Below are 144179 nucleotides of genomic sequence, written 5' to 3'. Positions count from 1 at the left end.
TCGACAACCGCCTATCAAAAATTGGCGCCGTTGCCGGGGAATTGATTTAAACTAACGTATTTTCCTTTTATGATCAGGGCTGATCGTAAAGAAGCTCTTCTTTACGATTCAGAAATTGAACACACTGCCAAGACCTTACAAGCATGGCTATGGTAAGTATGTCTTTTCTTTCTTCTCAAATTTCTGAACTAACCTCTATTGTGAGAAATTATGGTCAAGCTCGACAAGTTCAACAACTTCAACAAGCACATGCATTTGAAGGATTCTATGGACAGCCAAGACATAATCCCTACCTTGACACATACAATACAGGTTGGGGAGACAATCTGAACTATGGCTATGCTAGGACAGACCACTACCATGACTACCAAAGAGATCTACAATATAATCCAGGTTGGAAGGACCATCCAAATTTCAGCTATGCAAGGGGAAATCAATATCCAAGCTACCAGCAAAGGAATCAAGCTTAAGCTGCACCTCAGAACCCCAATGCACCTCTTGAAGAGATTGTGAAGAATTTAGCAAATACTGTGCAAAGTCTTGAGAAACAAGTGAGCCAAGTGGCCACTTCAATGAGCAAATTTGAGTCTCAAGGGAAGCTACCCTCCCAAACTGAGATAAATCCAAGACAAAATGTTAGTGCCATCACATTGAGGAGTGGAAAAGAGTTGCAAGACAATGGGGTTGAAAAATTGCAAAAACAGGCCATGGAGATAATTCTGCCAGAAAGTGATCAGGGCAATGATTTGCCCAATTCACTCGTAGAAACTGACCCGATCGCTGGGCAAACTGAGCTGTCCAGCAGTGATTTGCCCAAATCACTAGAGAAGGCAGAAAGTGATCTGCCCAAATCAACAGACCAGGCAGAATCCAATCAAAAGCAGAAACAGCAACTTATAGAGAAATTCAAGGTACCTCCTCCCTTTCCAAAGAGATTTGCAAGGTCCCAAAAAGAAAAAGAGGAGAAAGAAATACTTGAAACATTTCGCAAGGTGGAAATCAACATTCCCCTACTTGATGCTATCAAGCAAATTCCAAGGTATGCTAAGTTTCTCAAAGAATTATGCACTAACCGGAGGAAACTTGCTGAACATGAAAAGGTAAGTGTGGGGGAGTGTGTCTCAGCTGTCATTCAAAGGAAACTTCCCACCAAATGCAAGGATAGAGGAATGTTCGCGATTTCATGCAAAATAGGCAACATAGGAATAAAGAAGGCCATGTGTGACCTTGGAGCTTCAATAAATGTCATGCCTCTTTCTATTTTTAACTTGTTGAATGCATGTACACTCAAGGGCACCAGCATTATGATCCAATTGGCTGATCGATCTGTTGTCTACCCCAAGGGAGTGCTAGAAGATGTGTTGGTGCAAGTGGACCAATTAGTCTTTCCAGCAGATTTTTATGTTATTGACATGGAGGAAGACAAGGGCAAAATCACCTCTGATATCCTACTTGGAAGACCATTCTTAAGTACAGCAAGAACTAAAATTGATGTGCATGATGGCACTTTGACTATGGAGTTTGAAGGGGAAGTTATCAAATTTAATGTTTATGATGCCATGAAATTCCCCAATGATGTTTCTCCTGTTTATGGCCTTGATGTTATTGATGATCTAAGTCAAGAATGTTTTGATTTTGAACAAGAAAATTTACTTTATGATGGCCTTTGCAGGGAAAGAGAAGTGGACAGCAACATCACTGAAGCAGAAAAAACAACAATCTGCTGTAACTTGCTGGATATGGGTGATTTGCCCAGTGATTTGCCCACAACACCAGATAATCTGCTCAAATCACAGACCAAATCACTGGAGCAAACAGACTTGACAGAGAGTGATTTGCCCAGATCACCAGATAATCTGCCCAAATCACAGCCCAAATCAGACAGCAAACAGCAGAAATCAGCACAAACAGCAACTGCACCAGAACTGAAACCATTGCCCAGCCACCTCAAATATGCCTACTTGGGAGCTGGAAATTCACTTCCAGTAATTATTTCTAACCAGCTAAGCCAAGAAGAAGAGGAAAAGCTCCTTGATGTGTTGAGGAAGCATAAAGAAGCAATTGGGTGGACCTTGGAGGACATAAAAGGCACCTCAAGACCATTCGGTGGAGGCTCATCTCACCAGAATCAAAGACAAAATGCAAAGGATGGAGCACCTATTGGACCTGCTGGTGGACCATTTTCTGCCCCAGCACCGTGACAGATAGCGATTTGCCCAGTGATTTGCCCAGTGCTTGCCCAAATCACTGGCCAAATCACCCACAGGCCAGGAAGTCCCTTTCCCTTTCTTTCCTTAATTTTTTTTTTTATATATGCTTACACATTGAGGACAATGTTTGTCATAGGTGTGGGGGTATTACTAGGTTATTTTTTGCATTGATTTACATTGATTCCATCATCTTTTGCTTTCTACTTGTGTCTTTTTGTTTCTTTCTGCATCTTTTTGCCCCATGACATACACCACACTTTTTTTTTTCTTGGCACACATTTTTTCTTGCACACACACACAGAATTTTGTCTTAGCTTTTGCTCTACTCAACATAGATAACAAGGTTAAAAGAGTTTCTTTATCTCATGACCCCATTGATTTGCCACCCCTTTAAGCTTAAATTGAATCATTCACGGTATGTTACCTTCACTTAGGGAGTTTTTCTCTTGAATTGAATCTTCAAATTTGCTAAGGTCAAGGGAAATAAAAATACAAATACATGCAAACACAAAGTTAGTGTAACTCCCTAAGAGCTGATTTGCCCAAACTATCATGAAAAACCAGCATAAAGCACAAATCGTAAACCTGTTCCAATGGTCTAAGACTATGAACTGAGCCTAATAGCCACTTGGAGAAGTGACTGACTGAGTAACCGGGGGTGTATCACCCATGTACACAATCGCGTAAAAAGGTCAGTAACTTTTTCAAGCAAATAAGTTTCGATGGTCTAGACTATGAACATAGCTAGTAGCCACTTGAACAAGTGACTAACTGAGTAACCGGGGGTGTATCACCCATGTACACAATCGCATAAAAAGGTTAGTGACTTTTTCAGGCAAGGATAAGAATAAGTGCTGCTGAAAATAAAAATAAAAATTAAATAAAAAGGAGAGAGAGAGAAGGTGGCAAGTCACTCCTAGGGGTTGCATTAAACCTAACATAAAGGAATAAGCACGATTGAGTCAAAAACCTTTCTTTTGACCATGGTAGGTGAAAGGAAACAAGGAAAGGAGAGGACGACCTTGGTGCATGTACTCTATACTGTGATACTTCAGCTTAGGAGTCTAGGGGGGGCTAATTAAGTGGTACTTAGGCTCAAAGGAAAAAGGAACTTGATTAACTAAGTTATTTGTTGCTTGAGGACAAGCAAAAAGCTAGGTGTGGGGGTATTTGATCAAGCATAAATTAGCCGCATTTTTATTATCCTTTTTATTGCTTATTTACACATTTTTTAGTTTAATTTATGGTTTTTATCTTGTTTTTTCAGAAAATGAAGAAATTGGAAAATTGGAGAAAAAGTGCAGAAAATTGACAGAAAAGTGATTGGGTCAGTGATTTGCCCAAAACACTCAAATCACCGGGAAAATCACTTTGACAGCAGAAACCTGGAGGCAACAGGCAGAAGTGATATGGGCAGTGATTTGCCCAAGACACTCGAAGACACTGGCCAAATCACTCGCAGAAGACAGAGAGCAGAAAACTGGACTGACTCACAGAAAAGTGATTGGGTCAGTGATTTGCCCAATCACTTGAAGAAACTGGTCAAATCACCGAGCAAATCACTTTGACAGCAGAAACTGACAGCAGAGCGGGAAATTGGGCAGAAAACAGAAATCCGAATTTTCAGATGTCCAAATCCAACCCAATCACTACCAACATAAAACCAAGAGCCACGAAAGAGCTTCTCATCCAAGGAATTCCAATTGCAATTAAATTCAACATCAAAAGAGGAGTCAAACACCAAATCAAAAAGGGATTTCAAAACCCTAGATAGATAGAATTCTTCAGCTATAAAAGGAGAGCCTCCAAACCAGCAAAGGCATCATCTGGTCAGCAACTCAGCATCATCTCTCAGCACCAGAAACTCTGCAGAAATTCTCTTTTCTTCTTTTCATCTTTTCTTTGTGTATTTTGTCCACCATGAGTGGCTAATTTCCTTCCTTTTCTAGTTGAAGTTGAGAATATTCAGATTTGTGATGAATTGGGAGGTTTAATACTCCATTGTTGAACTCTTGTTTGTTTCAATATTTATGCAAACTGATCTTTTCCATAATTATTACTTTGCTTTTAGAATCAATAAGGGCCTATTGCTTTTAAATTGCTTAAGTAATATTGTTTGAATGATTTAGGTCCGTAATTGCTTAGGTTGTTCAAATACACATTTAATCAAGTTGCATAATCTAAACTTGACCACGCAGTTGGCAAGGATAGAATTGGGTTTTTCTAAGTCTTAATGCAGTCAACAGTTGTTCGATGCTACAATGCCCCAAGGACGTTCCTTGGCAACTTGTTGATTAGTGTTTGATTAGCGAACGTTTCCTAATCAAACTAGAACTAAGGAAGAATTTGGATTGTGAGAAGCGTCTTCCACAACCAAAACTGATTTATTGAAATCAAATAGGAGTCTTTAATAATCAATGATCAATTCTGAACAAACTGAATTAGACTCACTTCAGCTAGAATCTCTTTCTCATTGAAATTCTCATCTATTTAAATTATTGCTTTCTTTTGCTATTTAATTTTAATCATCAAATCAAAACCCCCCTCTTTTAATTACTTGTTATTTACTTGACCTAGTCATTATTAGGAAAATCATTGGTGTCAATTCCCTGTGGTTCGACCCTATTGCCACTATCTACAAGTTTATTGTTGATTGTTTAATAGGTTTATTTTTGACGGCTTCGACAACCGCCTATCAAGGGGGAAGGGCATCCATACCCTCATTCTCAGGTGGAACTCCAGTCAATCTTGTAGATCGACAAGTGCCTCGCATCCTATTTTCTGAAAACACAACATAAATCATATAAACATTAGCATCATATGGTTCATGCGAATACACATGAACCCTCATCATACACATAACAGGTCATTAATACACATGCATATAGTCATGGCATTACACATCATCATCAAGACAGGACTCTGCATCCTATCCTAGTGGACATGATTTTTCCTATTGTGCTTTCCCTTCTATTACATCTATGAACCCGACACTCTAGGTCCGACCATATGAACCTAGGGCTCTGATACCACTCTGTAATGACCCGAAAATCGGATCGCTATCGGCGCTAGAATTCAGGTCGACTTAAGGTCGCCGGAACCCGTAGCAAGCCTACTATACATCCTGTGTACCTGGTAGAATCCCATACATGATCATACATTTTCATAAAACTTTTAAACATTTCATATACCAAGCTCAACCTGTGCATGCATCATAACCTGTACACATAAAATCCACACTAGAGCCCTCATCAAATGCTCTAGTATGGTCAACATCACTTGCATCCAGCTTGGTTCAACATAGCTCATCATTAAAAACCTTTACGTAAAAGATCATGTTAACCGGGATTTACAAAACATACAATAGGGCAAAGCACAAATCTAATCCATTACATAATACATGTCCACTACTATTATATTACATAATTTATACCAACTATCAGCTGACTCTCCCAAGCTATCTGCGCTCCTGCAAACCTGGGGGTTAGGGAAAAGGGGTAAGCTACAAGAGCCTAGTGAGCAGAACTATAGAAACAGTTAAAGAAACATATGCTCATATGGAATGCATCACATCACAAACAAATCACAACAAGATGGACTTGTCACCAGTAACCCTCTACAAAATCCAATGTGCCCGGCCCACAACGGGAGCTCCTCAGGACTTTCACTTAAAACATAACATATCCAACTGTGCCAGGGGCGTAGAATGGGCCTCTCTCGGACTTTCTCTTACATTGTGCCAGCGGCGTAGAATGGGCCTCACCTGGACTTCCATATCCGTATCATATCATATCATATCATATCAAGGGCTAGTGGGTCATCCAATATCCATCCACATCATGTAAAGACAAAGGCATATTTGCTATATCATGTAAAGTAGGAAACCTTGAACTAAAAAAGGCAATGTGTGACTTAGGAGCTTCCATAAATGTTATGCCTCTATCAGTTTATTTGTCTTTGGATGCAGGCCCGTTAAAACAAACAGGAATCACACTCTAACTCGCCGATAGATCAATAGTCTATTCTAAGGGTGTATTAGAAGATGTTTTGGTCTAAGTGGGAAAATTAATCTTCCCAGCTGACTTCTTCGTCCTAGACATGGAGGACGATAATTCATCCAACTCTATAGATTTGTTTCTAGGAAGGCCATTCCTTAGCATAGCCAGAACGAAAATTGATTTGCATGAAGGCACGCTCACAATGGAGTTTGATGGAGAAGATGTAAAGTTTAATGTCTATGATGCAATGAAGTATCCTGATGAAAACTTTTCTATTTGCAGCATAGATGTAATCGAACCTCTCGCTTAAGAAGCATTTGAACTAAGCAAGGAAGACAAGTTGGAGGTAGTTCTAACTGAAAACTTGACATTAGATTACCTTGACGAGTGCACAACCCAGTTTGATGAAGAGATCATAGAGACCATCCACTCATTGGATACACCAGACTAGAAGGTAAGTACCTCTAATTTACTTTCAATACCCAAGTCTCACCACAAACTTCTCCCTTCAATTCTTCAGGCACCGGAGATTGAGCTAAAGGCTCTTCCCACACACTTGAAGTATGTCTTCCTGGGGAAAGAAAACACCCTTCCGGTCATAGTCTCTAATAAACTGAGTAAAGGTGAAGAAGATAAGCTTGTTGAGGTACTGAAGGAGTATAAGGAAGCAGTTGGGTGGACAATTGCAGATCTTAAGGGGTTAAGCCCCTCTACGTGCAAGCACAAGATCCTCCTTGAAGAAAATAGTAAGCCAAAAGGGGAAGCACAAAGAAGATTGAACCCACCTATGATGGAAGTTGTAAGAAAAGATATGCTAAAATTGCTTGATGCAGGAATAATATATCCAATTTCAGACAGTAGATGGGTAAGTCCAGTCCAAGTCGTGCCAAAGAAGACAGGAATAACAGTAAGAACCAACTCAGAAGGAGAATCAGTTCCCACTCGTGTTCAAAACGGGTGGAGGGTTTGTATAGACTATCGCAAGTTGAATTCAGTAACTAGGAAGGATCACTTTCCTTTACCTTTTATCGATCAAATGTTAGAAAGATTGGCAGGAAAATCTCATTTTTGTTGTTTGGATGGCTTTTCAGGGTTTTACCAGATACCAGTGGCCCCAGAAGACCAAGAAAAGACGACTTTCACATGTCCATTCGGCACCTTTGCCTACAGAAGGATGCCTTTTGGGCTTTGCAATGCACCAGCAACCTTCCAGAGATGTATAGTCAGTATATTTTCAGAATTTGTTGAGAAGATAATCGAGGTATTCATGGACGACTTTACAGTTTATGGTAATTCATTTGATGAATGTCTAATCAACCTCACACATATTTTAAAACGATGTTTAGAGTCTAATTTAGTCTTAAATTATGAAAAATGTCACTTCATGGTGGATCAAGGCTTAATTTTAGGACATATAGTCTTTAAACGAGGAATTGAGGTCAATAAGGCCAAGGTTGATGTAATTAAGGATTTACCATATCCTACTTGTATACGAGATATTAGATATTTTCTTGGTCATGCAAGATTTTACAGGAGATTTATCAAAGACTTCTCAAGGATTGCTCAACCATTGTGTAAACTTTTGCAAAAGGATGTACCATTTAATTTTGATAATGAGTATAAAGAAGCTTTCGATACTCTTAAGGAAAAGCTAGTTGCTGCCCCCATTATGCAAGCACTAAATTGGCATTATCCATTTGAAATAATGTGTGACGCAAGTAATTATGCTTTAGGGGTCGTTCTTGGTCAGCGAATTGATAAAAAACCCCATGTAATATGTTATGCATCCAGAACTTTAGATAAGGCCCAAAGCAATTATACCACCACTGAAAAAGAACTCTTAGCAATTGTCTTTGCCTTAGAAAGATTTAGATCATATTTGTTGGGTACTAAAGTAATTGTATTTTCTGACCATGCAGCTTTGAGATACCTTTTAAAGAAGAAAGAAGCGAAACTGCGACTAATTTGTTGGATTTTATTATTACAGGAATTTGACCTTGAAATTAATGATAAAAAGGGATCAGAAAACTTGGTGGCCGATCACCTCAGTCATTTATTTCAATCCCAACATGAATTCCCTTTAAAAGATGAATTTTCTGACGAACAATTATTTTTTGCGCAGGTGACAAGCCCTTGGTACGCAGATTTGGTAAACTATATGGTGACCAAAAGTTTTCCAGTAGGAATTTTAAGAAGCCAAAAAAAGAAAATGAAGCATGATGCATGACAGTACGTTTAGGATGAGCCGTACTTATGGAAATTTTATGCTGACCAAATAGTAAGGCGATGTATCCCAGAAAGTGAAATAGAGTCTATTCTTCGTTTCTGCCACTCAGAAGCCTGTGGAGGGCACTTTGGACCAAAAAGGACAGCAAGGAAGGTGTTAGAATGTGGACTCTACTGGCCCAATATATTCAAAGACTCTTATATGTTTTGTAAGGCATGTTCCAATTGTTAAAGAACATGTAACCTAGGATACCGAGATTAGATGCCCCTTGCACCTATACTGGTAATTGAAATTTTCGATGTATGGGGTATAGATTTTATGGGTCCATTTCCCTCTTCATTTGGAAACCAATACATTTTGCTTGCTGTTGACTATGTCTCAAAGTGAGTGGAGGCTAAGGCCACCAGGACTAATGATTCAAAAGTTGTTTCTGTTTTTTTGAAAACTCATATATTTGTCAGGTTTGGAGTTCCACGACTACTAGTGAGTGATCGAGGAATCCACTTTTGCAATAAGGTGATCGAATCATTGTTGAGAAAATATGGAGTAACTCATCGTACCTCTATAGCATACCATCCACAGACAAACGGCCAAGCAGAGGTTTCTAACAGGGAAATTAAATCGATCATAGAGAAAACTGTTAATATTAATAGGAAAGACTGGAGCAACCGCCTTGATGATGCGCTATGGGCTTATAGGACAACATATAAGACCCCAATAGGCATGTCACCATTCCGGCTAGTTTATGGCAAGCCTTGCCATTTTCCAGTTGAGCTAGAGCATAAAGCCTTTTGGGCAATAAAGCAATGGAACAGCAGCTTAATAGAGGGAAGTTCTAATCGAAAGTTGCAATTGCAGGAACCGGAGGAAATAAGGAATGAAGAGAGTGCCAAAATTTACAAGGTGAAAACCAAAGCTTTTCATGATAAATCAATTTCTCGGAAAAATTTTTAGGTGGGCCAAAAAGTTTTACTTTTTCATTCTCGGTTAAAACTTTTTTTAAGGAAAATTGAGGACATGATGGATTATCCCATTTGTTGTAATTAAGACTTTTAACAATGGAGCCGTGCAAATTCAAAGTCTTGAAACTAGTAAAATTTTTAAAGTGAATGGCCATAGACTCAAACCCTTTTAGGAGGGATTGAAGCCCAAAGATAAAAAATTATGATTCTGGGAGTACCACAGATCGAAACTTGAAGAAAGGAAAGTCCAGCCTAGGACAATAAATAAGGGCGCTGCTTGGGAGGCAACTCAAGATTACAGGCTTGCCCAAGCCTGTAAAGTCACAAATAAGTTTTCTTTTAATTTTTAATTTTAAATTAATTTATTTATTATTTTTGGAGCAGATTGGATCTTCTAGACAATTCAAAACTTTTAGGAAACCATTTTGAAGGTAAGTTATTATTTTTAAAATTGCTCTCAAAGGAAGGTAGGTTATGTTCTACTGCATTTTATTTTCTATTTAAAAATAAAAATAAAAAATAAAAAAAATAATTAAAAAAAAGAAAATAAAAAAGAAAGAAAAATAAATAAATAAAATAATAAAAAAATTAAAATAAAAAAAAAAAGAAAAAGAGAAACCTAAGTAAATTATTGTTCATACTATCAAGAAAATTAAATTAATACGTTACTTTCATTCAATTGATTTTTTTCGGTTGGCATCTCAGTTTTACAAGTTGTTCTTATTTTTTAATAATTGAATTTTATTGTTCATAAGAATTTGTTGATTTGTTAGAATACATCTTAGAAGCTGCCGTGTAAATATATGAGTTACATATAAAAATAGATGCTAGATCTGTATTTTTTTTAGTTAATGAAAATTGAAAATCAAGTCCTCTACTTTATAGAATAAAAAAGAAAATAATAAAAAGAAAGGTAATCAGTCAAATTAATATTTTAATCAACTTTTATAATTGAGTTGCAATCCAACTTTTAATTGCATAATTAGGTATATCAACCCATACAACTCAAATATTTATTCTGAAAGTCTCAAAGTACAGAGACTTTTTATTTGATATTACATGACGTTTATTTTTTAACCCGCTTCAGGAGTTCGAATGACCACATTATTTTCATCCACCCAAACCCAGACCCTCCAGCATTGGATATCTTTTGTTGTAGGTGTTCCTTCCTTGAGCACGATTGCTTTCACATATTTGTTCTCTCTTTCTATAATAGCTGCTGCACAATTTCCATCTATTCCAACAAGCTCTGGCCATGCATTCTTAATTTCTAAAATCAAAATTTAATGATAAAAAACAGTGATGCATGAAGGAAAAAAAAAATTATAGAGGATTTGCATTCTGAGTTCCATTCTTTTCTCGATCCTTAGTTCTATGAATATTAAGTTGATTGATGATTTTGCTCCGAATTCATGTTTATATAGTTTGCTAACTCCTGTATATTTATCCATTTATTGAAAGTTAAATTTATCGGCCCTATTATAATTTTATTAATAAAATAATTTATCTTTTAATTTTTTGCTTAAACTCCAACAATAGAATTAATCTATATAGTCAGACTTAATATTTTTGTTAATATAAATTCAATTATTATTTGTAATTTTACTTTTTAAAATTTCAACTCCAATACATAAATATTTTTTTAAATTATTCATTTATTGCATAATTTAATTTTATACACTATTTTTATTTTTAAAAAATAATTATCTTACTTAATTTCAAATCTATTTATATAATTGAAATTATTTTGTTAAACTATCTAAATTTAGAGAAATAAATTTTAAATTTTTATAAATAAAAATATTTTATGAGTAATGTTTTATTAATTAATGAGTTCCATGGACTATTTAAATTTAAAAAATATAAATATAATGGATAATAAGTTAGATAATTTAAATTTAAAAATATTTAAATATAAATTATGTATCATTTGTATAGATAATAGGTTAGATTTTTAAATTTTTAAAAAATAAATGAAATATTATTTTTATAGCTAATAGATTAAATAATTTAATTTAAAAAAAATAAATTTTATAATAAATATTATAGTAAGTTATTATATTTCTTTAATAGTATTATTTTTTTATGAATTTGTATGTAAAAATATTATTTTTTTATGAATTTACATGTAAAAATTATAATAAAAAGGATTATTTCGTTGATTTCAAATTATACAAAGAATATCCAATTAAATACAATAAATTATTTTGTTGATACATTAATTATTTGGAATATATTTATAATGAATATTGTTGAAAATAGATAAAAATTTTGATGGACTCTTAACACATCTACTATGAATATTGTTGAAAATAGATAAAAATTTCGATCGACTTTTAACACATTTACAATGAATATAATTGAAAATGGCTAAAATTTTAAAGATTTGCGATAGACATAGCGCTAGAAATTCGTCAAAAAAATTTAGTTTATGTAATATCTAATATTATAATTTAGTTTATGTAATATCTAATATTATAATTTAGTTTAAAAAAATTAATATATTATAATTTAAATAGATCTTACCATAATTTATATATAATTTAACATAATATTAGACTGTGTGATATCCCTTAATTAGTTAAATATATATATTTTTCCTTATTATATATCACGTTGTTGTGCAATTATCAAATTTTTAATTTTCTGATTAAACACATTAGTTAAATAAATGTTTTAGGTTATTAAATAATAAATCATGATTATTTATGCTTATGAATAGGCTTTTAAAGATTTAAATTACTTATGCTTAAAAAAACTCATGTAGCATAGAATTAAAGAGAATTTTGCCATCTTCACATGTTTATCGAGATTTTTCTCTTTTTTATTCTTAAACTTCTTTAATTTCATATGCTAAATTAAATACTTAATAATTAAGATATTATTTATCGATAAATTAAATACTTAATAATTAAGCTATTATTTATCGATAAATTAAATACTTAATAATTAAGATATTATTTATAAAAAAAACCGTAACACACTTTCAATATATTATATATGATAATATTATAATAAATATGAAAAATTAGTAAAAAAATTAGTGTATTATTATATATATTTATTAATTTAGTCTATAATAATAATAATAATAATAATAATATATTATTGAAAAAATATGTTTTATATTGAAAATGATAATAATATTATCTCTACAATAAAGAATTAAACTATTTATATTTGGTAGATCTCACGTGTAAAATATATATTAGAAAAAAAAATAATAAAGGAATTTTTAAAATAAAATAACTTGAATTGAGAGGTGTAAGCATAATTATAAAATAATACAAAAGAGTAAAAATCAATTAACATTCTTCTAAATCTTTCCACTTTTAAGGGTATTTTCAATGAATAAGTATTTTTCCCGATCAATAATCTTGCCATAATTAAATCAATATCCTTAGTTAATTTGTGGTGTTTAAAATCCTTAGGTACTACGTTTTTTTTAGCGTCCATATTCGATGCATTAGTATTTTGATAGTTTTTTATTTTTCCATTTGTTGTTATGTTTGTATATGTAGATTTAGTAGGCACATATTATAATAACTCGACTTTAATTGATTTAAATAATTTTTAAATTATTATTTTTATTTAATTTAAAATAATTAATACAATTATTTAGAAATTTTTAATTTTATGTATTACCATTTGAACGGTTAATTTCTTGATACGGAGTTGTTATTAGGGGGTAAATAATTAGTCGATTCGATTTTAAATCGAATTGAAATTAAATAATTATTTATTTTGAAGAATCGAACCAAATAAAAAATGAGAATTAATCAAATTAAATCGAACTGAAATAAATTGATTATGTTCCGTCACTCGAAACCGATTTTGCAACTAGAGCGGAAGAATCAAAGAAATGACATCCTCTACCAACATCTCAATTCAATCAATTTTCAAGAAAATCTTAAAATGCACATCTCAATAATTTAATCCTCAACTAAACATGATATTATAATCAAAACAACCTATAACAGAAGAAGATACATTAAAGAACAAACTCATAAATAAAAAATCAGAAAACTCACAAATATAAGCCATAAATAAGAAACCAAAAAAACCCAAATCTGAACGATGCTATTGCGAAATATGGAAGATAGATATACGATGAACATATGTGCATTCACATGTGATGAGCCGATGACCAGACGTGCGATGACAAGGAGATCTACGGCGTTCCTCCCCAATCAGCAGCGACAAATCATCTATTTAGGGCCTCGCTAGTCACGTTCCTCACTGTGAGTGGGAGAACGGTCTTGCCTTCATCATTGTGGGTGAGAGAGAGGAGTTCCCTTCCTTGTCGTGAGTGAGAGAGAAGGCTAGAGGACTGAGCGGCCATGATAAATCATCAACAACACTGTTAGTGATAAATAAAAGGTCGGACAACCATTTCAAAAGTCGGACGACCACCCAAGGTCAGACTAAAGTTGAAAAGGTTGGCGACCACTCCAATAGAACATGTCGGACTACCACTCCAAGATAACCGGGTCAGAAGATCGGGTTGGGCGGCCACTTCAATAGACCAGGTCGGACTACCACTCCAAGATAAGTAGTGTAACGACCCGAAAACCGGACCGCTACCAGCGCTCGGATTCAGGTCGATTTAAGGTCGCCGGAACCCATAGCAAACCTACTATACATCCTGTGTACCTAGTAAAATCCCATACATGATCATACATTTTCATAAAAATTTTAAACATTTCATACACCAAGCTCAACCTGTACATGCATCATAACCTGTACACATAAAACTCATACTAGAGCCCTCATCAAATGCTCTAGTATGGTCAACATCGCATGCATCCAGCTTGGTTCAACATAGCTCATCATTAAAAACCTTTACATAAAAGATCATGTTAACCAGGATTTACAAAACATACAATAGGGCAAAGCACAAATCTAATCCATTACATAATACATATCCACTACTATTCTATTACATAACTTATACCAACTATCAGCTGACTCTCCCAAGCTATCTGTGCTCCTCCAAACCAGGGAATTAGGGTAAAGGGGTAAGCTACAAGAGCCTAGTGAGCAGAACTATAGAAACAGTTAAAGAAACATATATGGAATGCATCACATCACAAACAAATCACAACAAGATGGACTTGTCACCAGTAACCCTATACAAAATCCAATGTGCCCGGCCCACAACGGGAGCTCCTCAGGACTTTCACTTAAAACATAACATATCCAATTGTGCCAGGGGCGTAGAATGGGCCTCACCTGGACTTCCATATCCGTATCATATTATATCATATCATATCGAGGGCTAGTGGGTCATCGAATATCCATCCACATCAACAGTAAAATTATGCAATGCATCATATTCGTGAATTCTAATGCAAACAACCTATCAACATGGCATTCGTGATGCATGAACATGCTCAAAAGCTTAATTACTTTAAAATTATAGTTCAGTTTAAATCTACTCACCTCTGGCTGATGCTTGACTAAACTGTAGCAGCTGGCTCACTGCTGGTCTCTTTGGTCTCTCAGGTCTGATCCTACACAGGTGGACTCAGGTGAGGAACCAAATACAACTCTACTAAGACTCTAAACAACTCTCTAAAAATCCCCCTAAAACATCACAAAACATTCATACAAAACAAGTAAGGAAGGGCTGGACAAGGGACTTTTGGCGGCAGGTTCGGCGGCCGAAGGTCCCTTCCAGATCCGAAAGTCAGGCACTTTCGGAAGCAGGTTCGACGGCCGAAAGTCCTCCACAGATCCGAAAGTCAGGCACTTTCGGGGGCAGGTTCGGCGGCCGAAACTCCTTCATAGATCCAAAAGTCCATGCCTTCGGGGGCATGTTAGGCGGCCAAAAGGCTGCCTCCCATGCAGGTTTGGTGGCCGAACCTTGCTTCGGCGGCCGAACCTGGTTCCCCCCCGAATGGCAAACCCGAATCTACCTCAAGCATTTCAACCCCAAAACTCTCAAATTCTCACACCCAACTCCTCAAAACATGCATACTCACTCCCACATACATAAGGGGTAAAAAACTAGTCTAAACCCCAATAAACATCAACAAAAACAACACAAGAGCATGCATTTATCAAAGAACCCAACTCAAAGTTTATAACCTTGGATCTAGCCACATCATGCATTTTTAACCCTTAACCGTTTTTAAAACTTACTTAAAAACATAAAAGAGGCAAGGATCTACACTTACCTCTTGAAGATCCAAGGTGAACGTGACCCAAGCTCGGAGTTAAGGAAAAATGGTCTCCAACTTCCAAAACTTGGATTCAAGCTTAAAACTTCAAAAACAAGAGAAAACTTATGAAAACATTGAAGGATTTGAAGGAAAATCATGAAATCAACAAAAGGAGGGTGAGAACTCACCTTACCCCGAAAATGATTTTTTTTTCAGTAGTCATCTCAGTTTTACAGTTGTTCTTATTTCTTGATAATTGAATTTTATTGTTTATAAAAATTTATTAATTTGTTGGAGCACATCTTAGAATCTGTGGTGTAAATATATGAGTTACATACAAAAATAGATATTAGATGTGCTTTTTTTTTTTAGTCAATGAAAATTGAAAATCAAGTCCTTTGCTTTATAGAATAAAAAAGAAAATAATAAAAAAAAGGTAAATCAGCCAAATTAATATTTCAATCAATTTTTATAATTGAGTTGCAATCCAACTTTCAATTGCATGATTAGGTACATCAACCCATATAACTCAAAATATTTATTCCAAAAGTCTCAAAGTGCAAAGATATTTTATTTGATATTACATGACGTTAATTGTTTAACCCACTGTAGGAGTTCGAATAACCACATTATTTTCATCCACCCAAACCCAAACCCTATTGCAATTGATATCTTTTGTCACAGGTGTTCCATCCTTGAGCACGATTGCTTTCACATGTTTATTCTCTTTTTCTATAATAGCTGCTGCAAAATTTCCATCTATTCCTACAAGCTCTGGCCTGGCCATGCATTCTTTTTACCTCCTAAAATCAAAATTTAATGATCAATAACAGTGATGCATGTAATGATCAATAATTTATGGCTTGCATATAATTGAAGGAAGAAAAAAAATTATAGAGGACTTGCATATAATTGAAGGCTTAGTTACATGGACAATCGAGTTCCATTTTTTTCTTGATCCTTAGTTTTCTGAAGGTTAAGTTTATTGATGATTTTGCTCCAAATTTATGTTTATATAGTTTGCAATTTCTGTATATTTATTTATTTGTTGAAAGTTAAATTTATCGGCTCTATTATAATTTTATTAATAAAATAATTTATTTTTTATGACTTTTCGCTTAAACTCCAATAATAAAATTAATCTATCTAGTCAAGCTTAATATTTTTATTAATATAAATTCAATTATTATTTGTAATTTCACTTTTTATTTATTTCATGATTATTTATGCTTATAATTAAGCTTTTAAAGATTTAAATTATTTATACTTAAAAAACATATGTAGCATAGAATTAAAGAGAATTTTGCCATCTTCACATGTGTATCGCGATTTTTCTCTATATTATTTTAGAACTTTTTTAATTTTATATGATAAATTAAATACTTAATAATTAATAAATAACTAAAAATACTTAAAAATTTTAATTATATATATATATATATATAGTTAATAACTAATTAAAAATACTCAAAGTTTTCTACTTTTAACAGTTTTATCCATATATTTTTTAACAAATCTACTATATATTTTAGCAATTAATTTATTTTAACGCCATTAACGGTATAGTAAAACCAGCCACGGAGTCAACGTGGGCCAAGAGACTATGGCCTAAAAATTTCAAATTGTATAGAAATATTTAAGTAGTTTTGTATATAATAAAAAAATTATTATTAAATCTCTATATATTTTAAAATTTTATTAATTAATTTTTATTTTAAAATTATTTAATTAAAATATTTTATATTTTATAAAATTAAATTTTTTAATCTTTTTATTAAATAAATTTTTATTCTTCTTCAATACTATTTAATTCATTTAATTTTAATTATTTATTTTATTTTGTCTCTATCATTCTCTATTTTTACAATTCAAAAAATTTTATTTTTTATTTTTAAAATTTTAACTCCAATACGTAAATATTTTTTAAATTATTCATTTATTGCATAATTTAATTTTATATACTATTTTTATTATTTAAAAGTAATTATCTTACTTACTTTCTAATCTATTTATATAATTGAAATTATTTGTTAAATTATAATAAATTTAGAGAAATAAATTTTAAATTTTTATAAATAAAAATATTTTATAAGTAATGTTTTATTAATTAATGAGTTTCATGGATTATTTAAATTTAAAAAATAATTTAATTTTAAAAAATATAAATTTAATAGATAATAAGTTAGATAATTTAAATTTAAAAATATTTAAATATAAATTATGTATTATTTGTATAGATAATAGGTTAGATTATTTAAATTTTTAAAAAATAAATGAAATATTATTTTTATAGCTAATAGATTAAATAATTTAATTTTATAATAAATATTATAGTAAATTATTATATTTCTTTAATAGTATTATTTTTTTATGAATTTGTATGTAAAAATCATAATAAAGAGAGGTTTTCAACGATAAACATTATCAAAACTCGATTTCATATGAGCTGTTAATTGATTGGTTGTTGATTTATATTAAAAAATATATTTATAAATATTAAAAATAAAGTTATTATTAATATATTTTAATGATATATTTTATATTTTTTAACTATTTATTTTTTATTTTAAAAATTCAATTAAAAATTTTGATTTGATAAAACTATATTTTATTCATTCTGTTTAAAAAATATTTTAGTTAGATTATGTTTTACTTTTGAATTTCTATGTTATTCAGTATTTTAATTTTAACTATTTTACATACTATTTTTTTTAAAAAAAAAAACTTATTCAGGTTATATCACCATTAAACATTTTAGATAATTGATTGTACTATACCGTTATGTTTTAAATATTATTTATTATGAATTTCTTTTCAACTTTGAATTTTATACATAATTAATTATTTTTGTCGCTGTATAATGGACATTGATGCAAATGTTTTATGCATGAAGGATAATTTTTATTAAATATATTTATTATTTATGAATGGTTTCAAATTATACAAGGAATATCCAATTAAACACAGTAAATTATTTCGTTGATATATTAATTATTTGTGATATATTTGTAATGAATATTGTTGAAAATAGGCAAAAATTTCAATAGACTTTTAACACATTTGCAATGAATATCGTTGAAAATGGCCAAATCTATCAGAAAAATTTAGTCCATATAATATCCAATATTATAATTTAGCTTATAAAAAATTAATATATAATTTATATATAATTTATCATAATTTTAAATGGTGTGATATACTATATATATATTACGTTGTCATGTGATTACTAAATTTTTAATTTTCTGATTAAATACATTAATTTAGTCAGAATTTTTTTTTGTTTTATAAGAGTAGATATTTACTTTAATTTATCTGAAAATTGCAAAATAACAGCAAAAATGGATAAACAAAAAGACAAGCAAAAGATCAAAGGGGAGTTCCAAGACCAAATAAATGCAAAGGGCAAGGAATTAAAACAGCGCCAGGAAGATCATCCTAATCCTAAAGCCAAAAACGCTAATCAGCGAAATTTTAATATTTTAATTAACTTTTATTTAATTTGAGCTGCAATTCAACATTCAATTACATAAGGAACATGAACTCATAGAATTCAATTATTTATTCTCCAAGTCTCAGTACTGAGACTGTTTATTTAAGATAATAAATGATATTTATGGTTTAACCAATAATAGGAGTTCGAACGACTTTTCCATTTTCATCCACAACAACCCTGACTCTGTGGCACAACTGCATCACATCTCTAGGGGCATTTACGCTCACCACAATAGCACGCACATTTTTGTTCTCCTTCTCTATGATAGCTGCTGCAACTTTTCCGTCTTTCCCGACAAGCTCCGGCCATGCCCACTTACCTAAGAAAGTTAAAAAAATTTAATGATCGATAGTAATAATTCATGAATTAAAAAAAAAATTAATTTAAAAGAACTTTCATATGCTTATATATATAATTTAAAAAAAGAGGACTTGCAGATAAGTACTAAAGGTTTAATTACCTGGTGGACATATTTCCTGATCCATTCTCCTCTCCATCTTTCTTCCTTACTGAAATCTACTAATTGAATGTTAAGTATATTGATGGTTTTGCCCTAACTGCAAGTTTATATAGATACTATACTATATAATTCAATTACTCTTTATAATTTTATTTTTTACTTATGTCATGATTTAAACTTATAATTAAAATAAACATTTAGCACATTATTTATGCTTATGTATATGATTTTAAAAATTTAAATTGCTTATTATATTTATACAATCTTAAAAAACTTAACATAGAATTAAAGAGAATTTTTCTATAATCTTAAAAAACTTAACATAGAATTAATCTACAATATACGAATGTTGAAATTGTAGATTAATAAAATAAATGTAATATTGTATGCAATAAGTAAAAATAAAAGAAGGAATGACAAATAAATTTCAGTGATTCTAATTTTAAAATTATAACTATCTAGCTTCTACAATGGAAGGGATGACAAAATAGTTAACAATTTTAAAAGATTTTTTTTTTTTTTTGAAATGGAACAATTTTAAAAAATTAAAATAATTTATCGTGTCTTTTAAAATGAAAAAATGAAAAATTAATTTTATTAAATCATAAATACTGAATAGTAGTTTTCTTAAATAACAATAGAATAAATAGTATTTTTGCTATAAAATTAAAAATAATAATTTTCTTTCATAGCTAATGGGTAGACTACATCTGTTCCTAAATTTATTATTTTAAAATATTTAAATTCCAATAATATCATATCAGATATTAAAATAATATCGTATCAGAAATTAAAATTAGAGAGATAAATAAAGTAAATTGTCCTAAATTATTTAAAATTCAGATAATAAAAATTTAACTAGACTCGATTTATTTATTAAAAGAGTTAAGTTCAACCTAAATATAAGATTTATTTAATAAATAAATTAAATTAAATTTTATAGATATTCAAACTTTTTTAAACTCAATAATTATATGCTTATACTTAGCGAGTTGTCTCATAAATATATTGATTTAATTAAAATTATTTAATTTCAAATTTATTATTTCAAATTAAAATTCAATGGAATCATAAATAAATAAATAAAATTGTTCATGGACTATTTTATATTAATTTTTTTCCTAGAAAGAATGAAATTATAAAAAAAAATCTATATAATAAAATTACATAGTTATATTAACTGAATTCTAAATAAGCATAAAATATAAAAAAGAAATATTTTACAATTAAAAGAAAAAAAAACTCAGCCAATGAATCATAAGGATAAAATTATGAAAATTAATTTTATTTTAGATTAATTGGACTCCTAGTAAACATAAAATAACAAAAACTTTATTTTACATAATTACATTTGTAATTTAGTAACATATATAGTTAAAAAATATCTAAAAAATTTATAAAAATAATAATTTTATTTTACATCAATCGGATTCCTAATAAGTCGTCTAAAACAAGGACTAGAGTAGGTTTCTATTGAGGAGATTGATGCTCTAGGATTCAATGAGTTTGGATTAAATAATCCGGAACTCATTTGTCATCAATAATGATCTTAATTAAATCACCAGCAACATGATAATAACAACTTTTTCTAGGGTCTTTATATTAAGTGGATCATAATATCGGGGACCAAGTCAGCTTAAGAGAGGCAGACAGGCAATCACCACTTGGATTATCAAGAAATTACTCAAAATAAATACTACATGTTTTTTTTTATTATTTTTCAACGTTAAATTATATTTAATAACTTTTAAATTTGAAAAACTCATAGGCTAAATAACAAATAGATGAATAAATAGCTAAATACAAAAAAAATTTAAAAAACTTTAATCTAAATTTGAGTTTGCTATTTGCTTTTAAAATGATAATGAAGTTATATCGAATTAAACTTTTATTAAAAAAAAATAATTTTTTTTTTAAAAAAAAAAGTAGTTTTTCAAATAATATGAAAGGATATTAACTTCTGCACAGGAAATTTCTAGTACACATCAGCTTGACACAAGCAAGTAGAAAAAATTAATACACAGGGGTTTGGTGAATATGTCTACTACCTGGGACTGAGAAGTAACTTTGATAGTAGTGATGAATCCTTTGATAATCTCATCCCTGATCAGATGACAGTCGATTTTCAAGTGTTTTATTTTTTCATGAAAACAGTGTTTGCATATATGTAAATAGCAGCTTGGTTATCATAATAAAGTGCAATGGGAAGAGATAATTTGATTTGAAAATCTGTTAATAGATAAGAGATCCACTTCAACTCACAAACAGTAGCTGCCATGCTTTTGTATTCAACCTCTACAGATGACTTGCTTACTGTGTTATCTTCTTGTGTTTGAGCAAGCAGCCCAATCAGCATCGCAAAAGTCAGATAACTGAAAAATTAAAATCAGCACGAAAGAAGACATCTTTTGATGGGCAACCCTTTAAGTACTTAAGGACATATAATGCTGCTGTCCAATGGGGTTTTCTAGGACTTAGAAGGAACGGACTTAGTTGTTGAATAGAGAAAGTAATATCTAGCCTTGTGAGGCTCATATATACGATTCTTCCACAAGTCTTCTTTATTTGTCTAGTTCTTGTAGAAGGTCACCTTCATCTTTAGACAGATATCCATTTTGCATCGAAAAAGAGATAGACTTGGCATCTTATAACCCCACATCTGCTAAAATGTCTAGGACATACTTTCTTTGATGCAAGTACAATCCATAGGAAGATTTGGTCAGTTCTATGCTTGAGAAATACTTGGCATAACCCAAGTCCTTGATGGTAAATTGGTTGTGTAATCTTTGTTTCTTGAATCAAATCCTCATCAGTTCATAAGATCAATATATTATCTATATATACAAGCAACACTAAAAAATAAGAATTAGTGGACTTTGTGAACAAGCAATGATCTGATTTGGATTGTGTGAATCCAAAGTTCTTGATTTTATCAGTGAACTCTTTGTTCTGTTGTCTCCCTGCTTGTTTAAGTCCATAAAGGGACTTAAAAAGCTTGCATACTTGTCCTGGTTTAGCCTTTAGATATCCAGGTGGTGGGAGTACATATAAATCTTTATTAATAAAGGCATGGAGATATTATTATTGATGTCTAACTGATGAATTGGCCAACTTTTAGATGCTGCTAAGAAGACCCTAACAGTTATCAATTTTGCTACAGAACTGAAACTTTCTCTGTAATCCACTCCTAGCACTTAGTTGTAGCCCTTGACTACCAACCTTGTCTTGTACCTGTCAACAAAACCATGTATCGTATTTAATCCTGTAAATCCATTTTGATTCAATAGGTTTCTTATATGGAGGCAGGCTACTGACCTAGGTATTATTTTCTTCTAGTGCTAATAATTTCTTTTGCATGGCATCTATCCAATTTGGATTTGTAGCTTGATGATAAGTAGTAGGTTTACAGGATGCAGACACATTGGCTAAGAAAGTAATGTATTCTTCATAAAATATTAGGCTTGAAAGAGAGGAAGGTAAAATTTGTGTACCTCAAGGACTGAGTGGACTGGGAGTAGTAGCCTGACAGTCTTCAATTTTCTTGGCAACAACTATAAAATCTTACAACCATGCAAGTCTAAATCTTTGTCTTGTACTATTTTTGGCATTCGGCACATTAACATACTCTTGATTTTGAGCAGTAAGTTGTGAGCAAGGTTTGGCCATTGATGAAGTAGTAAGACTTATGTTGTGTAATTCTGGTATGTTGGGTATCTCATTTAAATATGAATTAACAAATGGTTTTTATGGGTCTGTGTGATCATGCAGAATAGTGCTAGTAAAGGTGTGGGTTCAGACAAGAAAACTAATGATAACTTTTGAAATGGAAAATAGTTTTCATAGAACACTACATCTCTAGAAATATATATCTTTTTGGAATACAAGGCATACAACTTGTAGGTTTTCTGTCCAGGTGTATATCCCAAGAATACACACTTTGTAGCTCTTGGTTTGAACTTTGTTTTGTTGGGAATGGTGTTTGTGACAAAGCAAAGGCATCTAAATGCTGTGTGGTTGCTGTAATCTGATTTTCTATCATAGAGTATCTCAAAAGGTGACTTTCAATTCAAGGTTGGAGTTGGTAATTTGTTTATGACCTAAGTGGCTATGAGAATTGAGTCTCCCTAGAATTTCTTTGGCATGGAAGCTTGAAACATGAGGCTTCTGGCTACTTGTAAAAGGTGCCGGTATTTTCTTTCCACTACACCATTTTGTTGTGGTGTGTAGGCGCGAGACTTGTGGTGTATATTTCATTTCTATTAAAATAACGGATAACAAGCTTGATTCACAAATTCAAATCTATTGTCTAATCTGATTATCTTTACTGATCTGTTGAACTGTTGGTTATAAGATTTAGGAAAGAAGTAATGGGAGTGTTTGAGTTTTATCTGTCATGAGATAGGTCTAGGTTACTCTACTAAAATCATCCGCCAAAATGAGAAAATATCTTGTCCCTGAATATGATATAATGTGGTAAGACCCCACAAGTCCATATGTATTAAATCAAACACATGAGAAGTCATTATTGTGCTAACTGGAAATGGCAGTCTCTTCTGGGAAAAATTTCACAAACTTTCATTTCTTTATTACAATTTTCAATGTTTGCAATTTTGGACAGTACACTTGATGGTAAGGACCAGCCTTATATGCCAAATGCTACTATTATCTAGACTTATCATTGCTATAACTTTATTATTATTGTTCATACATTTATCATCGGTCTCATTCTGCCCTTTATTTTTCATGGTTCTGATATTAAAGGATGATGCATCGATCTTATAGAATCCCCTTATACTCTGCCAATGGCTACTACTCCCTCAGTCAAGTGATCTCACATAATACAATTTCTGCAGAATACAATTTTTGTGACATGAAAGTAATTGTCATTTTTTAGTTTTATAGCAATTTTTGTACTCACAATATGTTGTATTTAAATTTAGAAATTTAACTCATTTCTAAATTTATACTCTTATTTAAATTTAAAATTTTCATAAAAATTCAATTAATTTTTATTAATTTTTTTATTTATAATAAAATAATTTTAAATTTTAAATTTTATAAACTTAAAAATAAAATGTATATTTAGACACTTGTCACATAATCGTGATCTAATAAATATTTAAACTTTAAAAAATATTACTTTTAAATACCTAAATTTTAGAAATATATTATTTTAAACACCTAAATTTTAAAAAATATCTAATTTTAAACACAACTTTAAAACTATAAATTTAAAAGATTATTTTTAAATATAATTTTATAATCATAAATTTAAAAAATTACTTTTAAACATAATTTTAAAACTATAGATTTGACAAATTTATATTTTAAAATAATATTTTTTAAGAATAGCTAGATACTTATTATAGATTTGATAAATTTGTGTTTTAAAATAATATTTTTTAAGAGTAAATACTTATTAGGTTATGATTAAAATTAAAATATTTGATAGGTAAAAATATTAAAATATAAACATAGAAATATGTATTTAACTAAATTAAAATTATATATAATTTTACTAGATCGTGTTGGGATGACTTTTTTTTTTCATAAATGAAATCGAGAATTAAGAAAATATTTGAAGGAATTTTATACATCAGCAAAATCTAACCAAAGAAAGAAATCTGTAAGTCTGCAGTTGCAATTAATGATTTTTTTAAAATTCAATTCAATTAATTTTTTTAATAATTTTATAAAATTTAAAATGAAGAAATTCAATTTTTTTATTTAAAAAAATTATATTTTAAAAAATTAAAATTTTCAATAATTTTTTAAAAAGTCATAAGAAACCAAATAAAAAACTGAATATAAAAATTGATCAAAACTCCACCAAAGATATACCAACCAGAGAATCTTAATTAGCTGCTAATGTGCTTTTTTTAATTAATCAAAAAATTAAAGGCCAAAATATTTTTTAAAAAAATTAAGGCCAAATCTCCTCTGAATTATAAGCCAAATTAGCATTTTTAATCAATTTCATTTATATTGTTTTTATTAGACTTTGATATTTATTATAGATGGATGAAAAGTTTGATAAATTTATTTTTATTAATTTTAATGTTATTGTATGCATGTCTATTTAATTCATAAATTTATAAATCTTGACATGAAATTTCAAGTAATTATATAATATATACTATATGTAAAGTTTAAATTGCAGATTAATATATTTTTTCGATTTAATAAAAATAAAATAAAATGTTATATGCAATAAGTAAAAAAATAAAATATTTTTTATTTAAAAAAACTAATCACTTTTAATTAATTTTTATTTAATTAAATTTTCAATTAAACTTTTAATTGCATAAACTAAATAAACTCTAATATCTCAGGTTTTTATTCCCTAAATTTCAAAAAAAAAAAACTATTTATCTGAGATAATAAACAATAATTATTATTTAACCTATAGTAGGAACTCGAATAACCATCTTATTCTCATTCACCTAAATTCAAACTCTATTGCATTTGAAGTCTTTAATTACAGGCGTTCTGTTTTTAAGCACGATTACATTCACATTTGTATTCTCTTTATTTATGGTAGCTGCTGCAGAATCTCTATTCTTTTCGATGAGTTTTGGCCATGCATTTTTATTTGAAAAGCTTAAAATTTAATAATAGATAATAATAATAACTCATTAAAAAAGATAAAAGAAAAATAATTATAGAGGACTTCCATATAACAAAAAGCTTAATTACCTGGGCACATATTTTGCATTCTCTTCTCGATTTTTAATTCTCATTGATATCTATGGATTGAATGTTAAATTTAGTGAGGGTTTTGCTCTAGGTGTAGGTTTATATAGATTGTCAGATTGCTCTTCGAATCTTTGGTAGAACGGTTGCTGCAGCCGACATCTTTGAATTCAGGCATTCATCACCTTTGGCACTTGGCTCCAATTCTATTTTCATCAATTTAATGCTTATCCTTTATGGCTCCATTCTACTTTTGTCAACTCTGTACAATGACTTTCTTAAAAGAAAAAAAAAAATCTAATCTAATTCAATAAAACTTAAAAATATAAATAAGTGAATTTTTATAAAAAAAAATATATAAAAAGTGAATTTTATTTATTTTTATAGTAAAATTCATTTATTTATATTTTTAAAATTTATTAATTTATGATGATTAATCAGATAAATATTTCACTACAGCACAGAGAGCTCTTGGGTTTTAACCACGTGGACATGTCAGTAATGAGACAGCAATTCTCTCGGCGCATTCTATCAAAATGCAGATAAAGCCTTGATTTGACTTTAACCAGTCAAAGTAGAAGAGTGGGAATATATCGGTGATTTTTGGATTTTGGCAGGTCGGTTGGATTTTGAATTTAACAAAACTTAAAAAAAACAAAACAAAACAAAACAAAAATTTCAAAAACTATGTCAATACTCTATGGTTAGTCATACACATATGAAAAAAATTAAGAAATTTGAAATCATAAAGTAGACTGAATAAACTTAAAAATTAAAATTAAATCAAATATAATAAATAGTTTAATTTAATTTATCATATTTATTTGATTGTATAATTGAAAAATTACTTTTAAATAAATTGTCTGAAATTAAATAATGTTGTTCTGTCGGATTCTTCCTGTCCATCAGAGATTGTTGTTATTGTTCATGATATTAGAAATCTTCAGTTTGATTATCCTCATCACTTTTAAATTTTATTCATAGATTTATAAATTTAGCAGCAAATGCAGTAGCTAAGCAAGATAGAATGTGAATCTTCATTCAATTATATACTCGATAAACATAAAAAGATGTAAAAAATCTAAAAAGTCCAACCTACATTGAACCAAACCAATCAACTCTTAAAATTAAACCATCAATCCAGTCTCAAACCACTGATAATCCTATTTCACTCAAGATCAATACCAATGCTTACTTTGCTTTGATTCAATCAGTAAGTCAGTCAACTACATCTAAATAAGACATATACTCCATAAATCAAATAAGCACATCCATAGCCACAGATTCTCTTCATCTCATTAATTTTTGCTCCAGTTCTCTAGGTAATTTTCTTTTTTTTTTATTATATATATTCTTTAAAAACTGATGTATAAATCTTAAACATCGGAACTACTGTTCATGTCTATTTTTTTATTAGTCAGTTCTTATCATACAAAATAATTAGGCCTATATGTGTCAAATTACTAAATGGTGCCACAGTTACTGCTGACATATCTAGGACAATATATTTCTCACAATGTTTTCATTCTTCATAAAGTCTTATATATACGACAGTTTTCTTTCTACCTTATTTCAGTCACCAAATTGGCCTCATTACTTCATTATTGTCTCTTATTTTCTCATGATAAATGCATCATACAGGAGCAAAATACCTTGAAGAAGATTGGTTAGCTAATGCAAAAGATGGGCTTTACCTTATGACAGATCCTGCAACATACTCTCCTTCATTCAATACAGTTCTATCATTGGTTGAACTTGTTAATTTTTCATCTTCTCAAAATCATTTTTCTAGTGTTTACGATATAAGACATTTTAGATTGAGACATCCTTCCTTGTTTACTATGAATAGCATTAAAAATAGACATTCTTATGTTACTACTGCAGGAAATCAAATTTGTGATATATGCCACTTTGCCAAATAGAAAAAATTATCTTTTTTAGTCAATCAATCAAAATTTTCTGTGATTTTTTATTTGATTCATATTGATATCTAGGGACCATTCAAGACCATATCTATACATGGTCAGAGATATTTTTTAATAGTAGTAAATGATTTCTCTAGACATATCTGGATATTTTTTATGAAGCACAAGTCAGAGGCATCAGGTTTACTACAAACCTTTGTCCAACTCATTGATACTCAATTCTCTATCAAAGTTAAAACCGTTCAAAGTGATAATGGACCAGAATTTAAAATGGATCAGTTTTGTGCAAAGAAGAGTATCATACACCAGACAAGTTTTGTAGAGACCCCAGAACAAAACTCTATTATTGAGAGGAAATACCAGCATATTTTGAATGTGGCTCGAGCCTTGTTATTTCTAGCTAATCTACCAAATGTGTTCTAGTCTTATGCCATTTCGCACTCAGTTTTTTTGATTATCAGATTGCCTACACCAGTTCTTGAAAATAAATCACCACATGAATTATTTTATCAAAAGCTAACTGATCTTTTATTTCTTAAAATATTTGACTCTTTGTGTTTTGCAGCTATATTAACTATTGCTAGAACCAAGTTTGACTCTAGAGTGAAGAAATGCATCTTCTTGGGATAAAAAATTGGAATTAAAGAATTTATTATCCTTGATCTATCATCTAGAGAAGTTTCTGTTTCTAAAAATGTCATTTTCTATGAGTTTGTTTTTCCTTATAAGCATCAATCTAATTCAAATCTTTCTCATCTATCTACAGAACCTATTGTTATTCCTCAAGACTGTACTATTCCTAGTGATTTCTCTACTTATCCCATTATTCCTAGTTATAATGAAGACTCTCAGCTTCTTGAGTTGCTTGCCCTTCCTCAGGAATCACATATTCCTAAAACTTCTACTAGAACCAAAAGAAAACATTCTTATCTCCAAGACTAACATTACAACTCACTTAGTTCTGTTCTTTCCCACTCACAATCTAGTGTTCTTTATCCCTTTTCACAAGTTCTCACATATAATCATGTCTCTTCCTCCCAAAAGCACTTCATTATGTCTACTTCAACTGTAACCAAACCAAGAACATACACATAGGCAATCAAAATCGATTGTTGGAGAGAAGCTATGTAAGCTGAGATGGTTACTTTATAACAAAACCATACATGGGAACACACAGATCTGCCACCAGGAAAGATCCTCATTGGATGAAAATGGATTTATAAAGTAAAATTTAACACAAATAGTTCAATAGAAATATACAAGACCATACTTGTTGCCAAAGGCTATGCCCAAACTGGAGATATAAACTACTTTGATACATTTTCTCCTGTGGCAAAAATGACCACAATATGATTAGTTCTTGCTTTAGCTGCTGCACATAATTGGTATCTACACCAATTAGATGTAAATAATGCATTTTTATATTGTGAACTTAATGAAGAAGTATACATGATTTGTCACCTGATTTTCAAACTAACAACTCTAATAAGGTATGCAGATTATTGAAGTCCTTATACGGTTTAAAACAAGCCAGTAGACAACAGTTTTCTAAACTCTCTAATACCTTATTAGCCCTTGGATATGTACAAAGCAAGTCAGGCCACTCACTGTTCACAAAGAAGATAGATGTTTACTTTACTACTTTACTAGTTTATGCAGATGACATCATTTTGGCAGGAAATAACATAGAGGAGATAAATGCAACCAAATTCTTTCTCAATATTTCTTTCAAAATCAAGAATCTAAGAAAATTAAAATTTTTTCTAGGTCTGAAAATTGCAAGATCTCCTAAAGGGATTATCTTTAAGCAAGTGGAGTATTATATTTTTCTCCATAAAATTTTATGATCTATTTATTGCTACTCTGTTATATTAAATTAGATACAATGAATGTATACACAATAGTTTTCAAACAGTCGCTATTAACTTATAATTAAACTTTAAATATATATAGTAACAATTTGTAGTTAATACCAAAGATTACTTCTGTTGATAGACTTAATTTATTTGATGAACATTTTAATTGCTTATTACCTAAATTTTTTAGGTAATAAAATATTATGTTATGATGCTCTATTCAGGATTGATATTATTAAGGGAAAAAAAAAATCAAAACAAAGTGAACGAGGCAATCTAGATTAAACCCAAGCCATATTCTGACAAAAAAAAAATTACCCAAGCCATATGCAATTCCTAATATACCCCCGAACGTATGGATTGCAACCACCCGGCCCCTCAAAGAAAACAGAGCAACTTAGCAAAAGGATATACAGGAAAGAAAATATTAGACACATGGCTAACTGATTATAGATTAAATCCAAAAGCTCGTATCAGTTATTTTTTTTAACATAATTAGTTTTTATTGAAATTGGTAGAGATTATTTCCTATTTTACATGTTGTTATTTCTTGATAATTAAATTTCACTTCTTATAAGAATTTGTTCTTATTTTTTGATAATTAAATTTCATTGCTTATAAGAATTTGTTGATTTGTGGAAGCACATCTTAGAAGCTATAGTGTAAATATATGAGTTACATACAAAAATAGGTATTAAGTGTGCATTTTTTTAGTTAATGAAAAAGAAAGTAATAAAACAAAGTAATCAGCCAAATTAATATTTTAATCAATTTTTATAATTGAGTTGCAATCCAACTTTCAATTGCATAATTAGGTACATCAACTCATACAACTCAAATATTTATTCTGAAAGTCTCAAAAGTATAAAGACTTTTTATTTGATATTACATGACGTTTATTGTTTAACGCACTCTAGGAATATCAATGACCACATTATTTTCATCCACCCAAACCCAAACCCTGTCGCACCTTAAATCTCTTGGCACAGGTGTTGCATACTTGAGCACGATTGCTGTCACATGTTTGTTCTCTTTTTCTATAATAACTGCTGCACGATTTCCATCTTTTCCAACAAGCTCTGGCCATGCCGTCTTACCTTAAAATCAAAATTTAATGATCAATAACAGTGATGCTAATGATCAATAACAGTGATGCATGAAGGAAGAAAAAATATATATATATATGACTTGCATATAATCGAAGGCTTAATTACCTGGACAGCGGGGTTTCATTCTTTTCTCCATCCTTAGTTCTCTGAAGGTCAAGTTTATTGATGATTTTGCTCTAAATTTATGTTTATATAGTTTGTAACTCCTATATATTTATTTATTTATTTATTTATTTATTAAAAATTAAATTTATCGGTTTTATTATAATTTTATTAATAAAATAATTTATCTTTTATGTCTTTTCGCTTAGACTCCAACAATAAAATTAATCTATCTAGTCAATCTTAATATTTTTATTAATATAAATCCAATTGTTATTTGTAATTTTACTTTTTATTTATCTCAAAATTTGAACTTATAAACAAATAAATGTTTTAAATCATTAAATAACAAATCATGATTATTTATGCTTATGAATAGGCTTTTAAAGATTTAAATTGCTTTTATTTATGCTTAAAAAAACTCATGTAGCATAAAATTAAAGAGAATTTTGCCATCTTCACATATTTATCGCGATTTTTCTTTTTATTATTTTTAAAATTTTTTAATTTCATATGATAAATTGAATGCTTAATAATTAAGATATTATTTGTCGTCAAATTAAATACTTAATAATTAAGATATTATTCAAAAAAAAAACCGTAACAAATTAAATACTTAATAATTAAGATATTATTCATAAAAAAAAATCGTAACACGTTTTCAATATATTATATATGATAATATTATAATAAATATGAAAAATTAGTTAAAAATTAGTATATTATTATATATATTTATTAATTCAGTCTATAATAATAATAATATTATATAATTGAAAAATACATTTTATGTTAAAAGTAATAATAATGTTATCTGTGCAATAAAGAATTTAAATAATTTGGCAGATCTCACAGAAAAAAATAATAAGAGAATCTTTAAAATAAAACAAATTGAATTAAGAGGTCTAAGCATAATTATAAAATAATACTAAAAGAATAAAAATCAATTAGCATTCTTCTACATCTTTCCACTTTTAAGGGTATTTATGTTTATATATATATATTATTTTCAATGAATAAGTAAGTTTTTTCCCGATCAATAATCTTGCCATAATTAATTCAATATCTTTAGTTAATTTGTGGTGCTTGAAATCCTTAGGTACTATGTTTTTCTTAACGTCCATATTAGATGCATTAGTATTTTGATAGTTTTTTATACACCTTATCTTTCCGTTTGTAAATATAGACTTAGTAGCGCAATATTATAACAACTCGACTCTAATTAATTTAAATAACTTTTAAACTATTATTTTTATTTAATTTAAAATAATTAATATAATTATTTAATAATTTTTAATTTTATGTATTATTATTTAAACGGTTAATTTCTTAATACGAAATTATTATTAGGAGTGAGCGATTTCCAAACCGAACTGAAATTGAAAAATTAAATTACTTATTTTAAAAAATCGAACCAAACCAAAAATGAAAATTAATCAAGACTTTTTATTTGATATTACATGACGTTTATTGTTTAACCCACTCTAGGAATTTTAGTGACCACATTATTTTTATCCACAAAAACCCAGACCCTATTGCACCTCAAATCTCTTGGCACAAGTTTTCCATCCTCCATCATGATTGCTTTCACATGTTTGTTCTCTTTTTCTATAATAACTGCTGCACAATTTGCATCTATTCCAACAAGTTCTGGCCATGCTTTCTTACCTTAAAATCAAAATTTAATGATCAATAACAGTGATGCTAATGATCAATAACAGTGATGCATGAGGGAAGAAAAAAAATTATAGATGACTTGCATATAATTGAAGGCTTAATTACCTGGACAATCGAGTTCTATTCTTTTCTCAATTCTTAGTTCTCTGAAAGTTAAGTTTATTGATGATTTTGTTCTAAATTCATATTTATATAGTTTGCAACTCCTGTATATTTATTTATTTATTTATTAAAAATTAAATTTATCGGCTCCATTATAATTTTATTAATAAAATAATTTATTTTTTATGACTTTTCGCTTAGATTTCAATAATAAAATTAATTTATCTAGTTAAGTTTAATATTTTTGTTAATATAAATTCAATTATTATTTGTAATTTTACTTTTTATTTATCTCAAGATTTTAACTTATAAACAAATAAATGTTTTAAGTCATTAAATAATAAATCATGATTATTTATACTTATGAATAAGCTTTTAAAAATTTAAATTATTTATACTTAAAAAACTCGTGTAGCATAAAATTAAAGAGAATTTTAATATCTTCCCATGTTTATAGCGATTTTTCTCTAATTATTCTTAAACTTCTTTAATTTTATATGAGAAATTAAATACTTAATAATTAAGAAATATTTAAAAATTTTAATTATATATATATATATATAGTTAATAACTAAAAATACTAAAATTTTTCTACTTTTAACAGTTTTATCCATATATTTTTTTAACAAATCTAGTATATATTTTAGCAATTAATTTATCTTTAACCATTATTAATTTCAGTGAATAACACCAATAGGGGTATGATAAAACCAGCCATGGACTTAAGGTGGGCCAAGGGATTATGACCTGACAAATTTTAAATTGTGTAAGACTATTTAGGTAGTTTTATGTATAATAAAAAAATTATTATTAAATTTTTATATATTTAAAAAATTTATTAATTAATTTTTTTTTCAAAATTATTCAATTAAAATATTTTATATTTTATAAAATTAAAATTTTTAACTTTTTTATTAAATAAATTTTTATTCTTCTTCGATACTATTTAGTTTATTTAATTTTAATTATTTATTTTGTTTTATTTTTATTATTTTCTATTTTCTCTGATTAAAAAATTTTATTTTTTATTTTTAAAATTTTAATTTCAATATGTAAATATTTTTTAAATTATTTATTTACTGTGTAATTTAATTTTATATATTATTTTTATTATTAAAAAGTAATTACCTTACTTAATTAGTTTTTAATCTATTTATATAATTAAAAGTAAAGTTGTTATTAATATATTTTAATTAATAAAAAAATAAATTGTAATTTAATTATAATATTTTATAAATTTTATATATATATTTATTTTACATATTTTTATTTTACGTGTTTTATTTTCATTTCTCATTCAGTAAAATTGGACATGGATAAAATTTTTTATTAGGTAAAATTATAAAAAAAATAAAATTTCAGGTGTAATTATAAAAGGTGTAACTTTGTTATATTTTACTATTTTTTAAAAAATTATTAACTTAATATAATTTTTTTATTCTCAATATTTTTGGAAGAAAAATAACGCCTTGTTTTTAATAAAATGGAAAGTTTAATTTTAATATTTAAAATTATTATTAATAAAAACATGTAATTTTTTATAAGGAAATATTTATATTTGAATTAAAATAAAAAATTTTAATTTTGAAAAAAAAAATATATTGAGGAAAGGAAGTACTTTTTTCTTATTTTATTTTTTTTTATTCTCTACTTTTCAAATACAAGAAAAAAATGTATATATTAAATTTTTTAAAAATATATATAAAAAAAGATTTATTAAAAACTGAAAATTTAGGTGTGTCCTTTTTTTTAATTTTTAATTTTTATTATTAAAAAAATTTATTTAGTCGAAAGTGTTGCATTTTTATTTTTACTACTGATTAAAAAATATGTTTAAAATAAAAAAATTAAAAACCAAAAATTCTATCAAATTTTTATTTTTCTTTATAATTTTTATCAAATTATTATTAACAATTTTAAATTTTTATTTTTATTAATTAAAAATATTTTTTAAAATATACTATTATTCAATTAATTTATAAAATATTATTTTATTTTATTATTATAAAAAAATTATTAATTAATTTTATATTATGAGAAAACTCATTAATTAATTTTTTAATTTTAAAAAATATATTAAAATATTTTTGAAATTTCAGTTTTGTAAATATATTTATTAATTATTTTTTTCATATTAAGTAAATTTTAAATTTTTTTTATAAAAAAGATTATTATTTAATTTTTATAATATTAAAAAAATTTATTAATTTATCTTTTAATTTTAAAAAATATATTAAAACATTTCAAAAATATTAAACGATATACTAATTAATTTTTCATTAATTTAAAAATATTTTATTATTTAATCACTGTAAAAAATTATTAAAAAAATTTTAATATATTTTTTAAAATCAATCGATTGATTAATGTATTTTCTGTACAATATAAATCAAATGATAATTTTTTATTTTTATAATATTTAATAGTTACTATATAGATTAACATATTAATATATTTTTCTCAAAATTAACTATTTATTTTTTATTTTTTATTTTAAAAATTCAATTAAAAAATTTTGATTTGATAAAACTATTTTTTATTCATTATGTTTAAAAAATATTTAGTTAAATTATTTTTTACTTTTATATTTCTATGTTATTCAGTATTTTAATTTTAACTATTTTACATACTATTTTTTTAAAAAAACTTATTCAGGTTAATTACTATTTAAAAAATCTAATAAAATGACTAAAAACTTAATTTAAGTTTACAAAATACAAACACTTTGGTTAATTATAAAAACAAAAATTAAATAATATATTAATTTCAGATTGAAATATATATATATAAAGAGGACACTTGCTTTCTATTTAATTTATGTTTTGTTTGTTTCAGAAAAAAAAAATTTCTAATCAATATATTCTAAGCAGCTTAAAAAAAACTCAACATACATAAATTTGAGATTTTTTTTCCTCAATACTATATATAAATTTCTTAGTATTTTTTATTTTTTAAATTAAAACTAAATAATAAAAAAATTATTTTATAAAAAATATTTTTCATGAATAAAATTTATTATAAAAAATTTTAAATATAAGTTTTTTTTTTTTAAAAGAAAATGGACCTTTAAAATTAAAGGATAAAGCTTTTCTGGGCCTGACTAGAGTGCGTTGGTCATGGAAAAAATCTGTTGGGTGGCCTAACCCAATGTGGTGTAATTTAAGATTTAAGATTTTTTTTAGATTAGTTGAGCCAATATGGTTGACTCGGAATTTCCCTTCCCTGCATTAGACTTTGATCCATTTAATTAGAGTTTTTATTAATAGTAAAATTATTATTTTAATTCTACAGTTTCAAAAAGAAATTATAAAATTAGAAGTTTAAAATAAAATAGAAAGTTAATTATTATTAAAATTTGTTAATTTTTTTTTAAGAAGAATCATGTTAAATTTTATATTCTTATATTATTATAAGTGATTATTATAATGTATTTTTAATTGAAAAGAAAATGGGTTTTATTTTATATTTATTAATTTATTTTCTTTTTAATTTTCCTTTCAATCATATTTGAATTTCTAACAACCAACGCAGATTTGATTCTCATATTTCATTTTTATAATTTGTAATCTCTATTTCACTTAAACAATATTTTTCACTGAGATTTAAAGCATTCAATAATATTAATTAATAAAAATATTTTTTTAGTAAAAAAAATTAAGTCAATTTAATGAATGTAAGTTGTATAGCATAATTGTTAAATTAGATTTTTTATTATTAAACTTAAAATAATTAACTTAAATTATTTAATAATTTTTTAGATAATTATATAACTTCTTATAAATTATTTTTTTTTATCCCCGATATAGAATGCTACTTGCTAGTGATTTCTTTTCAATCGACATATTGTTTTTTTCTTGCAAATCAATTAGTCTGATCTAAAATAGTTTTAATATTAATTATAATAGTTCAAATTAAAATTAATTTAAATAAATTTTAAATTTTTTTATCGAGCTTAAAATAATTAATATAAATTATTTAATAAATTTTAAAAAATTTATAAATATATTAAAAATCTGTAACGATCCGGAAATCGGACCATTACCGACACTAGAATTCAGATTTCATTAAGGTCTTCGGAGCCATAGCGAGTTTACTAGACATCCTGTTATACCTGATACAATCTCATATATGATCATACGAATAGCAAAAATATAATCATTACATGAACCAAGACTCGACCAGTGCATACATCATAATTGAAAACATAAAATACATATTAGAGCGCTCATCAAATGCTCCAATATGATCAACATTACATGCCTCAATCTCGGTTCAAAAATAACTTATACTTAAAATTTTTATATAAAAATATCATTAAGCAGGGATTACAAGGAAGAAACCCGACAAAATAAAATTCTAATCCATAAATTAATATATGTACACGGCCATATTATTACAACAGGCTATACCAGCAACTTAGCCAACTTCTTGAGCTAACTCTGATCCTGCAAACCTAGAGTTAGGGAAAAGGAGATAGGCTACAAGAGCCTAGTGAGTAGAATATAAAAAAAATAATTTAATAAAACATATCATCGTATGAATGCGTCATAACACAAACAATTTACATCAAAATAGATTTGTCACCAGTAACCCTCTACAAATTCCAATAGTGTCCGGACCGCGACGAGTGCTCCTCAGGACTTCCTCTTAAACATAACATAACATAATATATCCATAGTGCTAGGGGCGTATAATGGGTCTCAATATGGACTTTCTCTTACATATTACCAGGAGCGTAGAATGGGTCTCGACCTGGATTTTCGTATCCATTATAACATATGCGAAGGCTAGTGGGTCATCCAACATCCATTCACAACAACAATAAATTATGCAATGCATCATATTCGTGAATTCTAATGCAAAATAACATAATTACATATACATGGCATTTGTGATGCATGAGCAAGTTTAAAAAGTTTGCTTTCTTTAAATAATGATTCAATTTAGTTCTACTCACATCTAGCTGACGCACGCCTAATACTGAAACAGTTATCTTACTGCAAGTCTCTACGGTCTCCCAAGTCCGATCCTATACTAAAATGGACTTAAATAAGGGATCAAACATAATTTTTACAACATTTAAAACAACCCCCCAAAAAACCCTTAAGAACACATAAGAACACTCATAGGAAACAAGCAGAAAAAGGCTAAACAGAGGACTTTCGACGGCAGGTTCAGCGGCTGAAGGTCTCTCACAGATCCAAAAGTCCCTCACAGATCCGAAGGTCAAAACCTTCGGGGGCAAGTTAGGCAGCCAAATGGCTGCCTCCACAGACAGATTCGGCGGCCGAACCTGGGTTCTCTAGCAAGACAGAACCCGATTCTACCCTAAGCTCACAGCCCCAAAACAGTTTCCAAACATACATGCAGAAGCTTGAAACATTCATACTCACTTAACGCGCATAAGGAACACCTAAACTCAACATGCATCAATCAAGAACTCAAGAGAAAACATCCCTCATCAAATCTAAATTCAAACCTTTCAACTTAAAATAACAAACCTGCATGCGTCAACAACCCCTTAATCACCTATAAAACTTGCTGAAAACTTTCAAAAAACAGAAGAAAAGCAAGGATTGAATTTACCTTTTGAAGAACACGAAGATTACAACAAGCAATGGGAGGATTTAGGAGATGGAGAGATGACTTTCGAGAGTCTCAAGAGATAGAACTTTGAAACACAACTCAAATCTTTAAAAAAAAGAGAGTAAAAACTAATGAATTTTCTAAGAGATTTGAATAAATCTCAGCAAGAACATTAAGAAATCGTAAACCTACCTCTGCCCGAAGGAAGGGAGAAGAGTTTCTCCCAAAAAATTAAGCTGAGACTCTTTTATAACTGGGTCTGCCAGCTAATGTTCCGCGACGGCCAAACATGAGAGCTTCAGTGACCGAACTTTAATGACTTGAAAAATTATTTTTTTAACACATTTTAAAAATAATTTAAATTCATTTTATAAAAATTATATTTTACTCGTATAGAAATTTCAATTTCGAGATTTCGAATTTCCATTTTACAATTTCTACCTTGAAATTTAGCTGAATGTTACAAAACCACTTTTCCAAACCCATGTGGAATGCTACTATAATAATTGGCCTATGCTCCACACTATGAAACAAGAAACTGAAAGCAATTATGGCATTTGTGGTCCCTTGGCATTAATATGCGGCTGGAAGAAGCTACTGTAAAATAAATCCACTCCACTTCCTTTTCTATTTATTGTCTTTCTTAAAGACAAGTAACATGTTTACTGATACTGAATTCTTAGTATAATTATTATTTTTTAAATATTACATAATTAATATTCTGTTTTTAATACAATAATATTTTTTATGACATTTAAATCACGTGTTCATCACTAAAAAAAAATATAAAGTTAAAAAAATATGAAAATATTATATTTTAATTATTGATATAATATATCTCATACGGCTGCTATAAATGAGCTAAGGCATTACTGGTACCATGGTTTAGTTGGAAGGTCCATGCCAAGAATAATCGAAGACACAGAGATTTTGTCATAAAAGTTAAGGTTTATAGCTTGGACTAAAATGAAAGCGGGGGCTACGGCGACAGCAGCAACAAGCAGTAGAAAAATATAACTAAATATTCATCTTGTTTATTTAATCATACAAATTTAAATAATCTACAATATGGGACCATGAACATTTGGTTATACAAGTAATTAATTATATTGAAATATAAATTTATTTATAGAAAAAAGCTTATTTAAAGTGAATCTACATAAATTTGTAACGATAAATTTTAAATGTGAATCTGCTCTTGTGTTACACTAGGGGTGATAGAGACCTGGGTAAGTATTTTCCATTCATTCAAATCACACACACTTTATACTATGCACTTCTTTCCTCAATCCTCACCGGAAATCCACCCTTCATCTTATTGGTCAGATAGGCAATAAACACCGGCTCCAAGCCATCCTCCGTCGCTGGAACCACCTTAAATCTCTTTACAACTCCAGAAACCACTCTCTTCATTTGCAAGAACGCCATTTCTTTCCCCAAACAAACCCTTGGCCCAGCTTGAAACACTGGATAAGTGTAGGGATCTCTCCCAACGAAACTCCGTTTGTTGTTCACTCCGTCTCCATCCTGCAGCCACCTCTCTGGCTTGAAATCAGCCCAATCCGGACCCCATAGTGCTTCTAGCCTCCCCATCGCGTATGGATGATACGTGACTCTAGTGCCTTTCTTCAACGACGTCCCGGTAGGTAAAACGTCGTCGCTTATTGCTATTTTGGAGTCCACAGGCACGGGAGGGTACAACCTCATTGTCTCGCATAAGGAAGCATGGGTGTAGACCATGTCCTTCACTTCTTCGAAGATGGGTACGTCTGATTTTTCCTGTATTTCTTGAAGAATTTGAGCTTCTACATGTGGGTTTTTCGAGATTAACCAAAAAAACCAAGTTAAAGCCGCAGACGTAGTGTCACGACCGGCTAATATGAAGCTGATGACAATATCAGTCACAAAGGTCTCATCAGAAACACCAGAGATTAAGAATCTCGACAAGAGATCAATGGATTCGAGGGAAGATTTTTGTTTGAGTTCTTCTTTCTTCTCTTTCACGATGTTCATAGCAAAATCACGCACTTGAGACATGGATTTTTCTAGACGTCTTTCGGATCCAATAAGGAAAAACTTTTTAATTTTCCATATTACAGGGAAAGAACAATTGAATCTTTTACTAATAATCCTGACACTCTCTTCAAAAGCTTCTGCAAAAGGTGCGGGTGGAAGAGATGGCAACAAGTATTCAGGATCGTATCCAAAAGCAATCTTGCATATGTTGTCGAAAGCAAATCTCTGAAGAATATCTTGCAAATCAAGAACTGTTCTGTTGGCAGCTGCAGCAGATAGGATTGGAATTAAGCGTTCAGAGAGTTCAGTATCAACAACAGTCTCAACAAATTTACGAAGAGATTTGTTGCTGAATTCATGGCTAGCAACTTGCCTCTGAAACTTCCAGGTGTTACCATCAGAATTAAAGATACCATTGCCAAGGAAGTCGAAGAGAGTGTGTCGAGTGAAGGGTCCTTTCTGATAGTGATGAAAATGAGTCTTGAGAATATGTCGAACATTGGATGGATTTCCAGTGAAGATTTGGCGGTGGCCCATAGGGCGGTGGAGGACAAACGTTGCAGAAGGTCTTTTTTGGAGAATATCCGACGTCCATTGGACTAGTCGGTCGAAGTTTTCATTTATAGCGAAAGAAGAACCGATGATTGGATAAGATTTTGGGAGGTGGGTGGAGATAGATTTTTCCGATTTGGAGCTTCCGGTGGGAAAGAAGAAGAAGATGAAGAAGAAAGAGAAGATGCAAAGGAGAAATGAGAGCAAAAGCTCAACTGCCATGTCTGTCTTGATGAGGTGATATTTGGTGGGCGAGGCTTGGAGCGTATTTATAAGCTGTTAGGATAGAAACTTAATAAGTAATTTTTCTTTTTTTTTTTTTTTTTTTTTTTTTTGGGATAGAGGGATAGAAATCATACTTTCTTATCATTTTTAATGACTAGTTTTTTTAAAGTAATATTTTCTTATTAGATGATTGGTTTCGTTTAAAGTTCAAAGTTTTTTTCAAAAGTCTTTAATATTGGATTTCAAAGAAAAAAAAAAAAAGAAAAGTCTTTGTAAATCATAATATAGGTCAGGCGGAGATAGGAGATAGGGGTGCAGGGTCCACGCGGCGCGGGTTTCGATAATATATATATAATAAAAATTAAATTTTTTAAATTACATTTTTTTTTTGCATATTTAATTTTTTTAATAGTTTATAATTTTGAATATTTTAATTTTTTACACAAATTAAATATTATTTATAATTTTTTAACCTTCTTTTTTGAATAATGAGGTAAAATTTTTTATTTTCTTTAATTTAAATATTATTTTGATACTTTAATCATGAAATTAAATTATTTGAATGAATTTAAATTAGAATTTATATATTTATTTTTTTGATTTTGCCTTGTATATATTGTGGGACATTAGGTGTTTATTGAAATGTTTTAATGAGATATTTTTTTTATTTTACGAGTAATTTATTGCTGCATATATATATATATTAGTGTTTAAATCATTTAATTTAAGATTTTAATAACTTTTTTATCATTAAGTTAAAATTAAGTAATTCAATTTAGATGAATGATATTATATTAAATATTTACACATAAATTGTTTGATAAAATTTGGTAATGGCATTTTAAAATTTTTTTACTTTAATTTAAATTTTACTTTCATTATTAAATACTATTAAATTAGTTGTAGGTACTTAATTAATTTAACTAACTTGTAATATTAAAAAAAAATCAAAAGTGATGAGATGTGACATTTTCTATTATCATGTTGAAAATTCTATTATTACGATTGACTTGCTTGCTGCCGAATTAGATAATCAGTTCAGTGAAATTTTAACAAGAGTTATGAAATATATTTAATATATAATATTTTATATAATAAAAATTTATTTATAATATATATATATATATAATGGGTAAATGATGCAACTGATTAAAAAAGATATTATTAAAAATATTTATTAGTAAAAAAATTTAAAAGTTATATTATAATTTACTGTAAAATTTTAAATTTTAATTTATTCCTCTAGTAAATTAAAAAGGTTTAATTTATTATTTAAAATTTAACATATAAATAATTTTTTTAAAGAAATTTTAAATATAAAGACAAAAATGTAAATTTTTGGAATTTTTATTCACACGTGTAATTAAAAATGATGAGAAAAGCAAATACGTCGGCCGGGTTGCACCTTTTTCACGTGTTTTTTTATTGTTCACCTGCATGTACAATGCATGGCGTATACACTAGCCATTACGCGGCGCCGCTTTTTCTTTGGACGACAAGATTTCGCGAATTTCAAAACTAGTGGTGCCGAATTCCGGTTTTATACAGTTATAGCTAAAAATTGAAAATGAAATTAAATTTTCTTTTTTTTGGAAATAAAAATTATTTATTCATTTTTTATGAATCAAATTTGATATTTAACTTTGGGTCGATTTTAAATAATTTTGACTTTAATCTTAATTTTAATTTCAACTAATTAATTTATCCGTATAAAATTATAAAATTAGTTTGCTTATTATAAAATAGTACTAGTATAATTAATCGTATAAATTATGTATAATTTACATTGAATAAGCTAGTTGAAATTTCAGTTTTATAAATTTTTAACATCAAAATAATAATAAAAATAATAATATTAATATTAAAATAATAATAAAAAAAGGTGACTGTTTTTTTCTAAATTTGAATAGTCCATCAATTATCTATAAATAATATCACGATGACAATAAGATTTTTATATTTTGAAAAATAATTTTTTATTTTGAAAAAATTTAACGTATTTTTTTTAAGATTGACTTAATTTTTTATTATAAAAATAATTTCTATTCATAATTTGTTTAACAAGACATTAAGTAATTTTTCTTCAAAATTATGTTTTTTTTTGTTAAAAAATATATTCTATTAATATATTTTCAAATTTTTTGTTTAAAAAATATTACATGTGATAGAACCGGAGTCTAAATTAGGTATGCAATGTTGTTTTGCACATGCTGAATTTAAAATTAAATTTATATTATATTTAATTAAGTAACAAATTCACCTTTTGTCCTAATTAAATTGTTTCATGTAATTAAATATCAATAAATTGTTAATATTGAAATATCAATGTCTATAGAAAAATAAAAACAAAAATAAAAGTTTTCTTATACTTCATTTATTTAGAAAATATAATTTTTATGAAAAATATTTTTAAATAAAATAATCTATTTTTATTATTTAATTTTAATTTAAAAAATAAAATTTATTGATAAATTCATATATAAGGATTTTAATAATGATTTGAAAGTGTGAAAAATAATTTTTTTATTAAAAAATAAAGTTATTTTTTTAAAATAATTTATTTTTTATTAAAAAAATATTTTTTATTAATTAAATTTTTTTAATAATTTATATATCAAAAAATATAAAAAAATATTTTATACGAAATAAATGGAGCTTTATTATATATAATTAAAATCCTCGGTTATCAATTACGCGGTAAAATTACGGTTGTTAAAATCGAATCGGATTGAAAAATGAATCAATTCAAAATCGATTTTCAAAATTAAACCGTCTTCAATTAATTTAAAAAAAAAAAATAGACATGCTTTCATTGGGAAATTAATCCCAGAACCATACATTTGATAGTCTTTCTTAACCAATTGAACTAATGATTTAAATGTAAGTTTTTTCCACTTAAGCTATATATGGCAATATACTTTATTAAACTTGATGATCTGAGATTCGGAAAAGTAGGGTTTTATCAGGATTCTGTAAAGCTTAGCCAAAAGGTCCCCTCTAGAGGAAGGCCATCCTCCTTTTATCCGTTTTCTTTTTCCGCTAGTGACGTGTAACGGACGGTCTGTCATTGGGTCGCCTGTCCCTGTCATGTTGATTCGGACGTACAAGAATATTAGATCCCTGCCCCATGTGTAGCAGTCTCTGATTCCCCCCGGGTGCGCATGTGGATGGACCTACAAGACAGGTGGGTTGATCCCCTTTCTGGTTCCGAGCTGGGCCTGAAGATAGGATCTGTCTAATGAGCCGTGTGGACAGGGTCGGCCTGATTGAGGAAGCTAACTGAAGCCCGATCTCAGAGTTGAGTGGACCGGACTGGGTCCATGCGGGAGACTTGGGGGCCTCCAGATAATGGGTTATTGTCATGGGCTGTCAGGTCCAGACCGGGGTGAAGAAATCCAGCGGTCATCAATTGCCCCTTTACCTTCTCGTCAGTTATTGTCCGACTGATGAGGGGATAAATATCGAGAGTAATAATGACCGCGCCGCCCAAACACAAGACTGCTCAAAATATCTTTTCGGCTCTTCATTATTTCAAATTTCGTCTTCTGCCAGTCTTCTTAGAACGTTTGCTCTCCTCCGCTCTTCTGCTCTCTTTGCTCTAATCGCTTTTCAGGTACGCCTCTTCTTTTACCATGGATAGTTCTAGCCTCCCCGATGTCGTCAACCAGGAGTCTAGCATCACCCCGTTCAACATTAGGAATTTCATCTCTAGGGAGTACTTGGATACCCCTCTTTATCACATTAGGGCTCCTTACCGGAATGAAAGGATCGTTCTCCCCGATCCTTCTCCCCTTGGCCTAGTCGACCCTCAAAGGGACGTCAGTCTAGTCTTCTTCATCAAGCAGAGGGAGTATGGCTTGTCCTTCCCCTTTTCTCCGTTCTTCAAAGAGGTCTTCCAGTATTTTGAGATCACCCCTCGAATGCTAACCCATAACTCTATTCTTTTCATGTCTTCCTTTGAATCTGTGTGTCTGAGTTGGGGGTTCACACCCACGGTTCATCTATTCGTCAGCTTCTTCAGGCTGGTCAAAGCGAGCCAAAAATTCTACTACTTTGCCCCTCGCGGAGGATTGTCCATCTTCACGGGCTATAAGGACTCTATCAAAGGCTGGGTAGAGGGGTTTTTGGTGGTGGAGTTGAAGAAAAAGAAGGGGTTGGCTTGGGAGTTTGACATCCCCTGGGAGGATGTCTCTCTGGGTTGCAACGACCTGCCCCAGCTGAGCCTTACCGACCAGGTCGGATTCCTTCGATTGACTTCTGTGGATAAGAAGTATGACGTCGAAAAGTGCTTGTACGCGTCCAACCTTCGGGATATTAAGGACGCGAGTATCTTGTTCTATCTGCCTGTGTTAATTTTGTCTTTATGATGCTTTGCTGAAAATGGTTCTAACATGTCTTATTTTTGTGGCTCTTGCAGCTTCTTCAGTGAAAATGGACCAGATTAAGCCCCCTAAGAATCTCGTGTTGTCCCGGGAGAGCATGGATGCTGCTCTGGATGCCCTCCTGGCTGGGCAATCCGTGAGGGAGGCTACTCAAAGGGTGGCCGAGGCTATTTCTTCCAAGTCGGTTACCCGACCTCCTCTTCCCACGGTATCTTCTCAGGCTCCCAGACTGAGCTCCCGATATAGCAAGTCGTCTCGGCCCTCCAGCCGCAGCAAATCGAGCTCGGCTCGCCATTCCTCTCAAGCCCCTCAGCCTCGACACTCTTCTACTGAGAGGACGGAAGAGGTTCCAAGAGTTACTTCTGAAGTGATTGAGGACACCGGGCTGACGAGGACGGATCCTGTCTCTCCTTCCGAGGAAGCTCCTAAAGTGCGGCTTGAGGCCCCTGTCGCGGAAGAGGAGGCTCCAGAGAAGAGAATAGAGGTTATTCCCACAAGTGAAGGCGCCCAGGAGGCCCCTGTCGAAGTTGCCCCTGCTTCTGAGGGGGTTGGACCCAGTCCTGTTGATAGCGAGAGCGTTGGGGAGAAGGTCGGAGATAAGCGTCCTTCCCCTACCAAAGTGCCTGCCCCGGTTCCTGCTTCAAAGAAATCCAGGGCTTCTAAGAGACCGGCTCCAGCTCTTCCTCCCCTTGAGAAGAAGAAGGAAGCTCCCGTGGTTCCTCTGTTGTCTGCTCCTGACAACGACATCCTAAACGCAGAGGACATCACCCACTAGTCTCCCGCGAGCGTAGTCGCCGAGATCATCCAGGAGCGGATGTTTGGTGGCATCACAGAGGCTTCGGACCCACGCTTGCTTGCCCTTACTGGTCTTCTAGCCAATTCTACACGGGAACAGGCAGCGTTCTAGTCTCGACCTCGAGGGGAGCTCGGGGACACTATCAGGGAGATGCTCCTGATGGTAGGTCGTATGTTCCAACTTCTGCTCGTATTCTAATTTTCTTTGTTATGACGGTTTTTTCTTTTTGCACTAGGTGATGGGCCTCTTCGTGGAGGTGGACGCTCGTGACCACTCTCTCCGGGAGTCTGTGGATTGCCGGATTAAGGAGGCACGACTGGAGGAGAACCTGTCTGCAACTAGTGACGCCCGGGGCAATCTCGCAGCTGCCCGAGAACATTCCAGGTCCCTCCAGATAGAGCTACACACCGTGCTGGAGGCCCTCAAAAGGGCTAATGGGAGGACAGCTGAGGCGGAGGATCAACGTGACGAAGCAATAAAGCAGCTGTCCTCCTTTGAGGGGGTCCAGCGGGAAAAGGTGGAGGCCCTGAGTCAGAGGGATGAGGCTCGGCACCAGCACGAGCTGCTGAAGGCGGATTTTGATGCCGTGCTGGCACAGAAAGAAGAAGCCCAGTCTCGGGTGGTGGTCCTCGAGCAGGAGCTGGCCAAGCAGGCAGATAAAGAGAAGGATTTGGCCCTGGTAGTAGAGACAGCTAAACTTCAAAATCAGCACCTCTGCTAAGAGGTCGAGATTCTCAAGAAGAGATGCGCAGCCTTGCTTGAGGATGCCAAGCTAGCTGAGGATAAGGTCCAGCTGGAGTGCGAGGAGCTGTTGAGGGAGTATAAAGAGTCGGCTGAGCTGAAAGAGGAAATCCAGCAGGCCTATGAAGCTTATCTCAAGAATTACAAAGAGTCCACTGAGTTGAAGGCTGAGATAGCTGAGGCTTGTGAGAGGTGACTTGCGGAGTTCCGAAGCTTTGATGAAATGAAAACTGCCATATGGAATAAGGGCTTCCGCATGTTCGTCTCTGGGTATAATCGAGGTCTGAGGACCGCTAGATATAACCCCTCCACTCCTTTAGCCGAACACCGAGGTGCTGAAGAAGACTCTGATGGAGAGGAGGTACTTTATGGGGAGGATGACAGACCTCTATCCAAAGGAGCTTCTCGCACTGCAGCTGGGCCTCCTGAGGCAGAACCCAAGCTGGGGAATGACGATGCTGGGCCTCAGGGGCAGGAGATCGTGCCTTTTGTAGGCACTGGAGGGTCTGAGCAGGAGAATGCTGGGCCTCCCATAAACAGCAATGTAAACAATGTAAATATAGATAACGTAGATGATAGTGCTCCTAGGCATGTAAGTCCTTTAAGGACGGTTTTCCCTCCATCCCGTGTAGATAATTAGAATAGGCTGTAAGATACTTTTCTTTTAATGAAAATTTATTTTTGTCTCTTACTTTATATTCATACCTGAGTTATTTCCTATCTTGTGTTTATGCTTGAATTGTTTTTGCCTTTGTCTATTTTTTAATACTCTACCGAGCTATCTAAACTATTACAAGCATAATTTGTTCAAATTTTTTCAGAATGAAATACTCAAACTATTCCCCGTAATTCATAAGGAATTGAGCACACAGTCCCTTACCGCTTGCTTTTGAGCTAGCCAGGGTTGAAGACTTAGCCCAAGACTTGGCTTCTGCCTTGTAAATTTCTTTAATTTCACCGGGGCCTTCTCACCTGTAGGCCTTTTTTCGAGCTGGATTTACCATAAGGATAAGACTCTGAGCTGTGTTCCTTTACGGGTTTAGACCTCATTAGGTCCTCAGCCTGAGCTCGGTTTTTTAACAGTTGACCAGTCGTCCTCAATTTTCTTTTCATTACTTCATGCATATGATCTCAGGCGTATAGCCTTTGTATAATCAAAGTAAAATGGATCATGTACCTTTTAAGGGGATAAACAGGGCTGGCCTTCTTAGTTTCAGTTCTGTTCCGACAGAATTTGAGGCTGAGGCCTTATCTTCTCACGCCATTGGACTTTTTCTTAATTTATAGGAGGTGTGTTTTCTTCAGTTTGATCTTTGAGCTTTCTGAGCTCGGCTTTCTTTTGCTTGGTTTTCCTAGTTCGTGTTTTCAGGTCAGTACTTTTGGCCTCTTGTTGCCTTTGTCTTCTTAGTTCGGCTTTCCGCACTGGGAGATCTTGGGGATCCCAGTCTTGTTATGCCAGGAGATCTTGGGGATCCTGGTATTCTACCTCCCTGAGGTCTCGATGTCTCAGTTCGGTTACTTGTAGCTCCGGGAGATCTTGGGAATCCCAGTCTTGTTATGCCAGGAGATCTTGGGGATCATGGTATTCTACCTCCCTGAGGTCTCGATGTCTCTGTTCGGTTACTTGTAGCTCTGGGAGATCTTGGGGATCCCGGTCTTCTACCTCCCTGAGGTCTCTATGTCTCAGTTCGGTTTATGGTAGTGCCGGGAGATCTTGGGGATCCCGGTCTTCCACCTCCCTGAGGTCTCTATGTCTCAGTTTGGTATTGGTGCCGGGAGATCTTGGGGATCCCGGTCTTCTACCTCCCTGAGGTCTTTATGTCTCAGTTCGGTTTATGGTGGTGCCGGGGGATCTTGGGGATCCCGGTCTTCCACCTCCCTGAGGTCTCTATGTCTCAGTTTGGTCAAGGGTTCGAGTAGTGGGGGAGGCGACCTAATTTCCAAAGGGAAATTTGGGCCAAATCCACTTGGGGAAGGATGCGATGCGAGAACCCAAGGGGACAAATCCTGCCAGGAACCCGTGAGGGTGAATGGATGTTAAGAGCTGTTCACGACGCCAGTGGAAAGCCCGAGGTGGCAAGAGGCCAGGCGAGGGATAGCCCTGGGCCGTGAACGGTAACAGTGCCGGGGATCACGTCCGGGCTGTTACAGTCTGGATGGTCCTCTCTGATTGTCCGTCCGTCTGTGGATGGAAAGCAGTGCTAAAATTCAACCTGGTACCCATAGCGTTCTGCAGACTCCGCTAAAATCTGGAGGTGAACTGGGGCCCTCGATCAGATACTATTGAAACATGAACCCCATGCAGCCTGACAACCTCATCAACATACACCTGCGCCAACTTGTCCACAGAATAGGCACTCCTGACAGGGATGAAGTGAGCAGATTTGGTCAGTCTGTCCACAATCACCCATATGGAGTCCAATCTGTTGGACGCCGCCGGTAGCCCCACCACGAAGTCCATAGCTATATTATCCCATTTCCACTCTGGAATAGGTAGTGGGTTAAGCATTGCAGCCGGCTTCTGATGTTCCAGCTTCACCCTCTGACATATTTCGCAGGCTGACACAAACTGTGCCACTTCCCTCTTCATAGCTGGCCACCAATACACTCTCTTCAGATCTTGATACATTTTGGTGGCTCCAGGGTGAACACTGTATCTTGCATTATGAGTTTCCCTCATAATGTCTCCTTTTAGGCTTACGTCATCTGGTACACACAATCTATTCCCATAGCGGATGATCCCCTTGTCATCAAACCTGTATTCTTCATTCTTGCCTGACTGAATAGTCCTGGCAATTTTCACTAACTCTGGGTCCTCATGCTGTTTCTGAGCCACCTGCTCCAGAAACACAGGTGTCACTCTTATCTGGGCTATCAAAGTACCTGTACCAGACAACTCCAACTGTAGACCTTCATTGATGAGCTTGAAGAACTCCCTCACTACTGGCCTCCTCTCTGCTGAAATATGGGACAAACTGCCAAGTGATTTCCGGCTTAAGGCGTCTGCCATAACATTTGCCTTACCCGGATGGTACTGAATCTTGCAATCATAGTCACTAAGCAGTTCTACCCATCTTCTCTGCCTCATATTCAGCTCCCTTTGACTCAAGATGTACTACAGGCTTTTATGATCTGTGAAGATCTCACATTTAACCCCATAAAGGTAGTGCCTCCACATCTTGAGTGCAAAGATTACCGCTGCCATCTCTAGGTCATGTGTAGGGTAATTCAACTCGTGCTTCTTTAGCTGCCTAGAAGCATAAGCAATCACCCTTTCATTCTGCATTAGCACACAACCCAGCCCCACACGAGACGCATCACAATAGACTGAGAAGTCTTCATTACTCGATGGCAGAGCTAACACTGGTGCTGAAGTCAACCTCTCACATAGTTCTTAAACCACTCTCGGGCCTTCTTGCATTTTAGTGTGAACCCAGCCATCTGAATGGCTCTACTGTCATCAGCTCTTATCTCATCTGTAATTGTCTTGACCCTCTCAAGGTATACAAACGGGTCATCACCGATTTCAAACTGGGGAGCACCCAGCTTCATGTAATCGGTCATCTTGACCTTGCTCCCCCCAGATGAGCTAGGATTAGGCATTTGGATTTCTGGGACAGTAGGTGCTGCTGGTGGTGGAGGAGGTGCAGCATCCCCTGGGGTAGGGTTTGCTGTACCTGGATAGAATGATGGGGGTGGGTACATAGGGTACTGTGGGTATGGTGGGTAGAAAGGTGGGTATGGCATGTGAGAGTGATAAGGGTTATAGCTGGGGTAATCCGATGTACCTCCCATCGAATACCCGAGATTTTGAGAAAAGGGTGGGTACTGGGGTGGCTAAACAAATCCCGAGGCCTGAGTGCCTCCTTGGGACTCTCCCATACCCTCCTCCGACATACTCACTCCAAGACTGCCATCCCTCCTCTGATCTACATCCATATCATCCCCCACATCCTCTGACATTCCTCCTTGCACTGTTCCCCTCACTGATCTGCTTCTACCCAGATCCAAAGACCTTCTAGGGTCTCTTACTGCTCTTTCTCTGCTGGACCTACTTGACATTGCCCTAGGCAATGCAGGAGGACGGGCATCAGTGCCCTCGTCCTGGGGTGGTACTCCAGTCAATCGTGCAGATCGACGAGTTTCTCTCATCCTGTTTTCTGAAAAACAGTACACATCACATAGAAAATTAGCATCAAATGGTTCATGTGCAAACACATGAACCCGCATCACATATCATAGCATAACATTAATGCACATGCATATAATCATGGCATTTCACATCATCATTCAAGATAGGACTCTACATCCTATCCTAGTGGACATGATCTTCTTATTGTGCTTGACCTTCTATGACCTCTATGAGCCCGACACTCTAGGTCCGACCATATTAACCTAGGGCTCTGATACCATTCTGTAACGACCCGAAAACCGGACAGTTACCGGCGCTAGGATCCAGATCAGCATAAGGCCGCCGGGACCCGTAGCAAGCCTAACATACATCCTGTAAACCTGTTTAATCCCATGCATGATCAACACATACAAAAAAATTTGAACTTGTCTTTTCATCCATTCGTTCTTTCAATCATTCACCAAACTCAACCTGTGCATGCACTATACATAAACATAGTCATAAACATTAACTCCTCTTTGGAGTCTCAACAATGCTCCAATGGGGCACATAACATGTATCGAGTTTGGTTTACAATAAACATCATTAAACATCTAAGATCATGTACAAAAAGGGATAAACAACATACTATGGTCAAGCACAGCTCTAAACCTCCATAAGCATCATTACATAACATTTCTATACCATGCTTTTACATGACTGTACTAAACATAACGTATCAACATTTATCATGTCCACACTAGCTATTACATGACCATAACTTCATTACTCTTGCTGACCTCCTGGTCTACCCTGTACCTGCAAACCTAGGGGGTTAAAGGAGAGGGGTGAGCTATAAAGCCCAGTGAGCATAATAATGGAACATAATAATTAAACACATGATAACATGGAATGCATCACATCACAGCTAATCACATCAAGGATGAATTTGTCACCAATAGTACTCAACACATTCCAATAGTGCCAGGGGCATAGAATGGGCCTCGACCTGGTTTTTCCCTTATCATAACATACATAACATAACATTCCAATAATGCCAGGGGCGTAGAATGGGCCTCGACCTGGTCTTTCTCTTACTATAGTGCCAGGGGCGTAGAATGGGCCTCGACCTAGACTTCCATACCATACCATATCACATCATGTCATACCATACGAGGACTAAAGGATCATTCAACATTCATCCACATCATCAACATAATATGCAATGCAACATATTCGTGAATTCTAATACAAACATCCTATTATATCTCATGGCATTCATGATGCATGAATCATGCTAAAACTGATTTATTTATTTTTAAAGCATAAGGAGTTATTCCACTCACCTCTGGCTGAAGCTCTAAAGACTCTGAAGCAGCTATCTCACTGCTGAGGGCCTCGGTTCCTCAGGTCCAAACCTACACAGGTGGACTCAAATGAGGGACCAAACATCCATGAACATGACTCTAAAATACTCCCCAAAAACCCCCTAAAACACCTTAAAAGAATCATGGCAATCATGCAAAGGAGGGCTGGACAGGGCACTTTCGGCGGCAGGTTCGGCGGCCGAAAGGCCCTCCAGAGCCGAAACTCATGCACCTTCGGCGGCACTTTCGGCGGCCGAAGGTTCCCTCTAGAGACGAAACTCATGCATGTTCGGCGGCACCTTCGGCGGTCGAAACTCTCTTCCAGAGCCGAAAGTCCACTTTCGGGGGCAGGGTTCGGCAGCCAATACATGCTACCACAAGCAGGTTCGGCGGCCAAAAGAGCCTTCGGCTGCCGAACCTGGTTTCTCCCAAAGGGCAGAAACTTGGCTCCAACATGCACAAACGCCTCCCAACTCATTCAATCATGCATTTTCCTATTCTACAACATGCATACTCAAGCATACAAGCTCCTAGGGGCTTCAAACTATCCTAAACCCCATCTACAACATACCAAACATGCATAACCAACATACATTGTTCATAAACACACAGTAAATCCATAAACTCCATATAAACCTACACATGCATTTCTACCCCAAGAAACTTCATAAAACTTACTTAAAACATGAAAGGAACTATGGATCTACTCTTACCTCTTGTAGAACGAGAGGAGAGACGATCCAACTCGGAGATGGGAGAGATCCGCTCTTTGGTCTCCAAGTTTCCAAAACTTGCTCTTTTTGCTCAAATCTCTTCAAATCAACATAAAGCTTGTTAAAACATGAAAGATCGGAGGAAAAACATCAAAAATGAACCATAGGAGAGCATGAACTCACCGTGGACGAAAATGGGGAGAAAACTCGCCCGTTTCGGCCATGGAGCTCTTATATAGGGCTGGCAGACCACATTTCGGCAGCCGAACGTGCCCCCACATCTCATGCAAGATTTTCGGAAGCCTAACTTGCCCCCCTAAACCATCCAATGTTCGGCAGCCGAACTTGAGGTTCGGCGGCCGAACCTGAAAATGTCTCCTTGGTCTTTTTCATTTAAAACTCAATTTCCTTTTTGCTTAAAAACCTAAAATACATTAAAACATTTCATAAAAACATGGTTTTACCCTTCTATAGGTTTTCGACATCCGAGATTCCACCGGACGGTAGGAATTCCGATACCGGAGTCTAGCCGGGTATTACACTCTATCTCCCTAGCAGGTGGTAAACCTGGCAGCTCGTCTGGGAAGACATCTAAAAACTCTCTGACCACGGGCACTGAGGTGGGCTCTCTAACATGACTATCCAGCTCCCTCACATGAGCTAGAAAACCCTGACAACCCCTCCTGAGCAGCCTACGAGCCTGTAGGGCTAATATTAAACCTCTAGGTGTACCCCTCCTGTCTCTTCTGAAGATAACCTCTGACCCATCCTGACCTCTAAACCTGACTACCTTGTCTCTGTAGTCCAAGGTAGCACCATGGGTAGATAGCCAATCCATCCCTAGAATGACGTCAAAATTTGTCAAATCTAGAACCACAAGGTCGGCTGGAAGGCATCTACTCTCCACAAACACTGGACATAACCGGCAGACTGACTCTGCCACTGACGAGTCACACTTGGGTCCACTGACCCATAGGGGACACTCTAACCCAGAGACCATCAAACCCAACCTCTCGACGGCCCTCGGAGCAATGAAAGAATGAGATGCACCAGGGTCCATTAAGGCATAAACATCTGAGCAACCAATGATGAGATTACCTGCCACCACGGTGTTTGATGCATTTGCCTCCTGCTGTGTCATTGTGAAGATTCATGCTGGGGCTGATGGACCTTCACCTCTGAAACCCGCTGAAGAAGAGGTTGCCCCTCTCCCTCGGCCTCTGCCACTGGCCTGCGTCGCGACTGGAGCTGCTGATTGAGCCACACTACCAGAAGCTGTCTGCTGGGACTGTGCCATAAAAGCTGCTCTAGGACACTCCCGTGCCATGTGTCCCTCCTGCCCACATCTAAAGCAGGCTGTCGTCCCAAACCGACATACTCCCTTGTGCGGCTTCCCACACTTCATACATACTGCATTATCTGCACCTAAGCTCGAGCCACTTCCTAATCCCAAACCTGACTTGATCTTATTCCAGAACTTATTCTTCTTTGACTTTTTGGTGGTACTGCTCCACCTCTTGCTGCCTGAACTCGAAGAAGAAGGGTCTAACCTTCCCCCACCTGGGGTCTTGGAACCAGAAGGCTGTGCCACTGACTGTTTAACTTTTCCCTCGATGATTGCACTAGCCTCCATCCTCCGAGCCATATCCACTATGGCATGGAAACTCTCCCTCTCCACTGACTGGATCAAGGAGGAATACCTGGAATGAAGCCTCATGATATACCTCCTAGCCTTCTTCTGATCTGTGTTAAGATTTTGCCCAGCAAACAGCAACAGCTCCAAGAACCTATCTGTGTACTCATCTACACTCATCTCCTCCGTCTGCCTTAACTGCTCAAACTCGATCATCTTCAACTCCCTTGAACTATCAGGGAAAGCCCATCCAGCAAACTCATTAGCAAACTCCTCCCATGAAAGACTATCCACCCTCGGGTTCACATAATTTTTAAACCACTCTCGGGCCTTCTTGCACTTCAGTGTGAACCCAGCCATCTGAATGGCTCTACTGTCATCTGCCCCTAACTCATCTGTTATCATCTTGATTGTCCTGAGGTATTCGAACGGATCATTACCTGTTTCATACTTAGGAGCATCCAACTTCAAGTAGTCGGTCATCTTGACCTTGCTCCCTCCAGATGAGCTAGGTTTAGGTACTTGGGTTTCTGGGACCATGGGTTCTGCTACCCGGAGTAGGGTTTGTTGTACCTGGATAAAAGGATGGGGGTGGGTACATAGGGTACTGTGGGTATGGTGGGTAGAAAGGTGGGTATGGCATGTGAGAATGATAAGGGTTAAAACTGGGGTAATCCGATGTACCTCCCATCGAATACCCGAGGTTCTGTGAAAAGGGTGGGTATTGGGGTGGTTGAACAAACCCCGAGGCCTGAGTGCCTCCCTGAGACTCTCCCATGCCCTCTTCCGACATGCTCACACCAAGGCTGCCATCCCTCCTCTGATCCACATCCATATCTTCCCCCACATCTTCTGACATTCCACCTTGAACTGTTCCCCTTCTGCTCACATCAAAAGACCTTCTAGGGTCCCTTGACGTTCTCTCCCTGCTAGACCTGCAAGACATTGCCCTAGGCAATGCAGGAGGACGGGCATCTGTGCCCTCACTTTCTGGTGGGACTCCAGTCAATCGTGCAGATCGACGAGTTCCTCTCATCTTGCTTACTGAAAAAACAGCACACATCACATAAACATTAGCATCATATGGTTCATGTGGAAACACATGAACCCGCATCACATACATAGCATATCATCAATGCACATGCATAAAATCATGACATTTCACATCATCATTCAAGACAGGACTCTACATCCTATCCTAGTGGACATGATTTCCCTATTGTGCTTGACCTTCTAGAACATCTATGAGCCCGACACACTATATAGGTCCGACCATATGAACCTAGGGCTCTGATACCAATCTGTAATGACCCGAAAACCGGACTGCTACCGGCGCTAGGATCCAGATCGGCTTAAGGCCGCCAGGACACGTAGCAAGCCAAACATACATCCTGTATACCTGTTAAATCCCATACATGATCAAACATATACATAAAATATTAAACTTTCTCATTCATTTACCAAGCTTAACCTGTGCGTGCACAACTCATAAGCATAAAACCCCACATTGGAGCCCTCATTAAATGCTCCAATGGGGCAACATATCATACATAAAGCCTGATTTACATAAACATTGATAAAACATTTTATAGATCATGTACAAAGGGATTAACTAACATACTAGGGGTCAAGCACAACTCTAAACTTCAATAAATATCATTACATTACATTATTGTACTATACTTAACAATACATCATTCTCATGTCCACATCTAGCTATTACATAAAGCATGACTTCTTATTCTTGCTGACCTCCTGATTCTATCCCGTACCTACAACCTGGGGGATTAAGGGAATGGGGTGAGCTACTAGAGCCCAGTGAGCATAATAATAAAAACATTTAAAACATATGCTATCATGGAATGCATCACATCACAGACAAAACACATCAAGGATGAACTTGTCACCGATAGCCCACTACACATTCCAATAGTGCCAGGGGCGTAGAATGGGCCTCACTGGTCTTTCTCTTACATTAACATAACATAACATTCCAATATGCCAGGGGCGTAGAATGGGCCTCACTAGTCTTTCATACCGTATCATCACTATCTCATATCATATCATATCATAGTGCGGGCTAAAGGATCATCCAACATTCATCCACATCAACAACATAATATGCAATGCAACATATTCGTGAATTCTAATGCAAGCACCCTAATATATCTCATGGCATTCATGATGCGTGAATCATGCTAAAACTTTCATTATTTACTTTGAAACATAAAGAGTCATTCTACTCACCTCAGGCTAGCTCTGACAAGACACTGAAGCAGCTGTCTCACTGCTGGGGTCCTCGGTTCCTCGGGTCCGAACCTACACAGGTGGACTCAAATGAGGGACCAAACATACATGAACATGACTCTAAAATATTCCCCAAAAACCCCCTAAAACACCTTAAAACAATCATAGGAATCATGCAAAGGAAGGCTGAACAGGGCACTTTCGGCGGCAGGTTCGGCGGCCGAAAGTCCCTCCAGAGCCGAAACTCAGCCACTTTCGGCAGCACCTTCGGCGGCCGAAACTCCCTTCTAGAGCCGAAAGTCCACTTTCGGGGGCAGGGTTCGGCAGCCAAAAGCTGGCCTCCACAGGCAGGTTCGGCGGCCGAAAGTCCTTCGGCTGCCAAACCTGAGTTCTTCCAAAGGGCAGAACTCAGCCTCCACATGCACATTTTGCCTCCCAAACCATTGAAACATGCATTTACCTATTCTACAACAAGCATACTCAAGCAAATAAGCATTTAGGGGTCTCAAACTATCCTAAACCCCAACACAAACACAAAAGGCAACTCAAACAACATACATTACTCATAAACTCAACATTAACCCTAACATGCAATCAACTAACTTACACATGCATTTCTACCCCATAAACTTCATAAAACTTGTTTAAAACATACAAGAAAGGTAGGATCTAGGCTTACCTCTTGAAGATCGAGAGGAAAGACGATTCTAACTTAGAGATAGGAGAAATCTAGCTCTTTGGACCTCCAAGCTCCTTGGACCTCCAAGCTCCAAAACTTGCTCTAAGCTTCAAAAATCTTCAAAACCAAGTTAAAACTTGTTAAAACTCGAAAGATTTGAGGAAAATCATCAAAACCAACCATGGGAGAGCATGGACTCACCGTTGGCCTAAAATAGGGGAGAAAGCTCGCCATTTTCGGCCATGGGTCCTTTTATAGGTGGCTAGCCAGGCCACCTTCGGAAGCCGAAGGCGACTCCAAAACGCATGCATGTTCAGCGGCCGAACATGAGCCACATTCGGAAGCCTAACGTGCCCCCCTAAACTATCCCACGTTCGGCGGCCGAACTTGGAAATGCCTCCATGGTCTTTTCCATTCAAAATTCAGTTTCTTTCTTACTTAAAACCTTAAAATACATTAAAGCATTTTATGAAAACATGATTTTACCCTTCTAGAGGTTTCCGACATCCGAGATTCCACCGGACGGTAGGAATTCCGATACCGGAGTCTAGCCGGGTATTACAAATTCGATATACCCCTGGCTTGACCACCTTTGTTATTTTGAATGGGCCCTCCCAGGTTGGTGCCAACTTGCCTACTGCCATTCTTTTTCCTGTAGCTTCTAGGTTTCTCAGGGCCAGGTCTCCCACCTTCAGGCTTCCTTCCCTGACCCTTTGATTGTAATAATGGGCTGTTCTTTATTGATAAGCGGCAGTTCAAACTTGAGCTTCCTCCCTGACTTCCTCCAGGGCATCCAGATTGCTTCTTAATTTATCTTCGTTGGTGCTTTCACTGTGCCTCCAACAATCATATTGATGGTCCCACTGGACCCATCATTCACTGGTCTGGCTCCCATTCTCCTTGGTGCTTGGGCTGCCGGGTTAGGCTGAGGCCTCTGTTCCTTCGGTTTCTTCACGAAGTTCTTGAGGTGTCCTCTCTTTATCAGCCTCTTGATCTCAGCAATCAACTGGAAGCAGTTATTGGTATCATGGCCGTGTGTGCGGTGATACTGACAGTATTTGTCAGGATTTCGCTGATCTGCTTCGGTTCTCATAGGTTTAGGCCATTGTAGGAACTCCTTATCCTGGACGGCCATGAGCACTTCAGCTCTAGAGGCATTGAGTGAGGTTGACTTCTCTAGAACCCACGGAGGGAGTGGATTCTGTTCTGAGACCCGAGGAGGGAGGGGTCTTTGGTCCCTTCTCTCCCATGGTTGTCTGTAGGGTTCAGATTTCTTGCCGTGCTTCTTCTCGTGCCTCTTCGGCCTCCTTTCCTCCGGGGCTTTCCCTTTATCCGTCGCTCCCCTGGCAAATCTGCTTGTTACCAAGGCATCATCCTGCCTTATGTATTTCTCTGCCCTCTTCATCATCTCGGCTAGTGAGGTAGGGGGCTTCCTGCTCAATGAGCCAAAGAACTCGAGTGAGGTCGTCTCTTTCTGCATTGCCTCCACCGCTCTGCCCTCATCTAGCTCGGAAATCTGCAAGGCCTCCGTATTGAAACGGGCAACGTATTCCCTGAGCGATTCATCCCTTCTCTGCCTGACTGTCTCCAGATAACTTGTCTTTCTGTCTGCAGGCACCCCGGCAATGAACCGGCTGATGAAGTGAGTGGCCAGATCTCCAAAGCTTCTGATGCTTCCAGTCTCAAGACTGTTAAACCATGCCCGAGCTGGCCCCGTGAGTGTCATCGGGAACACTTTGCACATCAAGGCATCTGATAAAGTCTGCAGTTCCATGAAAGTTTTGTAGTTCAAGACGTGCTCCCGGGGGTTCCCAGCTCCGTCATATGCGGCCATAGGCGGCATCATAAATTTTTTAGGAACGATCTCCTGCTATACCCATGTCGAGAAGGATGAAGAGGTGGGCAGGAGAGTTTGATTTTGATCCTTCATCCCCAACTCGGCCAAGAGCTGCTCTCTCATCTTTTGCAGCTTTCAGTCTACATTCTCCTCCTCTTGCCTGGGTTTCCTCTCCCGGTGGTACTCCTCTTCCTCCGCTTCGCTTCTCATCCACTTGGTTGTTCTGGCAGAATAACTGTCAGCCTCATCATTCTCAATCATTTCCCTCACCCTCCTTCCATGAACTCGAGCTTCCGGCTCTTCCTCTTCTCCGGCTCTTCTCCCCTCGTCTCCAGTTTCTCGGCTGACGGTTTGGAGATGGTTGAAGGTAGACTGAGGTTCATTTGTCCGGGGCTCTTCTACCACCGGCAACATATTCGCAGGGGTACTAAGGCCCCTCCGTTGCAATATCTGCCCCAGCCAGTGGGTGGTGTTTTGTAACTGGAGGGCCATGGCCTGGAGGTCCTGGTTGGATAAGACATCTCCAGACATGTTTCTTGCCGGGCTCGGCGATGGGTTGAAGGGAATGGGTGGTTGGTTGTTTGGAGTTGTAGGACTGGAGAAAGAGAAATGCAGCCCCTCTTGGACAGAGCTCAGGTCATTGAGAGTGTTAACGGTGTTGTTTTCATTGTGGTTAGCCATTGTGGATCTCAGTGGGTGTGTTTAGAGTGGAACTCCGGTGATGAAAAGATCTCCTTCTTTTCCCACAGACAGCGCCAATTGATGATCTGAGATCCGGAAAAGTAGGGTTTTACAAGGGTTCTGTAAAGCTTAGCCAAAAGGTCCCCTCTAGAGGAAGGCTATCCTCCTTTTATCCGTTTTCTTTTTCCGTTAGTGACGTGTAACGGACGGTCTGTCATTGGGCCGCCTGTCCCTGTCATGTTGATTCGGACGTACGAGAATATCAGATCCCTACCCCATGTGTAGCGGCCTCTGATTCCCTCTGGGCGCGCGTGCGGATGGACCCATAAGACAGGTGAGTTGATCCCCTTTATGGTTCCGAGCTGGGCCTAAAGATAGGATCTGTCTAATGGGCCATGTGGACAGAGTCGGCCTGATTGAGGAACCTAACTGAAACCCGATCTCAGGGTTGAGTGGGCCGGACTGGGTCCATGCGGGAGACTTGGGGACCTCCAGATAATGGGCTATTGTCATGGGCTGTCAGGTCCAGACCGGGGTGAAGAAATCCAGCAGTCATCAAAACTATATTAATATAAAATAATTATTAATTAACTAATTTTTATATGAAAATGTAAAATTATAATTTAAATAATTAATATTATTAATAATTTAGTTTATTAATTAAGTTAAATGATTACTTTATTTTAATTTTTATTTTTTATAAAAAATACATTAAAGTTTAATACTTCATATAAATATAATAATATTTATTTCCATTTGTTATAACAAAATTTTGATTCATTTTATTTAAAGTTTTTAAATTATTTTCTAAAAATATTTAAATTTCAGAATTTTAAATATAAATTTTTATTAATTATTTATAGAAATATATAAAAATATTAATTACAATAAAAATATAATTAATTTTTAATTATTTATTTAATAATATACTGATTAAACCTCCGTTCACTATCGATTAAATCTTAAACTCTTAATTCTTAGACTGATTTGAATCTGAAAACCACACATGAGAACAAGATAATTCCAAACATTGAGTCAAAATTTTAATAATCTATTTTTAAAATATATCACTTTCATGTATATATTTTAAAAAAAAACATATAGTAACGTATACTATAAAATAAACTATAGCTGATTTAATGAGTCATTCGCAGTTTCAATGTCTGAATTAGTTTATATTTACACACATGTGGATTAGTCTTTGAGACAAGCATATGACAACCAGATAATATTTTTTCGCGATATCGTTGCCCGCACGAAAGTTTTAGTATGCCGGGTTCGACATGGGCATGCCCGTCGTTCTGTTACCTATGAAATAATTGGACTGATGGAAGGAGAGGACTCCATCCTCTTACATCACATTTCACATTCGAGAGCATAACAGCAGTCCATGGCCATGGTGGCCAATGCTTGGAATATGGATGCAACTACAAGATTCGCTTTGCACTCCAAAGGAGGCGCAAACCAGAAAAAGGACAGCAAAACTTTTGAATTTCGCTTCTGTGTTATGCAATATGATAGGCTATGCGTTATGTGATATTCAAGAAGTGTATGGAATAGTTTCAAGAAAGAGGGGTAAGAGTATTGTACCCAGGTGATCTGAAAAAAAAAATTTATAAATCTAACTATTATTAAGAGTACCAATTGTGAAGAATAATTATAAATTTAAAATAAAATAAAAAATAAAACTAAATACTCAACAAGACAAAATTCATGAAATGATTAATATTAAGTATTATGGTATTTTGATTTTATTTAAATCTGATTCAATTAATTCATTTAGTTAACAATTCAATTTTAATTAAATTTAGAGCAAATGAAGTAATTAATAGTATCTCTCGGGTAAAACTAAATTAATTAACTAAAGGTTATTATCTATCTCTCAGTAATCTGATAATTCTCTAATTAATTTCACTGTGGTTATTTTTTCTAAGCTACACATGTCAAATCTTCGTTCTCAAATCAATTAATATTTCTGTGATACTCAATTCCCAATTCAGTCCTAAAACGTTCCCTTCCCGTATTAATTTCATGATAAAATCATTCAAAGTATTCCGTAAATACTTAAAAGCATTAATCTCAAGTTTTGAATAATAGATTAGTAAAAAAATAACTTAAATAAATTAAAAAGAATAAATAATCTAAACTACCTCAAGTTTACTAGGAAATGAATTTAGTTGCACATGTTCAAAAGTTTAACAATAAATTCTATTGAGAAAGTTATCCAAAATTATTTTAAAATAATTGTGAAGAACAAGTCAAAAGAATAGAAAAGAAAAATTCTAGATACATGGATTTCTCCTTATACAGCTTTCTTCGCGATTTTCACCTTTCACTGTGTCTATGTATATTCAAAAGTGGGCAAAAGGTCCTTTGAATCTCACAATTATAAGTAGTTATATTCTCTTAAGACTCCTAATCTGTGGTCTTAGGAGAAAATCTAGAAAATTAAAATTTCTAGTAAAAAATGCATGAAAATGAGTGAAATACGAGATAAATTATGAAAACAAGGTCTATCTCATATTTTTTCACTGTGACTTTTGGATCCAATTCATGTTCAGTGGAAAATATGGGATACAGGAGCAAAACAATAAAGACAAAAACATGACAAGAGTTATCCTATGTTTTTTTTTATTTTTTTAGAATCTCTTTAAATATTTTTGGATTTCTCTTTAAAATATCACTTTATTTATTAATTTATTTTATTCTATTAAAATATAAAAAATTAATTGAAAATATCAAATAATAGAGTAAAATTAAAAATTCTATAATTAAACATAATAATTCAATAAAATTAAAAAGAATTAATCACGATAGATGAATAAATGGATTAGGTGTGAAAAATATATAAAGAATTATATAAAATTTCGTCATATCACAGCACAGGAACCCATTCATTGCATCGAGGCACAATTTGCTCTCGGGCTTCGACTGAGGGGGATCAAGAGCCAACAAATCAATGCTACAGCAAAAGCTTACCAGCAGAAACGATCTAATAACCGAGGTACATATAGTTTCTAAAGCTATTGTTAAAGAAATTGACAAGAAATGCAGGAGATTCTCGTGGATAGGGACTGTAGAAAGAGATTAAAAAAAAAAAAAGAGCAGTAGTGTGGAACAATGTTTGTACACCAAAAAAGGAAGGGGGGTTTGGGGATTAAAGAGATTGTATCTCGGAATGCCGCAGCAATAGGGAAGGAAATTTAGGAGTTCCTAGTTGCAAAGCCATCTTTATGGGCCAAATGGGTAATGCAAAATAAATTAAAGCTTTGACGCTAGGATAACTAAACTACTTGAAGCAAGCTGTGAGGCACTTGATATGTATGAGGGGAATGTTTAAAGAGTACTACTGGTATAAACAGGAAAGAGGGGACTTTTCCTTTTGGCATGATCAATGGCTAGATGGTAAAAGTATAACTGATATATATCCTTCCATTAATATTGAGGATACAGATATCCCTAGAAAGGCTAAGGTTAGTGATCTATGGAGAGCAGGGCAATGGAGATTATCTGGCCCCATTGATAGTACTGTTGACTAAGTATGGAATAAGGTGAGAAAATATAGCGTGAGAGAGAACCATGAAGACAAAATTATGTGGAAGTTAATCAAATCTGGAAATTACACGATAACAAGTGCTTGGGAGGCCTTGAGAAGAAGGAAAACAAAAGTAAACGGGTGGAAATTAGTCTGGGGAAAGCATGTGTTACCAAGGCATGAGTTTATTATTTGGATGGCCATACTAAACAGGATGTCTACTAAAAGTAAATTCTTTAAATGGAGGATTCTATCTGATGACAAATGTTGCTTTTGTCATGAGTATCAAGATACTGTAGAGCACTATTCTCTAGCATGGTGTGGAGGGATGTGTTAAAGTGGCGTGACATTAAAAGCAGTCCTTTGGGATGGAGAAGGGAGATCAGTTGGTTTACACGGAGGGCCACTGGAAAATCTTTGTTAGCAGCAATAAGGAGAGTTGCATTCATTGCTGTATGGTGGGAGAGAAATCAGGTTGTTTTCAATAACTCAAATGCTGATACAGGTGCAAATGTGATCAAGTTAAAACTAATGGTAGGAGAGGAGGAAAACGATAGCGGGATGGATTGGTGCAAATGGAGGATATAAAAGTGGGACACTTAAAATCCTTTACTGCTGCTGGTTTGATGTCAGCTGTGTAGATATTGTTGGGGTGTTGAAATACCATTATGCAGAACGCTGCAGCAACAATGTTCTTATTCATGATGCAGCTGGTTTTGTGAGGATGCTTGTATCCTATACTGTTCTTGCTTTGTGTTTAGTGCTAAATATGCAGCATGTGGTTAGCCTTGGGAACTTGCAGCAAATTGGTTATCTTGTAAATCTTTTTTGTTTTAGATAAATACAGTGATATTATTGGAAGGTTTTAAATTAGTGGTAAGTAGACTTTAAAAATATATTTGAAGTACCACCTTATCAAGGTGTTATTTCAATCTAATAAAATCACAATATATTCATAAAAAATAAAAAATAAAAAATTAAAATTTTATTTTATAAAACAACACAAAACTTGTTGGTTTAAATTAAAGTATTGCATTTTTATTTTTAATAAATATTTTTAAATAAAAAAAAACTAAAACCTATAAATATTAATTTTCTTATTACATATTATATGAAACTATTATTTTTCTTTATAACTTTTATTACATTAGCATTAAAAAATTAAAATTTTATCTCGTTAATCAAATTCATATTTTTAAATATATATTTATTTAATTAATGTATAAAATATAATTTTATTTTATTATCATACGAAAATTTTATTATTTAATTTTGAAAAAAAATTATTAATTAATTTTTTGATTTTAAAAAATAAATTAAAATATTTTTTAAATTTTAAAAAATACATCACTTTTTATTAATATTAACTATTAAATATTTTACAATTTAATGGCTATAAAATGAAAAACTCATTAATTATATTTTAATTTTATAAAAATATCAACTAATTAATTTTTTTATATTTTTATAAAAAATTATTATTTAATCTTTATAATATAGAAAAATTAATTAGTTTATCCATTTATTTTAAAAACTATATCAAAGCATCTTTAAAATATTAAAAATGTATTAATTAATTATTTAATTAATTTTAACTATTAAATATATTACTATTTAATTCATGTAGTAAAAAAAAATTTATTAGTTTGTCTCTCAATCTTATAAAAATATCTACTAATTATTTTTTCATATTAAAGATATTTGAAATTTTCTTTAATAGCTAAAATTAATTGAAGAATTAATTAGTAGAATTTTTAAAATTTGAGAGATATTTTAATATATTTTTTAAAATAAATAAATTAATTAGTGAATTTATTATAGAACTAAATAGTAAGTTTTATTTTTATAATAATTAATGACTAAAATTAATAGAGGGCTAATAATAGACTTTTTAAAATTTTAAAAATATATTAATGTATTTTTTAAAATTAAAATACTAATGAATAAGTTTTGTTATATTACATCAACGGAATAATAACTTTTTTATTTAATATTATATATTATGTAAATATAATTTATTATATTTTTTATACATAAAATTATTTATAAAATAAAAATTGAAAAAATAAATAAATGTTTATACTAATTTACATTTATATCCAACGTTTGAGATGATAAAATTAAATCTTCTCGATTTATAGTAAAAAAATTAAATTAAATTTGAAAAAATTAATAATAATATAATTTTTAAAATTTATATTATATATTAATAAAACATATTCCCTCTGTTTATAATTTTTATTTATTTTATTTTTTTAAATATATTAAAAAATATAATTTTTTTATTAAGTTTTTCAATTATATTGATTTTAAATATAATAAATTTTATTAAATATTAAATATTAATAAATATTTTAAAAATTTTATTGAAAATAAAATAAAATTAAATAGTATTATAATACTCAATTTATGTGTTATTATAGTTTAAATAAGGAAAATATATAATAATTTTAGAATAAATAAAATAAATAAATAAAAATTATGAGAGGGAAAAAGTAAATATATCTTATATTTATTATATATAATATTAAACATATTATAAAAATTTATTATAAACAAATTTATATTATATAAAATATTATATATAAATAATATATATTAAGATATTTCATTGAATGTTTATATTTAATATTATAAATTATATGTATATTTTTTATATTTAAAAAATTTTACATTTTTATTAATAATATTATAAATAAAATAAAATATTATATATTTTAAATTATAAAATTTATTTTATATATTTTAAATTTTTATTAATAATATATTATATTATATAAAAATAAAAATATAAAGTAAATAATAAAATTAAAAAAATAATATCATTATAATAAAAATATGTAATTAAGAATTAATTTATTAATTAAATATAATTTTAAAAATTATATTATAATTTATCATTAATTTTTTTAAATTCGATTTAATTCTACTAAATTAAAAAGATTTATTTTCACCCTTTAAAATTTAAAATATTAAATACAAATATAAACTATTATAAATATATTTTTTTTCAAAAGTCCTTAGAAAATTATTTTTATATTTATTACTAAATATTTTATTTTAAAAAAATATTTTATTTCTTACTTATATAAAAAAAAACTTATACTATTTTTTAAAAAAAAAACAGTTTTTAGATAATTATTTTAAAAAATAAATAATAAGAAATTAAAAAATTATTTTTAATTTAAAAAAATAAAAATTCTGCAATAATGTATTTTTAATAAATTATATTTTTTAAATTAATAATTGATGACCGCTGGGCTCTTCCTCCCCGGTCTAGGGTCCAGCCCACGATGCATGCCCATCGTCCCGAAGCTCTCGAACCTCACGACTCGCACTAAGTCCAGCTCCCCCTCTCCAAGGCCAGCCCGACCCTTCCGACTGGACCAGCCGATCCTCGTTGGACTCGGCCCGTACCTCATCCTCTGGCCCAACCCGGAACCAAGAAGTAGATCCGCATGTCTCTTGTGTGGATCCACCCGCATACGCGTCCTGAAAGAATCAGAGGCCGTTACGCATGGAGCAGAGATCTGATTCCCTCGTACGTCCATATCAACGTAGCAGGGACAGGTGGACCAATGATATACGTTCTGTTAGCACGTCAGTAGCAGACAAAAGGAAATATATAAAAGGAGAAATACTCTCCTTTAGGTCCAAGGCTTTTTTCGGTTTAACAGAACCCATTGTATCAATTGGCGCCGTCTGTGGGAAACAAAGGAGATATTTTCATCATCGGAGTTCCACTCTTAACAAAACCCACTGAGATCCACGATGGCTAATCACAATGAAAGCAACCTTAACATCCCAAATGACCTGAGTTCTGCCCAAGAGGGGCAGCAGTTCTCCTTTTCTAGCCCTACAACACTAAACAACCAAACACCCATTCCTCTCAATCCCTCGCCAGGCTTGGCAGGGAATGCTCCCAATGCTGCCTTATCTAACCAAGACCTTCAAACCATGGCCATCCAACTACAGAACACCGTCCACTGGTTGGGGCAGATGATGCAACAAAGAGGCCTCAGCACCCCGATAAATACACTACCAGTGGTAGAAGAACCCCAAACCATTGAGCCCCAACCTGCCCTTGATCGTCTTCAAACCAGCAGCCGTGATACCGGAGAAAGAGGGAGAAGAGCCGGGGAAGAGGAAGAACTGAAGGTCCGAGTCCATGGAAGGAGGGTGAGGGAGATGATAGAGAATGATGAGGCTGACAACAATTCCGCCGGGACAACCAAGTGGACGAGAAGTGAAGCAGAGGAGAAGGAATACCACCTAGAGAAGAAACCCAGGCTGGAAGATGAGAATGTAGACCAAAAGCTGCAGAAGTTGAGAGAGCAGCTCTTGGCCGAGTTGGGAAAAAAGGATCAGAGCCAAACCTTCCTGCCCACTTCTTCACCTTTCTCGAAGCGGGTACAGCAGGAGACTGTTCCAAAGAAGTTTATGATGCCATCAATGACGGCTTATGACGGAGCTGGAAACCCACGAGAGCATGTCCTCAACTACAAGACTTTCATGGAGCTGCAGACTCTGTCAGATGCCTTGATGTGCAAGGCATTCCCAATGACGCTCTCGGGGCCAGCGAGGGCGTGGTTTAATAACCTTGAGGCTGGAAGTATCAGCAGTTTTGGAGATCTGGCCACTCGCTTCATCAGCCGGTTTATTGCCGGGGTGCCTGCGGATAGGAAGACGAGCTACCTGGAAACAATCAAGCAGAGAAGAGACGAATCGCTCAGGGAGTACGTCGCTCGTTTCAATACGGAGGCTCTGCAAATTCCCGAGCTCGATGAGGGAAGGGCGGTAGAGGCCATGCAGAAGGGAATGCCCTCTGCTGAGTTCTTCGGCTCACTAAGCAGGAAGCCTCCGACCTCACTAGCCGAGCTGATGCAGAGGGCTAAAAAGTATATAAGGCAGGATGATGCCTTAGTGACAAGCCGATTCGCCAAAGGAGCGGTAGGTAAGGAGAAAGCCCCGGAGGAAAGGAGGCCGGAGAAGCATGGGAAGAAACATGGCACAAGGCCTGAGCCTTACAGACATCCCTAGGAACGAAGGGACCAAAGACCTCTCCCTCCTCGGGTCTCAGAACAAAGGCCACTCCCTTCGTGGGTCCCAGAGAAGCCGACTCCACTTAACGCTTCTAGAGCCAAAGTGCTTATGGCCGTCCAAGACAAAGAATTCGTAGAGTGGCCCAGACCCCTGAGAACAGAAGCCGACCAGCGAAATCCTGACAAATACTGTCAGTTCCATCGCACTCATGGCCATGATACCAATAACTGCTTCCAGTTGATCGCAGAAATCGAGAGGTTGATAAAAAGAGGGCACCTGAAGAACTTTGTGAAGAAACCAGAAGGACAAAGACCTCAACCCAATTCAGCAACCCAAGCGCTGAGGAGAGCGGGAGCAGTGAATGATGGGTCTAGTGGGACTATTAATATGATTGTAGGGGGCACAGGAGGTCGGATGAGTCGTAGAGGAAAGAAGAGGAGTCGAGAGGGAGAAAGCAGTGGCGCCGAGGTCATGCAGGTCGTCGAACACTCTCCAGTGGCCATCACTTTCTCTCCGGAGGATGCTCAAGGTGTTCAAATGCCCCATGACGACGCCCTCGTCATTGAAGCTGTCATCCACAACTATCGGGTGAAGAAAATCTTAGTGGATGATGGGAGTAAGGTCAACCCGCTATCCTACCGGGTCTTCCAGCAGATGGAAATCCCTGAAGAACAGTTGGTCCGGGATTAGGCACCGGTCAAAGGAGTCGGAGGAGTCCCAGTACCTGTAGAAGGAAAGGTGAAGCTGGCTCTCACCCTAGGAGAAGCACCGAGGACTCGCACTCATTATGCGGTGTTCCTGGTAGTCAAACTTCCTCTGAGCTACAACGCGATCCTGAGAAGATTTGCGCTGTTTGACTTTGAGGTCGTCACCAGTATCAGATACCTGGCAATGAAGTTCCCAACAGAAGCAGGGGTGGGAATAGTTCGGGGAAGCCAAGAGGAAGCAAGGGCAGTGTACCTAGCCACGGTAGCAGAGTCGAGCTCAACAGAGGAGAGGCTGGATTCAGAAGTCCTGGAGGTCCGAGACGAGAAAACCGAGGCCAGGACAGAACCGGTGGGGGAACTGGAGATTTTTCCCTTATCAGAAGTAGAAACAGATAAAGTCTTCAGTCTCAACGCCGGCCTCACCAAAGAACAGAAAATTGAGGTCATGGCCCTGATCCGAAGTCACGCATCAAGCTTCGCCTGGAAACCTTCCGATATGCCAGGAATTGACCCAAAAGTGATGACACACAAGTTGAATGTCCTCCCTGAAGCCAGACCAGTAAAGCAGAAGAAGAGGGTAGTAGGAAGAGAGAAGCAACAGGCTACCAAGGAGGAGGTACTGAAGCTAGAAGAGGCAGGCTTTATTAGGGAAGTCATGTACCCACAGTGGCTAGCTAATCATGTACTAGTCAAAAAAGTCAATGGCAAATATAGGATGTGCATAGATTTCACTGACCTAAATCAGGTCTGTCCTAAAGATTGTTATCCCCTCCCTGATATTAATAAAATGGTTGACTCTACGGCCGATTTTGATTACATGTCTTCTTTGGATGCTATGTCTGGCTATTATCAAATCCCAATGGACAGGTTAGATGAAGAAAAGACCTCGTTCATAACAAAAGATGGGACATACTGTTACAAAGCCATGCCCTTCGGGCTAAAAAACGCCGGGGCAACATACCAAAGACTGATGAACAAAATCTTCAAAAGCCAGATCGGCAGAAACGTAGAGGTTTATGTAGACGATATGGTAGTCAAAAGCCTAACTTTCCAGCAGCACATAGCAGATTTGAGGGAGGTATTCGGAGTATTAGACCAGTACAAAATGAAGTTGAACCCAGCGAAATGTGCCTTCTTCATCAGAGGAGGAAAATTCCTGGGGTACATGGTGAGTGGGAAAGACATCGAGCCCAACCCAGAGAAGGTAGAAGCCATATTGAATATGCCAGAACTGACCTATGTAAGGGACGTCCAGAGACTGACCGGGAGAGTAGTGGCGCTTAATCGATTCATGTCGAGGTCGGCAGAAAAGTGTTTACCATTCTTCAAGAAGTTGAGGAAAGTGCCAAACTTCGAATGGACAGAAGACTGTCGGGAAGCCTTCAAAGAACTCAAAAGCTATCTCAGCTCGCCTCACGTGCTTAGTAGTCCCATGGAAGGGGAGGAACTTCTGATATACCTGGCAGCCTCTGAACAAGCAGTCAGTGTCGTATTGGTAAGGGTGGAAGAAGGAGAGCAGAAGCCTATTTTCTATGTCAGTAAGGTGCTTAAAGACGCCGAGGTCAGATATTTGAATATTGAGAAGATAGCCTACGCTCTACTACTGGCAGTCCGAAAGTTCAAGGTTTATTTGGAAAGCCACCAGGGAGTAGTAATGATCGATCAACCCTTGAAGAAGATTTTGCATAGACCGGAGACCTCAGGTCGGATGCTAGCTTGGTCCATTGAGATTAGTCCTTATTGCTTAGAGTATCGACCTCGAACAGCCATAAAATCTCAGGCTCTTGCTGATTTCATAGCAGAGTGCACTTTCAGTGAGGAACAAGGAGAATCATCTTCAGAAGTTTCGGGGAAGGAAAGAAAGGAAGAACATTTCCAAAAGTTCAGCTGGAAGTTATATGTAGACGGGGCTTCAGGCGCCGAAGGTAGCGGTGCTGGAATAATGCTTAAGGGGCCTGGAGGATTTAAGGTTTGCTATGCCCTACGCTTAGAATTCAAAGCCTCCAATAACATGGCGGAGTATGAAGCCTTAATAAACGGGATGCTGGTGGCAATGGAAGTAGGGGCAACTGACCTCGAAGTAAATAGCGACTCACAGCTGGTGGTCAACTAGATAACTGGGGCATATCAAGCCAGAGACCCAACCATGCAGAGCTACCTGGCGAAAGTAAAAGCTATAGAGGCTGAACTCATAAATCGGGGAGTTCCCATCAAATTTCAAAGAATACCTTGAGAAGAAAATGAGGAAGCCGACCTGCTTAGTCGGTTGTCCAAGGAAGAATTAGAACAGCTCCCCGATAAAGTGTACATACAGCACGTCTACACGCCTGCTTTTAATAAAACAAACACGGTATTGCAGGTGGAACAAAACCCAACTTGGATGACCCCATACCTAGAATACCTGGAGAAGGGAAAGCTCCCTGAGGATAAAGATGAAGCTAGAAAGATAACAGCTCGTGCTGCCAACTATCAAGCAATAAAGGGGACCTTATACAAAAAAGGGAAATCCAGCCCGTGGCTTCGGTGTGTGAGCCCGGATGAGGCTACAAAGGTGATGGAAGAGATACACAAGGGAATGTGCGGAGCTCACGAAGGAGCAAGGACCTTAGCCAATAAAATATTCAGGCAAGGGTACTACTGGCCCACTGTTAAAAGGGAGGCAGAAGAGTTTGTCCGAAGGTGCGACGTATGCCAAAGATTTGCTAACGCCATCAAAGTTCCAGCCACTCCTCAAGCCAGCATATCCAGTCCATGGCCATTCTCATAATGGGGAATAGACATCCTGGGACCCTTCCCCAAGACCACGGGGCAGAGGAAATTTGTAGTGGTGGCTGTAGAATACTTCTCCAAATGGCCAGAGGCGGAAGCAACAGCCACGATCACAGCTCGCAAGATGATATACTTCGTATGGGGAAACATCATCTGTAGGTTTGGCATACCGAGAGTACTCATATCTGACAATGGCAGACAATTTGACTGCAGCACCTTCAGAGCATTTACGACAAACATGGGCATATGGCACAAGTTTTCTTCAGTGGCCCATCCTTAGACCAATGGTCAAACAGAGGTTACCAACAGAGCTATCCTCTAGGGATTAAAGAAACGGCTAGATGGGGCAAAGGCGAGCTGGGCAGAAGAGCTCAATAGTATCCTGTGGGCACTCCGAACTACCCCCAGAACGTCCACTAAAGAAACGCCCTTTGCACTTGCTTACGGCACAGAGACCGTAGTCCCAGTCGAGTTGCAAATCCCCACTCATCGAGTCCAATTTGCTAACGAGAACAGCAACGACGACAAGTTAAGGAACAACTTGGACGCTCTCGAAGAAATTAGGGAAGAGGCTCAAGTCCGAATTGCTGCTTACCAACAATGGGCAGCCCGTTATTACAACCAAAGGGTCAGGGAAAGAAATCTAAAGGTAGGGGACCTGGCCCTAAGAAACTTAGAAGCTACGGGAAAAAGAGCAGCAGTGGGCAAATTGGCACCAACCTGGGAGGGCCCATTCAGGATAACGAAAGTGGTTAAGCTAGGAGTATACCGAATCGAAGATATGCAAGGAAATCCTGAGCTCCAGGATCCAACACCTGAAGAGATATTTCCCCTGAAATATTTGTAAAGAAAAACATTGTACTCTGAAAAACATGAATGAATAAAATAACATCATTCCTTCCAAAACGAGATTATCTTTATTATTGTGAATGATTCTCTACAAAGAACAAAGCTCAGAAGACCTTTCTGAGATATAAAGATCTCAGCAAGGTAGAAGACCTCACTAAAGATATAGAGATCTCAGAGAGGTAGAAGGCCAGGATCACCAAGACCTCCTAGCACAAGAAGATCTCTCTGAGATATAGAGATCTCAGAGAGATAGAAGACCTCACTGAGATATAGAGATCTCAGAGAGGCAGAAGACCTCACTGAGATATAGAGATCTCAGGGAGGTAGAAGACAAGAATCCCCAAGATCTCCTGGCACTAAAAGATCTCACTGAGATATAGAGATCTCAGAGAGATAGAAGACCTCACTGAGATATAGAGATCTCAGAGAGGCAGAAGACCTCCCTGAGATATAGAGATCTCAGAGAGGCAGAAGACCTCACTGAGATATAGAGATCTCAGGGAGATAGAAGACCAGGATCCCCAATATCTCCTGGCACCAGAAGATCTCACTGAGATATAGAGATCTCAGAGAGATAGAAGACCTCACTGAGATATAGAGATCTCAGAGAGGCAGAAGACCTCCCTGAGATATAGAGATCTCAGAGAGGCAGAAGACCTCACTGAGATATAGAGATCTCAGGGAGGTAGAAGACCAGGATCCCCAAGATCTCCTGGCACCAGAAGATCTCATTGAGATATAGAGATCTCATTGAGATATAGAGATCTCAGAGAGATAGAAGACCTCACTGAGATATAGAGATCTCAGAGAGGCAGAAGACCTCACTGAGATATAGAGATCTCAGAGAGGCAGAAGACCTCACTGAGATATAGCGATCTCAGAGAGGCAGAAGACCTCACTGAGATATAGAGATCTCAGGGAGGTAGAAGACCAGGATCCCCAAGATCTCCTGGCACCAGAAGATCTCACTGAGATATAGAGATCTCAGAGATATAGAAGACCTCATTGAGATACAGAGATCTCAGAGAAGTAAAAGACCTCACGAATCCCAGGGAGGTAAAAGGACATAGTTCCGACCTCCCACAAAAGATTGGGGCAATCATAAGAGGCACCGACCTCAAAAAGTGACCGCTAGTCCTAAACCAGCTCAACTAGCCCAGAGAGAGGTCTAAACAGCAAAGAACCCACAAAATGCTCGAGGATAGGCAGCTCGGAAAAAGAAAGGTTAAGTCCGACCTCACAAACGAGCTCGGAACACCAAAGCGAAAAAAGAAAAATTCCGAACTCCTGAGCTTGCGAAATAAGCAGCGTCACGGACTATAGGCATAAAAACCTAAGTAAAGGGCAAAGAACCGAGCTCCCAGCTCGGATAGACTCGCAACATGAAACACTCAGGCAGAATGAAGCTAAGTATAAAGGAAATAACAGAGAACCGAGCCCCTTCTATGAAAAGGCCCATAAATGCAGGAACACATAGGAGGATAAACGAAGGCAAAGGACTGTGCTCACAGCTCGAGTCAGTTTGCCATGAACAGACATCCGAACTCATAACCAAGAAGAAACGTAAAGTCGGCTAAAATAAGCCCACGCGATTACAAACAAAGTTTAGGGATTTACCCCCTCACCACTCATGTAGTGAAATGTTGAGGAGGTAAAGGGGCAACTCGGGGAGAAACCCAATGGTGTGAACAGAAGAGACCTCAACTTCATCCCCTGACAGGTCAATACTAAAAGCAAAAAGTCAGCCCTGCTCGTCACCATTAAAAGGTACGTGATCTGACTTCTTATAAGATCGGACATATAGCTAAGAACCGAGCTCATGGTTAAAGACTAATTCAGCTCGGAAAAAGCTTATGAACAAGAATATCTTAGTAAAATAGATAGATGGATAAGTCAAAAGTTCAGACAATTGATAGAGTTTTGGTCCTGATGGGCTTAAGGGTAAAAAGGAAAAACAATACAGTGGATTTCTTAGAAAAATTATCAAGTACATAGCTTAAACATTTCACTCTTGACAAGCCAGATTGCTTGTAACAGTATAAGTAGCTTTATGAAGTTAAAAAACAAGCAGAACAGTTTAAGTGTGAACAGTGAACAAAAGTAAAATTTCATTAAAAAGTATAGAGAAATTTACAATCTAATCATCTAAGATTGCTGGAGGAAAGACCGTCCTCAGAGGACTCACATGCTTAGGGGCATCACCCTCAGCTACACTGGCGTCTATATTATCCCTTACACTATCTACACTATCCGTGTTTACATTGTCTACATTGCTGCCCACGGGAGGTCTGGCCTCCTCTCGCTCAGACTCCCCAGCACCTACAAAAGGAACAATCTCCAGCCCTGGAGGTCCAGCACCTCCCTCTCCTAGTTCTACACCTTCCTTTTGAGGCTCGACGCCGCCCCCCTCAGGTTCGAGGACTCCCACACCCTCCGTATTCAGCTCGGACTCTGCCTCAGAAGACCCAGCTGCAGTAAGAGAAGTCCCTTTGGGCAAAGGCATATCGTCCTCCCCGTAGATCACATCCTCACCATCGGAATCCTCCTCTTTGGCTCGAAGTACAGTCAAGGGGATGGAGGGATTATGTCTGGCCTCCCTTAAACCTCGATTGAAGCCAGAGACGAACATACGGAGACCTTTATACCATATGGCCTCTTTCATCTCATTCGAAGCTTTATATTCCGTAAGTCGTTTCTCGCAGGCCTCAGCTATCTCGGCTTTTAGCTCAGAAGAATTCTTGTAATCTTGGAGGTAAGCTTCACTGGCCTGCTGGATCTCCTTCTTCAACTCGGGGGACTCCTTATACTCCTTCAAATGCTTCTCAACCTCCAGCTGGACCTTATCCTCGGCTAATTTGGCCTCTTCAGACAGGGCTGAGCATCTCTTCTCTAGGGTCTTGACTTGTTGGCAGAGTTGCTGCTTCTGAAGTTTAGACTCCTCTGCTGCCAAAGTCAAGCCCTTAATGCTATCGGCCTGCTTACTCAGCTCCTGCTTCAGGACCACAACCCGAGCTACAGCCTCACTCTTTTGAGCCAGCACAACATCTAATTTTACTTTCAGCTGCTCGTACTGGCGCTGAACTTCCTTCTTCTGGCTCACGGCCTCGTCCCTTTCGCGCAGAGCATCCACGGTGGAGGACAGCTGCTTCAGAACTTCTCCACAATGAACCTCTGCCGCAGCTGCCCTCTCGTCAGACTCTTGGAGAACCCTCCGGATGTGAGACAATTCTGTTTCTAGAGACTGGGCATGCTTTCGCACCTCAGATATCTCCTCCTCTGCCTTCTTACGGGCCTCCTTAGCTACGTATAAATCGAACTGGAGGGACCTATAGTCCTCTTGGATCGCGGCGAGATTGCCCCGGGCATCGCTGGACGCGGATAAATTCTCCTCAAGACGTGCTTCCTCGATCCGACGGTCCACCGAGTCCTTGAGGGCACGATCCCGGGCATCCATCTCCATGAATATGCCAGTAACCTAGTAAACAAGAAGACAAGAGAAGCTGAGAGATAGAGAAAGGTAGAAACGAATTAAGGGTAGAAAAGAACCAAACAGAACTCACCATCAAAAGCATCTCCCTGGCAGTGTTTCCCAGCTGCTCTCTAGACCGAGCTCGGGAGGCCACATGCTCTTGAGTAGAGCTGGCTAGATGACCAGAAAGAGCCAGCAGACGAGGATCTTAAGCCTGAGTGACTCCACCGAACATTCATTCTCGGATTATTTCAGCAACCACAGTCGCCGGAGTCTGATGGGTGATGTCCTCGGCATTCAGGATAAGTAGGGGCACCACTGCAGTTTTCTCCTTCTCGAGGGGAGGCAATGCAGGGGCAGCACGCTTAGAACCCCGAGATTTCTTAGGAACGGGGGCAGGAGCATCAGATGAAAGGGGGCGCTTCTTCCCGACCTCCTCAGTAACCCCCGCAGAAGTAGCCAAAGACTCCTTCTGGAGGGGTATTTCCTCAGTCGACCTGGACTCAGTTGTCTTCGCCAACATATCCCTAATAACAAGGACGTCCTCATCAGCGGCTCCTTGAACGTCATCCTCTACAGAGATGACCGCCCGGTCTCTTGCAGGAGCCTTGTTAATGGTTGGGAAGACCTCAGCTCCTTCTTCAGAGATTTTCTTTGAAGGCAAAGATAAATCAGTCCTCTTCAGTTCGACGCCCTCGGCCGATCTAGCCGTATCCGAAGGAGCTTTCTTCACTTCTTCTATAGAGGCCAGCCGAGATCTGGAGGTTGGAGAAGACTGGGGAATTGAGCTCGATCCACCACGACTAGATGATCTGGAAGACCTGGCACCCCTGGAGCTCGGTTTGGAAGCTCGACCAGAGGGCAGAGCTGGGGTCTTAGTCATCATCCTAATGGAAATAGTCTTAGCTACCTCCTGGGTGGCCTCTTTCACCGACAGCCCGGCTCGAAGAGCATCCAGAGCCGCGTTCATGCTCTCACGAGATAATACGAGGTTCTTCGGGGGCTTGATCTGTTCCATCTTCACGTCAGAAGCTGCAAAAATGCGAAATTAATACAGAACAAGACAATTTTCCACAAAGATTACCCAGACAAAATAACACTACTGAGTGGAGTAAAATACCCGCTTCACTAATATCATGAAGATTAGACACAAACATGCATTTCTCAACATCATATTTCTTTTCAATAGAGGTCAGCCAAACAAATCCAACTTGTTCGGTAAGACTCAGCTGGAGCGGGTCATTGCAGTTCAGTGCAACTTCTTCCCAGGAAAGCTCTAGATCCCAGACTAGCCCGGACTCCTTCCTGAGCTCCACTACGACAAAGCCCTCCATCCAGCCTTTTATCGAATCCTTATGACCCGAAAAGATCGAGAGTCCTCCTCGAGGAGAAAAATAATAAAAACAGTGGCTTGCTCTGACTAATCGGAAGAAGGAGACAAACAAATTCACCGTGGGTGTGATCCCCCGGCTTAGACACACGGACTCAAAAAAGGACATAAACAAAATGGAGTTGGGGACTAGCATCCGAGGAGTTATCCCGAAGTACCGGAAGACCTCCGTAAAGAAAGGAGAGAAAGGGAAAGTTAAGCCAAACTCCCTTTGTTTGGCAAAAAAGACCAGGCTCAGGTCTCGTTGGGGATCGATCAGGTCAGAAGGAGGAGGATCGGGAAGAACAATCCTTTCGTTTGGATAAGGGGCACGGATGCGAAAAAGGGGGGTATCTAAATACTCCCGAGAAAAGAAATTTTTCAGAACGGACGGGGTGATATTAGACTCAACGTTAAGAACGTCAGGAAACTTTGGTTTTCCCATAGAATAACAAAGAAAAGAGCGTACCTTGGAAACGGCTGAGGAAGAAGGATGATGTAGGTAAATCGCAGAGAAGACAGAAAAGAGAGCAGAGGTTGCAAGAAGGCAGAAAGAATTTGAAATGCAAAACAGTAATGAGGTGAAAAGTCGCCCTGCATGATTTTGTCCTAGAGCGGCGCGGTCATTATTACTCTCGATATTTACCCCCTCGTCAGTCACTTAATAACTAACGAGAGGGTAAAGGGGCAATTGATGACCGCTGGGCTCTTCCTCCCCGGTCTGGGGTCCAGCCCACGATGCAGGCCCATCGTCCCGAAGCCCTCGAACCTCACGACTCGCACTAAGTCCAGCTCCCCCTCTCCAAGGCCAGCCCGACCCTTCCGACTGGACTAGCCGATCCTTGTTGGACTCGGCCCGTACCTCATCCTCTGGCCCAACCCGGAACCAGAAAGTAGATCCGCATGTCCCTCGTGTGGATCCACCCGCATACGCGTCCTGAAAGAATCAGAGGTCGTTACGCATGAAGCAGAGATCTGATTCCCTCGTACGTCCATATCAACGTAGCAGGGACAGGTGGACCAATAATATACGTTCTGTTAGCACGTCACTAGCAGACAAAAGGAAATATATAAAATGAGAAATACTCTCCTTTAGGTCCAACACTTTTTTCAGTTTAACAGAACCCATTGTAAAACCTATTTTCTGGATCTCAGATCATCAATAATAATATGAGTTTAATAGTTAATTTTTTTTATGATATGATTGAATCAATAGATAACCTTAGCTTAATGAAAGGAGTACTTCTAAAACATTCAATAACGTCAGTAAAACAAGCGACAAAGGGAACCTGGTAGTTTCCAAAGTAGTATTTCAATTAAGGAAGAAAAAAAAAAAAAAAAACACTGCGAATAAGTCAATTTCTACGTGAGCAACATTTGAAAGGCATACAAACTTTTTACCTCTGATATTAAAGTACGCAAACTTACTAAATTGACTTACCAAATATTAAATTAATTAAAAAGCTGAACTCGTTCATCTCATCACTTGCTCCTTTCCTCAATTTTTACCAGGAAACCACCCTTCATCTTCGCAGTCAAATATGCAATAAATTCCGGCTCAACATCATTCTCCGCCGCTGGCACCACCTTAAACCGACTTAGAACTCCAGCAACAACCCTCTTCATTTGCAAGAAGGCCATTTCCTTACCCAAACAAATCCTGGGTCCAGCTTGAAATACAGGGTAGGTATAAGGATCTCTCCCCACAAAACTCCATTTCTCACTCTTTGTATCTCTCTCCAGCCACCTTTCCGGCTTGAAATCAGCCCAATCAGGACCCCACAGCGTCTCTAGCCTACCCATCGCGTATGGATGGTATGTAACTCTGGTTCCCTTTGTCACTAGAGTACCGTCTGGCAAAACATTATCGCTTATTGCCAGTTTAGTGTCTGTTGGGACAGGAGGGTACAGCCTCATGCTCTCACACAAAGATGCATGGGTGTAAACCATGTCCTTCACTTCTTCAAAAATGGGCACCTCTGATTTCTCATGTATCTCGTTGAGAATGTTTGCTTCTACTTCTGGGTGTTTGGAGAGCAACCAGAAAAACCATGTTAAGGCTGCAGATGTCGTGTCGCGGCCAGCTAAAATAAAGCTGATTACGATGTCAACGATGAAGGTCTCATCCGAATGGCCAGAGCTCAAGAATCGCGATAAGAGATCGACAGATTCAATGGACGAGTTCTTCTTGAGTTCTTCCTTCTTTTCTTTGACGAGATTCATTGCAAAATCACGTACTTCAGACATGGCTTCCCGGAGCCGTTTTTCCGATCTAGTACCGAAAGCCCTTTTGATTTTCCAAAACAAAGAACTGAACCTATCGCTGATTATCCTGACACTGTCTTCGAAAGCTTCAGCAAACTTCGCATGTGGGAGGGATGGCAAGAGGTATGCAGGATCATACCCAAAAGCGATTTTGCATATGTTATCGAAGGCAAATCTTTGGAGAATATCTTGAAAATCAAGAACCGCACCATTAGCAGCGGCGGTAGAGAGAATTGGGATTAGGCGCTGGTACAGTTCAGTATCGACGACGGTCTCAACAAATTTACGTAAAGATTTAGTATTGAATTCGTGGCTAGCGACTTGCCTTTGAAACTTCCATGTATCACCGTCAGCATTAAAGATTCCATTGCCCAGAAAATCAAAGAGAGTGCGTCGAAAGAAGTCACCTTTTTCGTAAATGTGAAAGTGAGTCTTGAGCATGTGTTGCACGTTGGCTGGATTGGCAGTAAGAAGTTCATGGCCGCCAAGAGGTCGATGCAGGACGCAGGTTGCAGAAGGCGAGTTCTGAAGAAGATCAGATGTCCATTGGACTCGACGGTGCCAATTTGCCTTAAAATCGAGATAGTTACCGATTAGAGGATATGATTTTGAAAGAGGGGTTGAGATAGGTTTGTTGGATTTAGAGGATTTGGCGACGGAGAAGAGAAAGAGAAGTGAAAGAAGTAGAAGAAAAAATGAGAGTAAGAGCTCAGCTACCATTTTTCTTTGAATTGATTCTGGAAAATTGTGATGATATGAGGGAAAGGAATTGAAGGGTATTTATAATTGGGTATTTGATTTTGGTTATAAAATTTCACAAGTGGTCATAAATTTTTTTTAGCTTATAAGTACTTTTGTAATAATTTATTTAATATATATATAAAAATTATATTTTTAATTAAAAGTAATTTATAAATATAATTATTATGAAAATGACTAAAAAGTAATAAATTATAATGATATAAATCTAAGAGAGGAGTTTGTGTGTCTGAACAAAAATACAAAATCCATGGAGTCAATAGTTGACTAAGATATTCCTGTGTTCACATTAGACTTCAAATTTTTAGAATGTGAGATGACAAGAAAGTTGTCTTTCTTTGCACTGTGGTTCAATCAAGCAGTATTATAAGCTAAAGGAAATCTAATGGCTCTCAGAAATTGCTTATCACACTTTCTTTCCTACCAAGTATCTGAAAATGTATTAATCAATGAGTTTTGGTTAAATGGAAATAACACGTTTTTACGTTTTTAGTTTTTTAATGTTTAAACTGTACGGAAAATTGAGAATTAATTATTTTTTATTTAAAGTTTTGGTTAATATTAAAATTTGATAACAAAGGCTTGAATATGTTAGAAGGAAGAACATACGCCCTCATGCATCCCATTGCGTATTTGGGTTGGCAATGTGACAAAAAAAGTATTTTTTTAAAGTACTGATTATTTAAATTCTATCATAATTTAAGGATGCCGTGGTAAAAATACCCACTAAAAAAAATTTGCAATTGAAGATAACTTTGCAGATTTTCAAAGATTGTGGATGATAAGTGACAGAAGCAATGTATGAAGTGTGAACATGGGTGAGCCAAATTTTGCTTTTTGTCTCCCTTATCTCCTCATAAATATTATCAAACGTAAGCAATAACGTCATAAATTTCTATAAGAAGTTTCATATGTCAATTCTATTCTCTATCATTTCATAATTTTTATTTATTTTTTAATTATTTTAAAATTATTATTTATTTATATATTATAATAATATATAAATAAATTATTATAATTATATTTTATTTTATTTTTAAAATGAATATAATTAAAAAATTAATAAAAATATTATTATTATTATTATATATATATATAAATAAAAATTATAAAATAAAAAGAGAAATATTTATGTCCGAATCCAACAAGCTGGTAATGTGATTAAATATATTAAAGGATATTTTTCTGACTAAAAAAATATGATAATAATAAAAAAACTGTTGTCTGTCCACCGAGAAAAGCAGGTTTAGAAAAAGCGGCAGTCTTGATTAATTGCGTTCCCACTCCTGACTCAAGTAAGAGAAAATTTCATATAAGCTCCTATACTATTTATCAAAAATCAAATAAGTCCAAAATCAAGTTTTGTGCTAAATAAGTACTCAACTCTTTGCTTGAAAAGTCTTCCCTGTTTGGGAGTTTTCGTTTTGTCTTCTATGATAAGATTTCCTATGATTTGTTATTTTCTTTAGAATTTCTTCATGGCAACTGACGAGGATGCGGTCTCAGTGGAGATAGCGAGTTTATCTGTTGACGGCGAGGCGGATGATAATGACGGCCTAGTTTTCGGGGTTGATGATGGTGTAATCGGCCAGGAAGATCCTTCGTTGTGTTTGGTGGGGCGTTTCCTAACTAATCGGCCTATAAATTTCAATGCCATGGAATACACTTTGGCTGCTTTATGGCAACCATTTGAGCAAGTTTCTGTTCGGAGAGAGGAGGGTGATTTGTATGTGTTTCAGTTCTATCATGCTATTGATGTGCAACGGGTTTTGGATATGCGTCCGTGTACCTTCAACAATCATCTCCTTGTTCTTGAAATGTTGGAGGGCTTTTCCCATCCAACTGAGGTCCCCCTTACACATGTTCCATTCTGGATTCAGGTGCATGGTCTGCAGCCAGGTTTCTTCTCTGAACGGGTGGTGGCCCGCATAGGTAATGAACTAGGAGTGTTCTTGGCGTCCGATCCTTATAATTTTCTTGGACCACGAAAATCTTATGTTCGGCTCCGCTATTATCACGACCTCTCCAAACCCATTCATAAGTCATTGAGAATGCGCAAAAATGATGGTGCATGGTTTAATGTAACCTTTGTTTATGAAAGGGCTCCCAGCTTCTGTTTCATTTGTGGACTTTTTGACCATACGGAGAGATTTTGTCGCGAGCTTTTGAATCTTGGAAATGCTCCTGTGGTTCGTAAGTTCGGTCCTGAATTACGTGCAAACTATCGACGTCCTCAAAGCCATGGAAGCAGGTGGTTGAAGGGAAGAGGGGGAGAAAACAACAACCAAGGACAATCGGGCATCATTTTTGGTAATTCCATCGCTGGCGAGCAGACTACGCCACCAAATCCAGTGGACAATGATGATCGTGATATGGACGGGATTCGTGAGGACTCTTTAAATTCATATCCTACTGATGGGGAGGAGGTTGCTAGGGGTTTGGAAGCTAGTGTTACTATTGTTGACCCTAAAAGACGACGTATGGGCACTGAAAACAAGAAGTCCAATGGGGAGAAGCCCACAATGGATCATGGATTAAGTGGTGGTTGCAAGCCCACAATGGATCATGGATTAAGTGGTGGTTGCAGCAATCAGTCAAAAAACGGAGTAGCGGCGGGCCCTGGAGTTCAGGCCCGCCGATCGCAATGAGTTGTATTAGTTGGAACTGTCGTGGGCTTGGCAACCCACAAGCAGTTCAGGTCCTGAAAGAGATGGTTAGAGTTAAGAGGCCAAATTTTCTTTTCTTAATCGAAACTTTATGTTGTTCTGCTCGGGTGAATGAAATAAAAGACTTGTTGGCTTATGATGGTTTCTTCAGTGTGGATTGCTTAGGTCGTAGTGGGGGTCTGGCTTTACTGTGGAGATCGGTTTCTTCTATTACTCTTCTTAGCTCATCGCAACACCATATTGACATCGAAGTTTTTATTGAAGGGGTTGGTAATTGGCGCTTGACAGGCTATTATGGCGAGGCTGATCGGAACTTTCGTCATTTATCTTGGCAACGGTTGCGTATGCTGGCATCTCATCATGAAGCACCCTGGGTGTGTTTAGGCGATTTCAATGATATTCTATCACCTTCGGGACGCGCTTTGTGATTCTGGTCTTATTGAATTCCCCATGACGGGATATCCTTTTACATGGGAGCATGGAAGAAATAGTGATGGCTGGGTGGAATCTAGGTTGGACCGTGTTTTTACTAATGCTCAGTGGCGTACCAGGTTTTCTAATTCTAATGCTGAAGTGTTGGGTTTCTCTACTTCGGACCATCTGCCTATTCTTCTTGCTGTCAGATGCTTTGTGGATCAACGCCATGCTCATCGTTTCCGGTTTGAGAATATGTGGCTCCGTGAGGTAGGGTGTCGGACCTTAATTTCAGATATTTGGCAACTTTCTCCAGATATGGATGTTGAGGGTAAGCTTGTGGCCTATCGTACTGCTTTGAAATAGTGGGGCATGAATCTTAGACTTCTGCATAAAGCTGAGATGGACGAGAGTCTTGCTATTATGACCCGTTTACGCGGCTCTCGGCTACAGGTGCATATGGATGAGTTTTTACGAGCCAAATCCCGTTTCTTTCATCTTTTAAATCTCCGTGAGATCTTCTGGAAGCAACGTGCTAAGTAATTTTGGCTTAAAGAGGGTGATGCTAATACTTAGTTTTTCCACAATGCTGCTTCTGCTCGGAAAAGGAAAAATATAATTGTTAAATTGCTGGATGATTCGAACGTATGGCATGATAAGAATTCAGGTCTGGAGGAGGTGATGTCTGGATATTTTATGTAACGACCCAAAAATCGGACCGCTACCGGCGCTAGGATCCAGGTCGGCTTAAGGCCACCGGAACCCGTAGCAAGCCTAACATAAAACCTGTAAACCTGTATAATCCCATACATGATCAACAACATGCATAAAAATTTAAAACTTTTCTTTCCATATACATCAACCAAACTCAACCTGTGCATGCACTGAACATAACATAAACATAATCATAATCCCTCTGTGGGATCTCATCAATGCCCCAATGGGCGATACATCATACGTTGAGTTGGTTTGAATACTCATCATAAAAATCTAAGATCATGTATTAAGAGGGATAACTCATACATATAGTCAAGCACAACCTCTAATCCTCAAAGTCATTACATACCTAAAACTGTACTTTTACATAACATTAATACATTTATCATGTCCACACTATCTATTACAAATACGAAACTTCAATACTCTAATGGATCTCCTGGTCTACCCTGTACCTGCAAATCCTAGGGAAAATGGGAGAGGGGTGAGCTACTAGAGCCCAGTGAGCAGAATAATAAAAACATTTAAATCATATGGATCATGGAATGCATCACATCACAGCTAATCACATCAAGGATGAACTTGTCACCAATAGCCCTCTACATGGTCCAACTGTGCCAGAACGTAGAATGGGTCCTGGTCTTTCCCTTACATAACATATCATAACATAACAGTGTCCAACTGTGCCAGAACGTAGAATGGGTCCTGGTCTTTCCCTTACATAGTGCCAGCGAACATAGAATGGGTCCCACTGGTCTTACATTCCGTACCGTACATATCACATCGTCACATCGTAGATCGAGGGCTATGGATCATCCAACATTCATCCACATCAACATTAAAATATGCAATGCAACATATTCGTGAATTCTAATGCAAGCAACCTAATTCATCACATGGCATTCATGATGCGCGAAACATGCTGAAAAGTCCATTATTTGCTTTAAAACATAATAAGTTATTCCACTCACCTCTAGGTAGCTCTGACCAGACACTGGAGCAGTTGACTCACTGCTGGGGTCCTCGGTTCCTCGGGTCCGAACCTACACAGGTGGACTCAAATGAGGGACCAAACAAACAAGAACATAACTCTAAACTACTCCCCAAAAACCCCCTAAAATATCATAGAAAAACATGCAAGAAATGGCTGAACAGGGCACTTTCGGCGGCAGGTTCTACGGCCGAAAGTCCCTCCAGAGCCGAAAGTCAAGCAGGTTCGGCGGCACCTTCGGCGGCCGAAACTCCCAGACAGAGGCAAAACTCATGCATGTTTGGCGGCACTTTCGGCGGCCGAAGCTCCCAGACAGAGACGAAAGTCTCCTTTCGGGGGCAAGCTTCGGCAGCCGAAGGCTGCCTCCACAAAAGGGTTCGGCGGCCGAAAGTCCCTTCGACTGCCGAACCTGGTTTCTCCCAAAGGGCAGAAACTCGGTTCAAACATGCACAAATGCCTCCAAACTCAAACCAACATGCATTTAGCTCAACTAAAACATGCATTCAAGCTCCTAGGGGTCTCAAACTACCTTAAACCCCAACTACAACACATCAAACACACATTACAAGCCACATTGTTCAAGAACATACATTTATACCCATAAACATAACTATGACCTAAACATACATTCTATCCCCATGAACTTCATAAAACTTACTTAAAACATAATATAAGCTAGAGATCGACTCTTACCTCTTGAAGATCGAGAGTAGAGGCGACCAAACTTGGAGTTGGGAGAGATTTGAGTTCTTGAACCTCAAAGCTCCAAAACTTTGCTCAAAAGCTCAAATCTTCAAAACGAAGTTAAAACAAATGAAAAACTTGAAAGATCTAGAGGAAAAACATCAAAGATCGGTGAGGGGCGGCGGAAAGCTCACCTTGGCCGAAAATGGGGAAAAGCTCGCCCGTTTTCGGCTAAGGGACCCTTTTATAGTGGTTGGCCAGGCCACGTTCGGGGGCCGAATGTGCCTCCGCATGCATGCCATGTTCGGCGGCCGAACTTGAGGTTCGGCGGCCGAACCTGGACTTTCCTCACTTATGCTTTCGGGGGCCTAAAGGCGCTCCCGAAGGCATGCATGTTCGGCGGCCGAACCTGAGTTTTCCTCTAAGGTTGTTTTTATGCAAAAACTCATTTCCATTTTACTTAAAACCATGAAATACCTTAAAACATTTTATGAAAACATGATTCTACCCTACTAGAGGCTTCCGACATCCGAGATTCCACCGGACGGTAGGAATTCCGATACCGGAGTCTAGCCGGGTATTACATTCTCCCCCCTTAAGAACATTCGTCCCCGAATGTTCCTCAACTAGCACATAGCATGGCATGAAACATAACATACATACTAAGCACATAAACACATAGGGATCTAACCTTAGAAGAGATGAGGGTACTGCTGGAGCATAGACTCCCGTGTCTCCCAAGTGCATTCCTCCAAATTGTGGTGGTTCCACAGGACTTTCACCATCGGGATTTCCTTGGTTCTTAGCTTTCTGATCTGGGTGTCTATGATCCGTATTGGCTGTTCAACATAGGTGAGATCCTCTTGGACCTCCACATCAGGCTCACTAAGAACCTTGCTCGGATCTGACACAAACTTCCTCAACATCGAAACATGGAAAACCGGGTGGATTCTTTCCATTGAAGCAGGTAAATCCAGTTTGTACGACACATTCCCAATCTTTTGCAAGATTTCAAAGGGTCCGATGTATCGTGGGGCTAGTTTACCCTTTTTCCCGAAGCGAACCACTCCCTTCATAGGAGACACCTTGAGCAATACCAGATCCCCCTCCTGAAACTCTAACTGTCTTCTGCGGACGTCTGCATAACTCTTCTGTCTACTTGCAGCAGTCTTGATTCTTTCTCTGATTATGGGTACTACCCTGCTGGTAATCTCTACTAGCTCAGGCCCTGCCAAGGCCTTTTCCCCAACTTCTTCCCAGCAAACAGGTGACCTGTACTTCCTCTCATATAAAGCTTCATATGGAGCCATCCCGATGCTAGCATGATGGCTGTTATTGTAGGCAAACTCTACCAAAGGTAGATGCTGCCTCCAAGAACCGCCAAAGTCCAGCACACACATTCTGAGCATATCCTCTATGGTCTGGATGGTCCTTTCTGACTGCCCATCAGTCTGGGGGTGGAAGGCAGTACTGAAATCCAACCTAGTACCCATGGCATTCTGCAGACTCCGCCAAAATCTGGAGGTGAACTGGGGCCCTCTATCTGACACTATAGAAACAGGAACCCCATGCAGCCTGACGATTTCATCCACATATACCTGCGCCAATTTGTCTACAGAGTAGCCACTCCTGACAGGAATGAAGTGAGCAGATTTGGTGAGTCTGTCCACAATCACCCATATGGAGTCCACTCTGTTGGACGCCGCCGGTAACCCCACTACGAAGTCCATAGCTATATTTTCCCATTTCCACTCTGGAATAGGTAGCGGGTTAAGCATTCCAGCCGGTTTCTGATGTTCCAGCTTCACCCTCTGACACACTTCGCACGCTGACACAAACTGTGCCACTTCTTTCTTCATAGCTGGCCACCAATAAACCTTCTTCAGATCTTGATACATCTTGGTGGCTCCGGGGTGAATGCTGTATCTTGCATTATGAGCCTCTCTCATAATGTCTCCTTTTAGCCCTATGTCATCTGGTACACATAGTCTGCTCCTATAGCGGAGGATCCCCTTACTGTCGAATTTGAACTCATTATCATTGCCTGACTGAACAGTCCTGGCAATCTTCACTAACTCCGGGTCCTCATGCTGTTTCTGAGCCACCTGCTCCAGAAACACGGGTGCCACTCTCATCTGGGCCACCAAGGCACCTGTACCAGACAACTCCATCTGTAGACCTTCCTCAATGAGCTTGTAAAACTCCTTCACCACTGGCCTCCTCTCTGCCGATATGTGGGATAAACTGCCTAGTGACTTCCGGCTTAGAGCGTCTGCCACGACATTCGCCTTACCCGGATGATACTGAATCTTGCAATCATAGTCACTCAGCAGCTCCACCCATCTTCTCTGTCTCAAGTTCAAATCTCTTTGACTCAGGATGTACTGCAGGCTCTTATGATTTGTAAAGATCTCACATTTAACCCCATAGAGGTAGTGCCTCCACATCTTGAGTGCAAAGATTACTGCTGCCATCTCAAGGTCATGCGTGGGGTAATTCAACTCATGCTTCTTCAGCTGCCTAGAAGCATAAGCGATCACCCTCTCATTCTGCATTAGTACACAACCCAGTCCCACAACGGACGCATCACAAAAGACTGTAAAGTCCTCATCACTAGATGGCAGAGCTAAAACCGGTGCTGAAGTCAACCTCCTCTTAAGCTCTTCAAAACTCTCTTCGCACTGATCGGTCCACAGAAACTTCTGATTCTTCCTGGTTAGTCTGGTCAGAGGAGCTGCTATTTTTTAGAAGTCCTGAACGAACCTCCTGTAGTAACCTGCCAAACCCAAGAAACTCCTGATCTCCGTTACTGAAGTGGGTCTAGGCCAGTTAGCCACAGTTTCTGTCTTCTTGGGGTCCACCTCAATCCCATTCTCTGACACTACATGCCCCAAGAATGAAATGCTCCTCAGCCAGAACTCACATTTAGAGAACTTGGCATACAAGCCCTGTTCCCTCAAGGTCTGCAAGACCAACCGCAGATGATGGGCATGCTCCTCTGCATTCCTGGAATACACTAAGATATCATCTATGAAGACAATAACGAAGTGATCCAGGTACTGGCTAAACACTCTGTTCATGAGGTCCATGAATGCTGCAGGGGCGTTAGTTAACCCGAACGGCATCACAAGGAACTCAAAATGCCCATATCTGGTCCTGAAAGCTGTCTTTGGCACATCTTCATCCCTTATCCTTAGCTGATGGTACCCCGATCTCAGATCTATTTTGGAGAAACAACCTGCTCCAGCTAGCTGGTCGAATAGATCGTCGATCCTTGGCAATGGGTACCTATTTTTGGTAGTGACTTTGTTCAACTGCCTGTAGTCGATACAAAGTCTAAGGGATCCATCCTTCTTTCTCACAAACAAGACCGGAGCACCCCAAGGTGAGGTACTCTGTCGGATGAAGCCCTTCTCTACCAGCTCTTGCAACTGCTCCTTCAATTCTTTCAACTCGGCTGGGGCCATCCTGTAGGGAGGGATAGAGATCGGTCTAGTTCCAGGCACCAACTCTATCTCGAACTCTATCTCCCTAGCAGGTGGTAAACCTGGAAGCTCATCAGGAAATACATCCTGAAACTCTCTGACAACTGGCACCGAGGCTGGCTCCCTGACCTGACTACTAAGCTCTCTCACATGAGCTAAGTACCCCTGACATCCCTTCCTAAGCAACCTACGAGCCTGAAGAGCTGATATCAGACCTCTAGGTGTGCCCCTCTTGTCTCCTCTGAAGATGACCTCTGACCCGTTTTGATCTCTGAATCTGACTACCTTGTCCCTGCAGTCCAAGGTAGCACCATGGGTAGATAGCCAATCCATCCCTAGAATGACGTCAAAGTCTGTCAAATCTAGAAACACAAGGTCGGCGGAGAGGCATCTTCCCTCAAAAAAAACTGGACTGTACCAGCAGACTGACTCTGCCACTGACGAGTCACACTTGGATCCACTGACCCATAGGGGACACTCTAACCCAGAGACTATCAAACCCAACCTCTCAACGGCTCTCGGAGCAATAAATGAATGAGATGCACCCGGGTCCATTAAAGCATACACATCAGAACACCCAATGACGAGATTACCTGACACCACGGTATTGGATGTGTTAGCCTCCTGCTGAGTCATGGCGAAGATCCTGGCTGGAGCTGATGGACCTTCACCTCGGGAACCAGAAGAAGAGGCTGCCCCTCTCCCTCTACCTCTGCCACTGCCCTGAGTTGTGGCTGGAGCTGCTGGCTGTGCCACACTACCAGAAGCTGTCTGCTGGGGCTGGCCCATAAAAGGTGCTCTAGGACACTCCCGAGCTATGTGTCCCTCCTGTCCACATCTGAAACAAGTGTTAGTCCCAGCCCGACACACTCCCCTGTGCGGCCTTCCACATCTCTGGCATTCTGTACCATCTGAACCTGAGCTCGAGCCACCGCCAAATCCCAGACCGGATTTCAACTTATTCCAAAACTTATTCTTTTTCGGCTTCTTGGTGGTGTTATCCCACCTCTTCTTACTTGAACTCTGAGAAGAGAGACCTGGCCCTCCTCTGCTTGGGGTCTTAATCCCTGAAGACTGGGTCACTGACTGCTTCACTGACCCCTCAACTATAGCACTCGCCTCCATCCTTCGAGCCATATCAACCACAGTGTGGAAACTTTCCCTCTCAACTGACTGAATTAACGAGGAGTACCTGGAATGCAGCTTTATAACATATCTCTTGGCTTTCTTCGTATCTGTATCTAGAGCTTGCCCTGAAAAAGGCAACAGCTCTAAGAATTTATCCGTGAACTCCTCTACACTCATGTGCTCTGTCTGCCTCAGCTGTTCAAACTCAATCATCTTCAGTTCTCTGGAACTGTCTGGAAAAGCCCATCCAACGAACTCATTCGCAAATTCCTCCCATGTCATGCCGTCTAGTCTCGGGTCCACATAACACTTGAACCATTCCCGTGCCTTCTTGCACTTTAAGATGAACCCTGCCATCTGAATGGCTCTGCTATCATTCGCCCCTAGCTCATCAGTTATTGTCTTCACCACTCTCAGATACTCAAAGGGGTCATCCCCTGACTTGTATTTGGGAGCATCCAGCTTGAGGTAATCTGTCATCTTTACTTTGCTCCCACCGGCTGAGCTAGGTCTGGGAGGTTGAGTAACTGGGGCTGCTGGTTCTGTAGGTGGTGGAGGTGGGGGTGCAGCATTCCCCGAGGTGGGGTTTGCTGGGTTTGGATAGAAGGGTGAGGGTGGATAAGCTGGGTACTGTGTGTAAGGTGGATAGAAAGGTGGATAAGGCATGTAGGTAGGGTAGGAGTTAAAGCTGGAATAGTCCGATGTACCTCCCATCGGATACCCTGAACCTTGTGGGAAGGGTGGATAATGGGGTGGAAAACCATACCCCGAGGCCTGAACGCCTCCCTGAGACTCCCCTGTCCCTTCTTCCTCCATGCTCACATCCAGATTCCCATCCCTCCTCTGATCCTCTTCCATAACCTCCCTCACATCTGAAGAACTTCCTCCTCTATCTGTCCCCCTTCTGCTAGCATCAAAACACCTTCTAGGGTCCCTTGACACTCTTTCTCTGTTTGCTCTACAAGACATTGCCCTAGGCAATGTAGGAGGACGGGCGCTCGTGCCCTCATCCTCAGGTGGCACTCCAGTCAATCGTGCAGATCGACGAGTTCCTCTCATCCTGTTTCTGAAAAATAGTACACATCACACAAACATTAGCATCATATGGTTCATGTGGGCACACATGAACCCTCATCACATATACATCATTCATATCATAGCATCAATGCACATGTATATAATCATGGCATTTCACATCATCATACAAGACAGGACTCTACATCCTATCCTAGTGGACATGATCTTTCCTATTGTGCTTGACTTTCTAAAACATCTATGAGCCCGACACTCTAGGTCCGATCCTATGAACCTAGGGCTCTGATACCATTCTGTAACGACCCGAAAATCGGACCACTACCGGCGCTAGGATCCAGGTCGGCTTAAGGCCGCCGGGACCCGTAGCAAGCCTAACATGAAACCTGTAAACCTGTATAATCCCATACATGATCAACAACATGCATAAAAATTTAAAACTTTTCTTTCCATATACATCAACCAAACTCAACCTGTGCATGCACTGAACATAACATAAACATAATCATAATCCCTCTGTGGGATCTCATCAATGCCCCAATGGGCGATACATCATACGTTGAGTTGGTTTGCATACTCATCATAAAAATCTAAGATCATGTATTAAGAGGGATAACTCATACATATAGTCAAGCACAACCTCTAATCCTCAAAGTCATTACATACCTAAAACTGTACTTTTACATAACATTAATACATTTATCATGTCCACACTATCTATTACAAATACGAAACTTCAATACTCTAATGGATCTCCTGGTCTACCCTGTACCTGCAAATCCTAGGGAAAATGGGAGAGGGGTGAGCTACTAGAGCCCAGTGAGCAGAATAATAAAAACATTTAAATCATATGGATCATGGAATGCATCACATCACAGCTAATCACATCAAGGATGAACTTGTCACCAATAGCCCTCTACATGGTCCAACTGTGCCAGAACGTAGAATGGGTCCTGGTCTTTCCCTTACATAACATATCATAACATAACAGTGTCCAACTGTGCCAGAACGTAGAATGGGTCCTGGTCTTTCCCTTACATAGTGCCAGCGAACGTAGAATGGGTCCCACTGGTCTTACATTCCGTACCGTACATATCACATCGTCACATCGTAGATCGAGGGCTATGGATCATCCAACATTCATCCACATCAACATTAAAATATGCAATGCAACATATTCGTGAATTCTAATGCAAGCAACCTAATTCATCACATGGCATTCATGATGCGTGAAACATGCTGAAAAGTCCATTATTTGCTTTAAAACATAATAAGTTATTCCACTCACCTCTGGGTAGCTCTGACCAGACACTGGAGCAGCTGACTCACTGCTGGGGTCCTCAGTTCCTCGGGTCCGAACCTACACAGGTGGACTCAAATGAGGGACCAAACAAACAAGAACATAACTCTAAACTACTCCCCAAAAACCCCCTAAAACATCATAGAAAAACATGCAAGAAATGGCTGAACAGGGCACTTTCGGCGGCAGGTTCGACGGCCGAAAGTTCCTCCAGAGCCGAAAGTCAAGCAGGTTCGGCGGCACCTTCGGCGGCCGAAACTCCCAGACAGAGGCGAAACTCATGCATGTTCGGCGGCACTTTCGGCGGCCGAAGCTCCCAGACAGAGACGAAAGTCTCCTTTCGGGGGCAAGCTTCGGCAGCCGAAGGCTGCCTCCACAAGAGGGTTCGGCGGCCAAAAGTCCCTTCGGCTGCCGAACCTGGTTTCTCCCAAAGGGCAGAAACTCGGTTCAAACATGCACAAATGCCTCCAAACTCAAACCAACATGCATTTAGCTCAACCAAAACATGCATTCAAGCTCCTAGGGGTCTCAAACTACCTTAAACCCCAACTACAACACATCAAACACACATTGTAATACCCGGCTTGTAATACCCGGCTAGAATCCGGCATCGAAATTCCTGCCCTCCGGCGGATTCTAAGGTGTTGGATCTCTCTAGAAGGGTAAAATGTATTTTCTAAATGTTTTTATAATGATTTCAATGGTTTTAATTGAAAAAGAATTGAGTTTTGAAGAGAAAAGACCAAGGAGGAGTCTGCCAGGTTCGGCCGCCGAAAATGATGTTCGGCCGCCGAACATGGTTTGGTTTCGGGTGTGCCTTAGGCCTCCGAAAGTTGAGTTGGGCAGAAACCAGGTTCGGCCGCCGAATCTCCATGTTCGGCCGCCGAACTTGCATGAGTTTTGGAGGCACGTTCGGCCTCCGAAGGTGTTTTTGGCCAGCCCTATAAATGGACGCCATGACCGAAACAGGGAGTTTTCTCCCCATTTTTGGCCACGGTGAGTCCCTACTCTCCCTTGGTTCATTTTTAACGATTTCTCCTCAAATCTTGTAAGATTTAACGAGTTTCAACTTGGTTTTGCAAGATTTGAGCTTTTGAGCAAGGTTTTTGGAGCTTGGAGGTTCAAGAACCAAATCTCTCCAACCCCCGAGTTTAGGTCGTCTTCCTCTCAATCTTCAAGAGGTAAGGGTCGATCTTGAACTCTTTTTATGTTTTAAATAAGTTTTATGAAGATCTATGGGGGGTTAAAGGCATGTTCAGTTCATGAATAGGTTTATGTTATGATTTGAATCAATGTATGTTGGAAATGTGTTGTAGTTGGGGTATATTATAGTTTGAGACCCCTAGGTATGATGTATGATGTGTATGCATGTGTAGAAACAAGTTTATGCATGATTTGAGGTGTTGGGAAGCAAATGTGCATGAGGAGCCGAGTTTCTGCCCTTGGCAGAAGCTCAGGTTCGGCCGCCGAAGTGACTTTCGGCCGCCGAACCCTCTTGTGAAGGCAGTTTCGGCTGCCGAAGCCTGCCCCCGAAAGTGGAGTTTCGGTTCTGTCTGGGACTTTCGGCCGCCGAAGGTGCCGCCGAACCTGCCCGAGTTTCGTCTCTGGAGGGGACTTTCAGCCGCCGAAGGTGCCGCCGAAAGTGCTCTGTCCAGCCTTTTTCTTGGGTGTTTTCCATGCATGTTTAAGTGATGTTTAGAGGGGTTTTTGGGGGTATGTTTATGAGTTGTTAGAGTATGTTTGGCACCTCATTCGAGTCCACCTGTGTAGGATCGGACCCGAGAGACCGAGGAGGCCATTAGTGCTAGCAGGTGCAGAGTCAGTCGGCGTCTGCCAGGAGGTGAGTAGAACTAAACTTAATGTTTTATTTTAAGAAATTCTAATGCCTAAAGCATGAGCATGCATCATGATTATGTATAGTAGGTTGATTGCACTAGTTCACGAATATGTTGCATTGCATTATTTCATGTTGATGCTGAGGTAGGTTTGGACCAAGGCGACTCCAATAGCCCATATCTGTCATTGAGTCTTGTCTAAGTCCTTTGAGAGCCGGACGAGTACCTGTAGGAAAGTCCATGTGAGCTCTCTGTGGACCAGACACCATGTTATGTCTATGTTAGTCCTGTGAGCTTCTTTGGGGAGCCGGGCACCGACAGAGGGTATTTTTGGGGTCATGTCCGATCCTTGAGAGTAAAGATGCTAGCAATTCATGAGGACTCTCAGAAAACAGTTCGTGGGGATAAGATGCATGTATGAGCCCCGAGACGGACACAGTTATGTGATTTACTTGTGTTATGACGCATTCCATGAAAGCATGTAATTAATGAATTGTTTTTCCTGTTTCTACTCACTGGGCTTTTTAGCTCACCCCTCTCCCCTAACCCCAGTGTTTGCAGGTTTAAGTCAGAGTTCAGAGGCAGCAGGGTAAAGTCAAGTCGTATGTATATGTAATAGTTTATGTTGCAGTCTAGTAGTTCTAGAAGTGGACATGTAATATAAGTTGATGTAATGTAATTTGAGATAATGTATGTAACTGATAGTAGAGTTTATGTTCATGGATTAGAGTGTGCTTGGCCCTATAGACTGGTTAATCCCTGTTGATGCATGGTTATGTAATGTTTTTATGTTGAGTTGAGAACCAGGCTTGTTGTATGTAATGTTGACCCAGCTAGAGCATTTGATGAGGGCTCTAGCATGGGAAAGTTGATGTTCACAGTTATGTTGTAGCATACGGATCAAGCTTGGTGTATGTTCAGTTTTACAGGTTTTATGTTAAAGTTTTTGATCATGTGTGGGATTTGACCAGGTGATAGTATGTATGTTTGGCTTGCTACGGGTCCCGGCGGCCTTAAGCCGATCTGGATCCTAGCGCCGGTGGCGGTTCGGGCCGTTACAGAGGGGTATCGGTTTCCGGGCTGTTACACGGCTAGACTCCGGTATCGGAATTCCTACCGTCCGGTGGAATCTCGGATGTCGGAGACCTCTAGAAGGGTAGAACCATGCTTTCATAGAATGTTTTCATGTTTTTAATGGTTTTAAAGTATGAAACTAAATGAGTTTTTGCATGAAAATAGCATTGGAGGAAAACCCAGGTTCGGCCGCCGAAAGTCAAGTTCGGCCGTCGAACATGCATGCGTTTTGGAGGCACGTTAGGCCCCCGAAAGCATGAGTTAGGGAAGTCCAGTTTCGGCCACCGAAAGTCAAGTTCGGCCGCCGAACATTGCATGGATGCGGAGGCACATTCGGCCCCCGAACGTGGCCTGGCCAGCCACCTATAAAAGGGTCCCTTAGCCGAAAATGGGCGAGCTTTTTCTCCCCATTTCGGCCAAGGTGAGCATTCCGCCATCCTTCCCCAATCTTGAGTTTTTCCTTCCTTTTTCCATGATCTTTACAAGTTTATAACTTTGGTTTTGAAGATCTTTGAGCTTAGAACGAGTTTTGGAGCTTGGAGACCAAAAGTTGGAACTTCTCCCATCTCCAAGTTTAGATCTCCTCAACCCTCGATCTTCAAGAGGTAAGAGCCGATCTTAAGCTCAATGTATGATTTAAACAAGTTTTATGAAGTTTTAAGGGGTAGAATGCATGTTAGGGGATATGTTGAACCTATGGGTTTTTGATGACTTTTTGAACAATGTAGCTTGATTGTGTGTGATTGAAGTGTTGTAGTTGGGGTATTTGCATGTTTGAGGCCCCTAGGAACTTGTATGCTTGTTTTGGTTGAGAAATATGCATGTTTGGAAGGTTTGGAGGCGAAATGTGCAAAGGGAGCCAAGTTTCTGCCCTTCGGCAGAAACCAGGTTCGGCAGCCGAAGGTACTTTCGGCCGCCGAACATGGCTGGGGAGGCAGGCCTTTCGGCTGCCGAAGTTGCCCCCGAAAAAAAAAAACTTTCGTCTCTGTCTGGCACTTTCGGCCGCCGAAGGTGCCGCCGAACCTACCTGAGTTTCGTCTCTGTCCAGGACTTTCGGCCGCCGAAGGTGCCGCCGAAAGTGCCCTGTTCAGCCACTCCATGCATATCTCTATGTGATATTTTCAGGATGTTTTAGGGGGTTTTTGGAGAATATATTAGAGTTATGTTTTTGTATGTTTGGTCCCTCATTGGAGTCCACCTGTGTAGGTTCGGACCCGAGGAACCAAGGACCCCAGCAGTGAGCCAGCTGTTACAGAGTTTGTCAGGGTCAGCCAGAGGTGAGTGGAACTAAACTTAACCTTTTAATTTAAGAAATGAAATGCTTTTATCATGCTTCTTGCATCATGATCATATTATAGGTTGTTTGCATTAGAATTCACGACTATGCCGCATTGTATTGTTGTGATAGATGATAGTGGATGGACATTAGGATGATTCATTAGCCTTCTGAATACGAAGTCCTGTGGTGCCCATAATAGGGCCGGGCAATACGAAGTCCTGTGGTGCTCATAATAGGGCCGGACAATAGCTCCGAGTACGAAGTCCTGTGGTGCCCATAATAGGGCCGGGCAATACGAAGTCCTGTGGTGCCCATAATAGGGCCGGGCATGGAGCTGAGGGATTTTTGAATCAGTCCATCCGTGGTGTGATTTGTTTGTGCAGTGACACATTTCATGATAGCATGTTTTAAATATTCTTTTTATAGTTCTACTCACTGGGCATCTAGCTCACCCCTCTCCCCTAACCCCCAGGTTTGCAGGTACGGGATAGATAGAGAAGACAAGAAGAAAAAGTCATATGTATGTAATAGTTAGTATGTGGACATGACAATTGTATTATGATGAAATGTAAAAATATTCAGTATTGTAACGACCCGAAAATCGGACCGCTACCGGCGCTAGGATCCGGGTCGACTTAAGGCCGCCGGGACCCGTAGCAAGCCTAACATGCATCCTGTGAACCTGCTTAATCCCATACATGATCAACAACATGCATAAAAATTAAAACTTTTCTTTCCATTGAACATCAACCAAACTCAACCTGTGCATAACATTAACATAACTTTGATCCCTCTGTGGGATCTCATCTGTGCCCTCAATGGGTGACATAACATCTGTTGAGTCGGTTTACATAATCATCAACAAAATCTCTAAGATCATGTATAAAAGGGATACAACATTCTATGGTCAAGCACACACTAATCATCCATAAAACTCATTACATAACTATACTGTACTTTTACATTACAATTTGATCATGTCCATTGCTAGCTATTACATAAGCATGACTTCTTTATTCTATCCGGACTCCCGCACTACTCTGTACCTGCAAGCCTGGGGGTAAAGGGAGAGGGGTGAGCTAAAAGCCCAGCGAGCAGAGCTATTAAAACACGTTAACACTATGCTCTATGAAATGCATCATAACACAAACAATTCACATAAGGGTTGGGTGAACTTGTCACCAAATAGTCCAAGTTAACTCTGTGCCAGGCCGTAGCATGGGGTCCTGGTCTTCCTGTCATACATACATTACTTACCATTTTCCAGGGCCTCCTCTGGGCTCCTGGTCTTCGAGTCCCATAACCGTGCTTTACTCTGTGCCAGGCCTGTAGACTGGGGCCTGGTCTTTCTTACTCTGTGCCAGGCCGTAGCATGGGGTCCTGGTCTTCCTGTCTTGGACTAATTGGGTCATCCAACATTCACCCACAACAACAACAATTTATGCAATGCGGCATATTCGTGAAAACTAGTGCAATCATCCTATTGCATAATCATGATGCATGAAACATGATAAAACATTTAATTTAAAAGATTGAGTTTAGTTCCACTCACCTCTGGCTGACTCTGACAACACCGAAGCAGCTGAACTCACTGCTGGGGTCCTCGGTTCCTCGGGTCCGAACCTACACAGGTGGACTCAAATGAGGGACCAAACATACCTGAACATAACTCTAAAATATTCCCCGAAAACCCCCTAAAACATCCTGAAAATATCACAGAAAACATGCATGAAATGGCTGAACAGGGCACTTTCGGCGGCACCTTCGGCGGCCGAAAGTCCTGGACAGAGACGAAACTCAGCTAGGTTCGGCGGCACCTTCGGCGGCCGAAAGTGCCAGACAGAGACGAAAGTCTCTTTTCGGGGGCAACTTCGGCAGCCGAAAGGCCTGCCTCCCCAGCCATGTTCGGCGGCCGAAAGTACCTTCGGCTGCCGAACCTGGTTTCTGCCAAAGGGCAGAAACTTGGCTCCCTTTGCACATTTCGCCTCCAAACCTTCCAAACATGCATATTTTTCAACCAAAGCATGCATACAAGTTCCTAGGGGCCTCAAACATGCATATACCCCATCTACAACACTTCAAACATACTCAAACAACACACATTGTTCAAAACATCAATATATATACCCATAACTCATCATATACCCTAGCATGCATTTCTACCCTTAGATCTTGCATAAAACTTATTTAGAACATATAAGGAGCTTAAGATCGGCTCTTACCTCTTGAAGATCGAGAGGGAGACGACCTAAACTTGGAGATCCACGAAAATGAGCTCCTGAGTTCCCAAAGCTCCAAAACTTGTTTCAAAAGCTTAAATCTTCACAACCAAGTGAAAACAAGTGAAAATCTCGAAAGATTTAGAGGAAGAATATCAAAAATGGGTGAGAGACGGCGGAAAGCTCACCTTGGCCGAAAATGGGAAAAAAAAGCTCGCCCGTTTTCGGCTAAGGGACCCTTTTATAGTGGCTGGCCAGACCACGTTCGGGGGCCGAATGTGCCTCCGCATCCATGCAAATGTTCGGCGGCCGAACATGAGGTTCGGCGGCCGAACCTTGACTTCTCTCACTCATGCTTTCGGGGGCCTAACGTGCCTCCAAAACGCATGCATGTTCGGCGGCCGAACCTGGGTTTTCCTCCAAGGACTTTTCATGTAAAAACTCATTTAATTTCATACTTAAAATCATAAAACACCTTAAAACATCTTTATAAAACATGATTCTACCCTTCTAGAGGTCTCCGACATCCGAGATTCCACCGGACGGTAGGAATTCCGATACCGGAGTCTAGCCGGGTATTACATTCTCCCCCCCTTAAGAACATTCGTCCCCGAATGTTCCTCAACTAGCACATGCATAGCAATCAACGTAACATACATACATAAACACATAAAGATCTAACCTTAAAAGAGATGGGGATACTGTTGGAGCATGGACTCCCGTGTCTCCCAAGTACATTCTTCCATATTGTGGTGGTTCCACAGGACTTTCACCATCGGGATTTCCTTGTTTCTTAACTTTCTGATCTGGGTGTCTATGATCCGTACTGGCTGCTCAACATAGGTGAGATCCTCTTGGATCTCCACATCAGGCTCACTAAGAACCTTGCCCAGATCTGACACAAACTTCCTCAACATTGAAACATGGAAAACCGGATGGATTCTTTCCATCGAAGCAGGTAAATCCAGCTTGTACGACACATTCCCAATCTTTTGTAAGATTTCAAAGGGTCCGATGTATCGTGGGGCTAGTTTAACTTTCTTCCCGAAGCGAACCACTCCCTTCATTGGAGACACCTTCAGCAATACCAGATCCCCCTCCTGAAACTCTAACTGTCTTCTGCGGACGTCTGCATAGCTCTTCTGTCTGCTTGCAGCAGTCTTGATTCTTTCTCTGATTATGGGTACCACCCTGCTGGTGATCTCTACTAACTCAGGCCCTGCCAAGGCCTTTTCTCCAACTTCCTCCCAGCAAACAGGTGATCTGCACTTCCTTCCATATAAAGCTTCATATGGAGCCATCCCGATGCTAGCATGATGGCTGTTGTTGTAGGCAAACTACACCAAAGGTAGATGCTGCCTCCAAGAACCGCCAAAGTCCAGCACACACATTCTCAACATATCTTCTATGGTCTGGATGGTCCTCTCTGACTGTCCGTCTGTCTGTGGATGGAAGGCAGTGCTAAAATCCAATCTAGTACCCATGGCGTTCTGCAGACTCCGCCAAAACCTGGAGGTGAACTGGGGCCCTCTATCTGACACTATAGAAACAGGAACCCCATGCAGTCTGACTATCTCATCTACGTACACCTGCGCCAACTTGTCCACAGAATAGCCACTCCTGACAGGGATGAAGTGAGCAGATTTGGTGAGTCTGTCCACAATCACCCATATGGAGTCCAATCTGTTGGACGTCGCCGGTAACCCCACTACGAAGTCCATAGCTATATTCTCCCATTTCCACTCTGGAATGGGTAGCGGGTTAAGCATTCCAGCCGGCTTCTGATGTTCCAGCTTCACCCTCTGACATATCTCGCAGGCTGACACAAACTGTGCCACTTCTCTCTTCATAGCTGGCCACCAATAAACCTTCTTTAGATCCTGATACATCTTGGTGGCTCCGGGGTGAATGCTGTATCTTGCATTATGAGCCTCTCTCATAATGTCTCCTTTTAGCCCAATGTCATCTGGTACACACAATCGACTCCCACAGCGGAGGATCCCCCTATTGTCAAATCTGAACTCACTGTCCTTGCCTGACTGAACAGTCCTGGCAATCTTCACTAACTCTGGGTCCTCATGCTGTTTCTGAGCCACCTGCTCCAGAAACACGGGTGTCACTTTCATCTGAGCGACCAAGGCACCTGTACCAGACAACTCCAACTGTAGACCTTCCTCAATGAGCTTGTAAAACTCCTTCACCACTGGTCTCCTCTCTGCCGTGATGTGGGATAAACTGCCTAGTGACTTCCGGCTTAGAGCGTCTGCCACGACATTCGCCTTACCCGGATGATACTGAATCTTGCAATCATAGTCACTCAGCAACTCTACCCATCTCCTCTGTCTCAGATTCAGATCTCTCTGACTCAAGATGTACTGCAGGCTCTTATGATCTGTAAAGATCTCACATTTTACTCCATAGAGGTAATGCCTCCACATCTTGAGTGCAAAGATTACTGCTGCCATCTCAAGGTCATGTGTGGGGTAATTCAACTCATGCTTCTTTAGCTGCCTAGAAGCATAAGCAATCACCCTCTCATTCTGCATAAGCACACAACCCAGTCCCACTCGGGACGCATCACAAAAGACTGTAAAGTCCTCACCACTAGATGGCAGAGCTAAAACTGGTGCTGAAGTCAACCTCTTCTTGAGCTCTTCAAAACTCTCCTCGCACTGGTCGGTCCACAGAAACTTCTGATTCTTCCTGGTTAGTCTGGTCAGAGGAGCTGCTATCTTTGAGAAGTCCTGTACGAACCTCCTGTAGTAACCTGCCAAACCCAAGAAACTCCTGATCTCTGTCACTGAAGTGGGTCTAGGCCAGTTAGCCACAGTCTCTGTCTTCTTGGGGTCTACCTCTATACCATTCTCTGACACTACATGCCCCAAGAACGAAATGCTCCTTAGCCAGAACTCACACTTGGAGAACTTGGCATACAAGCCATGTTCCCTCAAGGTCTGTAGAACCAACCTCAGATGATGGGCATGCTCCTCTGCATTCCTGGAATACACTAAGATATCATCTATGAAGACAATAACGAAGTGATCCAGGTACTGGCTAAACACTCTATTCATGAGATCCATGAATGCTGCAGGGGCGTTAGTTAACCCGAACGGCATCACAAGGAACTCAAAATGCCCATATCTGGTCCTGAAAGCTGTCTTTGGTACGTCCTCTTCCCTGATCCTCAACTGATGGTACCCCGATCTCAGATCTATTTTGGAGAAACAACCCGCTCCTGCTAGCTGGTCAAATAGATCGTCGATCCTTGGCAATGGGTACTTGTTCTTGGTAGTGACTTTGTTCAACTGCCTGTAGTCGATACAAAGTCTAAGGGATCCATCCTTCTTCCTCACAAACAAAACTGGAGCACCCCAGGGTGAGGTACTCGGTCGGATGAAGCCCTTGTCTACCAGCTCCTGCAACTGCTCCTTCAACTCTTTCAATTCTGCTGGCGCCATCCTGTAGGGAGGGATAGAGATCGGTCGGGTTCCAGGCATCAGTTCAATCTCGAACTCTATCTCTCTAGCAGGTGGTAAACCTGGCAGTTCGTCTGGAAACACATCTAAGAACTCTCTAACCACTGGCACCGAGGCGGGCTCTCTAACCTGACTATTTAGCTCTCTCACATGAGCCAAATACCCCTGACATCCCCTCCTAAGCAACCTACGAGCCTGAAGAGCTGAAATCATACCTCTGGGTGTACCCCTCCTGTCTCCTCTGAAGACAACCTCTGATCCATCCTGACCTCTGAACCTGACTACCTTGTCCCTGCAGTCCAAGGTAGCACCATGGGTAGATAACCAGTCCATCCCTAGAATGACGTCAAAGTCTGTCAAATCTAGAACCACAAGGTCGGCGGACATGCATCTCCCCTCAACAAAAACTGGACTACACTGACAGACTGACTCTGCCACTGATGGATCACACTTGGGTCCACTGACCCAGAGAGGACACTCTAACTCAGAGATCATCAACCCTAACCTCTGGACGGCTCTCGGAGCAATGAATGAATGAGATGCACCCGGGTCCATTAAGGCATATACATCTGAACAACCAATAATTAAGTTACCTGCCACCACGGTGTTAGATGCATCTGCCTCTTGCTGTGTCATTGTGAAGATCCGTGCCTGAGCTGATGGACCTTCACCTCTGAAACCCGCTGAAGAAGAGGCTGCCCCTCTCCCTCTGCCTCTGCCACTGGCCTGAGTCATGGCTGGAGCTGCTGGCTGCGCTACACTGCCTGAAGCTGTCTGCTGGGACTGAGCCATTGGAGCCGCTCTTGGACAGTCTCGAGCTATATGCCCCTCCTGACCACATCTGAAGCAGGTGTTTGTCCCAAACTGACATACTCCCTTGTGTGGCCTACCACACCTCGCACAAACTGCATTATCCGCACCAGAGCTTGAGCCACTCCCAAATCCCAGACTGGACTTGACTTTACTCCAGAACTTGTTCTTCTTACCCTTGGGTTTACTCCATCTTTTACTGCCTGAAGCTGCTGCACTCAGGGTAGAGGGATCTAACCTTCCCCCACCCGGAGTTTTAGAACCAGAAGCTTGTGCCACTGTCTGCTTAACTGTCCCCTGAATAATGGCACTAGCCTCCATTCTCCTAGCCATGTCTACTATGGCGTGAAAACTCTCTCTATCTGCTGACTGTACCAAGGAGGAATACCTGGGATGGAGCTTCATGATATACCTCCTCGACTTCTTCTGGTCTGTGCTAAGGTCTTGCCCTGTAAATGGCAGCAACTCCATAAACCTGTCGGTGTATTCGTCTACACTCATGTCATCAGTTTGCCTCAACTGCTCGAATTCTATCATCTTCAATTCCCTTGAACTATCAGGGAATGCCCATCCTGCAAACTCGTTTGCAAACTCTTCCCAAGTCATGCTGTCCACTCTCGGGTTCACATAATTCTTGAACCACTCTCGTGCCTTCTTGCACTTTAGTGTGAACCCAGCCATTTGAATGGCTCTACTGTCATCAGCCCCTATCTCGTCTGTAATTGCCTTGACCCGCTCCAAGTACACGAACGGATCATCACCGGTTTCAAACTGGGGAGCACCTAATTTCATGTAATCGGTCATCTTAACCTTGCTCCCACTGGCTGAGCTAGGTCTAGGTGGTTGAGCAACTGGGGCTGCTGGTTCTGCAGGTGGTGGTGGTGCAACATTTTCTGAGGTAGGGTTTGCTGGATTTGGATAGTAGGGTGGAGGTGGATACATTGGATACTGTGAGTATGGTGGGTAGTATGGTGGGTATGGCATCTGTGTGGGATAAGGGGTGAAACTGGGGTAATCCAATGTACCTCCCATCGAATACCCGGGATGTTGTGAGAAATGTGGGTAGTGAGGTGGCTGAACAAATCCCGAGGCCTGAGTGCCTCCTTGGGACTCTCCCACTCCTTCTTCTGACATACTGACTCCCAAACTGCCATCCCTCCTCTGTTCTACGTCCATATCATCCCCCATATCCTCTGACGCTCCTCCCTGAACTGTCCCTCTGACTAATCTGCTTCTACCCAGATCCAAAGACCTTCTAGGGTCTCTTGCTGCTCTTTCTCTATTGGACCTACTAGACATTGCCCTAGGCAATGCTGGAGGACGGGCGCTCATGCCCTCATCCTCGGGTGGTACTCCAGTCAATCTTGCTGATCGACGAGTTCCTCTCATCCTGTTTTCTGAAAAACAGTACACAACACATAAACATTAGCATTATATGGTTCATGTGGGCACACATGAACCCTCATCACATACATCACATATCATAGCATATCATTAATGCACATGCATATTATCATGGCATTTCACATCATCATGCAAGACAGGACTCCACATCCTATCCTAGTGGACATGATCTTTTCCTATTGTGCTTGACCTTCTATAACAACTATGAGCCCGACACTCTAGGTCCGACCATATGAACCTAGGGCTCTGATACCATTCTGTAACGACCCGAAAATCGGACCGCTACCGGCGCTAGGATCCGGGTCGACTTAAGGCCGCCGGGACCCGTAGCAAGCCTAACATGCATCCTGTGAACCTGCTTAATCCCATACATGATCAACAACATGCATAAAAATTAAAAATTTTCTTTCCATTGAACATCAACCAAACTCAACCTGTGCATAACATTAACATAACTTTGATCCCTCTGTGGGATCTCATCTGTGCCCTCAATGGGTGACATAACATCTGTTGAGTCGGTTTACATAATCATCAACAAAATCTCTAAGATCATGTATAAAAGGGATACAACATTCTATGGTCAAGCACACACTAATCATCCATAAAACTCATTACATAACTATACTGTACTTTTACATTACAATTTGATCATGTCCATTGCTAGCTATTACATAAGCATGACTTCTTTATTCTATCCGGACTCCCGCACTACTCTGTACCTGCAAGCCTGGGGGTAAAGGGAGAGGGGTGAGCTAAAAGCCCAGCGAGTAGAGCTATTAAAACACGTTAACACTATGCTCTATGAAATGCATCATAACACAAACAATTCACATAAGGGTTGGGTGAACTTGTCACCAAATAGTCCAAGTTAACTCTGTGCCAGGCCGTAGCATGGGGTCCTGGTCTTCCTGTCATACATACATTACTTACCATTTTCCAGGGCCTCCTCTGGGCTCCTGGTCTTCGAGTCCCATAACCGTGCTTTACTCTATGCCAGGCCTGTAGACTGGGGCCTGGTCTTTCTTACTCTGTGCCAGGCCGTAGCATGGGGTCCTGGTCTTCCTGTCTTGGACTAATTGGGTCATCCAACATTCACCCACAACAACAACAATTTATGCAATGCGGCATATTCGTGAAAACTAGTGCAATCATCCTATTGCATAATCATGATGCATGAAACATGATAAAACATTTAATTTAAAAGATTGAGTTTAGTTCCACTCACCTCTGGCTGACTCTGACAACACCGAAGCAGCTGAACTCACTGCTGGGGTCCTCGGTTCCTCGGGTCCGAACCTACACAGGTGGACTCAAATGAGGGACCAAACATACCTGAACATAACTCTAAAATATTCCCCGAAAACCCCCTAAAACATCCTGAAAATATCACAGAAAACATGCATGAAATGGCTGAACAGGGCACTTTCGGCGGCACCTTCGGCGGCCGAAAGTCCTGGACAGAGACGAAACTCAGCTAGGTTCGGCGGCACCTTCGGCGGCCGAAAGTGCCAGACAGAGACGAAAGTCTCTTTTCGGGGGCAACTTCGGCAGCCGAAAGGCCTGCCTCCCCAGCCATGTTCGGCGGCCGAAAGTACCTTCGGCTGCCGAACCTGGTTTCTGCCAAAGGGCAGAAACTTGGCTCCCTTTGCACATTTCGCCTCCAAACCTTCCAAACATGCATATTTTTCAACCAAAGCATGCATACAAGTTCCTAGGGGCCTCAAACATGCATATACCCCATCTACAACACTTCAAACATACTCAAACAACACACATTGTTCAAAACATCAATATATATACCCATAACTCATCATATACCCTAGCATGCATTTCTACCCTTAGATCTTGCATAAAACTTATTTAGAACATATAAGGAGCTTAAGATCGGCTCTTACCTCTTGAAGATCGAGAGGGAGACGACCTAAACTTGGAGATCCACGAAAATGAGCTCCTGAGTTCCCAAAGCTCCAAAACTTGTTTCAAAAGCTTAAATCTTCACAACCAAGTGAAAACAAGTGAAAATCTCGAAAGATTTAGAGGAAGAATATCAAAAATGGGTGAGAGACGGCGGAAAGCTCACCTTGGCCGAAAATGGGAAAAAAAAGCTCGCCCGTTTTCGGCTAAGGGACCCTTTTATAGTGGCTGGCCAGACCACGTTCGGGGGCCGAATGTGCCTCCGCATCCATGCAAATGTTCGGCGGCCGAACATGAGGTTCGGCGGCCGAACCTTGACTTCTCTCACTCATGCTTTCGGGGGCCTAACGTGCCTCCAAAACGCATGCATGTTCGGCGGCCGAACTTGACTTTCGGCGGCCGAACCTGGGTTTTCCTCCAAGGACTTTTCATGTAAAAACTCATTTAATTTCATACTTAAAATCATAAAACACCTTAAAACATCTTTATAAAACATGATTCTACCCTTCTAGAGGTCTCCGACATCCGAGATTCCACCGGACGGTAGGAATTCCGATACCGGAGTCTAGCCGGGTATTACAAGTATGTTATGTAATGAGGTTATTGAGGATAGAGTTGTGCTTGACCGTAGTATATTGTTAATCCCTTTTGTATGTACATGATCTTATGTTATGATGTCTATGTAAACTAACTCAACACAGGTTGTTTTGCCTTTGAGGCTTGATGAGATCCCACAGAGGGACTATGTTATGTATATGTACAGAGTATGCACAGGTTGAGTTAGTTGATGACAGTATGTATGAAGGAAAGTTTTATCTTTTTATGTATATGGTTGATCATGTATGGGATTAAACATGTTTACAGGTTATGTTAGGCTTGCTACAGGTCCCGGCGGCCTTATGCCGATCTGGATCCTAGCGCCGGTAGCGGTCCGGATTTCCGGGGCGTTACAGAGTGGTATCAGAGCCCTAGGTTCATATGGTCGGACCTAGAGTGTCGGGCTCATAGATGTTATAGAAGGTCAAGCACAATAGGAAGGTCATGTCCACTAGGATAGGATGTTAAGTCCTGTCTTGCATGATGATGTGAAATGCCATGACTTTATGCATGTGCATTAATGATATGCTATGCTATGTGATGTATGTGATGAGGGTTCATGTGTGCCCACATGAACCATATGATGCTAATGTTTGCTTGCTCTGAGCTGTTTTTCAGAGAATAGGATGAGAGGAACTCGTCGATCTGCGCGATTGACTGGAGTGCCACCTGAGGATGAGGGCACGAGCGCCCGTCCTCCTACATTGCCTAGGGCAATGTCTTGTAGAGCCAACAGAGAAAGAGTGTCAAGGGACCCTAGAAGGTCTTTTGATGCTAGCAGAAGGGGGACAGATAGAGGAGGAAGTTCTTCAGATGTGAGGGAGGTTATGGAAGAGGATCAGAGGAGGGATGGGAACCTGGATGTGAGCATGCAAGAAGAAGGGACAGGGGAGTCTCAGGGAGGCGTTCAGGCCTCGGGGTATGGTTTTCCACCCCATTATCCACCCTTCCCACAGGGTTCAGGGTATCCGATGGGAGGTACATCGGATTACTCCAGCTTTAACCCCTACCCTACCTACATGCCTTATCCACCTTTCTATCCACCCTATACACAGTACCCAGCTTATCCACCCTCACCCTTCTATCCAAACCCGGCAAACCCCACCTCGGGGAATGCTGCACCTCCACCTCCACCACCTACAGAACCAGCAGCCTCAGTTACTCAACCTCCTAGACCTAGCTCAGTCGATGGGAGCAAGGTAAAGATGACAGACTACCTCAAGCTGGATGCTCCCAAATACAAGTCAGGGAATGACCCCATTGAATATCTGAGAGTGGTGAAGACAATAACTGATGAGCTAGGGGCAAGTGACAGCAGGGCCATTCAGATGGCAGGGTTCACTTTAAAGTGCAAGAAGGCACGGGAATGGTTCAAGTGTTATGTGGACCCGAGACTAGACGGTATGACATGGGAGGAATTTGCGAATGAGTTCGCTGGATGGGCTTTTCCAGACAGTTCTAGAGAACTGAAGATGATTGAGTTTGAGCAACTGAGGCAGTCAGAGCACATGAGTGTAGAGGAGTTCACGGATAAATTCTTGGAGCTATTGCCTTTTTTAGGGCAAGCTCTAGATTCAGATACGAAGAAAGCCAAGAAATATGTTATGAAGCTGCATTCCAGGTACTCCTCGTTAGTTCAGTCAGCTGAGAGAGAAAGTTTCCACACTGTGGTGGATATGGCTCGAAGAATGGAAGCAAGTGCTATAGTTGAGGGGTCAGTGAAGCAGTCAGTGACCCAGTCTTCAGGGGTTAAGACCCCAAGCAGAGGAGGACCAGGTTTCTCTTCTCAGAGCTCAGGTAAGAAGAGGTGGGATAGCACCACCAAGAAGCCGAAGAAGAATAAGTTTTGGAACAAGTTGAAATCCGGTCTGGGATTTGGCGGTGGCTCGAGCTCAGGCTCAGATGGTACAGAATGCCAGAGATGTGGAAGACCACACAGGGGAGTGTGTCGAGCTGGGACTAATACATGTTTTAGATGTGGACAGGAGGGACACATAGCTCGGGATTGTCCTAGAGCGCCTTTTATGGGCCAGCCCCAGCAGACAGCTTCTGGTAGTGTGGCACAGCCAGCAGTTCCAGCCACAACTCAGGGCAGTGGCAGAGGTAGAGGGAGAGGGGCAGCCTCTTCTTCTGGTTCCCGAGGTGAAGGTCCATCAGCTCCAGCCAGGATCTTCACCATGACACAGCAGGAGGCTAACACATCCAACACCGTGGTGTCAGGTAATCTCGTCATTGGGTGTTCTGATGTGTATGCATTAATGGACCCGGGTGCATCTCATTCATTTATTGCTCCGAGAGCCGTTGAGAGGTTAGGTCTGATAGTCTCTGGGTTAGAGTGTCCCCTATGGGTCAGTGGACCCAAGTGTGACCCGTCAGTGGCAGTGTCAGTCTGCCAGTACAGTCCAGTTTTTATTGAGGGAAGATGCCTCTCCGCCGACCTTGTGGTTCTAGATTTGACAGATTTTGACGTCATTCTAGGGATGGATTGGCTATCTACCCATGGTGCTACCTTGGACTGCAGGGACAAGGTAGTCAGGTTCAGATGTAACGCCCCGGAAATTCAGACCGCTACCGGCGCTAGGATCCGGGTCGACTTAAGGCCGCCGGGACCCGTAGCAAGCCTGACATATAACCTGTACACCTGTATAATCCCATACATGATCGTCAACATGCATAAAAATTAAAACTTTCCTTCATACATACTGTCATCAACTAACTCAACCTGTGCATACTCTGATCATATACATAACATAGTCCCTCTGTGGGATCTCATTAAGCCTTAAAGGCAAATAACCTGTGTTGAGTTAGTTTACATAAACATCATAACATAAGATCATGTATATACAAAAGGGATTAACAATATACTGTGGTCAAGCACAACTCTATCCTCAATAACCTCATTACATAACATACTGAATATTTTTACATTTCATCATAATGCCACTGTCATGTCCACAAACTAACTATTACATACATATAACTTTTTCTTCTTGCCTTCTCTATCTATCCCGTACCTGCAAACCTGGGGGTTAGGGGAGAGGGGTGAGCTAGATGCCCAGTGAGTAGAACTATAAAAAAGAATATTTAAAACATGCTATCATGAAATGCGTCACTGCACAAACAAATCACATCACGAATGGACTGATTCAAAAATCCCTCAACTCCATGCCCGGCCCTATTATGGGCACCACAGGACTTCGTATTGCCCGGCCCTATTATGGGCACCACAGGACTTCGTACTCGGAGTTATTGCCCGGCCCTATTATGGGCACCACAGGTCTTCGTATTGCCCGGCCCTATTATGGGCACCACAGGACTTCGTATATAGAAGGCTAATGAATCATCCTAATGTCCATCCACTATCATCTATCACAACATTACAATGCGGCATAGTCGTGAGTTCTAATGCAACATCCTATAATATGATCATGATGCATGAAGCATGATAAAAGCATTTCATTTCTAAATTTAAAAGGTTAAGTTTAGTTCCACTCACCTCTGGCTGACTCTGACAACTCTGTAGCAGTTGGCTCACTGCTGGGGTCCTTGGTTCCTCGGGTCCGAACCTACACAGGTGGACTCCAATGAGGGACCAAACATATATAAACATGACTCTAATATATCCCCCAAAAACCCCCTAAAACATCATGAAAACATCACAGAAAATATGCATGAAATGGCTGAACAGGGCACTTTCGGCGGCACCTTCGGCGGCCGAAAGTCCTGGACAGAGACGAAACTCAGGCAGGTTCGGCGGCACCTTCGGCGGCCGAAAGTCCCAGACAGAGACGAAAGTCTCTTTTCGGGGGCACCTTCGGCAGCCGAATGCTGCCTCCACAAGAGGGGTTCGGCGGCCGAAACTTCCTTCGGCTGCCGAACCTGGTTTCTGCCAAACGGGCAGAAACTTGGTTCACATGAACCTCCTGCCTCCCAAATCCACAAATCATGCATATTCTTCAACCAAAACATACATACAAGTTCCTAGGGGCCTCAAACATGCATATACCCCAACTACAACACTTCAAGCACACTCAAACATGCCACATTGCTCAAGAATCACATAAAACCTATCATTTGCTTAAAAACTCATACAACCCTATACATGTCATTCTACCCCATAAAACTTCATAAAACTTGTTTAAATCATACATTGAGCTTAAGATCGGCTCTTACCTCTTGAAGATCGAGGGTTGAGGAGATCTAAACTTGGAGATGGGAGAAGTTCCAACTTTTGGTCTCCAAGCTTCAAAACTCGTTCTAAGCTCAAAGATCTTCAAAACCAAAGTTATAAACTTGTAAAGATCATGGAAAAAGGAAGGAAAAACTCAAGATTGGGGAAGGATGGCGGAATGCTCACCTTGGCCGAAATGGGGAGAAAAAGCTCGCCCATTTTCGGCTAAGGGACCCTTTTATAGGTGGCTGGCCAGGCCACGTTCGGGGGCCGAATGTGCCTCCGCATCCATGCAAATGTTCGGCGGCCGAACTTCACTTTCGGCGGCCGAACCTGAACTTCCCTAACTCATGCTTTCGGGGGCCTAACGTGCCTCCAAAACGCATGCATGTTCGGCGGCCGAACTTGACTTTCGGCGGCCGAACCTGGGTTTTCCTCCAATGCTATTTTCATGCAAAAACTCATTTAGTTTCATACTTTAAAACATTAAAATACATGAAAACATTTTATAAAACATGGTTCTACCCTTCTAGAGGTCTCCGACATCCGAGATTCCACCGGACGGTAGGAATTCCGATACCGGAGTCTAGCCGGGTATTACATCAGAGATCAGAACGGGTCAGAGGTTGTCTTCAGAGGAGACAAGAGGGGCACACCTAGAGGTCTGATATCAGCTCTTCAGGCTCGTAGGTTGCTTAGGAAGGGATGTCAGGGGTACTTAGCTCATGTGAGAGAGCTAGACAGTCAGGTCAGGGAGCCAGCCTCGGTGCCAGTTGTCAGAGAGTTTCAGGATGTCTTTCCTGATGAGCTTCCAGGTTTACCACCTGCTAGGGAGATAGAGTTCGAGATAGAGTTGATGCCTGGAACTAGACCGATCTCTATCCCTCCCTACAGGATGGCTCCAGCCGAGTTAAAGGAGTTGAAAGAGCAGTTGCAAGAGTTGGTAGAAAAGGGCTTCATCCGACCGAGCACTTCACCTTGGGGTGCTCCGGTCTTGTTTGTGAGGAAGAAGGATGGATCCCTTAGACTTTGTATCGACTACAGGCAGTTGAACAAAGTCACTACCAAGAATAGGTACCCATTGCCTAGGATCGATGATCTATTCGACCAGCTAGCCGGAGCGGGTTGTTTCTCCAAAATAGATCTAAGATCGGGGTATCATCAGCTAAGGATAAGGGATGAGGATGTGCCAAAGACGGCTTTCAGGACCAGATATGGGCATTTTGAGTTCCTTGTAATGCCGTTCGGGTTAACTAACGCCCCTGCAGCATTCATGGATCTCATGAACAGAGTGTTTAGCCAGTACCTGGATCACTTTGTTATTGTCTTCATAGATGATATCTTAGTGTATTCCAGGAGTGCAGAGGAGCATGCCCATCATCTACGGTTGGTCCTACAGACCTTGAGGGAACATGGCTTGTATGCCAAGTTCTCTAAGTGTGAGTTATGGCTGAGGAGCATTTCGTTCTTGGGGCATGTAGTGTCAGAGAATGGTATTGAGGTAGATCCCAAGAAGACAGAAACTGTGGCTAACTGGCCTAGACCCACTTCAGTGACAGAGATTAGAAGTTTCTTGGGTTTGGCAGGTTACTACAGGAGGTTCGTTCAAGACTTCTCGAAAATAGCAGCTCCTCTGACCAGACTGACCAGGAAGAATTAGAAGTTTCTGTGGACCGACCAGTGCGAAGAGAGTTTTGAAGAGCTTAAGAAGAGGTTGACTTCAGCACCAGTGTTAACTCTGCCATCTAGTGGAGAGGACTTTACAGTCTTTTGTGATGCGTCCCGTGTGGGACTGGGTTGTGTGCTTATGCAGAATGAGAAGGTGATTGCTTATGCTTCTAGGCAGCTAAAGAAGCATGAGTTGAATTACCCCACACATGACCTTGAGATGGCAGCAGTAATCTTTGCACTCAAGATGTGGAGGCACTACCTCTATGGGGTAAAATGTGAGATCTTTACAGATCATAAGAGCCTACAGTACATCCTGAGTCAAAGAGATTTGAATTTGAGACAGAGGAGATGGGTAGAGTTGCTGAGTGACTATGATTGCAAGATTCAGTATCATCCGGGTAAGGCGAATGTTGTGGCAGACGCCCTAAGCCGGAAGTCACTAGGCAGTCTATCCCACATCACGGCAGAGAGGAGACCGGTGGTGAAGGAGTTTTACAAGCTCATTGAGGAAGGTCTACAGTTTGGAGTTATCTGGTACAGGTGCCTTGGTTGCTCAGATGAAAGTGACACCCGTGTTTCTGGAGCAGGTGGCTCAGAAACAGCATGAGGACCCAGAGTTAGTGAAGGTTGCCAGGACTGTTCAGTCAGGCAAGGATAGCGAGTACAGATTCGACAGTAAGGGGATCCTCCGCTATGGGAGCAGACTATGTGTACCAGATGACATTGGGCTAAAAGGAGACATTATGAGAGAGGCTCATAATGCAAGATACAGCATTCACCCCGGAGCCACCAAGATGTATCAAGATTTGAAGAAAGTTTATTGGTGGCCAGCGATGAAGAAAGAAGTGGCACAGTTCGTGTCAGCCTGCGAAGTGTGTCAGAGGGTGAAGCTGGAACACCAGAAGCCGGCTGGAATGCTTAACCCGCTACCTATCCCAGAGTGGAAATGGGAAAATATAGCTATGGACTTCGTAGTGGGGTTACCGGCGACGTCCAACAGATTGGACTCCATATGGGTGATTGTGGACAGACTCACCAAATCTGCTCACTTCATCCCTGTCAGGAGTGGTTATTCTGTGGACAAGTTGGCGCAGGTGTATGTAGACGAGATAGTCAGACTGCATGGGGTTCCTGTTTCTATAGTGTCAGATAGAGGGCCCCAGTTCACCTCCAGGTTTTGGCGGAGTCTGCAGAATGCCATGGGTACTAGGTTGGATTTCAGTACTGCCTTCCACCCCCAGACTGATGGACAGTCAGAAAGGACCATCCAGACTATCGAGGATATGCTCAGAATGTGTGTGCTAGACTTTGGCGGTTCTTGGAGGCAGCATCTACCTTTGGTGGAGTTTGCCTACAACAACAGCCATCATGCTAGCATCGGGATGGCTCCATATGAAGCTTTGTATGGAAGGAAGTGCAGATCACCTGTTTGCTGGGAGGAAGTTGGAGAAAAGGCCTTGGCAGGGCCTGCGTTAGGAGAGATCACCAGTAGGGTGGTACCCATAATCAGAGAAAGAATCAAGACTGCTGCAAGCAGACAGAAGAGCTATGCAGACGTCCGCAGAAGACAGTTAGAGTTTCAGGAGGGGGATCTGGTATTGCTCAAGGTGTCTCCAATGAAGGGAGTGGTTCGCTTCGGGAAGAAGGGTAAACTAGCCCCACGGTACATCGGACCCTTTGAAATCTTGCAAAAGATTGGGAATGTGTCGTACAAGCTGGATTTACCTGCTTCGATGGAAAGAATCCATCCGGATTTCCATGTTTCAATGTTGAGGAAGTTTTTGTCAGATCCAAGTAAGGTTCTTAGTGAGCCTGATGTGGAGGTCCAAGAGGATCTCACCTATGTTGAACAGCCAGTACGGATCATAGACACCCAGATCAGAAAGTTAAGAAACAAGGAAATCCTGATGGTGAAAGTCCTGTGGAACCACCACAATTTAGAGGAATGCACTTGGGAGACACGGGAGTCTATGCTCATCTCTTTTAAGGTTAGATCCCTATATGTTTATGTGCCTTGTATGTGTGTTATGTTCTTTGCCATGCTATGTGTGCTAGTGAGAAACATTCGAGGATGAATGTTCTTAAGGGGGGGAGAATGTAATACCCGGCTAGACTCCGGTATCGGAATTCCTACCGTCCGGTGGAATCTCGGATGTCGGAGACCTCTAGAAGGGTAGAACCATGCTTTCATAGAATGTTTTCATGTTTTTAATGGTTTTAAAGTATGAAACTAAATGAGTTTTTGCATGAAAATAGCATTGGAGGAAAACCCAGGTTCGGCCGCCGAAAGTCAAGTTCGGCCGCCGAACATGCATGCGTTTTGGAGGCACGTTAGGCCCCCGAAAGCATGAGTTAGGGAAGTCCAGTTTCGGCCACCGAAAGTCAAGTTCGGCCGCCGAACATTGCATGGATGCGGAGGCACATTCGGCCCCCGAACGTGGCCTGGCCAGCCACCTATAAAAGGGTCCCTTAGCCGAAAATGGGCGAGCTTTTTCTCCCCATTTCGGCCAAGGTGAGCATTCCGCCATCCTTCCCCAATCTTGAGTTTTTCCTTCCTTTTTCCATGATCTTTACAAGTTTATAACTTTGGTTTTGAAGATCTTTGAGCTTAGAATGAGTTTTGGAGCTTGGAGACCAAAAGTTGGAACTTCTCCCATCTCCAAGTTTAGATCTCCTCAACCCTCGATCTTCAAGAGGTAAGAGCCGATCTTAAGCTCAATGTATGATTTAAACAAGTTTTATGAAGTTTTAAGGGGTAGAATGCATGTTAGGGGATATGTTGAACCTATGGGTTTTTGATGACTTTTTGAACAATGTAGCTTGATTGTGTGTGATTGAAGTGTTGTAGTTGGGGTATTTGCATGTTTGAGGCCCCTAGGAACTTGTATGCTTGTTTTGGTTGAGAAATATGCATGTTTGGAAGGTTTGGAGGCGAAATGTGCAAAGGGAGCCAAGTTTCTGCCCTTCGGCAGAAACCAGGTTCGGCAGCCGAATGTACTTTCGGCCGCCGAACATGGCTGGGGAGGCAGGCCTTTCGGCTGCCGAAGTTGCCCCCGAAAAAAAAAAAACTTTCATCTCTGTCTGGCACTTTCGGCCGCCGAAGGTGCCGCCGAACCTACCTGAGTTTCGTCTCTGTCCAGGACTTTCGGCCGCCGAAGGTGCCGTCGAAAGTGCCCTGTTCAGCCACTCCATGCATATCTCTATGTGATATTTTCAGGATGTTTTAGGGGGTTTTTGGAGAATATATTAGAGTTATGTTTTTGTATGTTTGGTCCCTCATTGGAGTCCACCTGTGTAGGTTCGGACCCGAGGAACCAAGGACCCCAGCAGTGAGCCAGCTGCTACAGAGTTTGTCAGGGTCAGCCAGAGGTGAGTGGAACTAAACTTAACCTTTTAATTTAAGAAATGAAATGCTTTTATCATGCTTCATGCATCATGATCATATTATAGGTTGTTTGCATTAGAATTCACGACTATGCCGCATTGTATTGTTGTGATAGATGATAGTGGATGGACATTAGGATGATTCATTAGCCTTCTGAATACGAAGTCCTGTGGTGCCCATAATAGGGCCGGGCAATAGCTCCGAGTACGAAGTCCTGTGGTGCCCATAATAGGGCCGGGCAATACGAAGTCCTGTGGTGCCCATAATAGGGCCGGGCATGGAGCTGAGGGATTTTTGAATCAGTCCATCCGTGGTGTGATTTGTTTGTGCAGTGACGCATTTCATGATAGCATGTTTTAAATATTCTTTTTATAGTTCTACTCACTGGGCATCTAGCTCACCCCTCTCCCCTAACCCCCAGGTTTGCAGGTACGGGATAGATAGAGAAGACAAGAAGAAAAAGTCATATGTATGTAATAGTTAGTATGTGGACATGACAATTGTATTATGATGAAATGTAAAAATATTCAGTATGTTATGTAATGAGGTTATTGAGGATAGAGTTGTGCTTGACCGTAGTATATTGTTAATCCCTTTTGTATGTACATGATCTTATGTTATGATGTCTATGTAAACTAACTCAACACAGGTTGTTTTGCCTTTGAGGCTTGATGAGATCCCACAGAGGGACTATGTTATGTATATGTACAGAGTATGCACAGGTTGAGTTAGTTGATGACAGTATGTATGAAGGAAAGTTTTATCTTTTTATGTATATGGTTGATCATGTATGGGATTAAACATGTTTACAGGTTATGTTAGGCTTGCTACGGGTCCCGGCGGCCTTATGCCGATCTGGATCCTAGCGCCGGTAGCGGTCCGGATTTCCGGGGCGTTACACACATTACAAGCCACATTGTTCAAGAACATACATTTATACCCATAAACATAACTATGACCTAAACATGCATTCTATCCCCATGAACTTCATAAAACTTACTTAAAACATAATATAATCTAGAGATCGACTCTTACCTCTTAAAGATCGAGAGTAGAGGCGACCAAATTTGGAGTTGGGAGAGATTTGAGTTCTTGAACCTCAAAGCTCTAAAACTTTGCTCAAAAGCTCAAATCTTCAAAACGAAGTTAAAAAAAATGAAAAACTTGAAAGATCTAGAGGAAAAACATCAAAGATCGGTGAGGGGCGGCGGAAAGCTCACCTTGGCCGAAAATGGGGAAAAGCTCGCCCGTTTTCGGCTAAGGGACCCTTTTATAGTGGCTGGCCAGGCCACGTTCGGGGGCCGAATGTGCCTCCGCATGCATGCCATGTTCGGCGGCCGAACTTGGACTTTCCTCACTTATGCTTTCGGGGGCCTAAAGGCGCTCCCGAAGGCATGCATGTTCGGCGGCCGAACCTGAGTTTTCCTCCAAGGTTGTTTTTATGCAAAAACTCATTTCCATTTTACTTAAAACCATGAAATACCTTAAAACATTTTATGAAAACATGATTCTACCCTACTAGAGGCTTCCGACATCCGAGATTCCACCGGACGGTAGGAATTCCGATACCGGAGTCTAGCCGGGTATTACATTTTATGTCTCTCTTTACTTCTCATGATTGTAATTCTGAACCAGTTTTGCAATGTGTTACATTATTAGTGTCACATGATCATAATGCATCTCTTTTAGCTCCTTACAGTTGTGACGAGGTAAAATCTGCAGCTTTTTCTATGAAAATTGATAAATCTCCTGGGTTAGATGGTTTCAATCCTGGTTTTTTCCAGCATTATTGGGATATTATTGGTGAGGATGTGTCTCGTTTTTGTATTGATTGCCTGCATTCAGGGTCTCTCCCGCCGAAGTTGAATGAGACTGCTTTAGTTTTGATACCTAAGAAGTGTGTCCCTGAGTGAATGAGTGATTTGCGTCCTATTGCCCTCTGTAACGTGGTTTATAAGATCATGGCTAAGATGATAGTTAACCGGCTTAAGTCCATCTTACCGTCTATTGTCCCCGAAAACCAAAGCGCTTTTATTTCTGGGCGCAGCATTCAGGACAATATAATCTTAGCTTTTGAGGCTATGCATGGATTTAATATGTTTCATCGAAAGAAAGTGTTATCTGGGGCCCTTAAAATGGATATCAGCAAAGCCTATGATAGACTAGAGTGGGATTTCATTCGTGACATGCTCATCCGCATGGGGTTTGAGCAACGATGGGTTACTTTGGTGTTTTCTTGTATCTCTACTGTTCGTTATTGGATTCTGCATGATGGCAGGGAAATCGGCCCTATCTTACCAACGAGGGGATTGAGGCAAGGAGATCCCTTGTTGCTTTATTTATTCATTCTTTGTGCTGAGGGGATATCCCGCCTTTTACAAGACAGTATAAACCGTGGCAGTCTTCATGGGTTCAGGATATCACGGGGTGGCCCGCAGATCTCCCACCTTTTTTTCGCGGATGACAGCTTGATTTTCTTCATAGCAAATGTTCAAGAGGCGTTGGAGCTCAAGCGTATTCTTCGCATCTATGAGAAATCATCTGGACAATTGGTTAACTTTCAAAAATCATCTCTTTCTTTTAGCAAGTATACTCCTGTGGCTCTTCACGATTCTATCTATTCAGTGCTCTAGATTGAGGAGAAGCCGAATTTGGGTAATTATTTGGGACTCCCTTCTCATGTTGGTAGTAACAAGAGGGAAGTGTTCAGTTTTGTTAAGGATCGTTTGTGGAAGCGGCTGAATTCATGGAAGCATCGTGCGCTGTCCCAAGCAGGTAAGGAGGTCCTCTTGAAAATAGTCCTCCAAGCTTTGCCAAACTATGTTATGAGTTTGTTTTTACTGCCTCGGACTTTATGTGCTGATTTGCAGCGTATGATGACTCGATATTGGTGGAGTAAGGGTGCTGATCAAAATCGCGGTATTCACTGGCTGGGTTGGCATAGAATGGCGAAGCACAGACTGGACGGCGGGTTAGGTTTTAAATCGCTCCATGATTTTAACTTAGCCATGCTTGGTAAGCAAGGTTGGAACATTATTAACAGGCCTCATTCTTTAGTGGCCCGCGTTCTTAAGGCTCGTTATTTTCCAACAACATCTTTTTTGAAGCATCTTTGGGCCACAATCCTAACTTTTTGTGGCGTAGTATATGGGCGACTCAGAGTCTGGTTAAAGCTGGTACTTATTGGAGAATTGGGAATGGCAGGTCAGTTTCTATTTGGACTCACCCTTGGTTGAAAGAGGCGCCCGACTTATTGGTTTCTACACCCCCTCCTCCGAACTGTACTCTTTCTGTTGTTGCAGATCTTATGATCGGCTAGAGATGGAATGAGAGTTTAATAGCTCAATTGTTCAATGATAGAGACATGAGTTGTATTTTGAACATCCCTCTAAGTCTTTCTTCGCACCCAAATGCGTGGTGCTGGAAGTTTGCGTCCAAGGGTCACTATTCTGTTAAGAGTGCTTACAGATTTCTGTTGCTGGGTTTCGACATAGGGAAGGTAGTGAGATATGGAGTCGTTTTTGGAAGACGAAGGTGCCTCCTAAAGTGCTTAATTTCTGCTGGCGTGCTTTAGTTAATGTAGTTTCTTACCTCTCTTTACTTCAGTCCAGGAGAGTTCCGGTTGATTCGATGTGTCCGTTGTGTCATGAGGCTCCTGAGACTATCCTACATATTCTTGTTCAGTGTCCTTTTGCCCGCAGTTGCTGGTTGAGTTCACCTTTGGGTTGGCCTGCATTCTCCACTGCCTCTCTTAGGGAGTGGTTCTCTTTAGCCTTCCTTACTGCTTCTGCGGAGAATGCTTCCCTTATTCTAATGATATGTTGGGCTTTGTGGCATAATAGAAATAATGTTGTTTGGAAAGCTCAGGGTCGAACTGCGAGTGGTGTGTTCTTCATGGCACTGAATTTTTTGCAGCAATGGAGAGGGGCCTGTTCTGATTCTACCAGCTGCACCAATGTTGTGTCGGTTTTGACTGTTTGGTCTCCTCCACCGCAGGGTTGGATTAAGGTTAATATTGACGCCTCTTTAAACTCGCAACGAAGTTCGCTAGGCTTCGGCTGTGTAGTCCGAGATGCTAATGGTAGATTTATAGCGGCTAAAGCAGGTTGTTTTTGCAGTCAGATGGAGGTTAAGTGTGCTGAGGCAGTGGCTTTTCGAGAGGCATTGAGCTGGATTAAAGAGTGCGGATGGGATCGAGTTCTTTTCGAATCGGATGCTCAGGTTCTTATTGTGTCCATTAACAATACTTCATTAGATGATTTATCACCTTTTGATCTTTTGGTTCAAGATTGTAAATTGCTTCTATCCAGTTATGAGGAAGCAAGATGTGCTTTTATTCACAGGTCTGCGAATGATGTCGCTCATGTTCTAGCAACATCGGCTCATTCTGAGTCAGGTCAAGGAGTTTGGGTTCATGTCTCTCCTCCTCATTAGTTTCCTTGATGGCTTTGAGTTAATAATATTTCTTTCATTTTAAAAAAAAAAAAAAAAAACTCTTTGCTTGAGATTAATTTAATCCTACCTTTGTCAAATAACAGGCGTTCAGCCTACAAGTTGTGGAAGAGTGTGAGATTGAATTATTTAATTTTTATAATATATAACGTGAAATGAAAAAAATAAATTATTTGGCTGTATTTGAATAAGCTCTCTTTTAAAAGAAAGATTACGGCTGTAGAGTTGAAAACACAACACAAATATGAAAGCGATGATGATAAATTAGATAACACGCACTAAAATTTTTAAGTGAATTTAATTTATTGTGAATTTAACTCTGAAAACCAACAGGAGCTATAGAGGTAAAACATATTCTTTGTCGCATAAGGAGCTCGAAGACGAGTCATGAGAAGCAGTTGTCCCTGCTTAGATCATCACCAAAAAGAGGAGTAGGTACGTTCTTCTGCGTCAATACTCGCATTCGGAGAACCAGCTCCACGAAACCACCGCTAAACATTACTTGCTAGTTTCAAAATATAGAGAAGCATAGAACAAGGAAACAATCCTCCAAAGCATGGACCAAAAGGCCATTCCAAATAAAAAAGCCGATGGTGGGTGTCTGGGTGATATAGAGATGTGCTTTGAGCGATACAAAACCTTTAGGTTATGAGATTCATTAGCTATCCTTATTTCCGTCAAAATAAAAACCTAAAAATAAAACCAGATCTGAAGGCCTTCAACCTGGAATCATAAGAGAAAATAAATAAATTTACAGAAAAACCAACACGTGACATTTGCCAGAAAAGCACTGCTGCAAGTAAAACAAAATCAGAATTTATATATACAGTCATCCCAGTTATGGAAGGGCAATCCATAATCGAAACGGAAGAAGGAGACCTCTCTCTATTCATGCTGATACTAGCGAGAGGAAATGGGCCCGTCGCCTGGAGACAGAGAACCAACCTCTCTAAACGAATTGGAGAGAAAAAACCGTCAAAACCGACTTATTTCTTTTTAATTTGAATAAATCATTCCATTCGATTGGAGACTTGAAAATTCATGTGTTTCTTATTTATCCAAATTATTATTATTGGAGACTTGGTCCTTATGTTCCTTAATGATAAAATTTCGATCTGGTCTTTTTTTATTATTATTTGTAATAAAACTCATATGCAATGATTAATAAAAACAGAAAAGTTTTTTTTCTTCCCAAAACATAAAACTTCTTCCACCTTCCCCTCTCTTTCGCCCGCTTTTTTATTTTTAATTATTAAGATAAATTACACTTTTAACTTTTGAATTATATTATATATAATATATTAATTTTTATACTTTTAAAATCAAACATTTAAATTTTTAATTTTTATTCAATCTAAATGTATAATTTTTCATCAATTTCTCTATTAATTCAAAAAAAAAATAACTAATTAAATTTTTTAAAATTATTTTTTTATTATATCTTGTTTCTATAAAGAAATTTTTTCATTTAAAATTTTAAATCCTTTTTATTTTTTCTCAAATTTACTGTAATTTTTTATTTCACTTATTTTAAAATTTAAATAATTTTAAATATTTAAATTCTTCTATTTTTATAGATACATCAATCTATAAAAATAAAATTTATTAAATTTTTTATTATTTTTATTATTTTTAATTTTATTAATATAAAATTAAACTAATTCATTTATTTTTTATACACTAAAAAACATATTCTTATTTAAAATGATTTAAAATTTTTTAACTTACCACTATTTTTTAATATTTTAATTATAAAATTAAACTAATTATAAATATTTAAATCTTTCATATTTTATATATTAAAATATATTAATTTTTATTGATAAAATGTATTATTTTCTTAAATTTTTTTAAAATTTTTCATAGTTATGAAAATTATTAAAAAATTAACACTTTCATTTATTCAAACTTTTTATACAATTAAAATATTTTTTTACTACTAAAAATAATAAAAATATATAAATTAAAAATAAAATTTTCAAACTTTCTAATACACACTTAACCCTCTCAAATTTTTTAAAACAATTTAAGGATTTTTCTTAACTTTTTTTCGTATCATAAAATGTGTTGTAACTATTTAAAATAAAAATTTCTCTGTCTGCAATTATTTTTCAAAAAAGAAAATAAAAAAAGGAAGAGCTGTATTTTTAAATGAATAATTTTTCTTTAAATACGTTGTAGAATATAATAAGAGTATTATAAAAAAATATTTTTATTATATTTAATTAATTATTTTATTTTAAATTAATAAAAAAATAGACAGAATAACTGTTCATTTAAATGAAATAAAAATAAAAAAAGTTTTAAGTATTAAATTTTTAAAAAATAAAAATAATTTGTTAACTATAATATAATTTAAAAATTAAAATATAATTTATCAGAATTATTAATATTGGCGGTCGCTGGTGACGTGAACCTTCTAATTGTCGTTTTGTCAATTGGCCGCTTGGACTTGGCCTTCAACCATTTTGGAGAAGTGTTAAAACATTGGAAAGCAGCAGAGCATGCCAAATTATATTCCAAATAGCCAAGGAAAAGGAATAATCACTGCAAAAATAATCAATTTCAATTGAAAGTTGTACAAACTTTTTACCAATAACACACCACTAGGCAATAAATTAACTTTAAATTTCATACAAAGTCTCTGAGATTAAAGTAATTGACTCTGACAAATTAACATACTAAAGATTAAATTAATTAAAAAGCTAAACTCGCCCATCTCATCACTTACTCCTTTCCTCAATCTTCACCGGAAAACCACCCTTCATTTTTGCAGTCAGATATGAAATAAATTCTGGCTCAACACCAGTTTCCGCTGCTGGCACCACCTTAAATCGACTTAGAACTCCAGCAACCACCCTCTTCATTTGCAAGAAGGCCATTTCCTTACCCAGACAAATCCTGGGTCCAGCTTGAAATACTGGGTAGGTATATGAATCTCTCCCCACAAAACTCCATTTTTCACTCTTTGTATCTCTCTCCAGCCACCTTTCCGGCTTGAAATCAGCCCAATCAGGACCCCACAGCGTCTCTAGCCTACCCATCGCGTATGGATGGTATGTAACTCTGTTTCCCTTGGTCACTGGAGTACCGTCCGGCAAAACGTCATCGCTTACTGCCAGTTTGGTATCTGTTGGGACAGGAGGGTACAACCTCATACTCTCACACAAAGACGCATGGGTGTAAACCATGTCCTTCACTTCTTCAAAAATCGGCATCTCTGATTTCTCGTGTATTTCTTGGAGAACATTAGCTTCTACTTCTGGGTGTTTAGAAAGCAACCAGAAAAACCATGTTAAGGCCGCAGACGTCGTGTCGCGGCCAGCTAAAATAAAGCTGATTACGATGTCGACAATGAAGGTCTCATCTGAATGGCCAGAGCTCAAGAATCGGGATAAGAGATCGACAGATTCAATGGACGAGTTCTTCTTGAGCTCTTCCTTCTTTTCTTTGACGAGATTCACTGCAAAATCCCGTACTTCAGACATGGCTTCCCGGAGCCGTTTTTCCGATCCCATACCGAAAGCTCTTTTTATTTTCCAAAATAAAGAATTGAATCTGTCGCTGATTATCCTGACGCTGTCTTCAAAAGCTTGTGCAAACTCCGCTTGCGGGAGGGATGGCAAGAGGTATGCAGGATCATACCCAAAAGCAATTTTACATATGTTATCAAAGGCAAATCTTTGGAGAATATCTTGAAAATCAAGGACCGTTCCGTCAGCGGCGGCAGCTGAGAGAACTGGTATTAAGCGCTGGTACAGTTCAGTATCGACGACGGTCTCAACAAATTTACGTAAAGATTTAGTGTTGAACTCGTGGCTAGCGACTTGCCTTTGAAACTTCCAGGTATCACCATCGGCATTAAAAATTCCATTGCCTAGAAAATCAAAGAGAGTGCTTCGAAAGAAATCACCTTTTTGGTAGTTATGAAAGTGAGACTTGAGCATGTGTTGGACGTTGGCCGGATTGGCAGTAAGAATTGCACGGGCGCCGAGAGGTCGATACAGGACGCAGGTTGCAGAAGGTGAGTTCTGAAGAAGATCCGATGTCCATTGGACTCGACGATGCCAATTTGCCTTTAAATCGAGATAGTTACCGATTAGAGGATATGATTTTGAAAGATGGTTTGAGATGGGTTTATTGGATTTGGAGGATTTGGCGATGGAGAAGAGAAAGACAAGTGAAAGAAGTAGAAGAGAAAATAAGAATAAAAGCTCAGCTACCATTTTTCTTTGAAGGCTGCTTGATGTTTGAATTGATTCTGGGAAATTGTGGTGATCTAAGGGGAAGGTATTGAGAGGTATTTATAAGTTGTGGATGAAGAACGTGGCTAAAACTAACAGAGGAGTTTGTGTGTCTGAACAAAATCCAAGGAGTTGATTAATACATTCCATGTTCACATATTACGCTTTAAATTCTGTTCTAGAATTAGTGTGAGACGACAAAGGAGAAGTCTAATTCTTTATTATTTAACATATAAAATCTGAGTAATAGATATTAATTTTGAAATGCAAATCAAAGAGAGAGAGTGATAGTGAAAGGTACTTAGGTTATACAAAAAAATTTGTCTGTATAAGTTGACTAGTCTAAAATTGCGTGGACTAACAGAAAACGTTAATACAAACGGATGAATAGACCGAATAGCGGACCCGGTAAATGTCGCGGAACTTTCAATTTGCCTTTCAAATATTTATCATCGGAATTTTACTCGCTAGAAAAAAATAATTTGAAAGGCAGATAAAGTTTTTAAAGGTTTTGGTTGACAAGTAGCCTAGAATTAGTACATGAATTGTGGACATGGGTAAGCTAAAATCCCACATGTCTCCCTAAGGAAGATTGTCGTAACTTGTATACGAAGTTTCATCAAAATAAGATTTAGGTTGAAAAACATGCATATTTATATATGTAATTTTTAATTTTTTTAAGTTTATATCGAAAAATATTTTTTTTTATTTTAAGTTAATTTGAATAAAGGAGGAATAACGGACCGAAGGAACGTTCTTCAATCTTTGATTTTTGGTGCGCGATGTGAGGGACCGAGGAATCCATGAATTTTGGGTGAAGGGGAGGCATGTTTTTTTTTTTTTTTTTTTTTGAAAAGAGGAGACATGTTAAGTAAACCTGTTGGATTTTTTTTTTTTTTAATATTACTTTTTTTTAGAAAAAATGCATTAAATATTAAAAAATTTATTATTATTATTATTATTATTATTATTATTATTATTATTAAATCAGTTTTTATATTTTTAAAAATCTATTAAAATGTATTATTATTATTATTATTATTATTAATTTAATAATTTAATTTTTTATTAAAAAATAGAAATAAATAAAATTTAATGAAAAATTATTTAGTTAATAGAAAGAAAAAATAAAGAATTTTTAATAAATTTTTTAAAATTAATAAATTAATTTATTATTAATAATAATATTTAAAATTAAATACTAAATATCCCCAAATATAATTAAGGATTTACTCATTACAATGATTAAATAAGGATATTATTTTATTAATTTTGTCAAGATTTCTATCTGTAATTAAATTACTCAATAAGTCAATGTCGCAGACACGCATAAATCTAGGTTTTAAATTTCATTTCTTAGCAAGAATTTTCAAGGTTTTCTATTTTCTTTTCGTGGCAAGGATTTTCAGGGTTAAGGATATGGGGTATGAAAAAATCTAATTTTATAATTGTAAATATAAAAAGTTTTTAATTTTTTTTAAAAAAATTATTAATTAATATTTTAATTAATTAAAACAATTAAATATTTATAATTTAATCTATATAGTATAAATAAACTTATTAGCAGTAGTTCAACTTTAAAAATAAATTAAAATATATTGAAATTCTAAAAAAATTATTAATTGTCATTAGAGTATTTTAATTTTTTTAACACTTGATCATTAAAATTAATTAAGAAATTAATTATTATATTTTTTACAATTTTTAAATTTTTTTAATATATTTTTTTATATTATAAATACTAATTAGTAATTTACAAATATTAAATTGCGGTCATTGGTGACATCATCACATCTTTTCTTCCGTGGGAGTTTGAAGTTCGCCGCGGATTTGCAAATTGCTTGCAGTCATTGCTGACATCATCATGTCTTTTATTTATTGAAGCCGCGAATAATATCACATGTACAATTGTCTTCTGTTTTTTTTTTCTTCTTAGAATCGGTAAGGTAAAGAGTAATGATAATATGAGATTCTGGGAGAGAAGTAAGTTTCGTCAGAGAAGAGAATGTTTCTCTGTTTTTTATTCTCTCTGGTAACGTTTAACGACTTTATCATTATTGGATCACCTGTCTTTTTCTTTTTTTTATTTGTTAACGATGTATAACGGTTTTGTCACTATTGGATTACATGTTTCTTTCATATAAATACGTACATACAAAAATATCAGATATTTGCTCCATACTAAACGGCTATTTAATTTTTTTTGACACACGTGTAAACAGTTCCACTGGATGGATGGATCGATTGTCTCTTATCTTATTGGGTCTCAGAACCAGGCTAGATGAGAAGAGATCGTGGCTCGAAGGAGGTCTGACCTCAAGATCGGATGGTCAAGGTCGGCTCATTGAAGAAGTTTTTTGACGCTTGGATCAGAGTTGTCATCATGAGATTAGTCTTGTATAGTGATAGAAAAGTTCAGCGGTCATCAAGTAAATTGAAAAAACATCGATAATGTGAAGAGTGAATAACAACAATAGCTGAATTCTGAAAAAAACGAAATGAATTTCTATGAAGATAAAGAATTTGATAAACATAGAGCTTGAAGGCCTTACATCAAAAGAATTTTCCTACTCATTTGAGACCTCCATACACATTGAGCTAGGAGGAACAACTCATATAATCTTTTACATGGCATATGAATCTACGATGAGATTTTTACCTTTCAAACCACAGGGTATGGTCTCCACTAGCTCATATAGAAACTCAACCTCAAAAGTCTAAATCTGCTTCTATTTCATAGATATCTTTCTCCTTTTCAGTCAAGAGATTATTAGCTTTCTCTAGTGCCTTTAGATAGGGGTGAGCATTCGGTCGGTTCGGTTCAAAACTGAACCGAACCGAATAAACTGAAAACTAAAATTTTAGTATTTATGAAAATCGAACCGAATCGATTTTGGTCAGAAACCGAATCGAACCGAACCGGTCTGATTCGGTTCGATTCGGTTCGGTTTGATCGGTTTTGATTTTTAATAATTTTTTTATTTTTTACACTTTATTTTTAATATTTTAAAATTTAATTAAAATATTTTAATTTTAATATGATTTAATTTCTCTATATTATTAAAAAAATATATTATTATCACTAATCGGTTCGGTTCGATTTTTTCGATTTTTTTCTGATCAAAACCGAACCGAACTGAAATAACCAAAATTTTTGAAATTAAAAACCGAACCGAACCGAAGTATATAAAAAATCGAACCAAATTTTCAAATTGATTCGATTCGATCAGTTTTTTCTGTTTGAACCGAATACTGCTCGCCCCATCTTTAGATTTTCGGCATGCTCTTCTATCATTCTGTTAGAAATAATAAAGTTTTAAGAGAAAGTCTAAGTCTTATACTGCACTATTCTTAAATATTATCAGCCAATCTTTCAAAATTAAATAGACTATTGTAAAATTTCCAGAAAATAAAACAAGCAATAAAATTTTAATAAGCAAAATATCCTTAACTTGTTTGGATGGAAAGACAATTGAGGGAAAAAAGAAAATAAAGGTGGAAAATAACAAGTGGGACCCATAATTTATTCTGGAAGTGGGAAGAAAATAGACAAAATTACATTTTTATCTGTTAGAATTCTTAATTTATCAGAAAATATAAAGGTAAAGTAGTGCTATTTATAAAACAACTTTCACTCTCATTTTTCCTGCCTAATATTCAAACAGAGGGAAGGGAGGAAAAAAAAATGTCTTCCCTCAAATATTTCCCACCTCATTTTCCTCCCTTTAATTTTCGTGCCTCCCTTTATTTTATACAATTAGGAATTGATAATTTAAACAATCAAAATCATGCAATTAAAATAATTTATTTTTTTAGTAGAAAAATATTTTCATTAATTAATTTTTTTAAATATTTCAAATGTCATAAAATATAAAAAAAAGCTTAAAAAATTTTTTTTTGAAATAAATGAAGCCTCAATAATAATATTTTTTAATATATATATTCAGCGTTGAAAAAATATATATTGTATCTCAAAAAAAGTATTGTCAAGTCAAAACTATTGCTTAATGCTTATAATGAATCCCAGGTCACCAAGTAAGAAACAAACTCCAGCCCAAGCCACTTAGAAAAGAAGCCCAGTAAAGGAAGGCCACTGATGAAGCGTGTATCATACGCGCGCCTTCACACTTTCCAAAATTTATCACGAAATGTGCATCAGATTAATAATATTAAAATGTATAATTAAAAAAAAAATACTCACTAAATCAATATTATCATTCATCAATTTAAATTTATTAAATTTTAAATTATTTAAATTATTTAAATTCAAATGTAAATTTAATTGATTTTTACTATATTTATTCATTTAGTTAATAAATGATAAATAAGTTAAAATATCATTGTAAATCACACATTTAATTACATTTTATTAGCTGAAAATACATATATTGGGTGTAAGGAATTTTCAAATTGAAGAGTCGAATACATTTTGAAACATCTCATCATTTCGTTGTGGACATGCACGTACCGAAGAGAAACCCTAATTTTCTTCTATTTTATTTTTCTTTTTTAATAAGATATAAGTAAAAAGTATTCAATATTAGAATAGTTATCGTATCTTCAGCTTGTGGATGAGTCTTTAATTATACTTGGAAAAAAAAAGTGAAATTACAAAACTCACTCTATAAAATAAAAAAAATTAGGACATACAATAATTAGACTAGATGATTGTTTGTGTAGTACAGATTCGACATGAAATTATTGGTTAATAATTATAGTCTAACAATAAGGAATCCTATCATATTACAAAGGAAAGGTGCCTATACTCTAATCTCAATAATTACAAATCCTCAAGGGAAAGGTACCCATAAAATAAAAAATGACAATATTTTCCAGGGAGGAACTTGCTTTAAATGCAGACACAGAATGCCCATTACTTTGACTTCTATGCTATTTCAATAGCAAAATGTTTATTAAAATCTTGCATAGATTCCAGTTTGCTTTTTTCTTCAATCGCCAGGTGCTACAATATCTCTCAGTTTCTTTTATTTTTTTGGAATTTTATATCCAAGGGGACCCAAAAGTCCTTTTTTAACTCCACATTTTCCATTAAAGACTACAGTTTGGTGCAAGTTTTTCTTCGCTAAATACAGATTTCTGGGCCAAGAATCCTTTGGCTGTACTTCAAGAGACACATCTTTTTCTTTTCTTTTTTCTCTTTAATATTTGATGATGCTGAATTTCATGGTGGAGCTCCACCATGGCTAGTGTCCACAGGAATGTGATAATAATAGAGTACCTTAGCTGGAACTCATAATTGCACTATAACTTCTCTGGCTTTGCTATCTTTCTCAATCTGTGCATTCTCTGTCTTGATTATTGATTAATTTTGGATCCAAGATGTGATGTGATCCAGAAGTTTTTTGGTATATATATATCTTGTTTCATCTATTCCACCATTTCCTGCTTTCAGAATGTAGGAGAAGCCTTTTGCTGCCCTCTGTCTCCGTTCAAAAGGGGAATTTTATTGGAATCATCGCCTCCCAGACATGCATGTGAGGATTTGTATTTTCCGTTACTAGACCTTGTTTGCACCGAGTTGGCTCACCGAGATAGTGTTCTCGATCGGTGAGTATTTAATTTATTCACCAAAATCATACACTCAACCTTATTTAAGGGGAAAAAATGAAAAAATCGTGAAGATTTATAAATTAAATCATATTTTCCTGGAAAATCCATATGAGGTGAGATCAACTTGTTCATTTTTGAACAAGTATCGAGGGTCTCCCTCAGCCTTCATCATCTTCTACAATTACAACTTGGATATATATCGATTGTATTAATATCGATGAGTACTCGATTCATGTTAGAGGAGACGCATGTTTCTATGATCTAAGACAAAGGATTTTATGATATCTCCTACGTTATTCCAGTACTGACAATTTGTTCCTTTAAATCTAGCAAACAGAAGTGCTACAATATAACAGAGGCAAAAGGCTTGATTTCAACTTTTCTTTTGCCCATATTGATCTCTTGACTTTCTTTGAAAATTGTAGTTGATCCTGCAGGGTATATATAGGCTTTAGCATGCAGGCCAACTAGCGTTAAGCTTGAAATTTAAGTCTGGCATCAGACATGTGGCTGCATGTGCCATCATTAGTTATTTTGCTGAAGGTTCTCCACCTCACATTTCTCTTTACCCCAGTGGGAAGCAAAAGACGTATTCCTTACTTGAGTTTAGGGGTTAAATTTTTATAAAATTTAGGAGCTAAATAATTGTAATTTTATAGAATTCAGCGCTAAAAATTCTTAACAATTTAAAAAGTTAGAATATCCATTAACATTTTGTGTAAAGTTTAGGGATCAAATTGTGTATTTGGCTTATATTGGATAGTTAAAATACATGAGTTTTTTACTGTGGCTAAATGGGTGTGAAAGGGGGCCATAGCTGTGGAAGATAGACCATCTATGGCTTGTGCCAAATTAAATCCTTCCAAGGGGCTAAAGAAGGAGCTGTTTGGGTTGACCTGATTATGCTGTGAAAGAAAGCAGTTAACACTTATTCAACACAAAAACAATTATTAATTAGATGTTTACATGAAATTTTTGTTATAGATAATGGAACTTATTCATTCCTAAGTGTGAAAGCAAAGTTGGGGTGGAGTAGAAAGTGGACTCTGTGTCATGTGACTCAACCAACAATCCTTTTCGTTCTTACGTATAAAAGGACCTAATGAAAATATATAATGCATGACCATATCAGAAATCCTCAAAAGAACCTCTCTCTCTCTCTCTCTCTCTCTCTCTCTCTCTCTCTCTCTCTCTCTCTCTCTCTCTACCCTCTTGTATAATGTACAGTTGAGGGGAATGTTGTCTGGCTCGATGTCATTCATGTGAAGCTCAACGTTAACTGATGAATGATTTCGGACCAGGCTTCATTCCCCCCAACAGGGCTTTGAATTGATTTGATATATTTTCTAATTCATCATATCTTCATCACTTGTGTTCTTCTGTGGCAAGTAGATATAAAGGGAGCAAGAATAAAGGTATGCAATCAGTTTTTCCTTGTTATTACTATTTTTGAAAGCTTAATCAAGTATTCATGTTGGCAGGAGGATAATATGGTGGTTATTTTGATCTGAGAAAAATAACAAGAGGCACAACATATAAAGCAAATATGAAAGTTCAGCCACCGGAGAAGGGAAACCGGCCGCCGCAGGTATTGGTATTTCAAGTCATAACAAAAATAGTTTGTATTAATGTGCACATGTGACTGTAAAATTAGGTCTTCTTGTCTCCTTTCTGGTTGATTTGAGTTTTGCATCTCTTTAGAGATCTTCTTAGCATCTACTGGGTCAATTTCAAAACAATGAATAATATTAATAATAAAATGGTATATCAGATATAACATGCGATCATCATAATTCTGATGGGTCAGATCTGATCATGGATGTTGTCATTTGTGTTGAGGAATACTGAAGATCCATGGTTGCATGATTAGATGTATTATGAGCTTCTGTAAAGGCAAAAAATAATTGGCCATCCGCATAAAGTCTATAAAAAAAATATTAAGTGATGAATCAGAAGTTACATTTTGAGCAGATATGATGAGACGACAACGTCTGTGTCTGCTGTAAATTACGTATGCAAGTTGCTTGTGATTCTGAGAGTGGAAAGCAAGGTTTGAAAAATTTAGAATCAAAGTGCTCTCCTTTATGAGATTTGACAGGACTACTTAAGGGATTTATGAAGACTGAAGAGACCAAAGAGAAAAAAAGAAAAAGTTGGCTGCCAAACCTATATGGGGTCTGCTCTACTTGTGTGTTCCCCATGGATTTATTTTTTTTATTTTTCATGCACATATCATTGCAATGGAGAGCTTCCTTCTCAGCTTTCTAGCTAGGGTTAGGGTTAAAAAAATTATTCCATGTAATTATTATATGTATAATGATTAAATATTAATGAATTTATATAGAATCTATCATTATCTATTGTTATAAGAAAATCAGTATACATGCAACCATGGTATGTTAAAATTTTTTTAAGATTATATTAAAAAGTAATTTTATAAAGATGTAATTTTTAATTTTTTTAAAAATAATTTTAATAATTTTTTCTGAATTGTGATGATGTTAAATTTATATGTCACAGTTATGAATATAAAAAATTATAAAATTTTAAGGCAAAAACTATGTAGCTTTTCCTTAGCCAACACAAAGAAATTAATTTCGTTGTACATGAATCACCTTAATCTTCTAACTCCAAAAATGGTAACTTCTGAACTGAAACTACTAGGGGATGATGATGATATCAATAATCAAATCAAATGCACATAGAATGATGATGACAACCTTTCAAAATCAAATTCACTAGTACCATTAATCAAATCCACCACAAAGAGTATACCATATCTACTTTATTGGAATAAATCATTTTTCAGAAAAAAAAAATCAATTGAATTTTTTTTTTGAAATGAAAATTTTAAATTGTATTAAAAAATTTAAATTTTTTTATATCAAATATAAAAATTAATTAAATTTTTACAAATTTCTTAATTGAATCCGTTTTTATCTAAATATAACTAGTTGTTTCACTTAATATACTATATCTCATTCACATCGTTTCATGCTCACTCTGGTTACTCAATTTAAAAAAAAAATATTAAGAGCCGTGACCATCATTTTATTAAATTCGTTAGGTAAATCGAGTAAAACAAACAATAATAATATATTTAATTTTGATTATATCTTATTTGAAACCTCATGATTTTATAAACGATTATAATACCATTAGTATTATATAAAATTTTTAACGATTAAGTGGATTTAATATAATAGTGTAGGCAGACGTATATATTATACTTTATCAATTAATCTAAATATTTGATTCGTGAAATTGACCATTTAAAAAAGTATTTTATATATTTTGCGTCCGAAAGAATTAATTAATTCTAAAAAAAGGAATGGGAGATATCCTAATAAATGCAAATAATGGTAAATGAAATGGTAAATGTGAATTAAATTAGGTAAAGAAGTAAAAAGAAAAAAAGATTCAGAAAGCAACAAATCAAAAATGGGTAGCCATAGCTTTATTGACTTGGGTGGCAATGATACATAGAAAAAGCATTCAACAACAACAAACATAAAAATCCATTCAAAAAGACAGACTTCGTAGGCCATCACAATCAGGAATTATTGGAATCCATAATTAATAATTTAAGCTCTATATCATTGATATCCACTCATCATCTAATAATCATGCATTTTTCTATTAAGAAAATTTATTATTTAGTTTTTATAATAATGGGAAAAACTTATTAATCCACATTGTTGTTATGACGCCCAAAAGCTTAGCTTGGTGGGAAAGAATTCCCACATGGACCATCTGCAATCAAGAATAGGGAGCCTCTTTGTAGGGATGTATCCCACAGCTGAGTTGCAATATATATGTTGTAAATTTAGCGGAAAGAGTATAACCCAGCAATTTAGTTTGGTTGAAAAGAATTCTCACATCTACTATGCAGGAGAATTATTATAACAAAAAAAAATAACGACGAAGAAATTTATTAATAAAATACTAACGATAAAATTATTTTTAATTTTTTTCCTTTCTTCTAAATTATGATATAAGCAATCTGTTGCCTGAGATACTAGAGAGATCCAACATATCCCAAATATCTTTCAAACTTTTTGTTTCATATTGTTTTTCTTTCCCAATCTTTATCCATCTATCATTGGCAAAACTTTGTTATAATAATTAATTATCTTAAATTTCGTTATTAAAATAATATTTCTTCAGCTATGGTTAACAGGAACTTGCACACCTGAACAATAAACAATGACATGAAAGGTTTTTTTTTTTTTTTTCAAAAAAGAACTTATTATTTTTTATAGAACAATAAACAATGAAATGAAATTTTCTTTCCCAGGGTTTATCACATTGAGAAACAAACAGGTTCATCTCAGGAAATTTCTCAACATCTTAGCTTTTCTTGTACGATATATTCTGAAAGGTTACTTATTTGGCGAGTTTCTGGGGCTTTTTACAAAATTAGGGGTGGGGGAAAACTTATTTTCCATTTTGGGGTTGGGGAAAACTTATTTCTCATTTTGGTGTTCGCCCGCCACGTGGCGGACAAAAAGTGAGTCTGGCGCCTCTTTGAGAGGCGCCAGACTCACTCTTGGCGCCTCTCAAAGAGGCGCCAGTGTGAAGTTCGGCCCCTGGCGCCTCTTTGAGAGGCGCCAGGCATGCTTGGCGCCTCTCAAAGAGGCGCCAAGCGTGGCTTATTTTTAAAATATATTATAATAAAATATTTTAAAAAAATAATATATATTATTTTTTGAATATATTATAATTAGAAAATTAATATTATGGTATTTATATATACTTAAACTAATAATATACTTAAAGAAATAGAAAATATTAAAACTAATAATATAATACTTAAAGAAATAAGAAGTATTAATTAACAATTAAAATTTAATTATACATAAATTAATTCACAATATTCGCAAATATTTCTAATGATAACCATGTAAATGACCGCCGGTGCCACAATGTCGTGGTCTCCTCTCATTTGATCGTCTTGTGTTGTATCGACGCCCGTCAAATGATGGCTCCTGTTCAGCTTCTTGAGAATTTCCAACATCATCGTCAGCCATAGATATATTTAAATCAGGAGGTTGAGATCGAGGTCTTGAACTCTCCCCAATAACTGGATCCTGAGTTGGAAAGCCGAAATCCCCTGAATAAGGGGTTGAAGAAAATAACTCAGGAAAATCCGAAGAAATCAAGGTAAGTCGGCTTGAGGGATCATCCAGTGATTGTCGAGGGAATGCCGGAAAAACAGAGTCTGATGGAGTATGTGGTTGCGCAGGGGAGAAGAAGTCGAACGACGTGCTAGCCATGCCTTCCCCTCCAGTCTGATCGTAATTGGGAGGAGTTGGAGTAAATGACTGAAAAGGCATAGGAGAAGGCCCCGGTGTCCATCCTGTATACTGACTTTGAAAATTGTCTCCATAAGTGGGCATTTGTGAAGATTGGCCCAATTCTGTGTATGAGCCGTATGGATGGAATGCAACCGGTGATGGTATCTGCATTACACCAGGGTTTGGCGTAGGGCGTGGAATCTCCGTCTCCCTTGATGGCCTGGTAGTGTGGCGAGGATGTCGTGGAGGATTCCTGGAGGACGAGGGTGCGTCGTCGTCTACATCATGTGGAAGCGGTTGGGATGGTGGCGCCGGCTGTGGAGGCGGTATTTGGAAAATGCGATCGAACAAACGAAGTGCATGAAACATTGAATTGACCGCATTTCCAATCTTGTCTACTGTTGGATGATGAACTTGACTCGCCCATAAGCGGCAGTTCTCTAGACCATCCTCCTGTAAAATGTATTTGTTAATATATCTATCCCCTAAAGTTAAGTAATGTAAATATTTATATAATTAATACATAAATCACAAAGACACGCCCATTACCACAGCCCCGATTGATGCACCCCTTTGAGACACCCACCGACGTGCAATCATTCTGTACCATTCCATGTACTGTGAATGATAATGTAATGGCTGGGTCAGAGTATTGCTGGCAACAATCCGTCGGTGCCTTGATTCCCAGAGAGAAATCCAATGTTGGTTCTCAATCATCCAGTTCGTAGTTGAAGAAGTTAATTTTATTGAATGCATATCAACTGTTTGACGGGGTTGTTGTGGAATGGGCTGAGAAAATCCAAACTGCCTCAACACCCTGTCAGGTTGATGCCACTCCACAATATGAAAACATATCAGTGGGACAACCGATCTCCATATTTGTCTTCCCTGTAGACAATAATCTGGCATACCGTCCACCACAACATCAGAGTATGGCTCCCATATAAACTGTGTACATACGATAATATAAAAGGTTAGAATTGTGATATTAATTACTATTATGTAATTTAAAGGTATAGAGTGATGACCTCTTCGGCTTCCATGCGATCAAGTTGGTACCGAAGTTGCACAAGCACATGCGTTGTAACATCAGTAATAGTTCTAGCATTACTCCACCTAAACAATTTATAGTTTGGAATTAGTAACCAGATGTTTTGGATAGTATAGTACAGAATTTATAGCACATACCGACTGCCAATCGGTGTATCTGGAAGGGGATTTATCTGGGAGATGGTAGGGGCAATTGTTTTTATTCTGTCCCATGCCCAAATCTGTAAAATATGCAGTGGCCCGCCAATTTGCTGCACTCGTGGTGATGTTGCCCTGCAAAGCTCTTTATAAAGCCAAGCAAGACAGGCTGCACCCCAGCTATATTGACCACAGGTGTTGAAATTAGCGAGTAGTGGCAAAAACATTAGATTGACCCTATGAGCAGACCGATCAACAAATAGGGATCCACCTATTAGCCGTAGAATGAAAGCGCGAGCATGCCTCTGAATAGTAACATCATCAGCGTACTCTGGAATCTGGTCAAAATTATCTCTCAACCAGGTGAGTGCAAGAGTATTTCCTTTCATAACTTCACGATCCGGGACTAAACCAAGCAAATCTTCACATAGTAATTGCCATGACTGTCCCGTTGTCCCAGTAACAGCATTGCCATCAACAGGCAATCCAGAAATCAGTCCCATATCTTGGAGTGTAACTGTACACTCTCCATGGGGTAACATGAAAGTATGTGTTTCTGGTCTCCATCTCTCAACCAAAGCAGTTACGAGGTGGTGATCTAAATGGAAGAACCCTAATCGAACAGCTCCGTAAAATCCACTAGCACGGAGATAAGGGATAAGCCTGTCATCAATATCATGACCGTGTAATACACTAGATGATCGTCGGCATGTGATAACACCGGCCCCTTGTGGATCATCCCACACGGCTTGGGACCTATGAGATGCTTGCAGATATAGCAATGAAGTATCACGTGGTCCTGGATTAATAAATAATCTACTGTCATTTGAGCTGTCCATTCCTGCAAAGGGTTATTACCACTGTCAATTCCTTATGTCAATAATTTTCATTGGTAGACATGAGTATAACATAACATAAGTAAAAGAATAATATGAGTTCACAATGCAATTAACCGTATGCACAATTTGATCATCTAATAACCATCTTTAACCTGTTGCTTAGAAAATGAATAACATACAATTGTCAAAATGTTAACAGCATTTAGGTAGACAATGTGGCAAATATTTTGTAAAATCGCCACAATCATCGTCACTATAATCAGACAGGTAATTATTGTGTACGTTGAAATTGTTGGAACATGACAACTGACTATCGTCGTATACACTTGGAAATTCACTTCGTTCAGCATGATATTTATCTAGCCTCATCTCCATAACCCTAATTTCCTTAAGTAGTTGATCCTTGAATTTCTTAACTTCTTCACATGTGTTGCGAGCCATGTCTGCCGATGTAGCTTTTGGAATAGGCAAGTCATGGTAGCCACAATAAGCTTCCAATTCGCATCGAATCTCCCACAAACGATCCCAATCATGTTGACGAGTGATTGTCGCATTTCCAAAATCAGAAATTTTTTTGGAATGAAATCCGACAAATATATGGTTAGCAAAACCTTGTTCCAAACAAGCATTGATTGGTTGATTTGAAAAACATCGCTTGTGACCATACCAGAAACAATTGTTTGGATCAATATATTTGTCTATTAGAGTGTTATGACTACTATATTTCCTCTTTCCTCTGCTTGGTTGGCATGCTGATGACTCGCGTAAATCTTTCGAGGATGACATTGACTTGATGTAACATGCATAAAATGTCAACAGGATAACTATCAGAAACAAATAAGGAATCTCAAAAAATTTTAGCTCTTTTCATAAAATAGGCATGTGAAAATCATAAATGTTTGTTCACAGTACATGTCTTTTTATTATGTCCTGATTGGCCACATATAGAACAATGATTTTTTCCAGGAATACTAACTTTTGCACCCCTCCAATCCATTTCATTCTGAATTCTCGATGACTTCGGTCGCCCTTTTTTCCTTATTCGGTTCTTGTTTGGAATTAGTGGTAATTCGTAATCCGCAGGCCAATAGTCTGAATTACCTAATGGGTTGAACATGTCTCCGTAACATTTAATTGACCTTTCGAGAGTGTAGTAGCTATCAACGAATTGCTCATAATCCACAGACCTCGACATGCAGGCTGCTATGGCATGTGAACATGGGATACGCATCTCTTGAAATTTTCCACAAGTACAGGTACCTTCTATAAGCTTAACAACTTGTTTTTGGCCAGATTTTGAACTTCTAACTTCAACAACCAAATCATCACGATTGAATGTCGTAACACGATGACCATTTGCTGACTGTGCATTTTTTTGTATTATTTCACCAGTTGACTGGGTGAATCGATAACCATCTTGTTGCTGCCGAAGAAATTGACTCCTTCTTGTATCGAAGTAATGCGCACATTGATAAAATATTTTTTCGACCATTGCTGTAATAGGCAAAGCCCGAAAGCCTTTCAACATTCCATTGACAGACTCAATGGTGTTAGTCGTCATTGATCCATATCGCTTCCCATCATCGTGGGAACGAGTCCACTTCTCCAAAGGTATCTTCACAGCCCATTCAAAGGTCTCAAGATTGACTTCCTTAATTTTATTCATTGCGTCATAGAATTTTCTCTTTTGGTTATGATTGGCTGTTACGGTAAAAATATATCATTAAATATCAATACGTAGCATACAATAAAAAAATGAAATTTAAATTTAGAACCAGGATTGAAGTTTTACCAGCCTTTCGCAAACATTCTTTCATTGTTGCATTCTTGAATTTTGTGTTGTAATTGCTCAAAATGTGCCGTATGCAGTATCGATGGTGTCCACTTGGTGGTTGCCACCAATCTTGTTCCATAGATTTCTTAATTCCAATGTGACGATCAGAAATGACACATAAACCTTCGCGTTCTGTGACATAAGCTCTCAAACAAGACATGAACCATCCCCAATTATCTGAATCCTCCCTCTCGACAATAGCAAAAGCTAATGGAAATATCTGATTATTTCCATCAAGCCCTGTTGCACACAATATACACCCACTATATTTACCGTATAGGAATGTCCCGTCAACAAAAATTACTGGTCGACAATGCTTGAATCCTTCAATAGATTGACGATAAGCCCAAAACATACGATCAAATACACGAGAAGTACGATCCAAACGATCATTTATGTAATGGGGATCATCTTCAATTATGAAGATCGAACCAGGATTGAAGTGGCACACTGCATTCATGTACTTACGAAGCCTACCATACGATTCATCCCATCCGCCAAAAATTTTCCTAATTGCAAATTGTTTTGCCTTCCACGTTTTTGAATATGAAGGTTCATATCCAATTTTATCTCTAACTTCAGCCTGAAGTGTTTTTATTTTAATTTGTGGTTGTTCTTCTATCATAGGCATAATAAATTGACATAAAAATTTATTATCCAATTGAGGATGGTCTTTTTCAACCATTGCATTTGAACAAGTATGCGGCCCATTATACGATACAATTTTCCAAACCTCAGATCCCTCCTTCATTGAAGCACGCATATGCCATTTACAGTTATGTTTTTTATTCTTGCATATAATACTATATGTTTTTCTCTTTGTCTCATAAGAACAAAACTGATGATGTCTACGCAAATGATATTCCTTAGCTGCTGCCATGACAGCATCTCTGTTTGGAAAAATCATCCCAACAGAAAACTCCATATTCGGACTCCAAAACATATCAGTCGGTGGCTTTGCATAAGGGTCCACACGCATTAATTCAAAATATATTTCTGAAAATGGCGGTGGATGAACTAGTGGCAAAATAGGATTAGTATACTGAGCAATAACATTATCATCACCTGATAATAATTCGTCGTCCTCAATCCAACCACTTTCGTACTCGTTAATGTCAGAATCAGAAAATCTCTCTGAATCAACATATTCATCAACTTCATCCACAACTTCATTAACAACACTATCAACAGCATTAAAGTTTAAGTCTTCAGTACAAAACGGACTAATTGGACTGACTATAATTTCGTCTTGCTCATCAATATTCGAATGCAAAATACAGTGTGACCTCGTCTTCGGATCAGTATAAGAGGGACCAGCACAATCATCGTTCTCATTTCTATGAATATCTCTAACGACATCGACATAAAAGACTATGCTTTCAGACCCTAGACTACTGACGTAATCGAACATCATCTCTACATCGGCATCGTTCAGCAGCTTAACTAGTTCAAATTTGTAATCGTTATCATTAATAATTGGTTTTCTATATTCAATCTTGCATATAAATTCGTTGTGGTCTAACAAATTTGTAGAACGAACTATTTTCATAAAAAGATCCTCATAATTTAACCTTCGATTAATACGGAAAAAAATGTGCTGGCCACCAACATAGTCGTAACCTAATTCGGTTCTAATAACATTACCATCCCAGTGTACAATTCCATATGTCGGAAAACTCATTTTTGTCAAATCTATTATAGGCATTTCAAACAAAACAAAGATTAAGTAAGTATTTAATTAACATTGAAAAATAAGTACAATATATTTAAGTGCAATATAATTACTCATACCTGTTTGTTTTGAATAATTTGATCTTATAGCCTTACAATGAAAATTGAACCCCAAACTGCAATATCAACAGTTAAATCAAGATTAATTTAAAAATTTTGAAATAATAATTAATTTTTTTTTAACTTACAATTCTAATAATTTTACTGCCATTAAATTTTGTTTTGAATAATAATTAAAAAATATATATATATTATTCATAGTTGTTAAGGTCAATTTTCTGAAAAAATAAGGATAATTTTATCCTAAATTTTCTAAAAAATTTAATATACGCATCATAAAAATATTATTTTTGAAATAATATTAAATATTTTTTACCACAGCAGATTTCTAAATAAACACAAATTTAAAAAAACTATTTTTTTTATTATTTATTTTACATTTTATTCTAAGACATATTTTAACTTTCATGTTTCTCTTTCCCATATAGAGATCTAAAATCTTATTTTATAATATACAAAAAAATTAAATAACCTAAAATTATTGCAGCAACCATAAAAAAAAATTAAATATGAAGATAAGTCTAATTTTTCCTAATCAATGGTTCTTATGTATTAATTAAACAAAATTAAAAGTAACATCAATTGAAATAAATATATTATGTAATAAAAATTAGTGCATACTAATAATTTTAGTATACTATACAAAGTATTAAATAAATATAACTAACCTTTATAAATTCTTTAAAATTGTAACGAGGGTTTTTGAGTAATGGAGGAGAGTAAATGTGAGGAGAGTTTGTGAGGAGAGTTTCTGATCTTACGTGAGATGGAGGGCATATAAATGGAAACCTGGCGCCACTTATAGTGGCGCCAGGTTTCTCGGGAGCATCCTGGCGCCACTTAAAGTGGCGCCAGGATGCTGTGTATCAGTCCCGAGGCGTCCAGCCTCGGGACAGCATTCTGGCGCCACTTTAAGTGGCGCCAGCATGCTTGCTATCAGTCCCGAGGCGTCAAGACGCCTCGGGACAGCATTCTGGCGCCACTTATACTGGCGCCAGAATGCTTTATATCGGCCCCCCTCTTCATGGCAGAGAATCTCTGCCATGAAAAGAGAGAAGAGAAGTTGGGCGCCATTTTAAGTGGCGCCACAACTCTTCTATCTCATCATGCAGAGATTCTCTGCCATGAAGAGAAGTCTCTTCATGGCAGAGATTCTCTGCCATGAAGAGAATTCATGGCAGAGGCGTGATGCCATGAACAGTTCTTGGCGCCACTTAAAGTGGCGCCAGAAACTGTTCTTGGCATTACGGCAGGACGTTGGCCATGCATATTTGCATGGCCAACTTTTTTTTTTTTTTTTTTACGTTTTTACTTCTAAATTAATTAATAAACGACATGTTTACAAATTATAATTTTTTTTATGTATTGGTTATAATACTTCATATAAAAATTTTAAAAT

The 144179-nt window shown here is 37.8% G+C and overlaps 8 protein-coding genes and 1 long non-coding RNA gene across 11 annotated transcripts; 2 read left to right on the top strand and 7 right to left on the bottom strand.

The window, feature by feature from the left end:
* Nucleotides 1-19105: 19105 nt before the first annotated feature.
* Nucleotides 19106-19632, bottom strand: LOC110607771 (glu S.griseus protease inhibitor-like). Its single transcript, XM_021746938.2, has 2 exons — nt 19518-19632; nt 19106-19376 (listed from the first exon to the last, which is right to left on the bottom strand). The coding sequence occupies exons 1-2, from the start codon at nt 19552-19554 to the stop codon at nt 19183-19185; spliced, it is 231 nt and encodes a 76-aa protein (XP_021602630.1). The 5' UTR covers nt 19555-19632; the 3' UTR covers nt 19106-19182.
* An 11114-nt stretch (nt 19633-30746) lies between these two features.
* Nucleotides 30747-31333, bottom strand: LOC110607778 (proteinase inhibitor-like). Its single transcript, XM_021746945.2, has 2 exons — nt 31206-31333; nt 30747-31088 (listed from the first exon to the last, which is right to left on the bottom strand). Exons 1-2 carry the CDS (start codon nt 31234-31236, stop codon nt 30895-30897), a joined length of 225 nt encoding a protein of 74 aa, XP_021602637.1. The 5' UTR covers nt 31237-31333; the 3' UTR covers nt 30747-30894.
* An 8334-nt stretch (nt 31334-39667) lies between these two features.
* LOC110607774 (cytochrome P450 94A2) lies at nt 39668-41384 on the bottom strand. The gene has a single exon (XM_021746940.2). It carries the CDS (start codon nt 41355-41357, stop codon nt 39837-39839), a length of 1521 nt encoding a protein of 506 aa, XP_021602632.2. The 5' UTR covers nt 41358-41384; the 3' UTR covers nt 39668-39836.
* Nucleotides 41385-58784: 17400 nt separating this feature from the next.
* On the bottom strand, nt 58785-59755 carry LOC122723679. The gene is made up of 2 exons (XM_043956776.1): nt 59037-59755; nt 58785-58860 (listed from the first exon to the last, which is right to left on the bottom strand). Exons 1-2 carry the CDS (start codon nt 59753-59755, stop codon nt 58785-58787), a joined length of 795 nt encoding a protein of 264 aa, XP_043812711.1.
* A 15832-nt stretch (nt 59756-75587) lies between these two features.
* LOC110607776 (ciliary rootlet coiled-coil protein 2-like) lies at nt 75588-77089 on the bottom strand. The gene is made up of 2 exons (XM_021746942.2): nt 77011-77089; nt 75588-76925 (listed from the first exon to the last, which is right to left on the bottom strand). Exons 1-2 carry the CDS (start codon nt 77020-77022, stop codon nt 75588-75590), a joined length of 1350 nt encoding a protein of 449 aa, XP_021602634.1. The 5' UTR covers nt 77023-77089.
* A 2426-nt stretch (nt 77090-79515) lies between these two features.
* Nucleotides 79516-81322, bottom strand: LOC110607772 (cytochrome P450 94A2). Its single transcript, XM_021746939.2, has one exon. It carries the CDS (start codon nt 81271-81273, stop codon nt 79771-79773), a length of 1503 nt encoding a protein of 500 aa, XP_021602631.1. The 5' UTR covers nt 81274-81322; the 3' UTR covers nt 79516-79770.
* Nucleotides 81323-119525: 38203 nt separating this feature from the next.
* LOC110614869 lies at nt 119526-122407 on the top strand. Its single transcript, XM_043956775.1, has 7 exons — nt 119526-120116; nt 120198-120347; nt 120435-120579; nt 120672-120768; nt 120925-121063; nt 121171-121907; nt 122350-122407. The coding sequence occupies exons 1-7, from the start codon at nt 119526-119528 to the stop codon at nt 122405-122407; spliced, it is 1917 nt and encodes a 638-aa protein (XP_043812710.1).
* Nucleotides 122408-124557: 2150 nt separating this feature from the next.
* LOC110616221 (cytochrome P450 94A2) lies at nt 124558-126414 on the bottom strand. The gene has a single exon (XM_021758568.2). The coding sequence runs from the start codon at nt 126240-126242 to the stop codon at nt 124740-124742; it is 1503 nt and encodes a 500-aa protein (XP_021614260.1). The 5' UTR covers nt 126243-126414; the 3' UTR covers nt 124558-124739.
* A 5420-nt stretch (nt 126415-131834) lies between these two features.
* LOC110615122 lies at nt 131835-134212 on the top strand. Of its 3 annotated transcripts, none has more exons than XR_006350659.1 (3): nt 131842-133246; nt 133313-133419; nt 133603-134212. It is a non-coding gene; the product is annotated as an uncharacterized LOC110615122 (long non-coding RNA). The 3 variants fall into 3 exon arrangements; XR_006350660.1 differs by having other exon boundaries at nt 131843-133246; nt 133803-134212; XR_002487905.2 differs by lacking the exon at nt 133603-134212 and having other exon boundaries at nt 131835-133246; nt 133313-133598.
* Nucleotides 134213-144179: the final 9967 nt, after the last annotated feature.

Source organism: Manihot esculenta, chromosome 5, assembly GCF_001659605.2.
Source record: "Manihot esculenta cultivar AM560-2 chromosome 5, M.esculenta_v8, whole genome shotgun sequence".
NCBI lineage: Eukaryota > Viridiplantae > Streptophyta > Magnoliopsida > Malpighiales > Euphorbiaceae > Manihot > Manihot esculenta.
Note: the sequence above shows the minus strand (reverse complement) of the source record. Positions and strands in the feature narration are given on the sequence as shown.

Coding starts and splice junctions, on each gene's coding strand:
- LOC110607774 (XM_021746940.2), bottom strand. CDS start 41,357: ATGGCAGTTGAGCTTTTGCTCTCATTTCTCCTTTGCATCTTCTCTTTC.
- LOC110616221 (XM_021758568.2), bottom strand. CDS start 126,242: ATGGTAGCTGAGCTTTTATTCTTATTTTCTCTTCTACTTCTTTCACTT.
- LOC110607778 (XM_021746945.2), bottom strand. CDS start 31,236: ATGGAGAAAAGAATGAAACCCCGCTGTCCAG. Junction 31,089..31,205: donor AATGAAACCCCGCTGTCCAG/GTAATTAAGCCT, acceptor TTTGATTTTAAG/GTAAGACGGCATGGCCAGAG.
- LOC122723679 (XM_043956776.1), bottom strand. CDS start 59,755: ATGACACTCACGGGGCCAGCTCGGGCATGGTTTAACAGTCTTGAGACT. Junction 58,861..59,036: donor GATACCAATAACTGCTTCCA/GTTGATTGCTGA, acceptor TTGGAGGCACAG/TGAAAGCACCAACGAAGATA.
- LOC110607772 (XM_021746939.2), bottom strand. CDS start 81,273: ATGGTAGCTGAGCTCTTACTCTCATTTTTTCTTCTACTTCTTTCACTT.
- LOC110614869 (XM_043956775.1), top strand. CDS start 119,526: ATGGCTAAGATGATAGTTAACCGGCTTAAGTCCATCTTACCGTCTATT. Junction 120,117..120,197: donor AGAAATCATCTGGACAATTG/GTTAACTTTCAA, acceptor TCAGTGCTCTAG/ATTGAGGAGAAGCCGAATTT. Junction 121,908..122,349: donor AGATGTGCTTTTATTCACAG/GTCTGCGAATGA, acceptor GAAAACCAACAG/GAGCTATAGAGGTAAAACAT.
- LOC110607771 (XM_021746938.2), bottom strand. CDS start 19,554: ATGGAGAGGAGAATGGATCAGGAAATATGTCCACCAG. Junction 19,377..19,517: donor TCAGGAAATATGTCCACCAG/GTAATTAAACCT, acceptor TAACTTTCTTAG/GTAAGTGGGCATGGCCGGAG.